The 144,179-nt window shown below is 40.3% G+C and overlaps 3 protein-coding genes across 3 annotated transcripts; 2 read left to right on the top strand and 1 right to left on the bottom strand.

Moving 5' to 3' along the window:
- Nucleotides 1–28,763: 28,763 nt before the first annotated feature.
- Nucleotides 28,764–33,257, bottom strand: LOC140538564 (Ig lambda-1 chain C region). Its single transcript, XM_072661176.1, has 3 exons — nucleotides 33,217–33,257; nucleotides 29,291–29,358; nucleotides 28,764–29,199 (listed from the first exon to the last, which is right to left on the bottom strand). The coding sequence occupies exons 1-3, from the start codon at nucleotides 33,255–33,257 to the stop codon at nucleotides 28,847–28,849; spliced, it is 462 nt and encodes a 153-aa protein (XP_072517277.1). The 3' UTR covers nucleotides 28,764–28,846.
- Nucleotides 33,258–43,460: 10,203 nt separating this feature from the next.
- Nucleotides 43,461–54,539, top strand: LOC140538042 (uncharacterized). The gene is made up of 5 exons (XM_072660438.1): nucleotides 43,461–44,058; nucleotides 45,805–45,901; nucleotides 48,943–49,096; nucleotides 51,627–51,757; nucleotides 51,895–54,539. Coding segments are annotated over exons 1-5 (708 nt in total). The 5' UTR covers nucleotides 43,461–43,734; the 3' UTR covers nucleotides 51,897–54,539.
- A 5,494-nt stretch (nucleotides 54,540–60,033) lies between these two features.
- On the top strand, nucleotides 60,034–136,016 carry wdr18 (WD repeat domain 18). Its single transcript, XM_072660898.1, has 10 exons — nucleotides 60,034–60,264; nucleotides 63,457–63,567; nucleotides 65,299–65,432; nucleotides 76,185–76,326; nucleotides 90,739–90,882; nucleotides 101,313–101,377; nucleotides 104,845–104,969; nucleotides 124,455–124,621; nucleotides 130,332–130,400; nucleotides 134,561–136,016. Exons 1-10 carry the CDS (start codon nucleotides 60,055–60,057, stop codon nucleotides 134,687–134,689), a joined length of 1,296 nt encoding a protein of 431 aa, XP_072516999.1. The 5' UTR covers nucleotides 60,034–60,054; the 3' UTR covers nucleotides 134,690–136,016.
- The last annotated feature ends 8,163 nt before the right edge of the window (nucleotides 136,017–144,179 follow it).

Below are 144,179 nucleotides of genomic sequence, written 5' to 3'. Positions count from 1 at the left end.
ACAGCGGTCATTCTTTCGTTAGCATAGCTAATGTTATCTACTATTAACTATCTAGCTGTGCTGCTCCACTGATGTCTTTCATGGCGACTTTCTAAACAATAAAAAAAAAAACACTCCATGAATGAATATGATATATAGTATAATATAAATACTTACTTCAATTACACATTTTCTGTATATTGCTACCCAATGTGGTTTATAGATTAGACAAAATTACAACATAAAACATTATAACATAACACAATTATGACAACAAAAGTATAATATAAGAAGAAACAATGAGTAAACACCTTATATATGTGCATATGTGTGTGTGTCTTTGTGTGCTTTAGAATATGCTGTAAAATTTCAGGCCTAATTCTTAATGACCTCTCCCAAGTCTACAGATTTAGAAAGAAGGCCCAGCCAACTCTTGCTGACCCCCGTCACCCCTTGTTTAGTAAGTTTAAGTCGCATCCATCTGGTCACAGATTTATTCTGCTGAGATGCAGGACAGGCTAAAAGATTTAAAAACCCATTTGTCACTGTTGCTGTTGGGTTTTTGGATAATATTCATTTTAATCATATGTATTTTTTTGTGGACTGGGGGAGTGTTGATGGATGTTGATAATTGCTGTACTGCTGACTGTGGGATAATTGCTGTACTGCCCCTTTGGGAATAATAAATGTTCATCTTAAGACTTTACGCCCATAACATTATTAATGCCATATTGCCATATCTGATTAACAATACACTGTAAAAAACTACGCACTGCACTGTATGTGTTCATCATTTCCATGTTAAAATACCAATTATTAGCAGGGTTGCCAGAATCAACATCAGCTCGGCTGCGGCCCTTCTGCGAAAGGGGTAAGTCTCAGGAGGCAGCACTCAGCACTTGGGGGTGTGGTGCTGTCCTTTTGCTGCTCCTCGGCACTCAGGGTGTGCCACTGGCCTTTCGCTGGCGCCTGGCACTGGAAAGAATGGCACCAGCTTTCTGCCTTGGCTTGCCAGTACCTCATCCCTGCTTGCTGGTCTCATGGCCCCCTTTCACTCTTTGGAGCGTGACACCAGCCCTTAGCTGCTCCTCAGCCTTTACATCAAAAAAAATATTTTATTTATGTGGAATTCACATACATTCTGTGCATTACTTGTATGAGTGTACTGTAAAAGGAGCATAAAGGTGATTAAATGTAGCGTAGGCCTGGCCAGGCACGCACACTTTGCTACACCATTCATTTACACATGTGACATAATTGAAGTATAAGTCAAACCTGTCAGCCAAATGCCATAAATGTGAGTATTCTGGATAGTGCCAACAAGGTTTCAAGGTTGTTTTAAAGAATCATATAGAACATTTTCTCTTTTATAGAAGAATAATCATTTAACCAGGTAACGAACCATTTAAAGCAGCACTATGCAATAATTGCTATTTCTTGCTCCTGGGCTCCCCCTACAGCCAGGAAGTGTAATTCTTGGATTCTTGCATTTCTGGACAAGCTAAGAGACACAGAACTGTCACTGAAGGTGAAATAATCATGCGGACTGAGATGGTAGAGTAATATTACAGAATTGTACACAGCGTTACATAGTTTTCGCGCAGGTGTCCTGCCCGTGTCACCAAAGTTACACAGTGCAGTTGGAGTAGCAACAACAGAGACACTTTTCTCCTTATTACAAGCCAGTGGAGCATCATAATCATTCTGAAGATGCTATTTTAAGGTAGCAATGCTACATTATGTAGCTTTAACTGGGGGTGCCCAATCACTATTTTCACCTGGTCAACTGAGAGCAACTGATTAATCTAGTGGAATCAGGTTTGTTCCATCTCCCTGTATTAGACATTCAAACCTCCTGATTTATGTACAGAGTCATTGCCTTTCTAATGGGCCCTTGAAGAACCCCTTTTTTAAGGATATGGCCTGATTTGAAAGGCACATCATATAAAGTCAGGACAGGTTTTTCCATTCATTCTGGCTGAACTGTACTAAACTCCAGGTCTCTGGATTTTACATAAGAACTCACCTTTTGTGATAACTGTGATGTAAACTGAGTAACTATTAAGTTACCTAAGTTATGCTGTCCTACTCGCCTTGACATTGTAAAACAGCACAGATGGTGATACTGTATATATGAATTAATTCAGAAAAGCCACATAATTAAGAAAAGTCCAAACAGCAGTTTAACAGCAGTATGTACTTACTCTGGCTTATTTTCAGCAGAACAAGAAGACCTGGATCAAAACTGACGTTCACATTCTGAATCTGACGTTTACTGTGGCCAAGTAAAAACAAACAAGGCATCAGCTAACAAATGGTACGATTTAATGCACCATTTTGTACATTGTCCAAATATTCTCAGCTAAAAGCACTGATCACTGCACTTTGTCAATCGGAAATCTGGAAAAACAAAAATCCTGATATTATATGTCAATATAATAACCTGAAATTCATCTTTTTTACCTTATGTTTGTCTTATTATTATGTATTATTTATTTTATTTTATGGTCTTAATAAGCACCATCATGTTATATCAAATAAAATAAGAAAATACTGTGTTCCTGTCATCCATCATTAAACTGTAGTGAAAAAGTTTTGTTTGATTACGTACTTAATCTGACCTAACACATCACATTGACCACCAACATCATGTGGCAGTTACTGTAGATGCAAAACTGCAAAATTAAAATATGCAAGGTTCCAATATAAAAGAAATGCAATGTCTTTTTAATCCTGGATGGCCAAAGAAGTTCTTGTGATTGAGCTCAATGCTAACATACTCTTAGAAAGCTAGCAAAAATTAACATTATCAAAAAGGCGTTTCCTCCATGGGTTGATACATATACGTCCAAATGTTTGCAGATGTCCCTCCAAATGAAAGCATTTATTTACTTTAGGTTGCACCCATTGCTGACATAGATGTGTAAATGTACACACACAGCTTGTCCAGTCTCTGTAGGAAGCTCTAGAGCAGATAAACATTAGGGGGTATGAAGCCTGCCCCAGCATTAAGCATAGGAACTGTCTTCTCTGGAATGATAGTGCTCCATTCAATACATTTATGATGAGCTGGGGACTTGGGGATGAGGTGGGATTGATTCTAGTAGTGATCCCTATTACTACAGTTACTACAAAAAAAGCAGGATAAACTCTTTTTAAATACCCTTGATCTCAGGAGAAACCTGCAGGTGTCCAAATACTTTTGTCCATTTTGTGTATTTATGCACCAAACTGAAGGCCTAGTTTAAATATGAACAGATTGCCACTGTATATGCAGTATGTACTTACTGTTCAAATCAGTAAACCCCTATGCAGCCTTTTAGCTTTGTCAGTAGCTAGCTAGCATCACATGTCTCCACAGTATTCATGGGTCAGAGTTGCATTTTAACAGTGCAAATATGGTTGCTTATGAAGCATCAGATAAGCATATCTCCGTTTATAGCTTTGGGGAGTCAACCTTTAATAATGGCAGAGACTAAGGAGGAAGGGAGTATGTAGCATAAAACAGCAATCAAAATGAATCATAGGACATGTTATCTGGGGAATCACAGGACTGGTATCTAGAAAAGATGCAAACATAGATTATGTTAATACTTTTGAAAGAGCCCCCAAAAAAAGCAAAAGGCCCAGAAAAAAAGTGAGTAGTAGGGGCACTTTTGCGTTTTTTTTTTTTTTTTTTACACTGCCTTTACTGGCATTCTGTTCAAATCTACATACAACAAGCTACTTCGAAACTCAGTGACCTTTGAACGAGAAAACACAACCTCGCAACAGCTTGTAATTTCAGGGGGATATTATCAAACCGGCAGTGCTCGTTTTAATCAGCGACAAGCCATGGTGTCCTACGCTGGAAGGCAGAGGGAACAATAAGGAACCGCAGCAGAAAGCTTATCAGACTGCTTATCTCAGATGTTGAGATCTGATAAACTGGTCTGGTTGTTGAGAGAATGAAGCCAGGTAGAGCAAGGTCACTGCCTAGAACAGTACAGCTGAAGAATGTAGCACCAAAAAGCCAGGAAGCCAAGAATCCTATGGACACAAAGGCCTGATTGTGCCATTTCGTGCAAAACATCAGCGGCACAAGAAGAGCTGGCGGTCAAATCTCCCAGACAGAAGAATAGAATACTCACCAGTGGATTAGTCAGAGTAAAGCAAGCTAACTAACAGGGCTATCTATTGTTAATTTCTATAATTATATAATTGTTATATAATTATATGTTATATATATATATATATATATATATATATATATATATATATATATATATATATATTTGGCATTTCAGGCAAACATTAGCTAATATTACATTAGCAATGAAATATAAAGTAAGGTATATATATATATATATATATATATATATATATATATATATATATATATATATACACACACACACACACACATATATATATATATATAATAGAATGGCCAAAAAAAAAAATCCAGTGCATTGTTGTGAGCTTAGCGCTAACATGCTTCTGAAAACTAAGGAACTAGCAGATATTAACATTACTGTAAAGATGGATTTTCCTCCATTATTTACATGAGTTGTTAAATTTATGGCCCAAACTGAAGGCCTACATCTAACGGTCAAGGTTTTCCACTGACTATTAGGCTGTTTCTACGCAAGGCATTTCAATGTGTTAAGCTGTATCGCTAATTAGCAAGCTTAGCTTCATTAGCTATAAAGATAAGGTTTCTTTTAAAGATAAGGGGCAGTGGTGGCTCAGCGGTTAGAGCGCCGGGCTATCGATAACAAGATTGTGGGTTCGATTCCTGGGCTTGGCAAACTGTGTCAAGTGAGGCCCTGAAGGCCTTGTGTTGCCTTCAAGTAATGTCGGAAATATCAGATTTATGAGATGAGTGCACATGAACGCCACCACAATCTTGTATTTACAAGTGAGAAACTTTTCGATGAGCCCCAATTTTCTGACTTCTGAGAAAAAAAGTGACCAAAACAAGTATTTTATCCAGGATGTTTAAGTTGTTTCCGACCATTTTTATCATCACTGAGTATTTGGAGATGCTAAAGAGCCAAGCCGATGTTTGTTTACGTGCGCTGGTGTCACATTGGAGACATGCTGCTGTTTGTTTATGTGCACTGGTGAGCATTGACTTAACTTGTGTCTCTTTAGGACCATCTGTGGCTACCAGGGTCAGCTTGCAGTGACCCAGTGTGTTCAAACTAGCTGACAAAGACTTGACTTCTGGCTTTGGGTCGGTCCTGAGCTCAAAACAAGAGTGGGGGTGCTGGGAGGCAGAAGGATTGAGGGCAGGGGGGGACTTCAGTTTCAGGCTTTGCACAAAGCAGCGTGCAGCTGGGCTCGTGCACAAAAGTACGCCATGTGACTTCAGACATCCGGACAAACGCTGCGGTTTTGCCGGAAACTAAAACCTCCAGTAGAGCGCAACCTGTGGACCCCGCCCACCGCCTCTTCTCATTGGCCCGCCTGTCTCCAGGCGTGTGTCGGAGGAGAACAAAACAGCTGCCAGCCAATCAGGTGGCAGCGTGGATTTCCCCTGCTCTTCGCACATTGTTCTTTCGGGTCTGAAAGTAAACACTGGTGACATCATAGGGCTTTAAACTGACAACCACAAGCGTTTAAAGGTGCGCGGTTGGCAGCCTGTCAGCTGACTGGCTTGTTGTTGGGCTTTAAAGCTGATCATTGCTGAAGCTTGTTGCAGAACCTGCTTGGCTTGTGATCATTTTTGAGTTTAGGCTAAACACTTACACCTAAAATGCCTACATGCATTCTCTACAATGACACCACTGAAGCTTTACCTAAAGAACCCCTCTTTTCTGTAAAGAGGAATTCCACAGATTCCTCTAAATTTCTGCATAATCCGATTATACAAAATCATTCAGAGTCAGAGAAGTTTAGCATGAAATGCTCTGAGAAAATACTGAATGCTCTGGGAAAATACAGAATACAAATAGTTTATAATGGTGGTGATAGGAAACAGATGTATACAGTAAGCCTTTACAAAGCTATATTGCAGCAAGTTCTTTTTCAGATTTACCACGGTTTTACCATACTTAAAAAAAACACAGAAAGCTCAGAAAACAAATAGAGGTTCACTAGATTGTGATTTTTGATAGTACATACAATTTAGTTAAGTTATATTCGCATTGAAAATCAGAATCCCTGGTGCCCATCACCACCACCGCTAACAGTGGTGTACAGTGCACCACTGTACACCATACAACTTTGATTAAGTTGGTTTTCATCTCAGCCAATCACATTATGCAGAAATATTTGGGGGAAAAAAGACATAATGAACCCCCACACAGTGTAAAGGCTCCAATCTCCAACCTCTAACTGCACATTAGGACTGTACGTCCAGGGCAAGAACTATTTCTGATTTCTTTCTTATTGAAGTATTTCATAGAACTGATCTTTTAATGTGTTTCTAAATTCCACACCAATAAACTGGGAAAAGAACAAGCCTAATTACTCAGAGCAGATGCTCAAAGCCTACTGAGAAACTGTGGCTGCTCAGATATCTCCAGTTTTGATCAGATGTGGTTTGCTCTGCCCCCCCTTTTTTTCGTGTCTTTGCCAGGAACAAAATGTACATACACAAGCAATGCTTAGATTCAGTTCATGCACTTCCACATTGCATGAGGAACGGGCCAATAGAAATGCTCCAGATTACTTGGAACAATCTTTTGTGACATGAATGCACTGCATATTAAAGTTACCATCTCAGAGAAACACAGCTAGTGAGAGCATATGTCTGTTTTGAGTGAGACACTTTACGCTAGAGTGAAGTATATGATGCTAAATTAGGACCAACAAAATCATAGGCAAGACAGACATCAGCACAACTAAGCTCAGTTGTTTTAGTGCAGTGGTACAGGGTACAGGCTGTGGAGAGATTGGATGTCGTTCTGTGACGCTGCTTTGTTTCATTAGGCCACAGCATAAGTACAAAAAGTCCTAGTGCATGCAGCATGTGGCGGAAGTGCTTAGTGTCAATCACCTCTCGCTCTGAAGGCAATTGGTCAGCCCCCACCCCCACTAAAGCTGTTACTATGGCAGAACATTCGCTCAACTCTTGTGCTGAATCGTTCTCTACAGCTGGAGAAAAACAACCCAATTGTCAAAAAACTTGCCTGCACTGAACTTAATATAGCTTTCAGGAAGTAGACAACAAAGAGTGAGACCTTATAGGCATGAGAGAGAGAGCCAGGCAAAGTGGTGCTGTTGGTGGCACGAACTATTTTCCGCAGTAGAGCTTTCAGATTGTTTCCTCTCCACCTACGTAGCATGACAGGTTTCAGGCCTTTCATAACCTTCTAGTTGTAAAGCCACTCTGAAAGAAATGATTTTATACCCCTTACCCCCAACTAAAAGACACATTTGGTGTCCAAAGCTTGCCTCAAGAGTTTTGTACTGAGGCTACAAGGCTTAGCTAACAAGCAATGGAAGTTCATGTATGCAAATTAGCATAGTGCACACTGCATGCATTAAATTATCTCGCACCTGCCTGCCACCACATTGAGTTGTTCAGTAACCTCAAAAAGAGTTGCTTACAGTGACACTGTACTGTTAGCTATATACCATTTACAAAAATGCAGGAGAAATGAAGGCTTCAAGATGACTGATAGTACTGTTTTTGCTAAGTGCTGTACATCTGTCCATTTATATAGATGGCATTCATTGTCCAGAGCCACAGAAGCTGTTCTTTTTGATACTGGGTAATGGCTGTACAAGGTTTAAAGTAATGCGTGTGCGGATTTACCCTGTGTTGACAATAGACAGGAGACAGCCATATGTAGTAAGCGATTTGCAGCTGGAATCAAATGACTACCAACAAGCAAGGCTGCAATGGGATAGAGCATTAACACCGCAAACCTAGGCTTATTTTGAGCTTTACTTGTAGGACATGTTATTTAGTAACTGCTATAAATGATTCAGTAACTGCTAAAAAGATCTACAGTATTTTCTATTATAAATGATTCTGTATCTAATGTTAATGATTCAGTATATCATATAAATGATTCTATATGTACTATAAATGATTCAGAAACTGCTATAAATGATCCAGTAACTGCTTTAAAATATTTATTTCCTATTATAAATGATTCTGTATCTAATGTTAATGATCCAGTATATCATATAAATTGTCCTGTATGTACTATAAATTATTCAGTAACTGCTATATATGATTTATTTCCTATTCTAATGATTCTGTATCTAATGGTAATGATTCAGTATGTAGTACTATAAATCATTAAGTGTCTACTATTAATGATTCAAAATCTATTATAAATGATTCTGCATCTACTATAAATGACATCAGTAATATCATTCTAGTGTATCTTATATTAATGAATTAGTGCATATTATAAATTATTCTGCATCTGTTAATGATTCAGTATATAGTTTAAATTATTTTGTATCTACTATCAACAATGCCGTACCTGCTATAAATGATTGTGTGTATTACAAACAGGTCTGTATCTACTACAAGTGCTTCAGTATATATTATAAATTATTCTGTATATAATATAAATTGTTCAGTTACTGTTGTACATGATTCAGCATCTACTATAAATGATTCAATAACTACTGTAAATTATTTAGTGTCTGCTACAAATGATTTAGCAACTGATATGCTAACCAATGCTAACTTGTTTGAGGGCAAATTGAAGTATGGGCTTACATACAGACCTTTAGAGTTTAATGGGTTAAGGAAAATTATGCACGCAAGGAAAATAAGGTTATAAATAATATAAATATGGTATTTATTACAGCATGATTTCTATGGATTTCCTAAAACAGAACATAAATAAACTATAACATAATATCTAAACAAACCATAACATCTCAAATGTTCTGCAACCTGTGTATGTGCCCCATTTTGTGCTTGTTTTTCTATATGTTAAGTGCAATTGTACAGTGGTCTGTTTAGAGCATGTTTACCTATTTTCACTTAGCAAATAAACACACAAGGTGTTCACAGAGGGTGTCCAAACTTGTGTTCACTGTTCACAGAGGGTGTCCAAACTTGCATATGACTGGATACACATCTATTACTTGCTAGCTGAATTAGCCGCATAGCCCCAGTGCAAGAGTAAAGAAGCAAACTTCAGACACCAAACACTTTAACTCCACTGGTCTTTGTGTCAGTGTCAGGCAGAGTCAGGCACTCCAGCACAAAGTCTCGCTTGTCTGCTGTCATGCTCCAGTGAAATCAGCTCAGAGACAGCAAACAATACTGACTGGTGTTGGGTTTGATTTTAGATGTAAGTCTCACTCAGCCCACACTAGCTGTTTTACAGTATGATTTTATTTAAGTTGTGTAATGGTTGATAGAGAGAGGGTGTGGGTGGGGGCATGTTAACATCAATAATTCCAGTACCTTCAAGAATCTCACCCAGGTGTACTGTTTTGGCACGGTGTGTAACTGACCAGTTCAATGTCCCAGTGGAGTCAGAAAGATAAACGATAATCAGAGGCCAATGGGTTTACATGTCACAGACAGAGACTATTTTAAGCACCATTAGCATAGCTTGATCTGTCTGTGGAACATGAAGGGTGGCGCTGGTGGGGTGGGGGTTCGTGTCATTTACCAAAAATAGCACCTCTGAAAGCATGTTTATACCATCCTTGCTCTTGCATTTTAGTAAACAAGGTGACTTCGTTCCAGGGTTCAGAATGCCTGGAAGCAGATGTGTGACAGTCCTCTAAAGCTAAATCCGAAGCTGAATGGCCGAATATATTTGTAGCACTGCTGCCACTGCACTGACAGCTGGAGTTGCTTTTGAGAAAGGCGTGCACGACTTGAGCCATATATGTATTTAAGTACATACCGAGCGGTTGTTTTTGTCTTTGGCCCTTTCCGTGAAGTGTTGCTCTACTACTTTTCTCAGAAACAATGTGGGAGTTGCTTTCCAATCACTTCAGCAGAGGAACTGATTGGAAGCATGTGTGGCAGTCAGTACCATTCAGCACAGCTGAGCCCGTCTTTAACGGCCCGGATGTAGAGACATGGCCGAGGCGATGATGAGAAAAACAGCATGGATTGAAACCAAATGGTTGCTATCAGCTTGCTTTTGTTTTGGCTGAACGTGCTCTGGAAGAAGCACAACTACAAGCCTGCAGGCCCTGCATGAAAGTGCTGTTTTGTAGAGATGTTAAAATTGGTAAAGAACCTCAAAATACATCTTTCCACTCACACATCTTATTACAATATTACTCATTACACATTACAAACATGGTTCTTTATGGTCATTTGAGGAACCAAAAGTGGTTCTTCTATGACAGTACTTACAGAACCCTTTGAAGCACCTTTATTTTTAAGTTATGAAGGAAAAGGGACCAAAGAAAGTGTTTCTTAAGACAATAGTAGGATAAGCCAAATTACTGCATATGAGCCCCCTGTTCTCAAGTTCACACTGGTGTTGTTTTTTTGGTGGTTATTTGTGTGTCCTTGTGCTTTCCGGTAAGTATTCCAGAGTGTCCCAGTTCGCAAAGACATGAAAACACCCCATAGAAGCACTACTAGCCTAAGTATACTGTATTTATCCCACATTCTGCTGCACTGGTGATGTTCTAAAGGACCGTCCCAAAAGGTGCCATAAGCCCTGCAGCCTTCCTCCAAATCAGCTCTCAGCAATCAGTGCTAGATCTAAAGGTGTATGTTTGGGACAGACTAATGCTACGTGCCTAGTCTGCATGCACTGTACCACTGTTATCAACATGGATCATGTTAGCAGTCATACGTAGCTAATGCCCTTATCTACAGTGGCTCAAAGTACAGTATATGACAACCATAATACAGCTCAGTGCCAAGTTAATAACCATATACTACATGTCAACTTCACCCCCATGTTCGTAAGGTCAACAAACCCATCCACTCTCACTGGTCCACACCTGTATCACAAGGAATTTTACAGTCTTTGCATATATATCCTAGTTTAGAAAAACTGGGATAGAGCACAGGGTCAGCCATGCTACGATGCCTCACCTGGAGCAGAGAGGGTCAAGGGCACAACAGTGGCAGCTTAGCGGCTGACCCGGACCCGGCTATCAAACCTACAACCCTGTAGTCTATAACCCTGTGCTCACAAAGTCCATATCAATATGCCCCTTACTAAAGGCCACACTAAGGGTGCATACAGGGCCATTGTGAGGACCCTTTAATCACCAGAGTGAGAAATTGGACACCCTACGGCCTTACAAGCATGTGTATACGAGTGTGCCAAATGGGACAGGGTTTAAGTCGATGTGAAATGCAAATCAGAACACATTTTCTTCGTTAACGTGATATATTTCTGAGGAAAATAAGACATGCAGGTGGGAAATGAAAGAAGTTAACATTTCAAAACAAACATGGAGTCACAGCAATCTGAGAAGGCAGAGAGTTTGGACCAAGACCCCTTAGGAACCATTTAAGACATCTGCTGGTTCCTGATAGTTACGAAACTATGTCTAAAGATCACTTATGTTGTTTTGTGTTTTCCTTATGGAGGGGTGGGACTCCAAGGGCAGGAATCCGACATGGTTTGCTGATTTGTCCGGCAGTTGACAGGTGAGTTGAATTAGGTGTGATTTAACAGGAAAGGCACAAAACTGAGTATGAATCTGGCCCTTCTGGACTGGAGTTCACCACCCTTGCATTATTGTGAGCTTTTAAAGCCTTTGATTCCACCTTTGATTTGGCTTTTGATGGGACCTAAATTTGTCCTACAGATCTCGAATAGCAATAATATCAGTTCCCATTAGGAGGCATAGACATCTGGGTTTTTTTTTCCAGAGTGAATGGGAGTTTGCTTTTGGTTTACCAAATCAGTTCTTTTGAACCATCTGGGTCAATACATTGAGCAGCTAATGCAATTCTACACACTACTCCATTTACTAAGCCTATGAAAAGAGTACTGTTAGCATTTATTATACATCTCTAGTCTGGTGCATGGGCGTAAACAGTTAGCATAGATGCTAAAATAAATGATTCAGTCTGACATTGCATGGAGAGAATGATTCCTTTATGAGTTCATTGCACTGACAGAGTGAGAGAGAGAGAGAGAAAGGGAGAGAGTGAGAATGAGAGCAAGGGGGTGAAAGTAAGATGGGTTGCATGAGTGAGAGAGAAAGAGAGGAAGTGGAAGAGCGTGTGGGTGAGTGTGTCAGGGTCTCGGGGGTGGGACTGGCTCGCTCTGGTTTGCGCTGCTTTTCTGCTGGCCTGGAGCCAAGGGTGGGCTGAGGGGTCACAGTAGGGATTTGCAGGCTGGACTTGATTCAGCACGTCTCTGCTCTATGAGCGGAACACGCATGTTTGGGAGGGGGGCAAAACAGCCCATGCTTCTCTACCTGTCAGATCCTGGAAGACAAACCAAATGAGGCCCTTCTGAAGAAGAGACAGCCCTGCCTTTGAGGCATTCCCACTAATGTTTGTGCGTGATTTCAGTTCTGTTGCTGTAACCTTGCCATCTAACTCCTCCGCCGGAGCCCACGCTGAGTTCCTGAGCTTTGCGAAACGTTCAAGACGACTTACAGACAGAAACACAGGGCATGATGTTACGTATATCCGACAGCGCAAACAAACCGAGACAAACTGCTGAGACAGTTCATGGTATGAAGCGCTTGGCCTGTGTTTAGTTATTTGGTACCACTGAGCCCAGCCAAAAGCATGTGACCATAGCACCAAATGGAACACATAAAGATATAAGGGCTAGTAAACAGCTTCACTTACAGTACTCGTGTGTACTTTATGTAAGCTGTTTTTGTGGTCTTAAAGGGGACCCTGACTGTTAAGACATGTAAGCCTCAATATGATGTGTGTGTCCAGTGCTATTACAATATGTTGGATAAACCAAACAAAACTCTCTATTTATTTGTGACCAGAGAAAATAGAGAAAAGATCCCCTTTTTGATGTGGCAACAGACAGAAGAACAGACTACCATATCAAAATAAGCGATTCAATCCAACTATTGCAAATAAACAGGGAAGAACAAATACACGATATCTCTAAATGTTTGGACACCCATTCTAATGAATGCATTCAGCTAGTTTATGTTGTACCCTTTGCTGGACCTATTGATACCATGGGGTAAGAAGGGTAAGAACTGACTGAGAAGTGTCTCTATTGACACATGCACAACCAGACACTGCTGATGTAACGTTACCAGGCAACCAACATGTTCGAAGGATACCCAGCATCTGATGCATCGACTAACATCGACATGCATCGACTTCTGTTACGGCCAGCATCAGAGAGAGTACCACCCTGAGGCCAATTGTGCTCTCTCAGGCTCAGGCTGCCGATGACTGGCAGCGTGACTCAGGATTCTTGGGTCATAGCGGCAGCGCCTTAGTCCTCTAAGGCGTCCTTGTGCATTTTAATTTATTGTTTTTATTAAAACGTCCCTACAATTTATATTCGTGTAAAATAACACTGCCCACAACTATGCTAATGTGTCTTAGTGCGAAGGCTAGTGCCGCTGCTTTGTCACCATCTCACACAACACCACATCACACACCACCCAAACAAAGAAAGCATTGAATTTATTTGTTAATCCACCACATTACTTTTTAATGAGTAGCATTTGGACACACTTCCCACACTTTCATTGCTTCTGTACTTTTCTCGCTTTTGGAAGTAAACACACAGTTAAGTACACATTACTGAACACTGAATACAGAGCAAGTCCGGGAAAAAAAAAAAGAAAACAAAAAAACACTCAGCAAGGACACCAGACCTGTCACCAGGCATCAGACAGCAGTGTCCTGCTGCTGGGGGCCACAAGGACAATGCTGAAAACCTCTGGCCTTCTTTGTCCCTCCTGGCCGATGCTTGTCGCATTTTGCAGTGGTTTCCAGCGTTCACACATCATATGCACTGTGTGAATAGGGGGCTTGTGAAAGAGGGCCCTGGCAGGAAGCCCTGCACAGCTGTTCTGCAGAAACACTGCCAAGAAAAATATTGATGGTCGGTTTGGGGGACTCCCGGGGGCAGAGGTGTTCAACTGTGCTGGACAAAAGGAGAAGAACATGGGGAACGTGAGGAACTTTTGTTTTGGTTTTGAAAGCAGGTAGAATGAACTGCATGTTACGTTGTGTAAAGGCTTGAGTGGAAAATGATCCTGGTGTGATCCTGAGCCCGTCTCCTGAATTCGGCCTCACTGAGGCTTTAACAAAACTCCAGCCCTCTGATGTAAACATTCTGACGAAAAGTATTTTTCGTGCCCTGAGTGTTAGGGGAAAAAAAATCTCAAGCTTGCACAAACATGCCAGAATGAATTCTAGCTTGTTAAGTTCTAGGAATATTTAATTGCAGCTAGAAGAATCATGCAATGGAAAAACAAAAGAGCCAGGGCCAAAACGTGCCCTGCAGAAAGAGCTGCTCTCTCTCTCTGGAGGAGTAAATACTTTATTCGCCTTGGACCTGTGGATCTCTCTAGCACTTTCTACACTTGGCTGTAGTAGTGGCCTGGCCTTGGTCAGGAGTTGCGAAACATCTAATGCAGACTGCTCAGGCATCCGAACTTGAACTGCTTGCTCACTGAATGACATCTCAAAGCATAGAGGGGTGATGGATGAACCTTGCACCTGGAAGTGCTTTAGCCAGTCGTGGGGAGAGGTCAACAGTCATGGCCTCTGGCCCTATAGCTGCAGCTCAGGTTCTTAGGGAGCAGCAGTGGAGTTTATGCCCCAGCGAAAAGCCATTTAAACCTAAAAGTTCATGTCAGCTTTATTTCTATTCAGTACTTTGTTCAATCCACATCGGTACAGAAATTCCAACCTACGCCCCTTGATAAGCAAACTGAGGTTGACTCCATGAAAAGGAGCAAAAGAAGAACCCATCTTTTATGCTGAACCCGGTAGACATGGTGGCACACTGAAAGGGTATTGCTTTAGATTGACTCATAATGTTTGGTGTTCATAGAGTGATGCCATAAAAGAACCACTTTTGGTTCCAAAAAGAACCATTTTTCTAAAAGTGATGTGAGCGTGAAGAACCTTTAGATCTTTAAACTGGTAAAGACCTTTTACACAGATTTCCTTAAGCCAACCTTTAAAAGGTTCTACACACACATTACTTTTACTTTTATTTTTTGGAATCAACAATGGCTCTTCTAGAAACCTTAGTAGCTCCTTTATTTTACTGAGTGTGTATGGAGAGTTGATATCTTGGGTGAATTCTTGTGTTGAGATCTTCTGTTTTAAGACAGCTAATGAAGCCCTCTAAACGCCACATACCTTTTTAAAGCAGAAGGTTGTTTTTGAACCTAATGAACACCAACAAACTTCCAATTCCATGATCGACTTGAGAAGCTAAGCTTTCTGGCAACATGCCCTATGTAGTATTGTGTGTTTTCCCAGGCCTGACATCTGCAGTCGTCTGTAAATCCCACCCATTAGATCACAGAGTGTACAGATCAATGTTCAGTGGCCATTTTTTATGTTTTGTGTTGTCGCTAGCCAATCGTAAGATACAGAGCCAGAGGATTGTGCTTTCTCAGCAGATCCAGTCAGAGCAGGGCTTAGCTTTGGAGACCATTTGGACTGGTCTAATTTTAAAAATGTGACTGCAGACTGCAGGTGCTAGCAGGTTAAAATGCTTTTTCAGAGTTTCAGAGTTTCACCCCTGTATCTGAGTTTGAGTTTGTTTGTTATGGTAAAAAATGTGATGATATACCGGCCCAGGCCCCTTTAGGCTGAATAGGCTCTTCTTATAAAGAGCATTTATAGTAAACAGTAGGGCCGTAGCAAAAAGCTGAAATCTGAAAATCAGCCCTCTAAAGCAGTGTTGGTTAAATTTGATTGTGATTGTGCATGTGATTCATTCCTACATGATGGGCAAGGTGCATCAGTATGTTTGCCCCAAACTGTGTGATAAGTTTCACCTTTTTCACACCAATTTTAATATCTGAAACTGAAGGACACTGTGCTCTTTTCTTAAACAGAGCCTTTAGACTTTCTGCATTGCATTGATGTGTTTATAACCAGACTGACCAATCCAAGCTCTGTTTTCATATTTTGGGTCATTGGGTCAAACATTTAAGAGCTTGTGTATGGTGGCGCAGCAGGTAGTGTGTGTATCACACAGCTTTTGGGGCCTGAGGGGTTCAATCCTCGCTCTGTTTGGCCAGTTCTCCCCATGTCCTTATAGGTTTGTTCTGGGTACACCTGTTTTCTCCCACCTCCCAAAAGCACATGGTAGATGACCATGTTAAATTGCCCCTAGCTGCGAGTGTATCGGTGTGTGTGTGGTACCCTGTGGTGGACTGGTGCCCTGTTAATTTCCTGCCTTGTAGCCAACAATTCTGGGTAGGCTTCAAGCCCACCAAATAACTGGATGGATGGATGGATGATGAGGGCCAATCGCTTAACTAGGTTAAATCATGGACTTCTCCAATGTTTTTTTATTGTTTATTAATAACTGTAATATTCAGTAATATAATGTCTCCAGGGGTCAGGGGTTGTGGGTTCAAACTTTGCCTCACTCACTGTAGGTGAAGAGTGTGCTGTGTTCTCCCTGTGTCCTTACGTGGGTTTTGTGAGTTCTGCACTTCTCTCCCACCTCCCAAAACACATGACAGGTGAAATGGCCATGCTAAATGGTCCCTAAGGGATGAGTGTGTAAGTGCGGTACCCTGCAGTGGACTGGTACCCTGTCCAGTTGATATTCCTGCCTTTGCACTCACCACAACTTTGACAAGGAACAAGCAATATAAGAAGGTCAATGTATGAATAGTCACAATAAAAGTAAATTGTGGAAATCCAGAACAAAGAGGGTAATCCTGTGCCATTACACCAAAGAAGAGGTTCTTTGTCCAGTTCTTTGTCCTTCTTTCTTGTAATGGCACACATTGAAATGATAGCCACAACGGGAAAACAGGGGCATCTGTGACTGTGCAGCTATGCGGGTACAATAGACAACAGGCAAGGGCGGACTAGAGAACATACTGATAGATCATTTTCCATTCCCAGAGGCAACAGGTTTACAGGGTCAACCGCCTTGAACATCCCACCCTTCAGTTATTTGTGCTTCTCTTACAAGCTCCTCCTGACTCGGCATACTGACACACACATCCCGTCAGCATTTCTCTGCTGGGCTGAAATAGATTGTGGCGAATCATCCTGGAGAACTACTGACTGGGAAAAGGGATTCAAATACAAACCAGCATGCCTTTCCCAGGACCTTGGATCTATTGCATTATGTTACCCTTTCCTCGTGATTTTCCCCAAGTCATACCTGTAATTAGCTGTGTAAGGGCTCACACTTCTGGTACACATTCACAATTAGATAACCTACATTTATTAGTTTCATACACTGCAGAAAAATATTGATTGAATTCATTTCTAGACTTGTGTTATTAATTTTATCTTATTTAATTTTATTAAGTGTTCCCAATTGCCTAAATTTGCTTCATTCAAGAAATGCTGCTTAAAAGAGGTATGATCTGCCAGTAGAAAAATATGCGTTTAGTAGACAAAATATCTAAAATATATATATAAATTTTTGTCATCTGAAAATGAAACATATTAGTAATATTATTATTATTATTATTATTATTATTATTAGAGACTACATTTAAGAAGATTTCACTTTCCATTTTTTGGGGTGCAGTACTTACTGAGTTGTTTATATTAAATACTGCAGAACAATAAAATTAAAGTAACACTATGTAGCTTTTTTTTTTATCTTGAAATTATTGTGATGCTCCACTGACTTTAATAGGGTTGGTTCCCCATGCTACTACTCTGGGCTGCACTATGTAACTTTAAAGAAGTGGGCAGAATATTGCTCCCAGGAACTGCATAACACTGCGTAATCCGACTAATATTTGTGTAAAATTCGGTAGTGTAACCATACCACGTCAGTCCTGATGCTTCTTTCACTTTCATTGATGGTTCTGCTGGTTCTGATGGTTCAATAATGCACATCTTTTAGTGGTGTCTTAAAGCACGTATTGTACTTCCCGACCATAGTGGGAGCCCAGAGCAAGAAATGGCAATTTTCCATATTGCTGCTTTAACCTACTTAGCCTGCAGAACCAAGTCATGTAATAAGTTCCTTTGCATAAATTTAAAGAATCTAAACAAAATAAAGGCCACTTTTTCAAGCCAAGAGCGATTAAGGAGCCCTTAATTGCAAAAGTTTAACATTAAAGGTTAAGTAGATTAGGTTATCCAAACATGTTTTCCACAGAAATCATATCCCTGGGCGTGGGTCTGTTTATGAAAAGTGCAACCCTACTAGATGATGAGACTGATACTTATCTCATTGTAGCTAAAAATACTCATAGGCCATGACTAGACGTCTGCATCCGAACATGGATGTCTCCGTAACAGTGAAACATCTGAGAAGCCTCTTGGAGCCCCACCTTCGCTACACTTGGCACGAAAGAGCAGGATACGAATTTCCACAAGACGTGTACGTTCGCTAGTAGTACACAAGCCAATTGATATCTCTGCCAATCCTCATGATAGCCTGTGATTTCTTATGCAACTTGTAAGGGCACCTGTGACTCCCTGTTGTGAAGCCCCTGGGATGCTAGTGTGGGATCAGGCAGGGTGTCCTCTTTCACTTCCCCAGAACGCGTACCCAGAGACCCTTCCAGGAGACAGAATGTGTCAAGGTTCTTGAGGAAAGTTCATGTAGCCCCCAGGTCTGAGTCAGGGTACAGGGAAAGAGAGAGAGAGATAGGGAGCATAAGGGGGTTTGAGAGAGAGAGAGAGAATGTGTGTGTGTGTCTGGAATAGCCCTGCGAGTCGGTATGCGCTGGTTCAGACCGGTTTCTCTTCCCCCTAGTGCAGACATGTAAATAGCGGTCTGGAACCTCGCCAGCATTAGTCACCATTCTGTCTTCAGGGAGAGAGAGCGAGAGAGAGAGGTTGGAAGTGCTAGAGTGAAAGAGAGAGAGAGAGAACGAGAGGGAGGGAGAGGCAGCCAAAGCTTTGCTCACACAGATAAACAGCTTCTCAGAGTCTCTCACATCATTAGTCTCGCTCTCTCCCGAGCGGGAAAGAACAGAACAGTGAAGGCATGCTGTTTAGCGAGGGCTGCCATGTTTGTTGAGTGTGATGAGTACAGATAGTTTCTGTTTGCAGTGGCACGCTAATATCACGTAGTTGGAGGGGTTGATAACCACGCCGCTGTCGTAACAACAACTTGTGAACTGGTAACATGTTCTTTGGTTTTACGCTGTTTTGATGTGACTGACATATGCTTGGAGTTGCAAAGTGAAATGATGGCTCAGATGGAAACAGTAGATTCAGAGTGGTTTGATGTGAAGTGTTCGGTTCCAGAGGATCTTCAATAGAACTGTTAACAGTGGTGGTAGGATAGGCACCAGACATCCTAGTTAATCCAATCAACACTGACTAAAGCAACTAATCTAATCTAAACAACGTCATCTAGGCTTCTAGGGCCTGTTTCCGGATGGTATCTGGATCATTCTTTGACCAGATTCTGTTTACACTTGTCATTAAAATGCGTCCCCAATATGACCAGATCAGATCTGATTCTGCTTTCACTGACCTACATTGGACAAGGGAAATCCTGAATCAGATTCCCACGTAAAAATCACACCAACGCGTACAGCATTTATGTTTAACTTCCTGTAAACAGCAGGTTCTCATCATTGTCCTGCTCGGGGAGGCCATGAACAATTTAGAGCAAAGGTGCGGATTCGTATTAACGTTTTTTTTTTTTTTAACTGACGGCTTGCCTGACAGAATCCCATCACAGAAAATATATTCCGTGTACATGTGGTTTGAGTAATCCAATTGTAATCCAATCACAATGCGTCTTTATTACACCTGGCTTTTCACTTCAGACAAGTGAAATCCAAGCGTGGTCTGATCATCAAAAATGGATGTTAATGCCAGGTGTAAACAGGCCACTAAATTTCAGCCACAGTTGAACTAATAATAAAATGTTATTTGAGGACGCAGAAAAGATGGAAGAAAAAGAGATGTTTAATTAAATATAAAGCCATAAATGTATAATGTTAATCTACTTTACCCAATTAAATACATATTTCATATATCATGATATAATATAATATATATTATATATAATAGATTATAAAATATAGCAAATTACACTGCTGCTGTTCCAGCTCTGGCAAGTGTGTCCCTAAGAGGTTAAAAATTCAGTTCTGCTGTGTCTGTAACTCCAGGACACCAGCATATAGAGGCTGGATATACTCTTTAATTGGTATCCATATTTTGGTCAGACATGTAAAAAAAGCCTACATAACAGTGCCATTGTTGTGGGGCAGTGAAAATCAGACACAGACTGGCCCAACACTGGGCATCCATGGACGCCTCTAAAATACTCTGCTAGATGCCTCAGACATTGGTTTGAGATGAGACTGAGATACGATTTTGGCCTAAAATGCTAAAATGTGTGTTTTTTTATATTTATTTGTGGCAGAGGGGTACATGCAGGGTGTTATAAAGGAAAAAACAGAATCCAAAGAAAACCCCATTTTTAATATTTAATATTATTATTCCATATTATATCAGACATTTATTATACCATACCATACCATAAAAGGCATGTAAAGGTATGGTTGGATAGCAGATAAAATGATTAGATTCTCATTGTGACCTCTAGTTCATATCACCACCAGTGTAAAGAAATTAAATAATCCATTAACTTCTTTGAAACAGGCAGATTCTAATTGTAAATAAACTAAAAAATGCCTGAACAAGAATAGCTACCATTAGAATATCTACTCTTAGTTTAAACACCTTTGCTCCAGATATGGTTTGCACTTCATTTCTCAGCTCTGCAGGGAAAGCCCTCCCCCCTCTTTTAAATTCAGTGGATCTTAATATAACCCATACGGCACAGTGAGATGTAAACATCGACCTAATTAGGTGGCTTCCAAATGAAGTTGCACGCGTTTTATAGTCTGATCTCTTGGCACTGGTTTCACATGTGCCCCTCCATCAGAGGTTGGCTGACATTTTGATGATGTTGAATCGGTGCCTGGAATCAGATTCCTGATAGCTATTTTCCACCATATTTTCCACTATCAAATAAACACATTGCCCTACTTTCCTGTGGGTTACATGCACATAATGTGGGGTTAGGGGCCTTTTTTGGTTCTCAGGTTGGGACCATGAAGCATAATGGGTTTCAGAAGATCCCATCCCATGAGACCAGGTCAAAATCCACAAAGGCAGTGTCATATGGGAACCCCCTAGATCCTTAGCTGCCCTGATATGGGAACCCCCTTGTGCATGAATTAGGAAAGATTTCTCTGTGATGACGAGCATTATTAGAATCCGACTGCCTTCAAAACAAGTCGAATGTCTTCCAAAACAAGCCTATTCCTTTTTCACTGCAGGGCATGTCAAGGCTTGTCACTTTAGCACAAAAGGGCAACAAGGCCGAGGTGCCCAAGCCAGTTCTGCTAGCGTGCTGTCACTTCATGGTAAGTTGTTTCGCGTCAGACACCTCAGAGCCCTTCATCCTCTCCCAGTCCACTTATGCTTTGGAGCAATTAGCAGGCTGGCTGATAGTGTCATGAACCTGGCACTGTTTATTTTTCGCTGTAAACAAGAAGGAGAAGCTGTTACGCCTTGTCCTGTACAATGCATTAACCCATGTCCCAGTTTGTTCAGGAACACGGTCATAAATGCTCTTAGTGTGTTTACTTTTTGAAGTGATAGCTTGTTGGAAAATCAAATGTACACCATTTTCATTTCAACTCAAATGTAGTTGATCGGCCAAGACATGTTTAGTGTCCGAAGTCCTCTGTGATTCACTTATTGCACTGTTAATACAGCCAGAATTTTTTACACCATCATTTTTGATCACTTAGAATTAAGGCTTGTGCTTGTCTCTGATACACCAATCAGCCAAAACATTAAACCAACCTGTCTAATATTTGTTAAGGTCTGTCTAGTACCACCAAAAAACCCTAATCCATTAAGGCATGGACTTCATCATATCTTTTAAGGTGTCCTGTGGCATCTGGCACCAAGACTTTAGCAGGAGATCCTTTAGGTAGGAGTCCTGTAGGTTTTGAGGTGGGACCTTCATAAATCACGTCAGTGAGCTTTGGGCATCCATGACCCTGTCGCCGGTTCACCGGTTGTCATTTCATGGATCACTTTTCATAGGTACTAACCACTGCATACTGGAAACACCCCACAAGATCTGCCTGCTGTTTTGGAGATGTTCTGACCCAGTCATTCCTTTGACTCTTCCTTTGAGCCTTACACCATTCCATCACATGAACTTCAAGAACTAACTGCTCACTTGCTGCCTAACATGTATATCCCACCCTTTGACTGGTGCCATTTTCACCAGATCAATGTTGATCACTTTACCGGACACTGGTTTTAATGTTGGGGCTGATCAGACTGTGTAAGCGACTTCTGTTCTGATAGGCTATTTTTCAGTATTGGGCTAAAACACTCATTCAGAGAGACTGGGCAGGGCTACATTGTTTAAGGAGATAAATATAGTAAATATCCTGGTTTTCGTGACATCACAAAAACAATGAATTGGACTGTATGGAAGGTGAGTATGTGAACTTGTATGGAAAATGTTTGCCAACTATATCAAACTGTTATTTAGTGTTTTATCATGTTATGGACCCATTAAAGCATGAGTTTTGATCATACAGTCCACTGTTTTAGTCATTATGTGGCTAAGGGGTTCACTAATTTAAGACAGGTTATGTCATCACTGCGATTTCAAAACAGACCCTGGCCCAGTTTCGCTCTTGTTTGTTCTGCCCCTGCTGCGGGAAATGCACAGATATCACTGGTATCTGTTTACTGCATTAAGTACATTGTGCTCTGCGCAGCTGCATACTTAGGCCAGGCTCAGTTGTCTGAGCAGGCTGTTTGCTGTCTACGCTGATAAAAATATATCCAAAGTAACAGGGATGGGCCAAATGCATGGAATTTCTGTTTTCCTAGTTCCAAAGGGAACAGTGCTGTTCAAACTACATTCAAAAAGTTTTGTGACATGCAATCTTAAGCAGTGTTTTGATCCACAAAGTGAATATGATCTTTTTTTCTTCGGCCTGCATAAAGAAAGCATGTTACATTAATTATGTTTTTGTCTTTCATTTTAATGATCAACATATTTCACATCTGACTTCAGTGCACTTACGTTTGTCTGTGTGCTCCGTGTCAGTAAACACACTGTGTAAAGAGACATGGTAGCCAATGTGAAAACTATAACCATCACTACATCTTTTGTAAACATGATTACTTGCATGATACAGTGGTTCTGCAGTAGTATCTAGAACCAGGTCTTCTGGTTTAAAGACTTTAAAAGCAAACATCTGATGATGTTTTTTCAAGATAGGAGGAACATCTGAAAAATGGCAACTTCTTAGGGGTTGATTTTTGAGGGTGGACTGTTTATTTCATTTTTAGCTGTCACAATGAAAAAGAAACTAGCTTAAGGAAAACCAGCTATAGGGAAACGAGCTCAGTTGGGCGTCTCTTTTCTGGTTGAAAGGGTTAAAAAAAAGTTGTATTTGGCTTCTATTTCGTGCTGAATAAAGACAGAATAATTTCTTTACAGTTTGATACAACGATAAAGTTCAAATTTTACGTTAATGCTAGCTTGGTTGTACTTACTAGCCCATATATGAGTGGCTAGGCTAGCAGTCAGGATTGTATGATGCCACAGGTGTTTACCAATACTTGTGTGCTGTACTTGTGCAAGCTTTCTGGATGATGTAGGGAAAGAATATGAAAATGATATAAACCTGCAACCATGTGACTAACATATTAAGCTCTAGTTTTAGGTCACAATGCCTGGCATTTAGCTGAATATGTAAAAATATGTAGCTAAACAAATGCTGTGTAAGCATTTTATCATCTCCACCTGCTGAATTTGCCAGTGCATCAGCATTTTACACTGATGCTGGCACAGGCTTGCCCAAAGTGTTATTATACTCTGACAGTTCTCTGACCTATGTGTGTGTGCCTGTATGTGTGCATGTGTTTGTGTAAGTGTCCCAGCAGTGCAGGCAGTGCCCGTCCTCCTTCATTCTGCTTTGCGTGTGCAGAATGAAAGGGAGAGAGCCTAAGTAGGCTAAGTGAATGCCCTTCTTAGAAAAAGTTTGAAAAACACAGCAGACTGTTTTGTATTGACTGCTTTCCTTTTTTTCCATGACTGTTTTTGTCGATCACGCCATGTGGAAAGATGCAGTTGAACTGGTTTCATTCATTTCATTCACATCAACTCACTTATTTATTTCGAATGAAACACAGCAAGTTTAGATGCATTAAAGCAATGCTTTTTTTTTATCAGGCCAGGTCTGGCAAACACTTCAAATCAACCTCTAGTCTTTGATCTGATTAAGATGCAACATGTCTTCATTTTAATGAGACATTTGTGGCTGAATTACTGATTGAATAAACATGTAAATGATCATGTCTGTGATTGGTACACCACCTGCAACGAGGCTGCTAAGTGTTCTTGTGACGTGAAATCAAATGGTGCACATTTTTCAGCAAGATGTAAACAGGCTTTGTGTTTTTGGTCTGGATCACATCTGACCTCCGCATGAACTTAAGTCCCAACTTTAGGTACTGCTTTATAGCTGCATTGTGCCCCCATGTGGCCATGAAATGAAAATGTGTTCTACCATAATCTACCATTAGCTGATAGGTTGCACAAAACACAAAACCATGGCATCAGTTATGCAGTATTTAGGTAGGCCCACAGAAAATGCACATTGAAGAGCTGATCTGGAGCAGTGACCAGTGTCTAGAGTGATTCAGTTAGTGAATGTGAGTATATTCGGTCTTGATTTGGGCCAGCCAAAATTTCTTTAATTTCTTAAATTAATTTAAAGTGAACTTGCCAGTATTGCTCAGTTTGGCCGATCATAACTTAGTGAAGACAGGATTCTGAAGATCTCGGAAAGAAGCCGTTTATAAGGCTCAAGAGCTGTTGGGTTATGCAACAAGACAATGAGCCTAAGTACACAAGCAAGTCTAAACCTACCTGGTTAAAATTTTAAGCAGTTTATGCTTGACCTATTAATATCATTGAGCTGAAGAAGCTAATTACTTTATAAAGCATTCAGTTGCAGATATAGCCAGCTATTGTGTCATGATAGTGGAGCTTGGAGGCAGATGTACTCACAGGAGTTTTATTATAAGAAAAACAAAACAAAGCTAAACAGACTACAAAATGAACACAGGCTGGGAAAATAATGAAATATTAAAACTAACAAACTAAACAAACAGAACAAACAGTCCATATGAACACACAGAGTACTAAAACTAACAAAGAAAACAAACACTGAAACTGAGACACAACCAAACAGACCGAGCTAACATACCATAAACTGGCATGACCAAGTAAACACATGAACATGCATAAGGCCAGACAAGGGAAGGTTGAAACAAAGGGGTACTTATACACAGGGACACATGTGGAACTTGGGACTAACAAGGGGGCGTGGCTAGTGAGGAGGCACAGGTCGGAACACTGACGAACAGTTGGGACTAGAACTGACAAACAAACAGAGTCATGTGCTTGAGAGCACATGGCGAAATGAAACAAAAGGGCAGGTGTGACATATTGAAATAGAGGAAAATGAAATGTATTTATATATAAACTGTCTGTCTCATTGTTGTGTTATTTATTACCTCTCTTTTTCAAGTATGATTGGTTGAACACAATGACACATTTGCATCAGTTCAAACACCCCCTTCCTCCCTGTCACCCTTCCAGTTCTGTGCCAGGACCGAAAGCCAAAACTCTGACACAGAATCCAACGGTGATGTAACGGCACACCAGTAAAGACAACCTAAACTGTGGCCCAGAATGCAGCACACATTGTAAATATACACCAAAAATAAAGGGTAGCATATTTCTAATTTCATAACATCTCATTTGGCACATGAGTTCAGCAGAGACGATTAGTGGCTTATAGGCACGGCAGCTTGTTTACAGTATTATTATTAGCAATTTTTCAGATCATAAACAACAACAACAACTTCAACAAACTGTATATGTTTGTATATTTGATATATTTATACTGTTAAATATTACATTATACATTTAAATATTATAACATAGTTGAATATATGTTATTAAATGCATGAATGAACTACATATACTAATAGTTATTATAGTTACAGTTATACTAATAGTTTAGGTGAGCTGCTGGTGGAACTGAATGAATCTATACAGTGACTGGAGTTCACAAAGAAGTCAGCAACTTCCAACTGTGTTCTTCTAGCCAACATATCAATAGCCTTACATTGTAACTAGTGAGTACTGAATTTCTGGTCAATCTTACATAATGATTTAGTATCCAGATGTTACAGAGGCAGGGGTGGCAGAGACAAATGATAGATGATGGCAGTGATGCAGGCAGAGGCACGGCTAGGACATAGTGATCTGGTAATCCTCAGCTGGGTCGCCTGGGTGAGGGTGTCTGACGATGAAAGACTCGAAACACCCGAGGATCCCAGGTTACACCATTGATGAGGTGCCTTAGATCAGCATCAGAAGATGTTTGCATACTGGTTCAAAGTCTAACCACCATGTCTGAAAGGTTGGGAACTTGTTTGGTGTCTGAAGAAAATGTGCATTTTGTTGGGAATTTAGTACGTTTAGTACGACCTGTGGTGCTAATTGGGGTTGGGAACTTATTCAAATTTCTCCGTTCCACCTTAAATGCCAAAATGCGTCTAAATGCAACTCATGTACCACTTAAGGTGGAATTGAAGAATTCAAAAAGCCAACAAGCCAACTTAAGATTTGTGAGAGCTATAGTGAGCTATAAGTGGTCTTAAAGAGCATGAATAGTTCTAACAGAAGTTATATGCACCCAGTATAATGATATATGGATGGATGGATGGATGGATGGATAGAAGGATGAATGGGTGGGTGGATCTGTCAATGACTTTATTAATCTTAGAGGCAAAGGTACATAATAAAGCAGCACCAAAGTAAGATATAAGATAAAGCAGATAAAAATAAAAAATGAAAATTATAATACAAATATGTAAATAAAATTTTGCAGTGCATGCAAAAGTGCAGTACATGCAGTGATTAGTTATATCTTAGACCACCACAAGCATCTTAGGTTTTACTAGGGCTATCAGGACAGTCATATTGTGGATATCATAACCATTTGAAAAAGACTGACAACCACATAGATAGATTTAGTCTGGTGTAGTGTGTTAAACATACTAGTTGTGGTTCATATTTGCCTGCAGTTTCTTTCAGTTTCACAATATTACAACTTTGGGACAATGGATTGTGACAGTATTACTTTGGGAATAAAGCAAACCTCCCCTTCATCTCATTCCTCATTGTGACGTCAGCACTCAAACTTGCCACGTGTTAAAATCACCTTTAAATCATGGAAAAAGAAAATCCAGTACGTGGAACCTTAATTTGTGATTTTGTTCTAAATACCTTAATGTTGGTCCTGTTGGTGGAAAATATATTCACTAAGGTTTTATGTATGTCCTTAGTGTTTCCCCAGTTATTACTCCAACAGGATTTCCCTGAATTTCCCTGAATTTCTCTTTTGATGCATATATGAAAGAAAAGTGGTCAGATCGCCCCCTGCTGTTTTGGCTTAAAATGTAAACTAACAATGAATGGTTGGGGATGCTCATGAGCAATGTCACCTCAAAATAGAGTTATATTAATATTTAAGATTCTGACAATCATCAATTTGTGCTCTCATTTGGGAAGGTGTCCAATTTATGAGGACACCTTCATCATTCTGAGGGGTTCTTGGAAGGACTTCTCTTCAAAGGAGACTCGTAACCACTGTCTTTCAGATGCAGTGGAGAGAGAGTCTGCAGATTCTCGGTGCCCCTCTGCTCTTTCTCCCTAGACAAAGAAAAGCCTTATGTTTTAAACCCAGCACAAGGTAGATTTGTTATTGACGCTGGTGGAGACATGTCACCTGTTGTAACAGTTCCCATATGTGGGACATTGATCACCTGGCCCAGGTGTCATTAATAAGGGGTGAAAATCAGCCCCCGCCTTTGCTTAAACATACATGGTACACATGAAGACACATCTGGATAAACTCAACATCTCTGTAAGGTATATTGGAACGTATGGGAAGCATGACCAGTCTCCTAGAGTTTCATGGGCAAAGCATGTTGGATACACAATCTTACAGAGATAGACCTGGTAATGGAACATGGCAAAGTCCATGGGACCCCCACCATACTATACCCCAATTTCAGGTCTATGAACAGCATATGTGATGAAGTTACCTCAGTTCTAACAGCAGAGCTGTGAACCAGGTTTAAAATACATCCGGAATCTGTGGTTGACCTCTTGTTAGGATGTTTCTCAAGAACACTTTTCATAAGACATTTAATAAAAGTCTTAAGAAAAGATGATACTGGTCAATAAGGCCCAATGTCTTTAGTGTGCAAAACATATGATAAGCAAAAGGCATTTTGGAAGGAAGTGCTTACAATCACAAGGTATGTGATTCAACATATGTTCAAATGTTTTTGGACACCCTTTCTTGCTTGTCTAGTCCCTGTAGAGAAGACATATTGCCAAAAGGAGTAGCTGAAGTAGCTTTTGGTGCTTCACATCAGTCAGACTTTAAGTTCTTGTAGCTTTCAAACATTGATATGTTTACTATGTATATTACTGTGGTCCCTGGGACTACTTTGGTAAGGTCATTATTTGGGTTTTTGAGTGTTGTGGGAAATGAACAAAATTAATGTTAACAGAAAAAATAAGATGAATAAAACTAACAATCACTTAACATCAGAAAGGTGTCTAAGACATTTGATCAAGGCCTATACAGTAAATATAAACATACGGTGGACATAAACAGTTGACATGAACATTTTAACAATGGAAATTTACAATTCTAATACTTAGGCCAAAGTTCAGCCTTAATCGCATAAGAATCACAAACTGAAAAACTGGCCGCAGAGAGAGTGCCAGACTTCTTTGAAGTAAGTGAACCCTCCTTGCTTCACCTCACACCTGTACACATCATCCCTCTTCCAGTCCTGCAGGGGAGCCGAGTAGAATCCTAAAGCAGTGAACGTGCCGTCAGGCTGTTTAAACACATCGCTGCTGGTGTGCTTCTGCGCCACAGCGGTGTCATTAATCTTCCAAGTGATGCTCATCAGATTGGTGTGTAGTCCTCTGATGATACAGGTAAGCACAGCTGTGTTGGAAGTTTCCATCTGTGGTCCAGTAGGAACCAAAATCTGCACTTCAGGAGCCTGCACTTCAGGAGTCCTGATTTTAATGGCTGTGGGGCACAAATCACTGATTATATGGATAGTTATTCTTCAACTGGTGTCACTTTAGAGTAAAGTGAAGAGAAAGGGCACTTTGCTTACCTTTAACTACCAGATTAACACCTCGACTAAAGGAAATCATCTTCTGCTCCAGCTCTGCGTGGCTTAAGCTGTTAAAACACAGACCTTTATGCTTAACCTTTATAACATGTTAAAATAATAGGGTTGTGGGATGTTCTAAGCATAGCTATACACTTGTATAACAATGCATGTTTACCCATGTTTATTAGACATTATTCATTGTAAACATATGCATTATTAAGTGTTCGTAACACATTTGTAACATCATTTTGCCAGGATCAAAGAAACTTAGTCTGGGCTATAAGTTGACCTATCTAGTGCAATAATGATATATTGTCATTTTAATGTTGCCTTTTATAACTTATATCTTTGCAAGCAGTTACCAAGATGTTTGTCATTGTCATTACCGGTATTATTATTATTATTATGATTATTATTATTATTTAGTCATTCTCATTCTAAGACCTTAGACGTATTTGTAGCTACGAGGTGTTTGTAGCTGTAAGACAATTGTTTATGACTTAATAAAAATGTGTATATCTTTATGTACATAAATGTTAAATATAAAATAGAAGTTATTAAGTGCTCTATTGCTTTAATACAACAGCTCAAGAAATAACTAAAGTGCGAAATAAGTAAACTGAGCTGTGAACGTAGAAATCCTGAAGTTTTCATGTTAGTTTTTTTTTTTTTCAACTGATATTAGAACGCATTTCAACCAATCAGCGCGCGAGGCCGGTGTTACACCAAAATCTGTGAGCGCCGAATTCTGAGACCGTAGAGGGCGCTGTTCCGCGATATCCGTCCACCTGCACGAGCGCGTTACGCAGAGTGCGTAAGCGACGACAAACGTGTACACATTATGGAGTCTTTAAGAGTTTATGAAAGCTTCAGGAAACCACAGAAATAACACAGACAGACAAACAATGTGTACACTAATACTGCGAATTAAACGCTCGTCTGTAAAGTGGTGGAATTAATTTCGGTGTAACGCGCATGAACGAACTGTTTTGTGTGTGTGTGTGTGTGTGTGTATATATATATATATATATATATATATATATATGTGTGTGTGTGTGTGTGTGTGTGTGTGTGTGTGTGTGTGTTAGTTCCGTATATATACAGTATATAACAGTTAGTTCCGGCCTATTAGTTAAGAAGCGTTTTTTTCACAAACACTGTATCACTCCGCTGTATAACTCCGTCCAATAAGTAAGATAAATCAAAAAAGCAAGACTGACCTAAAACGATGTTTAATTAAAAGGATTAAACAAGAAAACACAATAACAACAAACAAACGAGTGGGAAACAGAGTTTAATATCTTGGCCTGTGTGAGGAGCTGGCGAAGGAGCCGCAGGCTGAGCAGTGAGGGAAGTTCGGTGCTGTGAAGAAGCTGATGTTAAGGAACTGTAACTTGGCGGAAGGAAATGCTAACATTACAACATATTAAATTCAATATTAAATGCTAAGTTCACGGCTCATTTTTTACTTTGACTATTTATTACTTTATTTATTTTCCAAACTTAAATATAAAACAACAGCAATAAAACATTTAAGGTCCTACTTTTTCACAGCCGCGCTGTTATTTTTACGTTAACACTATCTGTCGTGTTCTTTTGCTTTAATTTGTTTGTGTGTGTTTATAGTGCCTTATGAATGCTGTAGAACAATTTCTTACTGTTATAGACATTTATTTATAGTATAAAATGTGAAAGTGTGGTTATATATTGCATCAACGCTCTCTTACTTTCATTGCGCTTACGTAATATATTCCATTCATATGAAAATGATGGACAGTCAATGTATTTTTCAGAGACGCTCCAGGTGTTCTTTAAAGTGTGCAGAACAAGCACAGAAAAACTATTTAGAGCTGGAGTGAATGAATGAGTTTTGAGTTGTTTTGGCAGCAGATGGTGGTTGACGAGTCTGAGCGAGAAACAAATTCCAAACCTCTGAAGCAGAAAAACAGAAACTTTTCCTTATATTATACTGTAGCTGGCATTTGAAGCCCTATAGATACACCACCTTTAGACAGATATCAGACAGACCTTTACGTAGGCCGAAACAAAGAGCTACAGAGTCAGAAACAGAACAATGAACACCTGGCAACAGTGACAAGAGGGGCGGGGCTAGATACTGATAACACCTGGGAAACAGGGAAAAGGCAGAAAGTGGGGAGAGAGCACAGAACATGTGAACGAGCACATTGAGAGTTATCAGAGAGATGAAAACTGCAGTCAGGAGGACAGACATGAGGGTAAGGCTGAGCCAATACTGACACCCTTCCCTGTCTCCTGCTGACACAAGGCCCACACTGCCATTAGAACTGGTTGAACTCTGGTTGGATCATGTGGGCGATATTCATAGAGTTTTCCAGGAGGTGGATATTCTTTTTAATCACAATATTTATTTAAACCCAGTAGGCCCAGGAGGTCAGTTGAAAACATTTTGAAAAGTCTTACCAACAAATGCATGTGTACATCTCTCAATGAGGGGAAGCCCAAAGCCCAATTTTTTTAAGTTAGGACAGTGGTGTGAAAGTGGCTTACACTTTGCAACTGTAGAGGAAGTCCAGGAAGTTAGAAACAGTTCCAAAAAAAAACATCAACCCTCAGAAACCCCCAAACCCACATGTTTAAAGCACTGCAGCTATGTCTGTTTCTGGCTGGATGTCATTGACATGGTAAAAAATATATATTCTTAATAATAATAATAAATTCTAACTTCAAAGTTAAATAAAACATGTCTCCTACTGTCATCCTTACTCCTTACATTCAATTTTCAATGTGTGCTCCAATGACTGATTTCCATATTCAGTCATAAAAACAAAGCAAACAAACAAAAACAGAAAGGACGAGTCTTGTATTATTTGTAGTCATCATCCAACACCTTGTTGGACTGATAAATACTTCTTTAACCCATTAATGCAGAGAGGCATTTCACCCAGTAACTACAGGGACTTCTGTATAAACTGGTGGGGCTATTTTTTGGTAACAGAAGCTTGTAATAACACTTTTGTAAACACTTATATAGGCTTTTTCGGGGGTAACTCAGGTGAGCTGTTGATGGAATTGGACAAATCCATGCACTGACTGAGAGCCAACAGGAGAAACTCTGGACCCAAACTTTCCTTCCTAAAACGTTCTTCAAACTAGCTCACAAACTACCCACCACTTTCTTCAAACTGAGAAATTCTTGCTACTTTTGACTGTATTTATGTTTACTAGCCCAGTGTTGTATATACGTGCAATGCCTTATATTTATGTCTACTTGGCTACTGGCTGTGTCCCAAAGGGTATCTAAAGGACTTCAAATGCTGGACTTTTTCTCCAGTAAAACATAAGGAAGGAAAGTGGAGCAGCTTTCTGTTTTTCTGCTTCAGAGATTCAGAATGCTTTTCTTCCACAGACCCGTCAGCCGCCTTCTGCTGACAAAACAACTCCAGACTAATTCATTCACTCCAGCGCTCTGCACACTTTAAAGAACACCTTGAGCTTCTTTTCTCCACTGGAAAAGTGAGGCGTTGAGTGTCCTTGATTCAAGCATGTCCATCATTTTCATAAGAATGAAACATATTCCTAAAAAAGGTAAGTAAACGTAAAGACTGAGCTCTGATGGTGGAATTTTATTCATGTGTATAGAAACAGTTACTGTTATGAACTTTTGAACCAAGTGAATTCAACAAATCATTTCACATTATTTCACTTTCCAGTTCAAATACAGTAGAAAAACTTTACACTCAGTGTCTGACCTCTTAAACAGCCTAAAGTGTTTTTACAAAGTGTTATTATCAAAGAATAGCTCAACCGGTTTATACAGACATTACTGAATCATTACACATTGGCCTTTCTGCATTAGGGATTAAATAAAGAGAGAAGGCTACTAGTGCAGTAAAGCTGTGGCACATTACGATGTCCAGTTTTATTAGCAGTAAGTTGTTACTTACCTCAGTAACAGTAAAGCTGTGATCAGTGTCTGCGCTTTCATTCTCACTCATGCACGAACTGAAAAAGATGTGTGTGAGGGCCGTTAGGTCGCGTGATCCCAAGTGTTTTTGGGTGATCTAGTGCTACACAACCCCCCCTCCACAGGTCCACACCTCCACCCCCAACTTCAGCCATGTGGAGTAATGTGTCTAAACAATGTAAATCTGCTATTATAGAGAGTTATTGTATTGGATATTACAAATGTCACATGAACTTTTTTTCTGCATGCTTGATATTTTATATAAATGCTTGCCTAAAATATGGATATTTTCCTCTTTATGTCAGGAAGAGGTTTTTAAGAGGGGTTCATTGTAAACTCTGAGGTCTGTGTTTTCCAAAGTTGTATTACTGCCACACAGTTGCATATTAAAAACAAGACTTTCTGACAGTTGTTCAGTTGGAAGCTGTAAAAAAAAACAGGAAAGAGCCGTTGGCATTGAATGCGAGCCAGATGCACCCATGGCTCTGGTACACTACAGCTACTTCTGCAAAGAACCTACTGCAAAGTCTGTGAGCAACACCGCAACACATCTGTTGATTTGTCTGGAAAGGATTCTTTAAAAAAATAAATATTCGATATATAATATGATTTAACGAGGAGAATGGAAACAGAGTGGGTCTAGGCACTAGGCAAGGTCCTAAATATAAAATGAAAGGTCATTATAAGCTCTGTGATACCAAATGGATATTTGTTAAGGTTTTTAGTCCTGGGTTTGTGTTTCCACTAAATACTGCTATGGCCACACTTAGTATGTATACACTGTATTGTCCAAATGTATCCAGACATCATCAATGTATTCACCATCAGTGAATTCAGCTACCTTCAGCTAAGGTGTGACTGTTGAATCAGGTGTTCAGTCTTGTAGAGAAAAGCACTGCTAACAGAATGAGATGCTGTGGTGCAGCCAATGAGGCCATCTAAAGGCCTTGGTATAGCTTCAGCAAAACGAAGCTCGCAAGCTTACCGACTTTGTGCGTTTCCGTTTTTGCCTGTGTCCACACACCACATTCACACATTCCAGTACTGCAGGTGGCGCTATGGCATTTTATGGTACTATTGAAAGAGGATAGCAACCAGATAAATGCTTCGCTTTTTTTTCCACAATTCCGTCATTTGGTTTGTTGATGCCAGGCAAATGAACTATACCGAGGCCTTAAAGTCACCAGCTCAATGTCAAGGGTCAGCTACAGGGGTATAAAGGATTATTATTAATTAGAAACAGTGGAATAAGGTGCCCATTAACTGGAATCATTCAGCATCAGTACCTGTGCTAACTGATGCTCTCAAGACTGAATGTTACAATAGCATAAGCCTTCCAAGAAGACTTACTGCAGCTATAATGGAGACAGACTTTTGTAGGACAATGTCAACCAGATGACCAGATGTTCCATGCCTTAACTCCTCTTTCTCAGCTTTATATGTACCTTCCTCTCTCACTTTACCTTTGTGTTGAACCACATCACACCCACCACCAATCCGTGTCCTCCTTTCTTCTTCTTCTTTGCTCACCTCAGTAATGGGCTACATGCATTCATTACCAATCCACCACAGCCCAAAGTCTCCAGAGTTTACCCCCCTCCCTTTCCAGCTCCGGGCATGGTCCATACTTGCAAAATCTACATTTTTCATCCCATAATTCTGGAATTTATTTTGTCTCAAAAAGTTATGCAAACACACACACATACACACACACACACACACTTACACAGCTAATAACAACTGCCAGCCACATGTTGGTTTGTCTGTTATTTTTGGCAGCCCAGTGAAAAAACCTTGAAATTGAGACCTTTAAATATATAAATAAATCAGCACCAGTTCTTGATAACCGTGTTTATTCAGTTCTGGTTGGGTTTGGGGAGAAGGCCATGAGATGTACACACACTTTAATGCACATAGACTTCTAAAAACAGAGGTGCCATAGAAGAACCACTCTTGGTTTCATGAAGAGCCTTGTTCGTAATAAAGCTGTATGAGTGTGAAGAATCTTTTATAGGTCTAAAGAACCATCACTTGATGTTAGGTTCTTTACCAGTATAGAGTTTCATCACACCCCTGCAGCTCTGTTAAGAACCTGGTGCTTTATGCAACCAAAAGTGGTTCCTTTTTTGAATTTCTCAAAGACCCAATTATAGCACTTTTTTCCCAAGAGTGTTTACATCTTATCAGCTTCTTCAGTCCCTGCTACGCCAACGGCATCTTTTGTCCATCATTCATCTTTTCTGAATAGCTGCAGTAATACGTTGCTGTGTCCTTTTCCTCAGTGGTGATGATGTGCAGGCGGTGATGTGCTCTGGACAAGTGTCTGACTAACACCACATACCGGTGTGGGTTAAGGCCTTCAGCATAGCGCACGGTCCAGGGCATGGTGACGTTGTAGCTCAGCAGCATGTTGGGTCCTTCTCCTGGATTCTGCTTGTACCAGCTCACCATGCCTATACTGAGGCTGGTCTTCAGAGGGCAGGTCAGAGTGACGTTTTTGCCCTGTTTGACTGAGACACTTGTGGATGTTTGCCATAGAAAGCCTGGAAGAACATGTGCAGTAGTTTGGAGATAATGACTTAGCATTCCAAAATAACGAGACAGTATCTCAAAAAAAAAAACTGAACTGGAGAGTATCTTAGAATAATGACTTAGTATCTTGAAATAATGACAGTATCTCAGATTAAGGGCTTAACATCTCAGAATAATGATAGTATTTCAAAATAATGATTTAGCATGTCAAAATAATGACTTAATATCTCAAAATAATAACTTTATATCTCAAAATAATGACTTATTATCTAGGATCAGATGAAGGGCTTAGTATTTCAAAATAATAATTTTATATATATATAAAAGAGATCTTAGAATAATAAGATAATCCTTTCTTAGTACCACAGTGGGGAAATTCACAATGACTTTAAGTATCTCAGATATCTCAGAATAATGATAGTATAGATCTCAGAATAATGATAGTATAGATCTCAGAATAATGAAAGTATCTCAAAAAATGACACTAAATGATACAGCCACACTTATAGCTGGAAGTTTGTTGTTTGGGGATCTATTCTTAACACAGTAATGACGCATGTGTACACCGTCAATGTTGGGCTTTTGATGGTCCCTTCTTATTGATGCATGGGGTGTAGGAGGTCAATTAGTGTACATACAGTAATATTGTACTGAGAGCATGTTCTAAAGTAAACAAAATGAAATTATCAAGAAAGTCTCAAAATAATGAGAAACATCACAATAATGAGATAATTATTATAATTGAGAAATTATCTCAAAAAAGTAATAAATTCAAAATACTGGGAAAGCATGTTAATGGCTTAATGCTAATGACTTATCTCCTAATAATGAGATTGTATCTCAAAGCATGGTCTTTGTTGGAATTGTCCCACACCATGTAATATCTGGTCAGTGGTGGGTGAAAGCATAATACTGTTAAAGTAAACACAATGGACATTTTTTTTCTTAAAAGTGGATTAATAATGTTTTCATGCCCAACATAGATCATTACAAAGTTGGTCAGTTGCTGACCGTGGGACCACAGTGTTCTCAGCACAGCAGTCTCACTGCCATGGTATTGATGTTGCTGTTAATTTTTTTTATGGCTAGGCTGAGAAACTGACCACTGCTGAAGTGCAAAAGTATATTTAACGCAAATTGTGCATCAAGAGGTCATATACTGACGGTGAAACTACCAGGGCGGGGAGTACAGATACACAGCAATGATAATTAATATGAATGGTATACCAATGAAAGAATAAAATGTTAAAAACAGATACTCACAGTGGAGTGTGAGACCCAGGAAGAAAAGCAGTGCAGTTCTGGGACTCATTTTGGCAGTGCAGAATTCAGTTCTGTGAGTTTAAAGCAGCGGCCGCAGTGTGTGTGAGGTCACTGATGGTCTCTCAGATTACTGAGGCAGTTTTAGCAGTGCATGAGGAAAACACTGTGGGATGAACCCAGAGGAAGTGAAACTAGCACAGTGAGGCCTACTTTATCAGCTCTGGGCTGGAGATAAAATGCGATTGCTTTAATGTGTGGAAGATCAGGCTCAGCTATCAGTTTATTAATGCTATAGATGTAAGTGTTTTGGAGTGTAGAAATGCAATGCTACTATACTTCTGTATACTGTTACCACTGTTGTTATTATTACTACTAATAATATTTCTATTTCTACTAGTATTACAAGTACTATTGGTTCCATCCACTAAGATTGCTAATACCACTACTACTATTACTATGACCACCATTACTACTACTACATTTCATTTAATTTCATTTATGGCATTTAGCTGACGCTCTTATCCAGAGCGACTTACAACGTTACTCATATTACAGAGGTGGGCCAACGTAGTGTTAGGAGTCTTGTCCAAGGACTCTTATTGATGTAGCACAGCACCCACAGTCACCTAGACCAGGAATCGAACCCCAGTCTCCCACGTGGTGTGGTAGCTCACTGGCAGGTAGTGGTGTTATCTGTTGTGCCACACCAACCACTACTACTACTACTACTACTACCACTACTACTATTACTATTACCACCATTATTACTACTACTACTACTACTATTGCTGTTACCACCACTAACACTACTACTATTACTATTACCACCACTATTACAACTACTGCCACTACTACTATTACTATTACCACCACTACCACTACTACTGTTGCTATTACCACCACTATTACTACTACTACTATTGCTGTTACCACCACTACCACTACTATTACTATTACCACCACTATTACTACTACTACCACCACTACTATTACTATTACCACCACTACCACTACTACTGTTGCTATTACCAACACTATTACTACTACTACTACTATTGCTGTTACCACCACTACCACTACTACTGTTGCTATTACCACCACTATTACTACTGCTACTATTGCTGTTACCACCACTACCACTACTACTATTACTATTACCAACACTATTACTACTACTACTACTACAACTACTATTAGTAGTCAAGGGCACTGCCAGGGACTTTAGGCCTATTTAAGATGGGTATACTAATATTGGTACTATTACTAATGGTAGTAATAGTAAAACTACTAGTAGTAGTAGTAGTAATTGTGGTGGTAATAGTAAAAGTAGTAGTAGTAGTAGTAGTAGTAGTACTAGTAGTAGTACTAGTAGTAGTACTATTACCACCACTATTACTACTACAACCACTACTACTGTTGCTATTACCACCACTATTACTACTACTACTACTATTGCTGTTACCACCACAACCACTACTACTATTACTATTACCACCACTATTACTACTACTACTACTAGTTTTACTATTACTACCATTAGTAATAGTACCAATATTAGTATACCCATCTTAAATAGGCCTAAAGTCCCTGGCAGTGCCCTTGACTACTAATAGTATTAGTAAAGCTACCAATATCACATATTATTATCACTATTATTATTACCATTATTACTACTGTTACTGCTTATAATAATACGTAGATGTAGGTGTAACTTCTACTGCTACTACTACTGATGGTATTACTACCAGTTACAGTACTCCTACTACTTTATCTACTACTACTACCACCAGCACCACTATTGCTCTTATTACAACTACTATTATATACTAAATTACAATTACTACCACTGCTACTACTACTACTGTCATTATATTTAATAAAGTGGTTCACAGCTGATTGTGAAAACTATAAAACATGAGAGGTATTCACAGCTCAACAAAATAAGATCCCTCCCTGTTTTCTAAAGCTTCTTACAGGCAGAGTTTTGAAAGAAGAGTTTTATTGGGCTTCTGAGACACATTAAGAGTGATGATGCGCTTCACAGATTCTGCAACCCGGCAGTTTGTGTGTGAGTTGACTGTGTATTAGGCTGTAAGTGTATTCTAGCTAGTATTTTTTTTATATCAGAATGTAGAGGGATTCACGTTTCTAATATCTCTATAAATGAGTAAGATACTTTGTGAGAGTGAGAAAGGTAATGTAACCTGAGGTTTAGGTGCTGTAGATGTTGTATGTGTTAAATCCTAAGACTTTGTCAACTACATTACAGTGTCTGTCTGTACTGCATTTGTGTTTAATACAACCTCTAAACCTCAAACATGCACATCTTTTACAGGCTTTGAGCCTCATTGCTTTTTTCTTTTTTCGCTGTTAATAAATAATTGAATAGTTTCACCATATTTATATTTTTCTTAATGGCTTGAATCTTGTGAAATATGCACAGGCCAGTACAAACAAATCTACTGAAGGGCATTTGTATGGAGATTGCCCCCCTTTGTTGCAGTAACATGTTCTACTTCTTTTCTAGGAAGGCTTTACACTAGATGTTGGAACATTGCTGTGCAATTTGATTGTATTCAACCTTGAGAGTGCTGTCTAGTTTTGAATCACAAAAAACACTCCAGCTCATCCCAAAAGTATTGACTGGAGCTCCATCACTTTCCACAGCCCTAGCTCATGCTTATAATTGGATTCTGCAACTAAAGAACTGTGTTAATTACAGACAAGCCAAACTATTCATTTAAAGGGAAATTCCAGTGATTAGAAAGATAATTCTGCAAAATGATCTGATTACTTGATATTGCTTAATAATACACTGCCTGGACATTTTACAATAGTTTTACAAGAAGATTTTGGCCTAATGTTTTTTTTATTTTTTTATTTTTATGCAGGGCTTCCAAAGCATTATCAGTGGTATATTTAACATTTTATCACTGTTCATTTTGGATAGTGAATAAAAATGCCTATACATTGCAATTCTTGGTTCCCATCACTACACAAGTTTCTCTTGAATGTACTATTTAACACCAAAACACTCTGACAGATTCACTCCAAGTGATTGAAATATAAAACTGGTGAAATTCCCCTTAAGTACCCCCTTTGATGCATGTTCCACTTTCCTTTTGACCCTGTATGTGAGGCCAATGCGGTTGGTGTGGTGCAACAGATCAACTGTCTGGGTGATTATGCTGCACTACACCAATGAGAGTCCCTGGGCAGGACTCTTAACACTACATTGGCCCACCTCTGTAATATGACTAGCTTGGATAAGAGCATGAGCTCGTCTTTTCACTTTCATAACTACATTACCATCACACTTTCATAGGTCCTAAAATAGATCCCAGTTGGACTCCATAAGATGCTAAACTAAATGGTTACCATATCATTTGCAATGTTTTCTGCAACATAATTCATATCTGAATACTAAACTAGGTTTTATAGAGAAGAAAATATGTTGATGCATTGCTACATAATCAATTCCACATGCCTCATATTATTCGGAAATTCCTAACTTTGGCCAAAATCTCTCAAGTGTGTTGCAAGATATAGTCATGCTTCCACAATCTTAAACTTTAGACCTGGTTTACTCTGTTTATGGCTGTGGGAATCCAAATTCATTGCAAGGGCCTTATTCATCATCCTTATGCAATCAAGCATCAGTGACTCATATAGTCCAGAGGCTGTGGCATTCCAACACTTTCAGCAAAGGAATATGTCTCTAATCAACCAAAAGAGGGCGCTCTATTTCCAGTCTCTTAACCATTTTAACCAAGAAGAACCAGTCTTCTGGGCTTTTGCATTCAAGCCTGAGCACTGTTTCTCTAATGGTCGTCTATAGTTGTAGATACTCTTAGTTGAACTTGTATTTTGTTTGTACTGAAGATTACAATAACTTCCCTCTTCGCCAGGTCAAAAAGGTGCTGAATCCGCATACAGGAACAGGGCGAGTCAAACAGAGGAAGAGATAAGGAAAATAATATACAGTGACTTCCACTGTAAAAAAAATAATAACTTAAGGTAAAGATAGGGTGAGTTAGCACAGTGAAGTGTAGTCAAATGTTCTCCTAACTCACATCTTTAATTCTGTATCTCAATTGGGTCAAGAACACATGTTACTCTGAGCCAACTCAAAATCATTAGTAAATGGCGGTGGAGTATAAGATGGTGAAAGTCGGCACATACACTCCTCTAATTCATGTGAATGCAGCAGCTGAGCCTACAAATGAGCCTAAGGTCATCTTATCTAACTGCTGCTAACACAACATAATCTGACAGCTCAATACACTTGCAGGAGATGGATAGTTATCAACCCACCTAGAGAGAGTGGCCAAATCTCCTGTGCTATTGCCAGTGCTATTTCTAAACATCTGCACGTCCCAAGATCATCAATTGAGCAAATTATTGGGAGGTGTAGCCACTTTGCAAAGGCTTGCCATGAACTGGAAGCTGCTGGAACACCAGTGCCACTGTCGGCAGTCAAGCGAGTTTTAAATAGAGAGAGGCCGCTATCTAAGCAATAACTGGCAAGCAGAACTGGTACACAGCACAAAGTGAATAGAATAAGAAAGACGACTGCCTCAGAATTCTTCAGCCTGACCTCAAAACCTCAGCTGCATGGTTATAACTTACAATCCTACAAGCCAGTGATACCAAACACATATTAAGAGTGGTTGTGGAACACATAAAGCAGGCCAATATGCAGCTTTTGGAATGGCCTTCCCAAAGTCTTGACCTCAACCTAAATGAGAATGTGTGGATTGTGCCTAGTCCATATGAGGACACAGGAACTTTACCAAATGTGCCAGGAATAGTGGTGAAATATCCAGCCAGAACTCTAAAAGAGGTTTGTTGATGGCTACCAAATGTGTGTGGTCAGGGTGGTGTGGTCAACTAATTTTATGTGTGCTGTATGTATATGTTGGACAGTTCTGCCAAAAGACTCTTTTTCAAAAGACTCCCTCTCAGTCGCAGGCACCCCTGATTTTTGATCCTGTGTTGATTTCTAAAACCCTCTAAAACCTTATACCCCAAATGTGCACCAAATCTTGTTTTCTACCACTTTAAACAGCCGCAGGCCGAAACAGCAGGCAGGCCAAAAGTGTTAGCCCCAAAGAATAGCCCCACCAGGGCCATTGGTTTGTACAGAAAACTTTGTAGTTACTGAATAATATGACTTAGTGTGTAATAAGCCTTTCTGCTTAAAGGGGTTCAGTGAATGTTCAGTGTTGTCACTCATTCTGCCCCAGACAAAGAACAGTCCAAAAAGATACCTAAAATTGCCACTGCATTCACGTCTATGAAGTGTATGTAAATTTCTAAACACAGCTGTGTATTTCATGGTACTGTATGTCTCCAAAATGGAAATTTTACAGAAGAAGAAAAAACATACAACTTTTAATGTACGTTAATGTAAAGGTTTTTTCGAAGTGATTTCAGGACAGTTTTTGTTGGTCCATTCGCCATAAAAATTTCATCCAACGTAAGTGCAATTTGGGTTTTGAAGTTATTACAAAGAAAAGAAAAACACATATACATGAGCACACAAGCTTTTGTTCTGACAGTGATGACGTTATGCATTTGTGTTGTTTGTAATAATGGTGATTTGAATAGTCTTGCAGTAAGTACTGTTGGAAAGCATTAGCTATAGGATAGTAAGATGCTTTATCAATAATAAATGTTGCATTCCTATTTACACGTATGTATATACAAAGCACGTGTACTGTTATTTAACCCCTAAAAAAGCCTATGTTACTGAGTAATACACCTTAGTGTGTAATAACCTGTGGGGTGTTAAGGGGTTAACAAACATTTATGTTTAAAAAATAATGGATTTGTGGATAATAGTGGATGACTTTTTTAAATGGAATATGGATCTAGACCTGCTGATTTATCTTTGTTCTTCTAGAGTTTAAGGAGTTAAACAATTTTGTTCACATAGGAAAACCTTTTTTGGCTTTTCACTCTTTTCAGAGTCTGAGGGGCTGCAGTGGGGGAATACAGGCCACCCCCTTACAGCATGGCAAAGCAAGGAGAGGCAGGGCTGAACTGGGTGTGGAATCTATGTGTGTGTGTGTCCTCTCAAGACCTGGCAAGTGGTCAGGAAACACTGAGTCGCTCCTGCGCGAGGGCTGCTTGTGAAAGTGCTCTAAACAAGACATAGTTGAAGAAGCAAACAGGGAGCTGCTCTCCCCTCTCCCTCGCTCTCTCTCTCTCAGCAGTTTTTAAGGCCTCTCGTCCTCCACAGCAGAGCTGGGAGGCCTGCCAGGGCTCTCTCTGAGATTTGGAAATGGAAACTGATACACACAAAATACACACACACACACACACACAGGCGCATACTTTCTTTCTGAGAAAGAGCGCTTTTAACTTTCACTTTCCTGTGAAACGTGAAAAGAGGACTGTCTTCTCTCCACTGCTGCTGCTGCTGCTGCTGCTCCTTACTAAGTTTTCCGATTTGGCCTTCAGGAATGAACAGGTTTCCCCGGGGCACGTCCCATCCCTGACAGCGGCCACACCCCTTTGTTTGAGGGGTTTGAGGGGAAGTCCAGCCTTTAAAAGCCGCCTTCTACTTTCTGGGAGCAGTCTGCCACCGCCCTCACAACCACACGCACTGATATACACACACTCACACCGGGACACCTTCAACCTTAACGGCACAGTAGTGGTGACAGGACCTATTTTGTTGTTGTTGTTTTTTTTGAGGATGGCCAGCTCCAAGTCTTCTAAGACAACGCACAACATTGTCATCGCCTGCCTGGCCCTGTGGTCGGTCATCTCGCTCATCATCATCGTGGTGTGGGCCACCTCGCCGGACTTGAAGGGAGCCAGCCAGTGCAGAGCTGAACTGCAGGTCCTGCAGAACAAGTTCGATATGGAAAAGTCAGTGTGGACCAAAGACCGGGAGGCACTGGAGGGCTTGGTGTGGCAGGGCCGTCACAACCAGAGCCTGCTGCTGACCCATGTTGACCAGCTGAGGGACCAGCTGAAACAACTCAACCTGTCGCTGGACTCGTGCTTGCAGGAAACCGTGAGTGCTTTGGGGTCTATTGTTAAAAGTAATACCTTGATTGACAGCATGAATACAGTCTGTTAGAGCAGCATATTTATTGCTGCATATTATTTATGAAATGGAACATGCTGGTGTGTTGATCTCTTCTTTATGTGGAACTTTAAGGTTCTTGCAGTTCTTGCAGTTAATGTTGGTTGTTTCTGCTTACTTTCTTGTTCCTATTGGGAATTCCACCTCTTTTTCAAACCTTGTGTAGAATTCAGTCATTTTCGCGTAAATAAGGAAAATTAAATAGAATTCTATACGGTTTGATGTGAAGTGGTTCCTTTTAGAACTTACCACTGACTCTGATTTCCTTACAGTAGTGCTGATAGTAGCCAGGGGTTGTGATGTCGCCAATGCAAATTGTATTTACTATGGAAGATGAACAGTAACCCTACAAATTATCATTTTAAATGTAATATTTAACATGGTAAAATAATGATAAACCCCACCCTGCATGCACCTCTCCACCCTAAATAGTGGAGAAAAATATGTTTTTACATCAAACCCTTCTTAAATGTCATGAAACAATGCCTCAGCAAGTGTATTCAGAACCAAGTGTAGTAACTTTTGCTGATGTAGCTTCTAGAGGCATCAGACTCTCTCAGGCGTCCGGTTCCTGTCACCTCCACTGTGAACAATTCTGATTTGGCAAGTTTTTCTACAAATAAGCCTTAAACTATTCTGAATGACTTTGTTACAACTTAGCCCACTCTTCACTCTTATAACTGCATTACTACATCATAAATAACATCACTTCCATAGGCCCTAAAATAGAACCCTGTGGGACTCAAGATATGCTAAACCAAACAGTTACCAAATCATTCACAATAGTTTCTGCATTAGGATTAAAATTATGTGCATAATAAACCTGATATTCAAGGGATTCCTTTGGAATTTTGAAAATTCAGTGGAATTCCCCTTTACCAGTTGATCTGCTGTAGCCATAGAAACTGCAAACAGAAAACAAATAGGCTGCATTCAATTACAGTGTTGTGGCATGTGGTGCATGCATGAATTTGGTTGACTTGTGGTGTTTTAAAACAAGTTTGAACCTAAAATTGACTTGACTTCTTTCCCTTATAACTGATCATCCTGACCTTAGGTTGTCCTGTGCTTTTTGCTTTTTTGCTGACGGTGCCGTCGAAGGATTCTGTACTGGGTCCCCTAATGAGCAGGGTTGGATAAACAGTAATTAATCATATTTAGACATAATAACAGATTGACTTTTGGTGCATTTACATAACAAACCAGTGTGGTGAACAGTGAACAGGTAGGCGAAAGAGACACTATGCAAATGTCTATTGATTGAAACGTTCCCAACATTTAAAGCAGCTCACTTCAGAAGAGTGGGCGGTAGGCCAAAGTGTCCTCTTCCTGGAAAAAGTGGCGCCGATAATGCCTAACCTAGCCTTGAGAAACACTTATCCCTGTGCACTTTGAATAATGCTGTGACAAATGTGTCATATCTACTTGGTAGACCATGATATTGCTTTCCAAATTCTTAAAGGACCCTGCTGGTATCTCTCGGGTCACTTAGGTCACTAATATCCCAGAGGCCCAGAGGGGCTGGGGCTCACAGCCTCTTGCAAAGTGGGACACTCCTTGGCACAATGTTGCCAAAACCAGTCAGACGCCAAATCTTAGCTAACCTGTGAAGATTAGTCAATTAATTATCTTGTGTGTGTGTGTGTGTGTGTATGTGTATGTGTGGGTTCTCAGGCTATGCTGAACGCAAACATCACTTCTCTGGAGAACCAGATTGAAGTACACAAGACCATCGAGGCAAACCTAACTGAAGAAATCTCCCAGCAAAATGGTAGGAAAATTGAAGTCAGAGTTTTCCCTCCCCTTTCCAGGCTTCCATGAAAGGAACACTCTCTCAGTGACGATATTCTTAGAGGATTTTTCCCATGTAGCCATAGAAACCGAGAAAAGAAAACAAACAGGCCTCATTTGTTGGTTATGCTGTTTCACCTAAAATGCTGTGATTATAGTGTTATAACATGTGGTGTGTTCGAGGCCTTGGCTTCTAAAGGAAGCCTCATTTTTCAAGGATCCTGTCAAATCATTCATACTATGCCCAGATAAGGTCAGTGCTCTGCACTCTGGATGCAGAATCACTTCATATTTGGATTGAAGTGACTTGAATATAGCGACCATGCTAATGAAACTGTACTGTTGGATGTCCTTTTAATTCCCTGGAGCAAAGAGTCTGCTGTCAGTCAATCTCTGATTATTAAAGGACTTATATCCTTAAAATGGTTTGCATTTCATGTTGCTTCCCAATATCCACTTATCACATTACGTTTGGAGTCCCACAGTGGGGAAATTCACAAATATTCACAAATTTAAATACCTTTCTTCTGATTGGCTGCCCTGTATTGTGCCTCATTCCGAAAGCAGTCCTTATAAATTGAATGAAAATGGGCGGAGCTGAACTGCTGTAAGTGGAATAGGTGGATATATGTGGTTTTAATGACAAAATCACAAAAACAACCCATTCAAAAGGGGCTGTTTTGCGGATTAGTTTCCATAAAAGTTGCCTTTTTAAAGACCAGTTTACATAAAATCTATCCTATTTCATAATATGTAGTTTTCCATGATACAGGTCCTTTAAAAACCTTTCACCATGTACTATTACAAAAGGGAATTACAGTTTTTGTTGAAACCGAAAACCAAATTCCACCCTGCACCTTCACGATAAAAAAAAAAAAAAAAAAACAGATCTGTTTTTTTCATGCTAACGGATTTCCTGACCAGCTAAACAACCACAGGAAATCATTTGCTTCTGAATGCGAGAGATATAGCAAATACCAAGCAAATGAGAGCGCTGCAGGTGCCGACTGACATCAGCCCTCGCAGTGCTACTGTGTAAAAGGTGGAAAAAGTTAGCTGGCTTGGAAAATCTGATCCCGAACAGGATAGGTCTAATTTCTTGCAGTTCTAGGGCCTTACAGCAGTGCCAAGCATGAAACAATGCTGAAGAGAACAGGACCTCTGCTGCTGCTCTGTGTTGCCCAAAATATCAGAGTGACATCATGGAGGGCCTTGCACGAAACCCTCCGATAAGTTATTCCCTGGCAAAACATTGCCTTATAAGCCTGAGGAATTATGTGTAATATTTTTTTTTAAAAAGAAGGTTTTAGCTTTGCTTCCAATGGATATTGAATGTTTGACAGCTAGCATTTAGGGGTGCTTACAGTGTTGGTGCACCGAAGGCCTCTCACTATAAATTATATCAGTAATTGAGTAATATATTTTGTCATAATAGTATTATGATAATATATTTCATACTTCATTATTAACATTAAAACAGTAAAAATGTGTGCAAAAGGTTGTTGCAAATGACATGTTTTGTTGATTTCCGAAGAGAAAATAAGTTCACAGTTCTGCTATAGAGAGCACGTCGACACATTTACATGGACAATTACTATTTGCATAATTAAATATATTGGGGGAAAAATAAAACATATATAGAGAATTTCATATAGAATTAAGTATAGAATTAATATAGAATTAATATATGTTTTAGTATAGAAATTTAATTGCACATTAAATACATTATGTTTTCCCCCAAATATGTTAAATTGAACAAAAAAGAAAACAAAAAGACCTTTAAATGATTTTACTGTAAAACAAAACATCCAGAAAGTCTTTAAAAGCCTTTAACATGAGTTCATTAAAACCATATATTAATAGCAAATAATGTCTGCCCATTAGCTCCCAATATGGTTCTCACATTTAGCTGTAGTGCCCTGGCTTTGCCTCAATCCAATGTGGAAATACTAAGGACTATACCAAGATGATATAGATGTAATAATACATCATATAATATTGAATGGTATTGTGTTAAATCTTACTATATCATATCATAGTGCTACCTAGCATGGTAGCTTGTGGCTAGTGTGTTAGCTAGTGTGAGATCTGGATGCTCTAAAGCACAGCTTCTGTTCAAATATTGTACTTTTATAAATTGAAAATTGGAATTGGCAACTTTAACAAGAGGCACATTTTCAAGACAACACTGTATTGAGTGGAAATGTGAGTTCTGGGAGTTGCTACAATAGGGCCCATGCACCTAATTTCACAGTCATGTACAAAATACACTCCTGCACGTACATTGATCTCGCAAAAAAATGAAAACTCATCTGTAAAACAACAGGACAGAATACTGCTGCTTTCTGTGATTTTACTGTATTGCTTATGCACAGTAGCACCCACCCACCCACACAAGTAACAGACTCAACCCTAAGGGGTTATTTTAGGGTTAGTGGCCCCTGTTTATACAGGAGCCCTCCAGGTAATTTATCATGCTTGTAATTATTTGTGCTAATGTCATGTAATAGCAATTACAGTCAATCTGTGGTTTTATAGAGAGTTCATTTTAACCCTTTGTTGTCTGAAGGGTCAAGATGACCTGCCACTATATTTAACAGCAGAGAAATCCTAGCTTGAAATTGAATTACTTTCTTAGAGTGACCCCATACATAGATTATCTTCAGGTCATTTGTGACCCTTAGGACAAGGGGAGTAGACAGAATGTAAGGACTACACAAGGGTTAATGAACAGTTATTGAAATCAAGTTAACTGGAGTCATGGTGACAGCCCTAGTAGGGTTCTGTGAGCGAGTACATTGAGGAATCATTCTTGGTTCCATAAAGACTTGTTTTTGTAAAAGAGATGTGAATGTGAAGAACCTTTTAAAAACCTGTAGAAGTGGGTGTAAAGGTTCTTTACCAGTTCCACTCACATCGCTTTGATCACTTGGATAGCTCCTTTATTTGAAAGAGTGTGGAAATAACATATTGCAAGAACATAAAATGCTTCATCTGATTCATCTGTGGCTCTTGTTGCAGATGTAATTGAAAACCTGCAGCTCAACCTGACCCTCACAGTCAGTGAGCTGCAGTCCTGTACTGAACTGCACAAAGCTGCTGTGCTCCTTCAGATGGCAGCGGAGAAACAAAAGGAGGCCTGCCAGACCAGAAGGCAGCACTTAGAGAAACAACTGTGAGTCATATTCCATGTATTATGTATTATTGTATTCTATCATAATTCAGTTTTTACTACTGGAACAGGAAGGAACTGCCATTATATGAAGCCATTGTATTCAAACAGGGCTGGCAAACTCATCTGAGGTAACAGGCCACATTAAACTCAGTAAGGTTAAAGGGGCTGGGCTGCTTTTTTGAAGGAAACCCAACACTGTGTGAACTTCTTTAGAAAAGAAGCATGAGATCCTTTGTTTGCTAATGAAGGATTACACATCATTAGCACATGACCACTGACTGACTGACACTGACTCTTAGCCCTGCATACAGCCTCTGTCTGAGCTGCAATATAATAACATGTCCTAGTCATGAACAGGGTCAGTGTGTGTGTTCTGATGCTATAGGTTTGCACAAAGCTCTAACTGTGCTAGCTAACATTTCTGGAGAATATCGGGCCCTATCTTAGTGAGGTAGCAGTAAAAAAACGAAACAAAAAAAAACGGTGAACATGTGTATTAATATTAGTCCCGCCCCTCCCTGAAATTAAGGTAAGGTTCTGCCTCTGAATTGGACTCTCGGTTGTCCCACCCCCAGCTATAATAGAGATTTTGATTGTGGTTCTGCTGTTGAGTTTGACCGTCTCCCTGTTTATGCCTTTTTACCTTATTTTCCATGATGACGGATGGATTTTGTGCTAGAACTTTCAATGCAACAGCAGACCCGTTAACATAGACAACAGTCGCAACGATAATGAACATACAATTATTGGAAGAAGAGGACAATTTTACTTGAATTAGATGTTGTAAGGCATCATATAACTTATAACCACCACATTTCAAAGAACAAGACCAGCATATGTGGTTAATGGCTCTAAATGTATAACATCCACCCAAAAACGCCCATATATCTGTTCTTACCATTTTGTGGAAGGTAAACCAACACCAGAACACCCTTACCCAGAGAACTGGCTCTGATGAAGCAGACACATTGGGTGCAAGTGAGGCTTTTAGGTTAGCTCTTAGGCCAGAAAGCTCAAATGCCAACGCTCTGCAAATGCACAGTCCTGCTGTACAAAGTCAATGTGCGTTCTTACGTTACTGTGGCGGTTAAAACACTCAGCCCCCTATCTTACACCCTGCGCAAGGCACGTCACGATGCACATTGCTATCTTACACCCCGCCAACAGTCTATTTTCACGCCTTACGTCTGCGTTGTTTGAATAGCAACAGTGCTTGTGAATATATCTACAGGAATGGGCGTGGTGTCTCGAAATGAGGTGTGTTCAGGTAGATTTGTGGTGCATTGCTATCTTGGTAACGGAAAACGCAGGTGCACCACTGACTTAAAATGACCTAGGCAGACGTCAACAGTCAGACGTTCATTGCTGTCTTGGCAGTGAATTGTCAACACAGGTCCAACACGTGTACACCCCCGCTTGTTACACACACATGGACACGCAGCAGTGCACAAACCCATATTGTGTGCCAGTTGCCAGCTATACAAACTTTTACATCAACAATAAACAGAATACAAAATAAAATAACATTATTCTAGAGGCGAGGTGCTACACCACAGGTGTGCCACTGAAATAGCAATCCACACTAAGAGACACGCTAAAAGGTTTATTGCACCTCATGTCTCAAATCACACCCATGAATAACTAAGAGACTTAAGACATGACTTTTGTACATTTTGAGCCACGTGAGGCGTACCTTTCTTATCACTGTAATAGCAAAGACACACTGCCACGCCCTAAATCAAGCTGCATGGTGCACGGTTGACAGCTTGCCTGAATATAGCTAAAATAGGGCCCTCAGTACTCGAGGGGACAATGATAGAGGACAAACCAAAATCAATACTGGTCTGCCATGACAGTTGACAGGATAAAAAGCACGCCGGTGGTACAAGACAACTTGGCCGTTCTTGTAGCATCCCTTGCGGGGCTCAAAATGCAGTTCACACTTGTGTTGCATTATGAAATAGGAGTGAAACCAAGTCTGCGTAGCTCAAAGCATCTGCATTTGCATCCTTGCTTGAAGTATGTTTCGGGCCTTAGGCTAGTTTCTTACCTGACGGCCTCACAAGCACCCAATGCATCCGCTGCACCAGAGCTTCAGAACTGAGTTTCATCTCCACAAAGACGTACAGACGTTTGGGTGGATGTTTTAAATTTAGCGCCTTTAACCACAGATGCAGGTCCTCTTTGGAAGGCAGTGGGTATAAGTTACATGGTGCCTCACAACACTCAGATCTTTGTGTAGTGTTGAAAGCTAGTTAGCTATGCTCTAAATTGCTGTAAATAACTATTGGAATGTTGGGTTAGCATAGCTAGCTACTTTTCTGATCAGTAGCCTACTTCAGACTGAATAGGTCAGTGTCAGTACATTTTTTTTTCATAAGTAGCTAAACTTAAGTTGTCATTGAGAACATTGCTTCTAAATTAATTTTCAAGGCCAGAGTAGAACCTATATTGGGCCGTTATGTTTGACACCCCTGCATTAGAATGCCTCGTCATAAACAAACTCTAAACGTACTGTGTTGGATTATAGGACGAAGTGCCAAACCCAGGTCCAGGCTACCCATTATCATGGCACTGAATCCAGTAATGATGGACCTCCTGGACCTCAAAGTGGTATCGCCATGGTCATGATCATTTACATCAGTCTGCTCTTGGTACCTTGTAAGTATCACTTAGCAGCTGCTTCTCTTAATCATCCAGCTCATTTTGCCACAATAGACAGTTAACAGTTAGCATGATGATGTTATGGCTAACGATGGCGCTCCCTTTTGATAATGTGATTGTGTTTTCGGTTTCAGAGCGGAGTTGCAGAGATAACAAGGAGACTGGGTACATATTTCAGTACAACACTGTTTCAAGACACCAGCATTAGGTGCACGTATAACCTGGACTTGAAGCACACTTTTACTTTTGTAAGGAAAAGCACTGCTGTAAAATAAATGGGAATGTTCTGCTCTGAAATAAGGAACCCTGTTCATGGTTTATTTGCTGAAAAAACATTGAAATATAACGAGACTGTTTCTTGTGTACCATTTGTCTGATTCAAACCCAGTATGTTCTTTGTTTAGGTGAAACCAATGAAGCCATTCGACAGTCACTGTTTGTGTTTGAGCTGAGAAATTACTATGGTCTGCCTGTTGGCCTAAAGCTAAAGTTTGGGCTATTTATTTATGATGGAAATACTATAAAGGTGACTTTAACTAGGAGACAACAGTTGAGAATTAGGACCACGCTGATCTTCAGTGTCCACGTACGTACCTGCCAACATCTGTTTGTGAAAACACACGGCATTCCCTCCAAAGAAGTAGGCCTAGCCTCAGTTGCAGATCTCTAATGTATGCTTTAACTTGTGTGAGCTTTTATTTGAACTGACATGTCAGGGTTTGTCAGTTCGGGCGTGGTAAATGTTTCTCATTGATCATGAGATTAGGCTTAAATGTAAGGGTTTTTCGTTGTCTTGGAAGAAAGCACTGCAGTGAATTAGTCATAGATTGTACCCAGAGTTTATCAGTCTGCTAATGTGATCTTGAACTGATAAAACCAGAGCTGCATTTCTCAAATGAATCTTAGAACTAGGAGGATTCTTACATGGAAGAGCGAGCATCACACTGAATGCTGTCTCTGTTAGTTAGGATGATTTAAACACTGGGATGCTATAGGGAAACTGGGCTCATATCAGTGGCTCCTCTGGCAGCCCCTGAAGACTGAACATATGACCTGCTCTTCTGTTGACAAAAAACAAGTGCAATTTATTAATGGAAGAGTCACTCCAGTGCGTATTGGTGTTTCTGCATCTGACTGGAAAGTGTTTAGCTCGTATGTTATGCTAAAGAGGCCCTTTTCATTATTTCCTTATGCTGATCTCAGTTAGTAAGAAGAGTTAGAACGAGGTCAACTCAGAAACATTCATCATTCATACATTCATACATTATACTACCTGCTAAACATCAGATAAAGAACCAGAAAAGTCTCAAATGAATCTATAAGCTACAGAATTTGAAGGTTGTATATGTGGCCTGGCAACACTGTCAAAAGCAGTATGCAGTTGGTGTTTGATTAAGTAGTGCTGCATTTAATAGTGTTGTAGTACAGAAGTCAAGGCTTTGTCTTGAGACCAGTCGTCTGAAGGCCACAAATAAACATTTTTTAGTTTGAGCTTGTAAATCTGTAAACAGCAATAAATGTTTATACACACACAGCTAGGGGCTTATGTTAAAGATTAGCCATTGCAACAACCCTTATACCATATAACATCTACATGTCAAACATGTAATTAAAATAAATATTCTAATCTACACAAAAAAAAACAAGATTAGCAAATGGGAGAACAAATGGTGACACGTGTTCAATGGTTCCCCAATCAGCATTCAAGCAATTAACAAGTGAATTTTATACAGCCTAACATAGTGGAAAAGAAGGGTCCTTCATAATGGAAAAAATTACAAAATTGGGTTGCCGGTATTTGATTTTCATTATTATAACTGTCTCAGAAGATATCACAGGATTATAGTATCACAGTATACAGAGTTTCACAATTGACTGTAAATGGAATGAAATGGTGATATTTAATGGATTCATCTGCTAATTACTGCTATTATTCTCTCCATGATTCCAGCTGATGGATTGCTTAGTTTTTACGTTTTTAAACTCTGAAAGTAGTAACAGTTGCTAGGATTCTCTAATTCATGCATTTTCTTTCCAGTAATAGTATTAAGCAAATGTACACAACATGATAAGCATCCATTTTCATAGTGTGGTATGCCTTACAACAGTATACCACTGCAACCTCACCTCACTCTTGGTCCTGACTCATTGTGTCCTGGTCTCTGTGTTGATGTCTTGGTGCTATGTATCTAAACTACAACACCAGTATAGTTTAGGCTAGTGTTCTTTGTCACAAATGTGAGCCTCATATAACATTGCAAATTTTTACTGCTTCATTTTTAGCAAAAAGGCTTTTATATAGTATGAAAATATAACAACTTTGGAATCATTTTTGGTGCTGGAGCTATTTTAAAGAAAGTTCTCCATCATAGAGAAGATCCATTAAAACATTCCTATAATTCTTGGAGGTGTCATGGTTGTTCCATAACCGTTATTAAAGAATATTTCAATAACCCTTTTTAATGGTGTACAGGCCTCTTCAGCCCTGCAAATGACAATTATGCTGATAATCAACAGATCATTTGAAACATTTCCTGAAACCTAATATAACATAATCAGAATCTGGTATTTCCTGAAACAGCTGAGAATAAGAACTGGGTCACATCATGCCTAATTCACTGCACTGCATTTTGGGAAAGGAACAGGATATGAGGGGGGTAAATGGGTTAAAATAGCAGACTAATCTTGGAAACAGGGTGTGTTGGCAGGTATGTGTTTATTTGAAATGTTTTTTTTACATGTTGAAAGAAACCTTTGAAATAAAACTGCCATTGTTTTAGCTTTATGGGTTTTTCCTTGCGTCTGAATCTGACACACAGCTTGAATAAGGCAATGAAAGCCATCGGTTTGACATGAGAATCAGCAATTTTATGATTTATGCATTTATGTATATGTATGTACTGTACAATGCAGAACTTAAAGAACACATAGTTTTTTTAATTCCAGTCAAAACAGCCATTAAGTGCATTTTATTAATTTTTTAGCTGTTTCTGAGGAGATTAGATATAAGATGGGACTCCTAACAACCATGCAACCAGCTGGTTGACCTGCCCAGGAAGGGTAATTCTTGGCATGAACTATTATAGGCATTATGGAAGAATTATTATAACACAATAGAACTACAATATAATCAAGTTTATTGTGCACTCAAATACAGCCTCATATACATGTTAAGAGTAAAATGGAAGGTTGAAAGCTACCTACCTATTTACATAACTGCAGTTAAAGTTATTCAATGCACAGCGTTTATTAATGCGTCTCAGCTATGATTGATACGACAGAAATAATGAGTACTACCAGCTCATATAGCTCATATCTTGGTAAAAAGAGTAAATAGCTTTCAAAATGTGCTTGTCTAAAGGTTAGACACATACAATTCAGTTTAGCAAGGAAATTGGTGACATGATCTTGGGCAGTGTTTATGCCGAGCCACTATTCATATGCAATTCTGTTTACCGGGCAACTCAACTGAGCGGTCACACATTTTTTGGGAGTTACATAGAATCGAAATACATTTTATTAACAAGTTTCTGCCATTCAACAAAAATCTTGTCATGGGATGTAGAGCATTAAACTTGATCTGTGGAGCTTGAAGAGCCGCATCACCTCACCTTTCAGAGCTTTCAGACAATGATATCCTTTATGACACTGCCACCCAGGGGATATAATCACCATTTAACACTCTATTCAACGAGGGGATCGAGGTCAAACTTTTGAAGATGGGTTTTGCAGAGATTTTATAACCATAATATGGTTGCAAAAATTTTTTTATGGACTGTGTTTCTTACAGTGGCTGTTAAATGGTTAATAACAATGCATAAATCCGAATACACTCACATGCCAACCAATTTGCCGTTTGTCAGGTTGAACCCATCTCACAGAAGATACACCTTCCATACAGTGTCCAACACTGTCCATGATTGCTATGGTAACATTTTTTTCTCAGGCACAACATGGTCCAACACGATGCAGCTCCTCTTCCTGCCTTCAGCTACATGTACAGTTTTCTTGAGGCCTTCCTCACATTTCACCCTCTGTATGGTATGCCACGCCTGGTTGGGTATTTCTTCACACTACTGTGACAAGTCAGACCTTTCACATTTTCTCAGGAGTCAAACTCATGACTTGTTCAACATCACTGGGACAAACATGTCGCAATTAGAGTTGCGTAGGACAAGTGGTTTCAGTTCCTGCCACTCGTGCAATTTGGCGCTGGATGAAGGGATGCACATGATCAGCGACAATATTCAAATAGTCTGTGGCACTCAAGCAATGACTGATTGATTGCTAATAAAGGGGCAAGAAAAAACGTCCCCCACAGCATTACATCACCCAGAGAAGTGAGTTGAGTTTTGGAATTGCCTCGTCACATTGCCAGCCTGAACTCTGTTAAAAGGCTGGGGCAGGACCGGAAACGCACAGCTCGAAGGCCTACAAATGTCACTGAGCTGGAGCAGTTTGGCAAGGACAGGACAGGAATTGTGAGACATGTATTAACAACTACAGAAAGTGTTTGGTTGCAGTTATTGCTGCTGAGGGGAGTGTTACCAGCTCCTAAAAGAAAGGAGGCAGCCACTTTTACACACAGAGGGAATGGGTGCTGAACTACTAAAGAGTAAAGCAGAGTTTAAATGCTGTAAAATCCTGCCTGTTGGCCCAGTCCAGCACTTTTAAAGATTTAAAGATAAAGACTTTTAAAGATAAAGAGTTTTAGGGTGGAACGTAAACTCTGTTAACAGTGTTTTTATGGGCTTATTGGAGGGCTTATTCTCTACTTGAAAACCTTTTTCTTTTTTCTTAACATATTTAAACATATGGACATTTGAACAATATGGAGAGTTGAAGGTAATATAAATGAAAAGAAGAACTGAAGAAATGTAGAAAAATGAAGAAAAATAATTCATTAATAGATTTGCCATTATCTTGTAAGGAAAGTTTGGACACCCCCACACTTATTACTACTTCAAATGCCTTAAATTAGTATCAGTTGCAGAGAGGATTCTGAAGGATCCTGTCTTATTTAAATCTTTTTTTAAACAAGTGATCTCAAAAGAAAGATCTCAAAACTGCCCATCCTGGCAGATTCAGCCCAGATAACACCACTACCTGCCAGTGAGCTACCACACCATGTGGGAGACTGGGGTTCAATTCCCTATCTGGGTGATTATCCTGTGATACACCAATAAGAGTCCTTGGGCAAGACTACTAACACTACATTGGCCCACCTCTGTAATACAAGTTACCTTGTAAGTCGTTCTGGATAAGAGCATCAGCTAAATGCCGTAAATGTAATGTAAATGTAAATGTAACAGCAGAATGCAAGATGTGTCAGGAAGTGTTCAACAATCCTAAAATGTCATCACGGGACTTAGAGGTAGCTCCTGCCACAGTACATGCAACTACCAGCATGAGAATCCTGTCTTATTTAAACCTCAGACATTTAGTCTGGTTTGCTCTTGATTGTTGAAGTGAGTGGAATCCCTGTGGTGAGATCCAAAGAACTCACTAAGGGCCTTCAGCAGGAAAGTTGTAGATGCTAATGAGTCTGGGAAGGAGTTTAAAAAGATCTCAAAACAATTAGAAATTTGCCATTTCACCATCTGAAAACATCAGAAACACACCATTCTAGCAAGTTCAGCCCAACAGCAGAACACAAGATGTGTCAAGAAGTCTCCAACAATCTTAAAATGTCAACACAGGACCTACAGGTAGCTCCTGCCACAGTACATGCAACTACCAGCACAAAGAGACTGCACAGTGACAGTGATCCAAAACATCTAAGTAAATCCACCAAGAAATGGCTAAAAAGAAGAAAACTGGACTGGCCAAGTCATCTTGAGATTCGGTGCGGTCTGGCCATGAAGAAATCCCTTCACAACATCACAAAACTGAAAGAATTCTGCATGGAGGAGTGAAAGAATTCTGCATTCCCTCAGCTAATGTCAGAGACTAGTAGACAGCTAAAGAAAACATCTAATTGACATTTTATCAGACAAACAGAAAAGGGTGTACATATCTAATGGGGTGTCCTCTTTTTTTGTTTTACATGACTGCATGATGTCTTTTTGCTGTTCATTTGATTTACTATGCCTTGCTGGGCCTGTTCTGTTCCTGTGTCTTGAGGTGCATTGTGGGACATGGGTAAGAATGTTCCAGTTCACTACATCACTGGGTCACTGTACCCCAGTAACTTTCCTAAATTTGGAACAAGAGATTAACTGGACACAAACCAGAGGTCGCTGTCTTATTTCGTGTTACGTAAAGCATTCAAAAAAGGAACTTGCAGGCACTCATCGGCTAATCTGTTGGGTGAGGGCCAAAAAAGAATCAGGGAATGTGTAGAATGGTTGAAATAAGAGAAGGAAAAGCAACAACTTGTATGCCTGCCTATACGACCGTGGCCTAGAGATTCTCTGGAGAAAGTGAAAGTTAAAAAAAAAAAGCCTTCTCTGCCTACGATGCTTTTCATGTGGTGGACAGAAGTCATCTTGACCTCAAGGCGGGGATGATTTAGAAGAGGAAGCTCTTCCTGGACCTGCTGTGGAGGGCGCAGGCGACTCCTTTACAAGATACTCTCCCATTCATGTGCATGAACACACACACACACATGGTTCTACAGATGTACATGGTACATTTTTATAATGTTTTGCAAAGCAAATGTAAAAACATTTCTTATACATCTTGTCTACCAAGGTGACATGGTGGTGTTTTTTTTTGTAAGTTGTTAATATGTAGATGCCACAAACTAATTTACTGAGGTCAGGAATTAAGGTTCTAGTGGCTTCAAATTAATATACAGTCATGTGAAGACCTAGGACACCCCTTAAAAACTAAACACATTCAACTGAAGAAATGTCTTGTGAGTAAAAACTCAAGACACCCTACATTTGCAATTGAAATGAGCTGCAAATGAGCTTTATTAGCAACATTTACAAATGTTCAGTTGTTTACAATAAACGAAGAACCATTTAAATTGCTCAATATAACTAATAGAACAAGTGCTTTCTCCAGATTCAACACAAAATGCCCCTTTTTATGACCACTGCAGCCTCAGAATTATTCAACCCCTTCATGACAAGTGTCTTTAGTACTCAATAGAGCACCTTTTGCTGTTATGACCAGCTGCCAAATGTGCTGCATAGCCAGGCCCCAGCTTTTGGCAGCGTACCTTAAGATTCTTAGAATTGTTCCAGACATCCTGGTCATTGTCTAAGTGTCCTCTGGCAAACTTTTTTTTGAGAACGAGGGTCTCCTCCTTGCACACCTCCCATGAAAAACAAATGTGTGGGGTCTCTTCCAATGGTGGATGTTGTACTTTGACATCAACTGTGGCAAGAGCGACCTGTAGGTCCCCTGGTGATATTTTAGGATTGTTTGAGGTGGCCTGCTCTTGAGCTGTACTAGGACGAGCTGACCTGGCCATGTTGGCGGATGATTCACTTCTAAATTTTATAGCGGATAGCCGATTTCTATTTGTTCCTTCATAGATACTGAAGGCCTCAGAGAGTTCTGCACTTCAACAATCAACAACAAACCAAACTGTCTGAGGTTTAAATAAGACAGGCTTCCCCAAAATCCTCTCTACTGATTTTCTTATCATCTGCAGCTGATGTGCTGCACCTGATTCTAACTTTAGCTCATGGTTTGTCCTTGAAGTTTTCCACATGACTGTATTGAGGACTATTTTGAGAAGATAATATGTTAATATATTAAAATGGACTATATAGCAATGTACGTATTTGTGCTGTAAATGAGGTACACATACATTTCAAAGTGTAGACCTTACAGAATCCACCAATTAATCAATATGAGGGTTTTTATATGTAATTCTTTGCAACACTGTTGGTTTTTGCATGTAATATTATTTAATATACAGTTAAGCCTCAGACTACAGCTAAACACAGTAGGCTAACGTTAGCTAAGTGAGGCTACAACACACTGATGGTGAATTCAGATTATTTAATGTAGCTAAAAAAAAAAATTAAAAATAATAATAATAATAATATTAATAAAACAACACGTCCTAACTTTGAATTTGATCTGTTTAATCGTGTTCTTTGTTTAAATGTAGAAAAAATCCACTTTTAATTGAGCAGAATTTTACCCATTACCCATATAGCTACATTAGTTACCATGTAGTTTTTGTCCGCCAAATATTTCTCTATAGGCGATGCGCGTGAGGCGTCGATTCAGGCTCATAACAACTACATTACCCACAATCCAGCACAACTCGGAAATGACGACTTCACGGACGGCCCTCTTCTTCCAAAATAATCGCGCTTTGTGCGGCCAACATGTCGGCGCCCATGGAAGTGGTGTTGTCGGCCGATTCGGCTGGTCAGCTGTGGAACTGCGCGGTCTTCGACCCTCACACTTCAACAAACCTCTTATCGTACCGTGGGGGGAACACCTCTGCGCGCTCCTTAACGATCCTCAACGGAGAGTACATCCTGGGAGCGCAGCTGGGGAAGAACTTCATCAACGTGTGGGAGATACAAAGAAAGGTAGGAGAGGCTGAGAAACAGCTGTGAGCAGCACGGCATCGTTCCCAGAGCTGCACACAACGAAAATAGTGAGGACAAAAGGATGGATAGTAACTCATACTTGGAAAGTTAGACCAAACTGTCCATTCATTAATACCACATGTTCCTGGCTACTACACTGGCTACTGAACTGTCCACTCAGGGGACAGACGCTGTCACTGGAGTGGTACCCCTAAGGGTAGCCACTTCTTTAGTGACTTCACTCACTGGACATAAGTAATATTATAATAACATCACAAGTTGTATTGGGGCCTGTCTTTGTTTCACTTGTTTACAGTGAAAAGTTGGAAAAGGTGGACCTTCAGGACTGTTAAGGGGACATTCACACTGCCTGATATAAAGCTGATATAAATTACATACTGTAATAATGTTACCCCTCAGTATCGAAACGTCTGATCTCAACCGAAAATGTAATGCAATCAGATTTGGGGCTGTAGAGTGTTTGAGTACTTTGAGCTGTGTTCACACCTGTAGGTTTGGGGTCATTACTTAATCATTCCGTCAACCGAGGCAGTGAAATAGCCCAGAGGCATGTTGCTGCTACCACCACCATGCTTAACTGGTGGTACAGTGTTCATTACTAACCCGCCGTTAGTCCTCCAAACATACTTCATGGTCTTAATATTTGTTTCCCCGGAGGGCTTTTTCTTTGTCCATGTGGTCCTCTGCAGACTTTGGTTGAGCTTGAAGGTCTGACTCTCAGTGAATGGCGATTTAAAAACTTGACTGTTGACTGAGATGCTGGTCTTCTAGCAGATGGCCTGTACCTCAGGGGTTCTTGGGTAGTTCCTGAACATCCGATCCAGGGACAGCTGAAGGTGGCAGTTTGAGTCTGCTTCCAGGCCTTGGCAAAAGTGGCATGTCATTTGTCATTTCTTCTCTGCAGACCTGCTTTGAGGCATGAGAAAGGTGGGTTTTGGAGGCTGTTTTCACACATGGACATGTGGCTCATGTCTTTGTGATCCTCTGTGGATCAGGCTTTTGTTGGAGGCCTGTAGCCTGTGGTGGTGGTGTGTTTTTTTTTTTTTTTTTTTTTTTTTTTTTTTTTTGTAAAAAAAGTGGCAGTATGACCAGGTTTATTGCTGCTGTGGCAAATTACATTACAGTAAGCTTTTCTGATATAATGGACATCACTTCTAGCACATTCATTAACTTGGAAGCATATAATATTGATGCAGTATTGCCCATCCCTACTAAATTGGAGCTGTGGGTTGGGACTGAAGCTGCATGTCCACAGAACTGCTTAAAAAGTCATGGGGTTAAAAAGAGGCTGCATGGCAGTGAGATTCTACATACCAGTGCAAATATACTTTGACAGTAAGCTGTAAAAATATTTGGAGTTATGTGGAAATATTGAACGTTTCAAAACTTTCTGTCCACTCTCCAGTCTACCGAGCCAAGTTTTCTTATATGGAAATGATGGAAAGCTGCTAAAATATTTTGATATCAGTTCATGAGAATTTTACATATCTTTTATTACATTTACATATCTCCGCCTCTTCAGCCAACCACAGTTTAGCCCTGCCCATTCATACTGTAGTTCTCTGAGTGCTTTTCAAATTAGGCACAAAACAGATCAGCCAGTCAGATTTAAAACAAATTGACACTTTTTGGAACATAAAGCTACACACATTTTGTAATTGGACCTCAAAGTAAAATGTAAGATCTGGGCCCTTTAACCTCTTGAAGTCTAGGTGTATTATACAGTTACAAATTATATTATTTATTAACAGTATGACTCATGTAAAGCCATATGTGAGCAAGAGGCTTCACACACACTATGTGGACAAAATTATTGGGACACACCACTTAATCATTGAATTCCAGTGTTTTATTGTTTTAAAGAGCTCTGTAAAGCTTGGCTCTGCGTTATGTTTATTTGCTCTGTTTTGCGGAAATCCTGTATAGCTTATGCATACTACAGAGCTAAGTGTATACGGGGATGTATTTGTGGGTTTACAGTGGTGCTTACTCTGCACTTTACTTTTTCTCGCCTTATCACAAGAAAAACAAATGCAGGAAGGAGATGAAAAGACTGTGACTCACACATAATATTCACAGTATCCGTGGTATTGGTAGTAGGTGCCAGTACCTATTACTTGTACCTAAATTCTATGATTCATGCAGTTAGCTGCACACACATTGTGCTAATATCACTGGTTATTAGCCATCGCCTAAATTTGCCTTTCTGATCACAATTCACAAACAATAAGGGCAACATTTCAGGTTACAAGTTTTTTGGCAACACTCGCTCACCTTCGAATTCTGCGTACAGATCTGGATGTCTGTGTTTCAGGTGCTTAGACAAGTTCTAGGGGTTCGTTCTAAAAGCTCTGTGACATTGTTTGCATATTATTCCCTGATCATCCGACTCAACTCCTCAAACAATTCCATGTGTTGTTGTTATGGTTACCTTCCTTCTCCCCCCCGCAATTATGCGTATCTATGGTTATGTTCAGACTACCAGTCCAGATCTGATTTCTGGCATATGTAGATTGTGTCCAGGTTGATTTTTGAGAGTCTGGACAGCCAAAACCCACATGAAATCTGATCTGATGAATCTTTTTCTGCAAATGTGATGCATGCCACATTCAGACGTGGTTACAAGTTTCTTTCGCGTTACTCACAACGCGACCACGCTAAATCCAGAACTCTTGCAAATAACAGTGGGGGCAGTAGTCTCACCAGATCTGATTTGGGGAACAAATTCAGTTTGCCTGCAGTCTGAACAAAGCCTGTGACGGCTGTGGTAGTTTCGGTTCCTTTCAGTACCATATAAAACTAGTTCCATCACATTTCTTGATATTTTGGCATGGACTTGGACTTTGGTACGGGTGCTGAAGTATCTATTCTAGTGTCCTTCTTAGACCCATATCACTGCGGCCTAACTGAGGAGTAGTAAACACAATTATAGTAGCTAATCAAACAAGCACTCCTCAATACACAGGTATTCCCCAGTGTGCATACCTATTATCACTGAAATACAGAGCCTCTAAACTCCTGAAAGAAAGTGTAACTTTAGATCTTTAGGTGTATATTCCAGGAGTCTGTATATGTAGATGAATGTGCGATAAACCTCATAAACCTTCAGTGTCCCTCATCCTGTTTTCTCTTTTCTTTGTTGTTCTTTTTCTCACCTCATCTGGCTCTCAGGATCAGCTGCAGCAGAAGATTGTGTGTCCTGGGATTGTCACCTGCCTAACAGCATCTCCCAATGGCCTCTATGTGCTGGCAGGCATTGCTGAAGCTATATACTTGTGGGAGGTGAGCAACCAGCCAAGATACAATTCAAAACTTTGTCACTGTGTCACAAGATTTGGAGACCCATTAGTGGTCCAGCAGTTAAAAAGCTAGAAAGTCTGTTGCATCCATGCAAATTCCCGGGATTAGCAGAGATGATCTGAATTCATGTAATTCAGCCCATGTGAATTGGTAGTCTCTTGTTTCTAAGCATTGGATGCTGCGTTAACAGGCTCTTGCAGCTCTGGCGAAACATCAGCAGCTCTGTATTAAACACAAAGACTCCTAATGTTAATCACTCAGCAGAAGCAGTAACTGCAGGTGAAGGTGTAGTCTGGTCTGTTTATGGCCCCCTGCATTTTTCAAAGCTTTACTTTTTTGTCTTCCAATAAGAAACTTCTGCCTCGTGCAAACACTTCATGTGACCGGTGAATACTGACACAGGCTGATGATATTGCGTCTGTATTAGTGTCCTGTCTGTATCTGTTCCTATAGTGTACTACTGTGTTATGCTGCTGGAGGCTAAATTTCCTTCGGCATCAATAAAGTATTTATCTGTTTATATATATATATATATTATATAAAATCTCAAATTGTATATAATTGTCTGAAGATCTGTTCTTTTCCAATTAATTCCACCAGTTAAGTTAAACCACATACGAAATACTGTAAACTGCACTGTAAAAACTAGAGCATCATAGAACTGTTTCCCTTTAACAACTGTAATCCAGATGTCACAGTATTGCCTGGTAATGTATCAGCTTCTGTTAATGACTGAGCCTCCCACACTCATTTTCACTCCATTGTCTTCACACTTGGCCCCTTCCTGTTTAATTGCCATTCAACATCTGGCTAAAAGTCAAGTCAAGTCAAGTCAAGTCAAGTCAAGTCAAGTCAAGTCAAGTCGGTTTATTGTCATTTCAACTACATACAGAGTACACAGTGAAACGAAACAACGTTCCTCCAGGACCATGGTGCAACATAGACAGTGCATACAAGACACAAGTGCAACACAAACAAACAAGTGCGGACAGACAACACAGTACAGACAGAGGATAATAAATAATGACTGTAGTGTGCAAGTTGTGCAATGTGCGATAAATAGAGTCCAGTGAGGTAGTAAAGTTATTAATGCAAATGCTTGTGCAAAAAAAATGCTTCCCATGTTATCTGGGGTAAATGGTTGGAAAGAGAGAGAGAGGGAGAGTGTACATGTACCAGAAAGATATCAGTTCAGAAGTTGAGTTGTGTTGAGGAGTCTGATGGCTTGGGGGAAGAAGCTATTGCAGAGTCTGGTCGTGTTGGACCGGATGCTGCGGTACCTTCTTCCTGATGGCAGGAGGGAGAACAGTCTGTGTGAAGGGTGGGTGGAGTCATCCACAATGCTGGTTGCTTTGCGGATGCAGCGGGCAGTGTAAATGTCCATGACGGAGGGGAGAGAGACTCCGATGATCTTCTCAGCTGTCCTCACAATGCGTTGGAGGGACTTGCGGTCAGAGGCTGTGCAGGTCCCAAACCAGGCAGTGATGCAGCTGCTTAGGATGCTCTCTATGGTTCCCCTATAGAAGAGGGTGAGGATGGGTGGAGGGAGACGGGCCTTTCTCAGCCTTAAGCCAACTGTTTACGTCACATTTGTTTTCATTTAGAGTCTGGATAATAGTGTGGCACTGGCTATTTGCAGCTGCTGTGACACTTTCAGCCCTTATTTGGTGTCTTTTTTATTGTTAGAGCTTCTCTGTATTATCTTTGCTATAGGTCTCAACAGGAAACCTGCTGGTTATTTTGAACCGTCACTATCAGGACCTGAGCTGCTTGCGTTTCACGGATGACAGCAGCCATTTCGTGTCGGGAGGAAAGGACAATCTGGCACTCGTCTGGAATCTTGCCAGGTATGTTGGATAATTTGCTCCTTCTCTTTTTATTATTTTCAGTGTCAATAGAAATTTGAATGCTTGCTAATGGTGTCATATTGGCAGTAAGAGCCAATTTTCATGCTTTTGCCATCCACTCATCCAGCTGGAGCTATTGATATAAGCACCTCAGTCCCCATTTATCACAAAAATTGCAATAGCCATCATTGCTTCGCAGAAATGAGCCCACCGATATTACGGTGCATGATTGAATGTGTTAGGCCTTTTGATTTTCATTATGTTTATTGAATCTTCATTTTGTATTTTCCTATTAGGCCTTTTTTATTTGCGAGTTGTGATTAGTTGAGCTCTACCATTAGAAAAGACCAGTGCCATGTTTTGGGGTACACAGATCCAAACCTGCCCCTTCACATCAAAGGCAGGATGAGTGGAAAAGGCAGTGTTTTTGAGATCAGCGGTTAATCAAAAGTAGTGGGTGTGTGAAAGTGACATTTTTTTGTATTAATATTTTGAAATTTAGCATTATTATAGGAACTTTATCATTATTTTCCTTTTCAAACTGACCTGTCCATGATCTGCCCAAACCTTCTGAGTAACTGTTGCGCAGTTAGATTAGCGTTCATGTGCTTTGGTTCGAGTCAGTTAACGAGTTTGTGAACTTGAGAGCATTTTCACTGTGGGGTTTTTTTTTTTTTTTTTTTTTTTTTTTATAATTAGATTTTTTTTTTTACACAGAAAAATAAATAATACATAAATAATAATACAAAATTATATATATATATATCATTTATCTCAAGCAATTATCTCAAGAAAGGAAAAAAATCAAGCACGCCACAACAAACCACATAAGAACGTTCTCTCTGCTTATTGGTCAGACCAGTCTGGGCTGGGAGCAAGAACGTAAATGCGGGAAGAAGGTCCTGCGTTACGAACTAGTGCATGTTGGTGTGCAGTTTAACACGGAGCATCGGCAGAGAGGGCATTAGTTCATAGCTGTAGTCCGGGCAGTATACCATGCTCATGGGAGCAGTTTTGCTCAAACATGCAAAATACAGCTGATATTTGGTTCGAATCAAGGTCAGATCACGTTCTCACCACAAACAAACCGCTCCAGAGTTGGTTGGGGCCCAGGCCGAGACCACCTCTTTGAAAAGTCTCTGTGGTTGCTTTGGTCTTAATCAAAGTGCGCTTACTATATTCACGCATATTTGCTATTAGAAGACATGGTGTGTTTTAAGTAGGTAGAATATTTTTAGATCATAATTTGACAGTCAGAAAATGCTCAGTATTAAGATGAAGGATCGAACAGAAAAGTTCCACATTTTTTATTGCATTACGTTTTACATTAACTTAAAGTCAAGTGCTTTGCTTCTACTGTTGAGTTGCTAATGTTATAGATACACTGTTTTCTTTTGACAGCAATACCATAACTTTGGCCATAAATTTTTTTTATTAATTTAATTATTTATTATTTTTTTATTTATATATATATTATTATATTATATTTTATTATATTTATTATTATATGTATATAAATAGGGCACCCTGGTGCAGTTGCATGTACTTCTTGCTTTTCTAAGTTCAAGTAAATTTGCATCCTTTTTACAGAACAAGCTTCTGCCAACTTAAATACACAGTCACTGATCATTTGCTGAATTTAGCAGATATAAGAAAATAAAAATGATGTAAATGTGGTGTGCACCAAATGTGGATCTTTTCTGTTTGACCCTTCATCTTTATCAACACAGTTTAAAATATATACATTTCTTGAATTTTATAAATTTAAAAAAAGTGTTACAATTTGTTGTGCAAAATGTTGAATAGGTGCTGTGTAAAACCCATGCCCAGCCTTGCAATAGTTGCTATGCATTTGTAGTCCTGGCTAGATCAGTTGTGAGCAGAAAGTCAATATGCAATTGAGTATGTTGGTCATGAGCTAATCTGTGTCCACGATTTTAACCAATGCTTTGATTTCATTGAGTTTATTGTTTAGCTATTTCGCCAATTCCTCTCATCCTCTAGAGAGCCGAGTAACAGCTTGTTCCACTCTAATACCGATCAGCAGCTTGAAGTTATGATGACTTGGCGTTTTTCAGTGTAATTAGGCTGAATATCCCAAAAGATGGAGAGCTGAGGAGTAAATCTACTTTGCCATTAAGGGTGCTCTAATGATCATAGTAGTTATTTTTTTATCCCCCCCCCCCACCGTGCACGCTGAATACAGATCAGCGCTGGACGTTGTTTGGGATTGAGTTTTCCAGAATGTCCTTCATCTTGAGGGTGTTTGCTGGATTGGCTCCCAGATTATGCCCAGTAGATGGCAGTGTATGTCTTTCCACCATGTGAAACCATTGAAAGACATGGCAAACGGATTGCGTGTTTTCATCTGTGTCCTTAACTGCGTAATAATCGGTGAAAGGGATGTAAATGGAGTCGGATTTTCATTCCCAAAGTAGTACTAGCATGTGTGGCGATCTTATTGCTGGAAGAAGCTGTTGGAATATATGAATATAAGGTAGCTTTTTAGGTTGGGGTCCCCTCCGACTGGTAGTTGAAGGGCTGAAGGACCTGGCGATACAATATGTATCGTGATGGAGGGGTTATGATTCGATTTATTGCAATACTGTATGCAAATGATTTATTTATTAATTTTCATTCAAATATAGGAAAACTGTAATAGTATAAAAAAAATCATATGCATCATATATAAATAAATAAAGTTGACTGCAAGAGCCTGAACAGTGGGATCTGAAGACAGAGTACAACACAGATATCTAGCTGTTATCTAGAGTTTTAGGTTCAACACTGAACCACTGTCTGCCATGAATCTTAGGATGTAAACTATTATTAAAATCCTTTGTGTGTTTTTGGGAATTGATACAGTACTCCAAACATTTTCCTACACCCCTTGTATGTATGAAGTGTAAGAATGCCCGCAGGCTGCTTGACAGTTGGCCACTCAGCCAGGTCCTCCACTGGTAGCGACGGTGTCTTGTCTGCCAGCTTGTTCACTAATAATCGCAGGTCATTACACAGTGGAGCGCCAAAATGAGGCCCTCTTAGAGACTGTTGGATTGGAGTGTTTTGCTGGACAGAACCGATCCACTGTTAATTTGATGAATGCCAGAAGTTCAAGGGATTACCCTCACTGAAAAACACAAAGTGCTTAGCTCTAATAGAAACTTGGACCAAGCCTGATCGGTTTCAGAGAGGGAGTTTCCATGAACCGAAGGTTAAAGGAGGTTGCCTTTTTCTCCCCCTTCTTCCTAAGGTGTGAACTTCCCTTGAATGCTGAATGAAAGCATATGTCATGTTTGTTTGATAGCGCAGCATAATATGCTTTACCACTCTAAGGAGACGGACCTTGGGCAGTAATATATGGAGGAAGATAGAAGGTGCACCAGTCCTGCCATGAGAGAAATAAATAATTCACAATCACTCATTCAGTGGCATTTTTGAAGGGAGATGACGCGCATCTTTTATTCTGTCTCCATAACCGGCCGCAGAACAGGCTCTCCGCCAGGCTGGACCCCGGAATCAAAATTCCTGGACCATCTCAAAGAGCCACAAGGTCTTGGCTTAAAATTCAAACAGTGGTGGGTGAACTCTGCTTTGCATTTGCAGCTCAGAAGCACCTCAAATCTCGCCGTTTTCCTCCGTTCACTCGCACTGTACATTATTATTATTTTTTTTTTATTTTAGAAGAACGATTTGTTAGGCGGGCTACAGGGCAAAGGTGTACTGTCACAGTAAGGGGTGTAACGATTCCCAGAATCCCATACTGTGATGCCTCGGTTCAATACATTTAGCAATGCCTAAAAATAAGGAGTGATAAAATATCATCTGTTCATAGTAATGTTTCCATTTTCAGTTTATTAGAGACAGTTCAGTATTTTATAAAAACACAGTAGCCAAAAATGGATAAATAAGAAGGATCCAAATTGACTTACTCGAATTATTACTATTTTTTATATTGACCTGTATTGGAAGTATGGACGCTTTGTCCTTCTCCTGGAAAGGTGTCATTTTTTTAAAAAGATTTTAATTTTCAGACAGTGAAGATATGCCTATGGGAATGTGCTCTTGCTCCCTTTGTTCTTATTTTGTGTTGGAGAGAAAGCGATTGACAATAATTGAATAAAATATAAATTAAATATAAACATGTTTTTTTAAATCTATTTATATATCTTTTTTATTTGTTTAATTATTCATAATTAATTTGTATTCTTATTAACATTAGCTTTTCATTTCTAGTATTAATCTTGCATAATTTTAATTTAATTTGAACTAGTTTCACTGTGCTCTGTATGTACAAGCCTACAGTGAAAACGAGGGCCACCTTTACTGCGCATCTGAGTGAAATTAAAGGTTGATTAGTTTACATGAGAAAAGAGGGATTTACTTATTTAATTCCTTAGAATAAACAAACTGAACATTAGGTTTAAGTTATTAGTAATGTAGAAACAGTTGTGATTTATTTTGTGGAGTCCCACATGGTTCTGTTTTAGGGTTAGGTGGGTTTTTAGGTATTGTGTGGCATATATATTTTTTTGTTGTAAATTTTGCACATGTGTATACATGTATGTGTGTTGCTGTTCTCTTAAAGGTGAGTTGGACATAAATAGGTTTGTACTTGCTGTACATTCAGACACTGGCTGTACATTTTTTAATTTCATAATTCATGAAATTCATGTCATGACATTAATCCACATTGCTTTTTATTTCAGTATCATGCAGATCTAATCCTGCTGTGTTTTCAGTAAGGCTTATCGTAATGGTATTTATAGTGAAACAGTATCATGTATCTACTGTTTTCCATCACGCAAGTCTAAACCATCCAACCAGTATCAGAATACTGTAGTTTCAGATGCCCGATTTATTTGCATTTGTCGTTAAAAGTCTCCATCCATAGTGCTGTGATTGTGAGGAAGCTTTTTATTCTCCTGCACGATGTGCTGCGCTTTCTGGGCGAAGTTTGAAGTAAATGCGTCCTCTTAGCTCTCTTGCTTACCGTGACCTTGCCGCTTAAGTGACAATGTTGAGCTCAATGTAGCATGAAGAATTAAGCGATGAGGAGTATGAGGGGAATTTAAAGCACAGAGAGTGCCAGCAGTGGATAATGGGCCTCTCACCTGCGAAAGCTTCACGATGTAAAAGGAAAGAAAATGGATTGCAGTGGCCACCTCCCTCCGGGGACAGGGGTGGGGGTTGGCGGGTAAAGGCTGGCCAGCATTGTGGCAAAATATGTGGGAATTTCTCAATGGATTCAGCTTTGTTGACCACGTTAGTGAGCTGAAGCGAACTTCCATGTACTCAATATTGATATGGGCGTTCATTAGTCAGGCATGAGAGGAGCGTAGATTACAGATGAGCGTGAAATGGGCTGTGCGTAACCTCGCGGTCACATGTTCCGAGTCAAGGCTGCTGGAGTAGTTACTAGTGGATAATGAGGGGCCGGAGAACTCTGAGTCATGCTGATTTGAGCATGCTGAAGTGAGAAGCTTATTCTCTTTGACTTGTTACCCTTCTAAACTTTGTTTTAGCAGCAAATGTAGCCTACATAACAGGGATGTTCACTTGCAGGGGTTTAAGCAAACACTGACTTGGGATAGATGCTCTATGTCGTGGTGGCTTTTTCAGCAGCCAGGTCACACCTGTCCTATCTATCAGTAGTCCTGGGCTGCACCTTACTAAAGGCAGAGTTTATAAGACTGCATGGAACCTACATTAGCCTTTAGCTCGATACACATGAGCCTGCTGGTTAATGCTGCCCCCTTCAACCCAAACCTAAGTGTTATACATAAGTTATCCGCTTTGTCTGGAGTGAAATACCCTCAAAATCAACAAAAGCAGCCCTTTAGACAGTTAACGCCTTCCAGGTGTTTGTGTCAGTTGTCATAAAGCCTTACGGATGAGGCCTACAGTAAAGTGCTACCAAATACTGTTACGACTCTGGTAGAAGTAAAACTACCTTTCTGGAAACAACTTAAAGAAATTCAAGGTCACAAAGCCACTCTGTCCTCTAGTATTATAGAACCACAGTAGAGCTTCTATCAAAATACAGCATCTTAATCAGTAGTGCAGTGATGACTGCTAGAACATTTTCCTCACTTTTGTGCTGCTCTCCTGGTCTAAAATACTTGGATAAACCCTAAAAGTCAGAGGTGTGACCAAACACAAAGCAGACCAAAATGCAAAGCATGTTCCAGATGTGCTTCCCTCCAGCATCACAAGGCTCAACATCACCGTATTTTCCTAAAGTGGCCGTCATATGTTAGCATGTCGCAGCTTTAGGAATTGAAAGGCTATAGTGTAGATGTAGTCCTCAACGTATCAGGATGAAGATCATAATTAATGTTAATGACAAAGGTGCAACATAATTCAAAACTTCTATTTTCCATTAATATACCTGAGTAGATCATTTGAAAATACTCAGGAAAATGCAAATACATCAACATTCACCTGAGTACAGGTAACCAGCGACTACTCGCCTCTGCTAGTGATCAGGGTAATGTTTGATTCAGTTATAGTTCTTTAGGAAATGATGCCATAGGGTGGGAAATCACTGCTGCCTATATACTGTATACAATGCTCATAATTTTTTTTATTTATTATTTATTCATTTTTTTGGTGATCTCAGACTGTGACTTGGCTCATGCACATTAATAGTAAACCCCCCAACGTCCCAGAACACACACAGACCACAGTGTGAAGCCATTATTTACACGTGCCAACACAGTATACAGCTCACTGGCTTAAAGGGTCACTGAAGTCCTAGCGCAGTCTCTGTTCACTCACTCACACACACAACTTTCCTGTCTGCCTCCATTCTCTCCCACTGTGTGCGAGCTGGAGCTTTTTAAAGTGGCTGGGAGCTCCTCCCTAATCCACTGCACCTGATTGTGATCAGGTGAGAGCCCTGTATGTCCCAGCATGAGGAGACTGGGAAATCTGGCGGCTCCGCCCTGCTCCCTCCACAATATGGTGTGTGCTGAGTTTGAGCTCTTCTTCATCAGACACGGATTGATCTGTATAGCAAGTCATGTTCCCATAACTAGAGTCTGCAGATTGCTGGGAGATAGGACCTCGATTAAATGGACATTTTACCTCGACTACAATTAATGACCGATTGTATATGCTGCTTGAGGTGCTCAGTTGGCCCAGTGTTTGAGGTCTCCATGTTGCTTCCATATCACCACAGACTTGGGTGGAGCAGAGTCAGGTTAATACACATGCGGTAGAATGTTTTTGAAGGGACAGTGCATGAATAAACATAGTGGGGGAAGTATTACCAGAATGAAACATTGAAATAATTGATATGGGCAAGATTCCGTAGATTAGAGGTTGTGAATGTCTGTTTGTCTGGAGGTAATGTGCTGCTCTCCAGCGTCACATGGTTTAACATTACGATATTTTCCTAAAGTGACAGTCCTATTACTAGGGATGCTCCAATACCGATACCAAGTACCCATACCGATATGAACTCTGACTTAAATACTCGATAGATGGCTATAAATCCTGATACTCCTTAAAAAGAACAGCATGTAGTGGTTGAATAACTGCACATTTGAAAAGCTTCAGATCTATGAAACAATGAAAATCGCCACAAGTAGGGAAGCATAATCTTGCTGAGTTTTTTATTTGATGTTTAAATTCACACTTCCTTACAAGTGCACGTCTCTATGTAAAAATATGCCAAACTTCAGTGTGTGGCCTTAAAACAAGCTGCCTAAACTCAACTTTTGGTTTTAGAACCAAAAACACCACAAAATATGCTATGGTAATAACTATTTAAGACTGGCTGTTTACTGGTTGTTTAGACGTTTGGTTTCATAAAGTACGGTGTCAGTAAGCTTCATGGTATTTGTGCTCTGTATTGCCGATACCGATACTGTGTGTATGTGCCAATATTGGCCGATACAGTATTACTATGTCTCAGCTTTAGGAGCCGAAAGGCTTTTGATAGGGGGTGGGGGCATGTAAAGTTTAGGGGCGTACATGTAAATATTCTAGACTATTACTAGAAATGCAACAATCTGATATTAAGATCGGATATCGGTCCCTATATTAACAAAATTAGCTGGATCGGGTTTCGGATAATTGGACCGATCCATGGAACTGATCCTTTCACTTTAACTTGCTGGTGTGAGACTGCACTAAATGTTTACATGTTTGCAGTTTTTGATTGCTGCTTGTATGTTTGACCAAGTTACTTATTTATTATCCGGTTCAGCTGCTAGATTTCATTTTGAATTACTGTTTATGCTAATTATCTAAATAATTTGTGTGTTTGACAAAGTGAAGCTACTTATTTTCAGTTTTGGCTTATTTAGCATTTACAGCACAATTGTTTTAGTGACATAAATAGCAATTTAGTACATTTGTCTGTGTTAGTTTGTTATAGATTGTTTTACAAAGTTAGTAAAGTAATGTTTGTCAATCCTGATGCCTTAATTGTCTCCCACATGGGGAGGTATATAGTTTATTAATTCAACAATAGTATCGGATCGGTATCTGGTATCGACCGATATGCAAAGTTTATGTATCTGTATCGGCTTTGGAACCTAAAAAGCCGAATCGGTGCATCCCTAACTATTACCAAGGAATTGCCCCACCAGTTTGTACAGAAGTCCCTGTAGTTGCACTTCATTACTTACTGTTCATCACTTTCATCGGCCCTAGAATAGAACCCTGTGGCACTCCACAGAATATCTTAAGCTTAGAGATGAGCTTTATTGAATTGTTCATCTGTGGTTTAAGGGGTTAATGTTTCCATGTTCAGTATTAGAACATTTTATGGTTCCAGCTGTAAAAATAGTGTCTGGATATTAGTGATGAAATGTGATACACTGTCCTCTTGCTTCCCTATTACACAACATGCATTCATTCTGTAATCTTTAAAAATTCCGAAAGCGATACAGTTGAATCCCCACCTTCAGATGCGCTCATCACATCGTGATGTGTTAAGCCGTATCTCAGCGTCTGCATATCGCTTGTTATACGTGTTACGCAACATCTTGGTGGACGTGAGTAAATGTAAAGCTGCATCGTGCCCCGAAACCGCAGGTGTGAAAGTGCCAGTGCAGATGTGCTGCTGGCTCTGTGTGCCTGCAAACAGATGTGTTTTGACTGATGTGATGGGGCCGGGTGTGGAGGTGGCTCGCTGTGGCCCGGGTGACGCTCGTCACAGATGTTGCAGCAGACAGGTCGGCTCTGCCAGGGGTAGCGCCTCGCGCTGCGGGTTTGACAGAATGGGGCTCGGCTCTTTCTCATCTCTGCTTATCTCTCTGTCTGTTACTCTGCCTTTCACCACCTTTGCTCGCCAGCTTCTGAAATGAGAAGTCTTTTTGCCTTTTTGTTTGTCTTACGTGTTTTTATGTGTTTTTTTTTTTTTTTTTTTTTTTTTTTGCTTCCTTCTCTCTGTCCGTTATCTCTGTCTGTTGTCTCTGGGTTTTGTGCTCGGACTAAGAGAGATCTCCAAAAAGATTAAAGCTTCAGGTTGTATCTGATGTGTTTGTGTGTGTTACGTGAGCCCTGAATCCTCAGCTAACTGACACACACACCTCATACTCTCACAAACCCATACCTGAGCTCTCTTGCAGTGTCTGTAGGGAGATGAAACTGGGCATTTGATGTCTTGGCTGTTTTTAAAGCAAAACAGTGAGGTAATGTGATGAAAATAGGCATCATGCGTACAATACACAGAATAAAAGGATATAGGAGACCCATTTTTGCTTCCATAAAGAACCGCATTTGTAAAAGAGCTGTAACGATTTAGGTGAAGATCCTTTCCGTTGCTAAGGCACGTTTGCACCAAATTCTTTAAACCTTTAAAAGGTTCTTCATATCCAGATCCTTAGCACAAAAAAATTCTTTATGGAACCACATTTAAAATGGTTTCTCTGTGGCATCACTTAAGAGCACCTTTATTTTGAAATGTAGGCATGAGACCATGAGTCTTTATTTTCAATATGGTAAGTGGGTTGGGCTGAACAGGGCTGATGCCAAGGTGTTAACAAAAAATCCAGACACTACAGCAAGTAGCGTGTTTGTGTGTCTCAGGTTTGCATACATTGTTAATATAATATCCTTATGTGTCATGATTTGATGTTAAAGCAGCATTGTAAGACTTCCCAGCTCCTTGGGCTCCCCCTACAGTTCAAAAGTATAACTGTGCTTTGAGCCTCCACTAAAGGATACACTTTACACATGCATTTCTGGACCAGCTGAGAGATACAAAATCACAGAATTACTGAAGACGAAAGAAGCATGTGGTCTGAGATGGTCGAGTAATGTTACAGGAATTTATACAAATATGACGCGGTTCCCACATTCTCAGTGCTCTCCTGCCCGTTCACAAGTTACATAGTGCAGTTAGCAGTGCACCTAGCCTGTCATGGCAATGATCTAGTCGATGACTTGGAATCTTGTTACAGGTTGGATCATCAACGTGATTTTAAAGGGAACATGCTACATATCATTGCTTATATAATAAACTCTTTCCCTGATTATGATTATAGATTATGGATCTGGATTATGGACTGCAGCCTAATTCAGGCAGCAGTAGATCTGCTGCGCACACCAAACAGTCATGGTGGACATAAAAACGTAGCACGGAATCAAACTTCACACCTCCCGGAACCTTTAAGTTGTAAGCAATAAGCAAGTAAAGTTTGGATCTGCAAGGTATCATGGGAATTATAGGGGATTTAGAAGTATCAATGTTAGACTCCTAGGTGTAAATAACTTCCTGTTGTCTTGATGTTGCAGTGTTGTGCAGCTGGATTCCTCTCATGATCCTGAGCCTCGGCACGTTTTCTCACGTCACTCTCTCCCCATCACGGACATCCACTGTGGTCTGATGGGACCTCAGGCCAGAGTAGCCACTGCGTCCTTGGACCAGACTGTAAAGGTACAGTTATTACATCCTGTGTACTTACTGTGTACTTACTGACTTTTCCATCTGTCCATTCAGTAATATCATGTTACAAAAAAAGGTAAGTAAAGATAAGTAATCTTCATTATTGATGGACAAGGACAAAAAACAAAACTGGTCTTGGTCTCTGTTTTCTGGCAAACTTTAGTCTTGCCCTGAAGTGTTTATATATATATATATATATATATATATATATATATATATATATATATATATATAAAAGCATATTATTTTGCAGACAGTGGAACAGTTGATTCTAACTTTAAAAATATACTTAAAAATGGGCATGACGTCTCTTCTAGAGGAACAGTATCTAGGAGCACAGTACATAGAAGAACAGGAAATCTTGATTCTGCACTTACTCTGAGGTTGGGTTTCTCATGTTGAAGTAGAAATCTTCTAAGACAGAGATCAGGAAGAGGGTGCAGTACACACATGCAGTCTGCTGTGTATACTGTAGTGGAGGCATACAGCCACCCATTTAAATACCAGCTCTTATAAAGTATAAATAACTTTCTTTTCAGGGTTAAAATTCTGCAGACGGCTGATAAAGTCTGCTTAAAGGGCTCATTACGTAAGCACAGTTTAATAAAGCTTCCTCTGTTCTACAATGGTGGTCTTTAAGCTAAATCAGTGTCCGACTCATGAGGTTCCTGTAAGATTGGCGCAGTGATGTGCTGAACAGTGACTAGCTTTCGTTAAACATGGAATGGCATTTTCAGTAACTGTTCGAGATGCTTTGCTGTAAAATCTTTGGGGATGTGCACACCCACCAGGACTTTATCTACAATCTTCTTCATAGCTCATTTAACTTGCAAAGTAGTCATAAAGTCTTACAAGACACGGAGGTGCATAAAAGCCATTACCGTGCTGAGAATGGGGTATTAAAAGCTTCTGTTGTTGTTTTTGGGTAGTGGGTAATAAAATCTTGAATTGTCATCCTTTGCAATTTTATTTAGCTTGGACCCGTTCGCTGTGGACTTTAACAAGAGCTTGCGAGGCATTTACAAGCCTTTCTGCTGTTTAAACAGTTCAGTAGGCTAATTTCATTTTAAACAAGTGTGTAAGCATCCTCTTCATGCAGTTCGAAAAGCTTGGTGAAACGATCCTCGGTATTGAATCTAAAGCTGGATAACCAATAAACGCTTCTTTTTCCAGTAAAGTAGTCCCTTAGTAGCATAATAGTGGTACAGGTTTAGCTGATTTGGCTCTTATTGAAAGGAAATGGCTATGGCTAGTTTAAATTCGAGGATACGTAAATAAACATAAACCTATTGGTGCCATGCCTAATGCCAGGTGTGGGCTAGACCCCAGTTTTGAGCTGTGGAGCAGTGGAATCTTCCAACATCACTAACGCTCTTGTTGCTGAATGCGATCAGATCCTCACAGCAATGTTCCAGAATCTAGTAGAAAGCTCTCTTTGGACAGTATACTTTTTTTTATTTTTATTTTATTAAATAAATACCCTTGATTTCAGAAGAAACAATAAATAAGCAGGTGTCCCAATACTTTTGTCCATATTGTGTATGTACATTAAAAAAAAAACCTTGAATATCGGCTTAAACTAGAAATACTAGAAATGTCTATGTATCCCTGCCAAGAACTGCAGATTCTGGAGGATTGCAGAATTCTTGGAATCCTTAATCTTACAGAGAAGAAAACATCAGCATGACCTCTGAGGGTTTACTACAAGATGTAAACCACCGTCAAGCCTCAAGAACATGTTCTGGTTTGCTAAAACTTACAAAAGGGCCTGTAGAGGTCTGGAACAAAGTCTAACTAGAGCATTGGAAAAAGGAACACTGGGAGAGGCAAAGAGAAGCTGCCCAGGGTCTAAAGCATTGGACCATATGTGTGAAACACGGTGGTGTGAGCATGTATGCCTGCCAGTGGAAAGTGTGATAGTAGATAGTAGCAGGATTCTGAAGTTTACAGAAGCATCCTGGCTGCTAAAATAGGTTTTATTCATCTAAGGCTGATCCGGTTTGGTTCATTTTTTATATTTTATAAAAGTTTATGTATTTGCCCCCAACACTGGCAGACACTGAGATCTGCATCGACCCAAACCTCTCATATCCCTCCCTTTTTATTTCCCCATATTTTCACACTGCTGCTATTGAAACAGACAGTCCAAGAGTGTCGGAAATGCAGGCTCAGAGCCGTCGATGCGGTGCAAATCAAATGTAAATGTAATTAATTGGGTAACCCCCTCTATAAATTACATTTCAGTACTAAACCACTTGTAAATGTGATCGTTTCATTCCAATCCACAGTCAGAACAACAAATATGAGGTCACTGTCCAATTACTTGTAGCCGGTTCTCCTGGGTAATGTGGGGTTTTTGTTGGCCACTTAAGGTAAGATCAATACTAGATAGATTGAATGCCTGAGTGGGAGATCCGGAGGCCGCTGTGATTGACTGTGCATATTAGTATGCACTTACTATTGCGCTAAAGGCCTTGCTAAGCTCTTTTATCTGAAAGTAACTAGCGGACACCTGGGGGAGGAGCTGTAGGAGAAGACCGCGTGCAGTATCTCCCTGTCAGTACCTCTCTCTCGCTTTCTCTCTCTTTCCTCAGGTTTGACTTTTCCTATTTAAAGGAATAATGTGGTGTCTCGCCCTGTCAGCTCGGAGGCTAAAGCTGTGTGTAGATGACAGGCTGAAACGCTCCGATTGGTGCTCCTTGTATACCTGATTTGTTTGTATCATTTCCTGGAAAAGATCACATACATCTGATACCTGTAGGTGTCTTGTGCAGCAGTGTGTTAAAAATATTTGGTGTGATCCAGCTCTGACTAGGAAGTTCTGCTCAGTGTGTGTAATATATGTCTATTGTTCTTGCCAGACTAATTTTGTGGTTAATTACATAGACATGTAATGAACGAATTACTGTTCAATTTCTCTTCCACTGCTTGAATAAGGTGTTATAAGGTGTATATGACATGGGGGGGCCTAGGGAGGTTTGACCTTTGAGCTGGTTGACTCTTAGCTTGGTATGGTAGGGTTTAAAATGGGACTGTTTTAGTTGTTTGAGCAGAAAAGAAGAAACAAAAAAGGGAGACTGAAAAACTTTGCCCTTTGCCATGCCTGTAAAACTGTATTCTGCTGTATTTTGCGATTAAAGCAACAATATGTAGCATTTTTACCTTAAAATAACAGCTTCAATATCATTGATTCTCTACTGACCGGTAATAGGGAGAATAACTTCTCTGTTGTTGTCACTGTGGGCTTGAACTATGTTTATTTACATTTATGGCATTTAGCTGACGCTCTTATCCAGAGCGAATTACAGGGTTACTTGTATTACAGAGGTGGGCCAATGTAATGTTAGGAGACTTATTGGTGTAGCGCAGCATAGTCACCCAGACCCGGAATCAAACCCCAGTCTCCCATGTGGTGTGGTAGTTCATTGGTGGTGTTATCTGTTGCGCCACATCAACCACCAGCTACAGCATGTAACCCTTGAGAAGCAGGCAGGACTGCGTAACGCTGCTTAACCCAAGTCATATTCGCATAACCACATGTTTCATGTGCCAGTTCTGTATCTAAGCTTGTCTGGATACGTGTGTGAACAGCGTGTTCGTTAGTGGTGGTTCAAAGCACAGATTCCACTTCCTGACTGTAGGGGGAACCAGGTGCCGGAAATGCCAATTTTGTCATAATACTGCTTAAATCTGTGGTTCACATGCATGCTAAACTGTGGGGGCTGAGTTGATTGATAACGGATGTGTGTGTGTGTGTGTATATGTATGTATGTACGTACGTATGTATGTGTGTGTGTGTGTGTGTGTGTATGTATATATGTATGTGTATGTATGTATGTATATATATATATATATATATATATATATATATATATATATATATATATATATATAAAAATAAATATATAAATATATATATATATATATATATATATATATATATATATATATGTGTGTGTGTGTGTGTGTGTATATGTATGTACGTACGTATGTATGTGTGTGTGTGTGTGTGTGTATGTATATATGTATGTGTATGTATGTATGTATATATATATATATATATATATATATATATATATATATATATATAAATAAATATATATATATATATATATATATATATATATATATATATATATATATATAAATATATATATATATGTGTGTGTGTGTGTGTGTGTATATGTATGTATGTATGTGTGTGTGTGTGTGTGTGTGTGTGTGTGTGTGTGTGTGTATATAATTTAATCTTTTTTATTTCTTTTTTTGTTGAATAATTTAGTCTCAGGATGATGGGTAATCTTTGTGAATTTGTTGACATGATCCCTTCCATGGAAAATGCAGTCTTTCCACTCTCAGAATGCATCCATTAACCACCGCAAAACCATAAGCCACTGCGCTTGTCCGGGCCTTTTGACCGCACAGTCCGGTCACATGTCACATTATCGCATCACACGAGATGTTTGGACTTTACGGCCATTGTCATTGACATTGCTGTGACAGGATTAGGTGAAGTAATCAAGCCTGTTAACCAAACACTGAGCATGACAGATCTGAGGGCTAGCAGCTAGCGCGGCGTGGTCAGAGGGGCCGTCATGAATGACTAGCTGCTTGCTGGCTGTTGAAGCTAGAAGTGTTCTAGCCGGGGCACGGCGACATGCGAGCCGCTCAATGTCACACCGATTGCACTCTGTCATTACTCCGAATCCCCCGGGGTTTCCCCTGGGCTCGGCGCCGGTCACAGCAGAACCCACAGGAGCAGAAATGATTGGAAGGGAATGGTCGGGATGATGGGAACTGGGGTTTTATGGGTCGCAGTTATTTCAAAGAGAGTGGGAAGTTGACCACGGGGTAAGTCACCCCGGCTTTCTGAAAATCCTGCCCTCTGGACATGTAAATGAGGAGCCTTCTGCGTGCAAAGCGTCACTCCACTGTGCAATCAGATCAAGGCCTTCAAAACGCTCCAGGTTTGCTTCAGTGAAGAATGGGATGATTCGCCAGTGTTTCCAGTGGATTTAATAGCATCAGTCCTAACCACACTGGAGAGGGGCTTCTCCCTTCATGCAGTAATATAATGAAAGGTCATGTGGACATATGCTGAGAGAGCAGGTTGAGCTGTTAGTATGGTAATGAAACTAGGGGTCACATTTACTTACAGCAGCTGTAAGTACTGACTAGGTGTCCTATTTGGCAATATCTTTGGGCAAGCCATCAACCATGCTCCGCGCAGCTTGATTTTGGGCGTGTCAGTGTGTCTTTGCTATTGTAACAGCGGGAAAAGTGCATCTTGTGCGACTCGATATGCACAGAAGCCATGTACTAACTCTTAACTAATCATGGCAGTGTTTTGGGCGTAACGTGCTATAAACCACTTGGCGTGTCACTTGCTGTTCTCTTTAAGAGCCAAGCGCGGTCTGATGGAGCATCGCACACTGTCTGAGAAGGCTTGCTGAAGCGGTGGAGCACCTTGCCTATAAAATAATGCTTTTTAATGCTGATGTAAAATTTTGCATAGCTTACACAGGGTGTAAGATGGGCCTTAGGGCTGCACAGTTTTGACACTTCAGTATTTTCCTACAATATTAATAAAATATTCAGTGATCCAGCATGTTATGATGTTAATAATGTACTTTGTTTATTAAAGATTTTAGAGTTAAAATGAATGACATTTGACGAATATCATCTGCTTCTGATGGTCCTTGCATGTCATACTTGGGGATGTGAGAAAATATTGTATCAAAGTATTGAGTATGTTTTGGAATTCTGTATCAATTCTCAAACATAGCATTGGTTTAATAACTAGTACTTTACATGTAAAGTGGCAGACAGTGGTTTGTTTAGTGTTGTTTAAACCCTGACCACTAGAGAGCAGTGCTGTACTCTGTCTTCAGATCTCACTGTTGTGATTGGAGAAAGTCAACTTTTTTCTTTTACTCAGATTTAATATGATATGACGGAGTTTTTATACTATGACAGTTTTTCAAATTAGTATATTGAATCGTAAACCCTGTGTTGCATTGTATTACCAGGGTCTTGCCTATACACAGCCCTAATCTGACTTGATGTAAGGATTTTTCACACTTGCAAAACTCTTACAAACAAGGTTCTTCTATGGCATCCCTCATTTAAAGCACCTTTAGTTTTAAGAGTGTATGTGGAAAGTCAAGATGTTGGTGGTCATTACGAATGCCTTAAGGTTTTTGATAATTCAGTGGTGCTGCATGGCTTCTAAACACACAGCTGCCCTGCCTGGTGTTAACCTTCAAGGTTTCTGGTGCAGTATGTTGGGGGGAAATGATGGGAATTGGGAATTGGAGACTGCTAACTGTGAGAGAAAAATAAGTCTCATGGGAAATAATTGAATAACATCAGCAATAAGACGTAAATTATTACTCTGCTTATTCCAATAATCTTTAAATGGGAAATGATTCTCAATGAAATAATCGCAAATTATTTAAAACCTAACGTTTTTAGTTTATACAAGTAGTGTGGGGGGGATTTCATACATATTTACTAGGTGCTTTATGCAATTTGACCAGCTTGAAAAAAGGAAAGGAGATTATTCCTGAAACCCATGTTTGGTGTGCTTGAATTTGAAAAATATGTGTAGGTGTTCTTCTGTCATCTCGGAAAAAGCTTTTTGGCAATAGCTAGCAGAGATTTGAATAATCAGTGGAAAGCAAAAGTAGGAACAGCTTCTGGTGTAGGCTGTCCTTCCAGCTATTGACTGTGGTAATTTTATTTAAGACCTTCTGTGCTTAATAAAATAGATTATTAATAAAAAATATCCTTGACCAAATGGTTTGAAGTTGGCAGAATTTTAATGTAAAATAACAATGATATTGGGTTAAATCGTATTGGAAATGGAGAGTCAGCGCAGTCGGTGTAGGTGCGTTATTGGGAATTCATAAGCAAAAACCTAGATATGTACATATCCATACATATTTATGGGCAGGAGATATTGGCAAGAAGAAAGGCAATCATTCTCTTTGCAATCGTTTTATAAAAAGCCACCACACAATTGTTTTTTTTTTTATTAAAGTCACCATATATCTATTTTAAATACATCAAACAATAACCTTGGATTTTATTTATTTATTTATTTTTGTCACGTTAAACGAGTAGACAAAAAACCTTGAATTTCTGTGGAAGTCAGAGAGGAAAAAGTCAGTTTGGAGCTTTTCTATTGGTCTGTTCATCATGAAATGTTGATTCAGCTTATAAAGTCATACAGAGATGCAGAGGTTTTGGCATGACCCTGACTATATTAATAAAACAGATGCTGATTTGAACAAAAAAAAATCATAGTCTTTAGGCCTAATTTGGCCTCTACAATTTCACTAAATGGTGGTGAATAGTTCATTGCAGCGCTCACTGTCTCAAACTTTCACTTTCTGGACAGTGTTTCTCACAAGTGCTTTGACAGTAGTTGGTTGAATCTAAAGCATATGCCTGGATGTCCTCTTTTACAACATTTAAAATATTTAGAATTAAACTGCATGCAGATTAACGTCTCTGTATACAAATGCCACCCATCACGACTGTGATCATTGACATTGCAATGATGGTATCGTCAGGTTGCTCAAGCCTGCAGCTTAGCATGCTGCCATTAGACTATATTGAGTCAACGGAAGCCAGAAAATTCCTGGTCAACAAATTGTGGAGAATCCAGGGTGAGCATGGGGGTAAAAAGTCTTCACAGATGAAGATTCTCCTTTTGGCTTTAGCTCTCTTTTCTGTTGCGTTTTTGACACAACCAGCAGAGCTTCAGGCAACCCCAGGCAAGCACATTTCTGGAATTCTGAGTGCTCATATGTTGTCAAAGCTGCTTTGTCTTCACCCTGAGATCTGCGATTGCTCAGGATTGGCGAGCATCTCCAGACACCTGCCCCTTGCTTGCTATTCCTTTTGAACCTAGTCCCTGGTTATAAATTTTACACTGATTTATCATCGTAGTTGAAGGGACTGTTTTACTCCTTTTTAAGTCGCGATGAGCTCTACTGTAAATGCAGTCTCTTTGCATTATACTTCTGGATAATGTGCTGTCATAATACCCACATATCTGTTGCAGTAGGCTTTTAAGGTTCCATATCAAGGACATTTAAGCTTAATGCTGAAAGTTATGTGCTAAAGTTTGGGCAACCCTGGCCATGTACCCTGATGATAAAGTAAACATAACTGCTGCTGTTAAGAATTTTGTGATTAACATCATTTTTTTTTCAGTAGTTAAACCACAGAACATAACTACTTTAATGAAACTCCTTAATTTAGGCAGATTAAGTCTTTACAGTCAGTCTTTAGGAATTGTCAGCTGATGAGAAACCTTGTTGTAGGACTCAACAATTAGGGCTCCTCTAAGCAGCTGGCTGAGGATCTGACAATGAAGCTAAGTGATGAATACAAAGCAGGAGAAGCTATAAAAAAAAAATTAAATAAAATACAATGCCGGAAAAAATGATCAGGCAGTGTGTTTAGGGAAATTAACATTTGCATTTCATAAACCATTTCCCCTAAATTCCAAATACAAATACTGCTATTTAGAGCATTTAATTGCAGAAATGACAACTGCTCAAATAATGCAGAGAAATTATTATTATAATTATTTAAGATTAATAAAGATTATTATAAGATATATAAGATTATAATAAAGATTATTCAAGTTTAAACAACACAGTACTAATATTTGAATTTTGAGAGCATTCAAAAATCACTACGGTAAAATAACCTTGACTGCCAATCACAGCTTTCATGCCCTGGCAGGCTCTCCACTAGTCTTTCACATTGCTGTTGGGTGACTTTATGCCATTCATAGTCTGCAAATTCAGGTAACTGTGCTTTGTTTGATGAAATGCCTGAAATTAAATGGTGATTCTGGAGAACGACTGTTGCTATTTGAGCTCAACAGCAAAACAAACACACCCCTACCTTCAGTGCTCCTTAAGAAGCTCCGTCCCCCAAATTAATGCAGTTCATTATGGGGGAGCAAGCTGTAGCTACAATTGCTGCTAGTAAGCAAACCAGTTGTGATTTATGTGATTTAACTTTCGCAAGCAAGTGTACTAAGCTATTTCTGTGGCACTGTGAGCAAAAATAAGCCAGTGTTACCCACCTATCTAGCAGGAATATAGCTATATCCTCATCACTTTCTATGTTTTTTGACATTCAAAGGTCTCTCTACCGTCCAAATGCTTGACCTGTGTGCACACTTGTCTGCAGCCCCTTTCCCCTTCCTGTCCATAGGCATGAACGCCCCCTGTTGTTACTGTTTGGCTGTAATGATGTTGTGTGGCTCGGTTTGCCAGTCACAGAGCCAGGGCTGAGTGCAAACACTACTTGTTGGCCGGCACAGATGTGTGTTAGCTGCCGTGGTGGAGCTGGAAACCTGGCTCTTTCCTCAGAGCGCTTCGGCTGCCTGGTTATACCGCATTGGCTGCAGGTCGAAAAGAGGAGATGGCTGGCTTCACATGTAACGGAAGAGATGTGTTAAGTCCTTGTTCTTGTAGTGTCTGAAGCGTAGCTAGTGCTAGGGGGAGTTATGAACTATGAAAAAGAGAAATATTTGGGGTGGGTGGGGAAGGTGTATTAGATTGGAATTGTATTTAGCGCCTTTAAGGGGAACTGTGGAAGTCAAGACAGCACCAAGACCAAGCAAACTTGATAAAGCTGCTCATGTGCTGGCCGGAAATGCAATGCAAACCCGTGTGAAAATGTGGACTTAGTAACGAAAAAAAAGCAAGTCTTTGGTAACGATTATTGAGCATTGTCTCAAATCTGCGTGTAGACATTAAACGTGCTGTGTAGTTAAGACGACCCAGGATTATCGCAGCTTTCAAATACAAGCAATTCTGCAAGAAGGGGTGAGTGAAAATTCCTAAAGTAAGAATGGGAAGACTCTAAGCTGAGCTGGGTACTAAAAAAACAGCCCTGATCAGCTGTGATTTGTGCCAGAAGTGGAGTTAGTGTCCAGACGTTCACACAAAGCCCAATTAGATTAGCTGACATTTTAAAGTAATTACTGAATGTTTCCTTTAGTTCTGATCTGTCTTGATGTATCTTGCACTTTTGATTTATGGACACTATGTCCAACTGCAATGTCTGTCATATTGTCACTGTCAGAGCTCCCTTTCTTTGTGCCATATTAAAAAGGCCAGATGCCTTTAGCATTGTATAAACATTTTGCTTTGATGGATTACCTAATAAAATGAAATATAAATGGGCTAATGCACATGAACGTAAACTGTCCTCCTCCTGGAAAGTAAGCACTTGCAACAGCACTGACAGTATACACCATATTTGTTTGTCACCGTCCCCAAAGCAGTCCCACTCTGTTAGTCTGCAGCACCACCCAGGGTGATATTGCCAGGAATCCTCATCAATCAGCTCAATCATTTTTGGGTGTAATTCGTCCCTTCTGCCTTACATTTGTCATCAGCCTGATGCCTGGTGCTCGGTGTCATCAGCCGGATTGCTGTCCATCTGTCACTTTAGATTAACGGGTTTTGCCTGCTTCAGGTTGGGAGGAATACTGCTGGTTAAATCAGGAGCAGAGGTCGTACAGGTCAAACTGCTGCAGGGCTTTATGGACAGGATGTAATCACCTGCATTAGCCTTAACGGCACCCCAGAGACTGACTGGAGGCAGTATCAGCCAAAGCTCTTGTCAAAAGCCATGCGTTGAGCTGCCTTTTTTATTATTATATACATTATAAAGTAGTCCGTGAGTGTAAGTACAGGGTAGGTGTACCTGTTATGCAGCCAACTCTGTGTGATTTGTCCTGTTCGTTTCTACTGCCTCCCATTCAGGAGAACTGCTTTTGGTAAATATTCCTCATAAAAGAAATCATATGTCTTTGTTTGTGTGTGTGTGCATCTCAGTACGCTTGGAAATTAATGTAAATTTAGACAAATGATTATTGTTTGCCAGATTACAGTTGTCCAGAGTCCTTTACAAAGTACAGCATGAGCCCTATGGAGCACTACCCCTTAGCTTGCATTTTTCCCTGAGAATAATGTAATTCCCTGAGGTTCCCCAGACAATGATTAAATACAGGCGAAGCATAAAAAATAAAATTAATTAATGGTGAAATTGTTGACCGGAATTTGCCAGCAAAACATCTTCTCAAAATAGCAGTATATAACCCATAATGTGGCAAAAAAAATTACTCTTTTTTTTTTTTTTTTTAATAAATGTAAATACACTTTACTTAAATAGTCTGATAACACACATGCTGTGTCCACAGTACCGGCCATGAGCTGAAAGTGGCTCATTATTTGTCCCTTCTTATTTTTGCCCCCCTTATTTATTTATTTTTTAAGCTTCATGTTTTTTTAGTATAACCTTTAAACTTTTAGCCTGTAGAAGACCTTTATCCCTGAGTGTCCTGAACACAAGTGCATGTGAATGTTTCTCAGTAGGTTCAGGTTTTGTTGTAGATGACTGGAGAAGCCTGGAGATATTGTGATGCTCAATAATATCAATTATTGTGTGTGTGTGTGCGTGTGTACACACCTTTCGAAAGGGTGAGTTGTTTATTTTCTTCTCGACTTCAGCACTTTTGTTTTATGACTGGGTCGTCACACTGATCTTGTCCAATTATTGGTCCAATCCCGACTTTATTTTACGGTCAGTTTGTCTCCTTTATGATGGCACATCCATCACTGAATTGTGGAAGGAAAGGCAGGAGGAGAAAGAGTGCTATGACACTGTTCATTGTAAGCATGTTTTTTCTGTGATTGTTTGTTTTTTTGCTAATTAATGTTCTTTGCTCAGGAGTAAAATCTTTGGACATGCCTATAGTTGTAATACTTGCTTAAATGTCTGGTAAAATGATTTAAAACACATTGAAATCCATCCAGGTCTGTGCTGTTTATGCCAAACAAGCTTTTCAAGCTATAACCAAGGAAATATGTGCATCTAAATAAATGTGATTAGTGAAAAGAGGCTGTGGCACATTAACATTTAACCATGAATCAGAATCGCACATATAAGCGTAAATAGCTTTGATTCTGATTTGATTATTTCTGTGACTTGAAAAATAGAAGGTAAATCTGCATAAATCTGTTCACATATGTGTAGAATGTGCAGATGATGACCCAAATCTGGTTGGTTAACATTTGCTGGTTAACACCTGGTAAACAGCTAGGATTTGTGTATTTGTGTGTGACATCAGTGCCAGCTCCAACGTCCTACTTCCAAGGGGTGCATGGAAATGCAATGACTGAGGCAGTTCTACCTATTACAAGTCAGTGTACCGTCAACATGATTTGGAAGCTGTAATTTTAAGAGAGTTGCCATATAATGTTCCCTTAAATTCAGCTTACTTTCCTACCGACCGGGGGCAGCCATTAGACCACTGGCCATTTGGATATATTAGAAATAGAATTTCTGGTACTGTACCTTTAAGACTAGGTCCTGTGGACCTCAGGGAAACTAGGAAAAACAAGTGCAAGTATTTGTTGTGTGAAATGTGTCCTCCGCATTTATGCCGTCCGTGGTAGTGAACACACACACACACACACACACTAGTGTACTAGGAGCAGTGAGCACCCACACACCCAACCAATGCCAAGGCCAACTGGGGAGCAGTTGGGGGTTCAGCCTTGCATTGACGGAGGAGACAGCCTTCAAACCCCCCCCCACTATTCTTACCTGTCCTTCCGGTCTCAAGCCCACTTCTCTAACCTTTCTCTGACTTTCCATGAGGTTTAGGTTTTCTCATGCAACTTTTACAACAAACTATTGCCAAGGTGGGGTTATTTTATTTAACTAGTTTAAGATTGGTCCTGACGATGTTGAATATGAAGCGTATTATATAACAACACTGTGCCTGTATGTCATTTCTTTTGAATAACAGTAATGAGGTTCCTGTAAGCTTTCTGTTGGCTATGGAAGGGCTGTCTGTAATTTGGATCGAAGCAGGATGAATAGCCTCACCTGGCTCACTGTTAGATGAACCCCATTCCTTCTCTGAGCTTTTAAAACCTTCCTCTCAGCAGTTTCCTCTAAGGCTATATTACGTTGGCTCAGGGCACAATAAGTGACCATCAAAGTTTTTGGCAAAAGTATCATCGCTCCTAAATAACTTGATCTGTCAAGTCATTAATTTGGAGGATGGAACAAAAATGTGCAAAGCTGTGCAGAGTGATTTTTATTGTCCTCAGCATCAGATGGTCCAGTGCTTTTAGAATGGTAAGGTCAGACAAATGTGGTGTTCCTACGCACCACTTCTTAAGTGTGAAAGTTTGAGGATCGGGCTGTCTTTGTCTTCGTTAGGTACTGACATCTGAACTGCGGGCTGATGGCTGATATTTTTTTTTAATTATGCTGATTTCTGCTAGCCCTACTGTGGGATTCTAGCAGAATGATGGCATTAAGCTAATAGATTTTTTTTTTTTTTGGCAATTTAAGAATCAACACTAACATTCAAAGCTTGATTTGAGTCCTGGCACAGATCTATTTCTACCAACTGACTGAAACCTGGTTAGAGCAGCACCTGCATTGCCCATAACATATGTAGGACCTAGAGGAATAGTTTTCAGGCAAAACTGTGGGGGGTGAAACTGTGTTTCACAAATATAACTCTTGTTTCCGACCAAAACTTGATAATGAAATTAGAATAGCACTAGAATACTTGAAGGGATTACAACCAGCATGATTACCTAGTGAAAAGTTAACCTTTGATCCTTTTAACTAATCTAAACATGCATCTGATTTGTTATCTATGAGCTCTTTATTTCATCAAAAGGGGGCTCAAGGAAAACATGAGGCCATCTATTCAAAAACTATAGCTGAAGTGGAGATGGAGTATGCAACGTTACAATGACTTAAAATGTTCCAATACATCCACCAAGGGACAGCGGCAAAATGGAGAATTCAGGAATGGCCAAGTCATGTTGAGCATGCAAGAAAGCTCTTGAGCAATTCTGCAAAAAACATTCAAAAGAGAAAAACAAAAGAGAACAGTGCCAGCAATTAGGGCATAGGATGTTCTTTTTTTTTTCCTTAGAAACTTTTCTCATTTTTGTTCATGTCTAATTTCCATGGTCTGAATTTCATTTTTACAAAGGTGATGCAATTACATCATTTAGATTTGTAGGTATAAATGTTGTTTGAAAGAAGATCAAATATTAATATGTCCATGTTTCTTAATATAAAAAAAATCCTGAATATTTAATGGGGTTTTAATTTTTTTCGCATGACTATACTTTTTAATTTATATAAAGGCTATATTTGCGCTGTAAAGAAAGTCTGTCATTTTCTGTACAATGAACCACTTCACACCAACACACTCTGAATGACATTGCTGAAGTCTCAGTCTCTTTTTTTTCCTCTTCCCCATTGAGGCAGAAATTCTGCTGTTGTACGTCCTTTAATGCATGAACCTATATTTTTCCTCTTTTACAGCTATGGGAAATTTCCTCTGGTGAGATGCTTCTGTCTGTTCTTTTCGATGTCAGCATCATGTCTGTGACCCTTGACCCCTGTGAGTACTTTGCATACTGCGGAGGAAGCAACGGAAGTATCTTTCAGGTGTCCCTCTGCAGCACGGTAAGTACAGCTGCCTTAAGCTCCTTTTAACTCTGAGTGCTCTGTAATCCAGAGTTATACAGTGCCACTAGAAAGTCACAGTAGAAAGTTTATTTTGTATTTCTGCCCAGGCTTGACCTGGAATGTGTTCAGATCTTCATAGAATTCTTAAAACTAGATAAAGAGTACCCAAAACAACACAAATTATGCAAAAAAAACATTAGATTTTAGCATTTTGTCAAGCAAAACCATTCAACATTAAATATCTTTGCCAGAGTTCATTTAAGGGGTACTCCCACTCCCACAGTTCAAGAACATAACCTTGGGTCCTCACTATTAAGGCCTGGTCTTCATGACACAGGTTTCCTTGAACAAAGAATATAATAAAATGGAATATTTTTGAGAATCTTCCTGAGAGTCTTTATCGCTTTTCCAGGTTCTCATACAAAACCAGTTTACTGAAGAGATTAGTCTCTACCAATCTACTGTGAGATGGATTATATACAAAGGGAGGAAATTCAGCTCTACTGGGACTCTTCCAAAGATTGTCCAGCAAAAATTCCTCCAAGGGCACATCATTATAAAATTGCAAAAAATGTCGCATGGGATTCCAGGGTAACATCTGATGTAGTTTCAATGTTCATGAACCCACAATCAAGCAGGCGCTGAACCAGAAGGTTGTGCTTGGGCTGGCTAGCAAGGACGAAACCTCTACTGCCCAAAAAGGACACTTCTTCCTGTCCGAAGTTTGCTCAAGTTGATAAGACAGAAACTTTTTAGAAGCCTGTTCTGTAGACATATGAGCTTTCTGAGAGCTTTTCAGAAACGGAACACTATATAATATACACTGTATACACACACTGAATACTAATACATTCTATAGTAGAGTATCAGGGTATCTGTTCGTGAACTAAAGCTTAGCGTAAGAGGGCCATGAAGCAAGACAGCGACTCTGAAATAGAGAAATCTTTGTACTGGCTAAGCCAAAACATCACAGAGTTGAAGCTGTTACATGAAGAGGAGTGGGCCAACATTAATCCAACGTTTGGCTAAAATTTAAGCAAAGCAAATACTCTCAACAATACTTAATTAATTTTTTTGCTTAAGAAATAAATGTAAAAGCTTTAACATTTTGAACTAAGATTTATTCTTCTGATATTTTCTTACTGTTTTGTGGTGTCCCACAGGGTACTGTGTTAGGGTTTGTGACACAGCTCCTGATTGTGTTAATAGTGTAGTTATGAGATTGAAAAACATAAGGGTAGGCCTATGCAAATTGTTTAAGGGGATAATGCTTTCTGTAATAATATTTTATTAATATAATAAGTAATAATAATAAGAAGAAAATGTTACATTGGGTTCATCTATTTTTAGGACTTGTTGAAGATCTGATCCACTGTGTCCACAAACTTTCTAGCAGTGCTGTGTATGGTCCATATGTGGACACTTATATAATTGAACAAGTATCTGTCAGTGAAATCCATTAAATATAGAACTGACTTCAGACCCTCCGTTGCTCTTCTGGTGGAAAGCTGCATCCCAGAACGATGAGGAATCTTGCACTTTAAACATTATGGACTTTCCATCGTTGGTTTTACGTTTTCAGGATGCAGCTCTCCTCATTATTTTCTCAGCAACACCTCCACTCTTTGGCATCGATGTATAGATCCTATGTCAAGTCAGGTCTTTTGCAAATCCAGGTTTTTTTCCCCTCCCAACTTTATGGTATACCTCCCAGTACTGTAAACTTTAGTTGCTGTTTGCTTTGAGGTTTGAGGGAGGAATCTTTATTTTGTAGGAGAATGGCTGTGATCAGCTGACAGCTCCTTTACGTCTTCCCTCTGCGGCGCTTTATTCACTGTGGCGGAGGCTGGTTGATGCAGTGCTTTGAAAGAGGAACTGAGCTGGGATTCTTTTTTTCTTTCTTTCCCCCCCTCCCTTTCTGGATCCCAGTCAGGTGCATTGTGTGAAGTTCAGGTCAGGTAAGGGCAAGAGCGTCTCATACAGCTCATACAGTGATTGAGCTGAAAGATGTCAGAAGCAGCCTTGTCCTGGTGGCTCTTTACATGCCGTCACCCGATTGCACCTTCGCACAGGAAGATCACATCAAAGGGAATTTTCCATAAAATACATCAGTGGGTCCATGGCAATTGTTGCCGACGTTACGAATCTTTCGCGGATGCCTTCCTTGTGATTTAAAATGAATGAGGTCCAGCCCAGACTGGAGGGGGGCTGTACTGTAAATCAGGACTGCACTCTGTTGGTAATTACAAGCTTGTTTTTTGGGACAGGAACATTCGTTTTAGTCCAGATGGGCATGCAGGGCAGAGCTGCCTACTGTATCTCATTTTTGTACACAAGCCAAAGCATGCAGTTGAACCCAGTTAATTACATCAATGCTGCAAGGTCATTACGACAAGAGGGTCCTTAAAGTGGAGAACAAGGATGACTCTAACCCTGCTGGTGCAGAACCTGCTATTAAGGGTTAACGTTAGGAGGGTGTTGGATGATGATCAACCTGCAACATCCTTTTGGAGTGTAGAGGTTTATGGATGTGTACTTTTTTGGATTCTGTGCAGTCTTTCCAATTGCATTTAATGAGTTTCTGTAAATTGTACTATTGAATGCACTTTATATTATTGAATAAATAATAAATATGTGACTTTAGTTGGGGAGAAATCTGCCCAGTTTTACATTTGCGTGTACATTTATGACCTTTAGCAGATGTTCTTTTAAAAGCAGTTTAACACACAGATCCAAAGCTAGTGTCGATGGACCCTGAATTTAAGATCCTTTTGAGCACCCAGTAACCTTATTGCAACAATGTGTGTGTGGGCTCTTGGTATGAACCCGGTTTTGACCATTGCCATCAGGTGTAGAAGCTGGACCAATCTTGGCTTTGTAGGCTAGCTTCAGGGCTTTATATGTAATAGGAGCCTATTTACAACCCTGTTATTTTGCCCTAGAATGAGCGATACTGTTGTTTTTGTTTTTGTTTTTTTCCTTTTATGAAGGGATTGTGAAAAAATGATGCACTTAGGTTTCAATGGCTGGTTTATGGCACGGTGATGGCGTCCAAGAGCTGCATAGCATATCATAGACTAGCATAGCATAGTAAACATTGAACATTAAACAACCACATTGACCATTTGTGACGGACACAGATGAGATTTGGCTTCCGCTTTTGGAAGGGTGGGCAGCCATTGCTGCGACACCCATGGAGCAGAGAGGGTAAAGGGCCTTGCTTAAGGGCCCGACAGTGGCAGCTTGCCAAGGAGCTCTAATAGCCCAGAGCTCTAACCGCTGAGCAACCACTACCCCACACATCAACACAAAGGGCTCTTGGTACGGATCGGGTTTTGACCATTGGCGTCAGGTAGGAGAAGCTGGACCATTCTTGGCTTTGTAGGCTGGCGTCAGGGTTTTATATGTGATATGAGCCTATTTACAACCCTGTTATTGTGCCTTAGAATGAACCCTAGTGGTTTTTGGTGGGCTCTTGCAAAAATTATGATCTTTGCTGTCAGTGGCTGGTTTATGGCACTGCATAGTATAACATTGACTAGCCTAGCATAGCATAGCTTTGTTTTAGCATTGAAATACAAACATTGTAATTGTTTTACTTACCAGATATTGCTGTCTGCGGTGAGAGGGCAGCATGAAGAGATAGTAAAACCATTTGTGCGCCCCCAAGTGGTTGAAAATCATGACTCCGCCTCAATTAATGATGAAATATAGAAATATGTGTCCAGTTATTACGTAGTGGTGGGCAGCAATTTTTTGAATGCTAGAGCTTCCACTGGTCACCTCGTCGACATATGCAGTAGAAAAGCCACATTTTTGCCCTGCCCACTCTTGTGTGATTTTGAGGGTGAGAGTCCTGCTGATACTGAGGGTGGCTGTACTCTTTAAGGAGTTTTAACCTAACTTTAATAGTTCAGACCTGACTTCAATCCAGCAGATTAAAGCGCTGATGTAGTCAAAGCTGTGGTGTGGGGTGGTGTCCTAGTGCACACAGATTTCAGGACACCGCACATGAATAACATGTTTTATGGCCTGTCAAAAGTCTATTTCATTAATAAAAAAAGGAAAGCCAGCTTGATATTTAATGGCTCAATACTTGATGCTTGCGGTGCTAGACTTTTAATTAATCTGAAATCGAAATGGCCCGCTTGTCTAAAGCTGTAAAAAAGACAGAACCAGCAGAAAATGTTATGTAAAATTTAAATTGGGCTTGAATTATGTGTGTTTTCATGCCCTTCGTGCTCCAGATACATTTATCATTATGGAGGAGCGTTAATCAGAGTAATAACAGGTTGGGAAACGGTGTGGCGGGGATTTTCTGCCTCCCGTGTAACAGAACCTAGTTTCTCATTCCGCGGCGCTGCCGCGTCTGGAATCGCAGCCAAGCTTATTAGTCTGCGGGATTTACTGACTTATTTATTTTTTCACGTCTCTTAAGCTTGCCTTTAAAGGTTTTCAAAGCCTGCTCTTCAATTGATTCAAATCCCTTTGACTTCTTGGACCAGTCTTTAGACATTTAATTATTTAGGTACACCATCGTAAAAAGATAGCTTTGATGATTAGCGTAATTGTTGCTAGTGGTTCCTTTGGCTAGTGCAGTAGTGTTTTTGCCCTGATCTTGCAAATTGTACCTTTCTAAAAGAGAAATAAACTGCATATAAGATGCTTTGGAAGTGTAATGTAATTTCACCTCAGCAAAGTTTAATATTCGGTGTGAGCCCACCTGTAGTTTTAAAGGTGCCTTCACACCTACCTCTTATGGTGCAGTACACAGGTGCACACAAACAGCTGAAGCATGGTCTTCCCTCAAAATTGTGACTCTCAGAGCCCTGTCTTAGACCCTGCGCAAGGCATGCAGTGATGCTCATTGCTATCTTACACCCCGCCAACAGTCTATTTTTTTAGCACCTTTTGCCTGGGTAGTTTAAATAGCAGCAGTGCTTGTGAATATATCTACGGGGATGAGCGTGGTGGTCTCGTAATGAGGTGAGTTCAGGTAGATTTCTGGCGTATTGCTATCTTGGCAATGGAAAACACAAGAGCTCCACTGACTGGAAACAACTTGGGTAGATGTCAACAGTCAGACGTTTATTGCCATCTTGTCAGCGAATTGTGAACACAGGCGTGTGCAGCCCAACTCTGCGTACACCGCCATTGAAACCTGCCTCTTAAAGAGAATGACAAGTGACCCGCTGATTAGTTTATTGCACATTACGCCCCAAACCACACCCATGATTCATTAAGAGGTACATGCTACAATAGCTAAGACATGCCTTAAACCAAGCTGTGTGATGTGAGGCTCACCTAAAGATGGCTAAAATAGGGCCCTCAGTCCAACTGAAATGTTCTATTTGTAGCAGTTATTTATACACATTTAAACATCCCTTTTTACAGTTTAGCAACACTGTTAAGTCGTGAAAGTTGTAGCGTACATTACAGACACACTTCCTGTTACAGTTTCAGTGTCCAGTTTTCTGGGTTGACTGCTCTGTGTTGGTTTGAGATCATCTTAAAAAAGTATTGTGGGAGAATCAACAGCTGCTCATGGAGCATGAGCACCTCCTAGGCCAGCTCTGGCCTCTCATGTCTTTTGCTGAAGAGTCAGAGGGAGCCCTTTGGGCCTGAAAAACTCCTCTGGTCAAATGAATTAGCAACTCAAGGCTGCTTTATTGACGTGACATGAAATATTAACACTTGATTTGCCAATGCTGTGGTAGATAAATTACATTTTGTTGATTTGTAAGTGTAAATACAGTCAATTAAGAAAGCCTAATGAATGAATATGGCATTTTCCAGCAAATTGTGGAGGTCAAGTTTAGCTTATTAGCCCGTTTTAACATACTGGGAGGAGGCAGGGGTCATAAAATATGCCAGAAGGTTTGTAGCTATTCATTTGTTAGAGTCAGATTAAGCAAATGTGCAGAAGCATGTAATTTGACTGGCCTAAACGCTTTCATAGTTAGTAATGAAAGTCATATGGTCTGCATATTGTACTCTTCTGTGTTGTAACATTATTTCTTTCTTCTTTGGCTCTTTGATTCTTTGTAAATATTTTTACATGGGCTTCCACTGAAAGTCAACCCATCGGTGTGTCGCAGACCCTTTAAAAGATATAGAAAGTTGCTTACGGCACTTTGTCCTTCACTTTAACTCATGAAGTCCCTCATGAAATGTACTGAACGTCCTGGATGCATCACAGGACAGTGTGTGTGTGCGTGCGTGCTGGAGACAAAATCGGCTCATTTTAAAAGTGTGATTTTTGCTTTTTAAGGTTTGTTCCAGCCAAGCTCTGATGCTGTTAACTGGGCCTATTTCTAAAACAAATAATGAACAAGTTATGAAACTGTAATTGTTACATATCTGGTCAAATTTTACACTATTTACAAAAGTTGTCATGCAACCTTTATCGCAATAGGAAAATATGGTAATGAGCTGCTCAATTAATTTAACTAATTCAGTTCTTTTGAACAATATTCAGAATTTGATCTGTGCTTTTATTTAGTTTATTCCTCTTGCCCTGTAAAGCTGCTATTTGGAGATACAATATATTTTTTGAGATTTGTGGGATAAATATATCATATACTGATAATATACTGATAAATATATACATCAATTGGCCAAAACATTAATATTATAACATTACCACATGTCTAATGTGCTGTTTGTCCACCATGTACCACCACAACCGCGCCGACCCTTCCTGTAAGTCCTGTAAGTTATGAGTTGCCAGTGCTCCATGGATTGAACCTGTTGTTCCAGAACATCTCACAGATTCTTGATCTGCACACATTGAGGCCAAGCCAAATCTGAACAGCCTTGTTTTCTGACTTGGGCAACTCAAACACTGACTAAGATTTTATAGTTTGTTGGTTGGAATGCATTCCAGATAAAAGTGTGCAGTTTTACATAGCATGTCCCTTTTTAAATGTTTTTTTTAGTTTATTTATTATTTTTTAATATTTTTATATTTATATTTTTCTCTCTGTTTGGTACTGCCAGTTAACATTAGCTGTGCTCCACCACCTCGATTTGAACTTGCGACCCCTAGGGCCATAGTGGCAGCATGTTGGACCGCGGAGTCACCCGGAACCTAATAGTGTGCTTCCTTTAACATGTAGTTGATGAATATTTTTGTGTGAATGGGTGAAAAACACACATTTCAGCAGTGATTTATGTCCAGTATTACAAGTGCTGGAAATCCCCTGTGGTTTAGTTGGTTAGTTAATACTGCATGTAGTCTGAACAGCCATGCCCTACCAAAGACTGTAGATTTGAAATGCTTGTGCTGCTACTGCTTTGAGCTTCCTCTGCTTTATTTTTAATGCAGGTTTTGCCTTCACCTCTCCAACTCTTCAGCTCAGAATTCTGAATTCAGAGCATCTGTCTCTCATCTCTTCACAGTAGCTTTCTTTTTCATTCATTGCCGTGTTCTTTTAAGAATGTGCTCGCTAACGAGCGCATGATTAAGAGCTCCTCGCAGCCCAGTGGAGGTGCAGGCTGCGGAGCCGAGCGCTCCAGTGAGCACGGCGTTGGCGCCTGCAGCAGGTTGAAGCAGTTTGCTGCACACTGTTGGCTCGAATTGTTTTGCAGCATGATAAACAGGAGTGGAATTTGTCAAAGTTGAGCACATAAAGAGGCTCCGACAGATTGAAGGTGAGAGTTTCGTGCCTGCAGGGGCCAAGGGAGCAGTGGGAAGCAGCTGCCGATCCTGTTGCTGATGCTTTGTGGAATTTAATCCCGCTAAAGACCTCCTGCAATAGGTAGACATTCTGTTTTTGGCCCTAATGGCTTGGACAGGCTTATTGTCTTTAAGCACCGGAGTTGCGAAGTTTAACAGCCTTTTAGACCTTTTCTGTTCTTCTGGGACGGGATTAATTGAAGGGTTTAGTAAAACGCATTAAAAGCCATTTTGAAGAATTTCTGTTTCGTCAAGTGCTGGATGTGATCAAGGTGCTGGGAGTGGACTTTGGAACTCAAGATTTCTGTGTCGTTGATTAGTTGAAAGATCAATGTGTTTATTACAATTTAAGAGTGTAATAAATTCATTATGGATCGAAATGTTTTCAAAATCATGCATTTTGATTTGGAGAGTGACCTGAATGCTTGTGCCAGACAGGCTGGTTTGGGTATTTCTATAACTACTGCTCTCCTGGGACTTTCAGCGCAATCGTCTCTGGAGTTTATTCAGAATTGTGCAATAGAGAAAAGCTCAGGCAGTTTTGCAGATTGGTCCAAGCTGACAGAAAGGCTACAGTGACGCAGATGAAAACTCTGTACAATTGTGGTAAGGGGCTACATCAGCAGAAGACCAGGTAACACTTAAATGGATGGTCCATTGTAGATGCCTACACCTAACCTTACCCTTACACCTTTAAGGTTAGGTTTTTACAGTTGATTTAAGGTTAGGATTAGGTTTATAATTGGATTTAAGGTTTAGTTTAAGGTTTGGTTTTAAGGTTAGATGCAGGGTTACATTTAATAGACTATCATTTACATGAATGTAGAGTTCAGTTGCATTTTTTATATATATATATATATATATATATATATATATATATATATATATATATATATATATATATATATATATATAATACATTATTTATAGTATTTATTTATACTGTATACTAGTATATAGTATTTAATTTGTTTTTAATACATATTCAGTTGAATGTTAGTTGAAGGTCAGGTGAGCATCTGCAAGGCATCTGTAATGGACTATCCAAGTAAAGTGTTACCGAAAACTAAGTTCCACTTCGTTCAGCCAAGAACAGAAGGCTGAGGCAGCAGTGAGCGCAGGCTCACCAAACTGTCATCCAGTCTGATTGACCCTGATTTCTTCTTAGGTACACATATGGTAGTGTCCGAATTTGGCGCAAACTGTTTAAATCCATGGACATAAGGAGTCATTTTCTTTTGTGTTTTTGAAGCTGTCTACTAAATATAGTCATGCTGTTAGTATGGAAAAACTAAATTATTTATCTATATAGTTTTGTCCTGAATTATTGAATTTTCAAAATATGACTTTTACCAGCCTATTCTATGCAAAGTATGCTCTAGGATTCAACTGATATAATTTGAAAAATAATTGCTGTTTTTGTGGTAATTACTACTTAATTCTCTAAGGTGTCCTTAGACAGAAAAAATGGTTATTTTTATGCATGTATTTTCCATTTTTAAAATATTTGAACTGTGACTGTGTTCAATTCAGCCTATTATGTCTGTATTGGAAATGATCAAATGGTGATTGCTACTTAAAAGTGTCTGTCTGTCTGGCCAGGAACCATTAGATTCTCAGAAATGAGTGTCTTTCTTTGCTACATTATAAGGCAAGTCACTAATCAGTGCTTTATTAGCAGGAATTTCCTCAATGTAGATCAATTTATGGCCCCTCAATATCAGCCAATATCATTGGCCGGTTGATATATAGGTCTTTTCCTGCTGTGCACTTTATCTTAATTTGGACTTGAAATACGATCTTGCTCCATTTCTCTTCTCTAAATATCCATTTTCTTTTTTTCCTGGCCAGTCCAGACTCTGCATACTGAAAAGCATATTAGCGTGCATATATGAATATGAAATGGATGCATCTTTGGCTCTGTACGGCTAGTAATCCACCCTTTCTTTAAACTCCACTTGTCATGTTTAATTGAGACTCTTCATGCAGGCCATTAAAAAAAAAAGAAAGTGATGTAATGGTTGGAGTCAGCAGCGAGCCAGTTTAAAAAATGGGCGAATATGGCCCAACCATGTGCCTGATGTGACTTATTCCTTAACTGATGAAATTGAGACGATCGATCAAAGCATTTAGGAGATGGTGAAGGCCAAAAGTGGGCTTCACTACCCTCTAATGGGTACTTGAGAGAGGATAGATATGTTGGTGTGTGTACCAGATTTAGGGCTGTGTTGTTAATCATGAATCGCAGTATTAGCTTTTGGAAAGGCTGCAATATGTAAGTAAACCATTTAGTACATTGCTAACATTTTAATAGTGCCTAGCGTACGTTCTGAATGCTGTGAGTGCTTCCCTCTACACACCACACAAAAACAGAATTTGCAAAGGAAGTCAAATGGCCTTTTCCTGTGAGGGTGGCCAGTTCTTGACCACATTAGTCTCTCTGCAAGACTGGTAAAGTGGCAGCTAGCATCACCAACCAACTACATTTTGTTGGCTGGAGTTTTGGGTGCAAAAATCGCTGTGCTTATCTCATTAGCAGTGTTAAGTAGCACTGGTGTTATTGAAATATATTGTAAGGCATATTGCATTTTCCCAAGTGTTATCCCATATCATACAGCCTTAACCCGAGTGTTGTGCCAATTTCATGGAACCAGGTTTCATAGCCTGTAACATTTGCCCCTGCTTTGTAATAAATGTTTAATTTTCCCTCTTTCTCTCTTCTTTTTTTCCTTCTTCCTTTTATTGGCAGGCTTTAAGCCGGGATAAGACCTTCCAGTCAGACAGCGAAGGCAATCAGGTGTTCAAAGGCCACAGGTAAGGTGAAGTCAGCTTTGGTCTGCTCAGTGTCTGTCCAGGATCAGAAAACTGAGGGAAGCCCCTCCAGTGTCTGAAAGCAAGGGCAAGCTTAAAGTTCAGGTTAGAGCCTGAAGGTGAAACTATTTTAAACACTGCTGGATTAGCCTCTCTGCTGCTTTGGTTTGGAGTCTATACTGTACCCTCTGTATGCTTATGGCACGCCCCCACAGCCCCCCCACACCCCCTTTTTTTTTCTTTTTGCCAAAACACTTCTCAGGAGAAGTGAGGAATTCTAATCGCACCCACCGCATGGTATGAGAAGCTGCCAGTATGTGCGTCCGTGCCATGAATTTTTGGGCAGCGGACAATGGGTGCTCTGAAAGCATTTGTAAACAGTGGTAGCATCCAGCCACAGTGTACTGCAAGACTAATTCTTTCAGTTAGAAATGTTTGTTTGTAAAGTATTGCACAGTCAAGGCACACATATGGTGATTATTTGGTCTGCCATATGCGAGCAGAGCCAGTTAAACAGTGTCGAAGTTTGCCAAGTGGAGATAATCCACAAAATGTAAGCTCAAGCATATGTAGTGTGCAGTTTGCAGTGTTAGCATAGATAATAATGAAGGTGGAGATGATCCAGTGGGAATTGCTCGACTTGCACATGCTAAGTATTTACACAGTCAGTGTTATACATTTTTTATATATGGCAAGCGATTCAAAACTACATAATTGTTAATATAAACCTACAGTGTCAAATATATATTATTATATATATTTATTATATATATTTCTATCTTTTCTATGTCAAATATAGACCTGTCAGAATATCATGACCACACTCTGGTTTGGAATAGACCTGGCCCACTATATCAGCTTCACTCACCCTATAGGAGCCTACTTTGTTAGTCTCCTTTCACCCTGTTTTTCAATTATCAAGACCCCACAGGACCACCACAGTGTCAACAGTGTCAACAGTGTCCTGCAGTGTGACCGCAGATTAAGGACTAGCGGATTACCAACACAAATTATACAGCAACAGATGAGCTTCTATCTCTAACTGTCCAGAGTAGACAGTGAGTGTTTTAACACTCTATATAGGCACACAGACAAAAATAGATTACAAAAACTAATAAATGTAGAATTTGAACTAAAATTAGACCTAGAAGTAGATCATTTGAAATCAATTAAGATCAATCTCTGCAACTAAAGAAAACCATATTAAACAAATATTACAAAGCATTATAGATTATGTATTTTTTTTTTTTATTTGGCACAATTATCAAACCTTAAACATTATACTTCCACCAATCCACTGTTAAGCAGATGCTCTACACATGGAGCAAATGCAGCACTGCTGATATTCTCCTAAGAAGCGGTCCCTCCAAGGATATGGCAAATATTATAGGTAGTCAAACAGATTTCCAGGCTCTTGCATTAGGTAATGCCAGTGTTTGAGCCCACCATCAGGCAAGCACTGGATAAGAACAATGTGCATTGCCAGTTCTCTGCAAAAGGAACACACCTGCCCATCTAAAGTTTGCTCAAGACTACATGGATTGCCACAGGGCTATTGGAAGAATGTCCTGTGGACATATAAATCTAAATAGAGCTTAATTTAAATAAAATGCTTTGATACGTAGGTGGCAACTAAACACTACATTCAACATAAGGATCTTATGGCAGCTGTTAAGCATGGGGGTGGCAGTATCATTGGTTTGCTGCTGCCTTGAATCTATGCATTCTTTGAGTTGAAGCAATTCCGCATGTTACTGAAAATGTTAGAACATTTTGCTTGATAAATAAATGGTCAAGCTACAATGACCTCCTGTCATTTGTTTATTCAGTTTTCTTTATTTAGTTCCATTTTGGACTAGATGAAGAAATACAGACAATTGTAATGGGTCTAGCCAGCACATTCTACTGTGTATATTCCATATGTGGACACTTAAAAGTATCTGTCAGTGAAATCCATTAAATATAGAACTGACTTCAGACCCTCCGTTGCTCTGCTGGTGGAAAGCTGCATCCCAGAACGATGAGGAATCTTGCACTTTAAACATTATGGACTTTCCATCGTTGATTTTACGTTTTCAGGATGCAGCTCTCCTCATTATTTTCTCAGCAACACCTCCACTCTTTGGCATCGATGTATAGATCCTATGTCAAGTCAGGTCTTTTGCAAATCCAGGCTTTTTTCCCCTCACAACTTTCTGGTGAACTTCCCAGTATTGTAAGAAAACTTTAGTTGCTGTTTGCTTTGAGGAGTGTGGCTGTGATGGACTTATGTTAAAGCAAAAGGAATTCAACCTTTTGGAACGACCAGGTCAAAGTCCAGCCTATTATGGAAGAACCTAAAAATATCAGTTCATGCTAAAGGAAGCTCACCAGTATTACAGTGTCAAAGCAGTTTTTGGGCCAAAATTCCACCAACCAACTGTGAAGGGTTGATCACCAGTTACTGAGAGCATTGGTTTGGGGGATTGCTGTCCAGTGGTGTCATACAGGTTAATGTAAGCACTGAACCACATTCTTTTTCCAAAGAATATAGTACTTTCGCCATCATTTGTTTAAGTGGGTTCTCTCTTTGTAGTTTTAGGACTTATATAAAATATATAAAATATATAAAAAGGTTATTTAACCTCTTGAACTCTAGATTTATGACTGAATTAATCATAATTCAGTATTTTGTGGAGTCCCACAGGGTTCTGTTTCAGGGTTAATGAAACTGATGTTAATAATGAGAGTACTGCAGTTATGAGGCTGAAGAACTGAAGTGTGGGACTGTGTACAGTTACAGATGCCATACGCAATGCCATAGACAAATGGCTCTGGAAGGTTTCCAGCAGCACTGTATATAGTCTAATAAAAGTGTTAGTATATAAAAGTACTGTGTATTTGGTTCCTTTAAAAGCACTTCATGATTTTGCCAATTTTTTTGTGACTGTATGCATTACTGCTTCACACTTTTCTCATGATACACTGAGGATGGTCATTCTGTTCAAAGCATTTAAAGCTTTTCACAGGCTAACTGTTAAATATTTTTTGAGATGTGTGTGTGTGTGTGTGTGTTTCTGTAATTGTCAGTTTAGCTAAACTCTTTGGAGAAGAGCAGGGTTCAAGCCTGGCTCAGGGACATCCAAGGCTTCTAATTCTAATGCCTTTCTGACAGTGTAATTACTTCACTCTGTTGCGGCATGTAGAATATAGTTTGATCCCTTCTTTCATTGCAGCCCTTAAGACTTAAGAGTTCATCATGGAAGCGCACATTACCATAATGACAAAAATATGATTAACAGTGCAACCCTGTTACGCACCAAGCTGTATTTTTAGAAGTTTTGCTCAACCTGTCGAGTATGTTAGAAATCTAATTATAGTCAAGTTGTCAAGTTATCTGCCTCAACAGTGATTTCCAAACTTTTTAAAAGATGTATCCTGCATATCTGCGGTGTACCAGGTTCTAATTCCTCGCTGTGTGTTGCTTGCAGGAACCTGGTGACATGTCTGTCCGTGTCCATGGATGGCACGCTGCTGCTGTCAGGTTCCCACGACGAGACGGTGAGGATGTGGGACGTTCAGAGCAAGCAGTGTATCCGCTGCATCAACCACAAAGGTGAGTGCCGCTCCAGATCTCTGACAGCAGTGCGCTTTCTGGCCTACTCTCTTTCTCTATCGCCCCAGTCTCTGCCTTCACGCTCTGAACCTCCCCCACAAACATCCATCAGTGCTCGCCCATGCTTGTAGCCTCCTCTCCTCCCTGCCAGACGACCTGTCTACGCGCTGGTGCTCTGTGGGCTGACGCGTAGGTTGGAACCTCCGAGCGGCTTCTTCGCGGCCGCTTTCCGTCTGATCTTTCTCGCGCCGCGGCTCTGACTGACTGCCGTTGTCGGGATGACTGATGAGGCGGTGTAGTGCAAGTGGCACAAATAGATGGCGGAGCTGTGCTACTGCCCTAAAAGGGACAAGTGTCTCTGCGGGGTTGTGTTCTGCTGTGACCGAGATCAACTATTCATGGGCCACAGCACAGCTTCATTGCTTTGTCTGTCTTTAGACGTGGTCTAAAACTCAAAGTACAACAAGAACCTCAACCGTCACTGGTGCAGAGGCATACAACTATGGGTCTAAACCGTATGGAAATTTTATCTCTGATTTTCATTTGATTTCCATTCTGTTGGAATTTGCACTTTTCTACACCAAAAGAGACAAAATATTAAAACCATAAAAATATGGTCGGCTGCATTCCGACAAAACAGCTCTTTCTACCTATGAAGGTTCCCTGTGGTATCTGGCAACAAGACATTAACGTTATATCTTTTAACTTAACAAATGTTATGGATACCTATAAAAATTTGAATAACAAAGCTCATCATCTGGGAAACAAGTATTTAATTTGCTCAGCAAAAAATAATATTAAAATAAATACAAACATTAATACAGAAAGTAGTGGTTTTACATCACTGTGTTAATTAAAACAAGCTCTCCTCATAGACGTCTAGTTATTATTTATGGTAGTAATCCAACTTCTGGTTTGGTAAATCAGTGCTTAATGAGATATCTAGTAAGCTATGGGTGGAATTGAGCACTACTTTCTTCAAATTGAGTAAATTCTTGTTACACTTTACTGTTTTTATGTGTATTAGCATCTGTTCTAATGTGATCTGTAGTTTTTACAAGCACAAACTCTTAAAAGCTTAAAAAGTCTGCACAGTACTGTATGCCAGTTGCAAGGTGGATTCATGTGACCGGTCTGGGCTGTCATGTGACTGGGCTCCTCAGACCAAGTGATCCAATGCTCCAAAGGCACTTTTGAAGGTGGACAGGTGTTAACATGGACACTGACTGGTCCACAGCTACAGCCAAGTTGTGATTCAATGCGTGTTGTGAGGTATTCCTCCCGCAATCATGAGGAAATATTTCAGAGGCTTGTTCCACAGTGGCCCTTCTCTCAGCTCTGCCCAGATGGCATGGCCTTCTTTGTCCAAATGGGCCTTTAGCCTCCAGCACCCATATCCAGCACCTTGTCAAAGATGCTCAGATCGACACACCTGACCATTTTCCCTGCATCCAACATGTCCACTAGGAGACGCAAATGTCTGTTTACTGTCGGACATGTCATCCCAGACCTTCTTCACTTTCCACAGAATTTCGAATGAAGAGTGGAAATGTATCAGTTATTAGGGCAGGCCTGAACGTTCACTTACAGGCCTTGAATATGCATTGTTATATCCAAATGAATATTTAAATACAACCCCTTAAAAACAGCCATATTTACATTTTGTCTAGTCCCTGTAGAGAAGTGCTCTCGGTAGAATAGAATGGACTCTCAATCAGATAAACATGAACCTGTTGGCATCATGCCTAATGCCAGGCGTGGGTTAGAGAGATATAAATAAGTGGAAAGAGTTGGGGATGAGGTGAGGTGGTGATCGTCCAACATCCTGACTTAACTAGCAATGCTCCTAAATCTAGTAGAAAGCCTTCCTTGGACAGTAGAGACAGTTACTCCAACCAAAGCAGGATAAACTTACCCTTATTTTCGGACGAATTCGGGTGAATGAGCAAGTGTCCCTATACATTTGTCCATGTAGTGTACATTCTATATGGAGTAAAGCTCTATAGTACTGACTGTGCAATTTAACTGAAATAAGCCATGAATCACCATCATAAGCATATTAAAGTTTTGACTCTAATAGACCTAGCAAATTATATAAGGCATTTATGCTACCAAGTAGTACTCAGATAGCACACTGTGCTCACATATTTGAGATGAATTTCATCAAACCTGTCATGTCTCCATTATTCCACCTTGCTATCACACATTTGTCACCAAAGAAGCTCCAGGTTTCACAGAATTACTTGATAAGCTTATTACATTTACAGACATTGCATGGGTGGACTGGATTAAAATCACAAATCCCACCAGTAGTCACTCAAATTACAGTACTCCCACCCTCCAAGGTAAAATTAATCCAGCTCAAATGTGATTTAAGATTCCTTTAGACTCTAATAGCCTAGTTAAACATTGTCAGTTGAGACCAGAAGATTCTTAGTTCTTAATTGTATTGTTTGTTTGTTTTTTAACTTAAATAAACAACAGAAACTCTCACAAATGTTTCTTCCGAGTGCATCATGAATGAATGAAATCAGGAATGGGTGTAAAAAACAGTGACCGTTGAAACCATCAATGACAAAAACCTACAATGACAAACAATTTGTTAAGGTACTCATTGTTGGTGGAATTTCCACTGATACTGATGATCTGTGGAATTTTATTCATCGTTTATTTTTGTATTATTGATTTTATTTATTCATTTTTTGATCACAACCTTGATGTCAGTCCGTTTTATTGGCAGCATCAAGAACGTCAGTCTTTGAATGATTAAGCTTCGAGACCTTGACCGTCGTGGCTGGATGGACGGGATCTTTTTCTTCTGTTAGGTGTTTGGTTCCCTAATGACCCACCCTCACAGCTCCAACATACTAATGAGGTCAAAGTGGCATACAGCCAAGATGTTGAAAGCTTTTTAACATTTATTTTAGCTTGGCCCAGTCCAGTGGAAAAGGTCTGTACATGAGTGTCGTGCAACCCATGCAGCGCTCGCTTTCAGTTAATGTAATCCTTCAGGAGAAAATGTGCAAATGGAAGCGCTCACGCAGTTTATCAAATGGAGAAGCAGCAGGCCACCCTGACATTACACTGATAAATTGTTTTTTGTGTCTTCCATTTGTTTTACTGCCGGTCAATGACGCCCTCTTTGAAGAATGTCATTTAGACACTGGCGTTTTCCGAATCTTTAGAAGCCTGAAAAATCTAAGGCCTTTATCTTCAATCTGATCTTGAGGAGCATCATCACTGACTTCATTATCTGCCCTGTAGATTTGGAGCGATTTATAAAGGTATGATTAATTGAGGAGAGGAGATGTATGATAAGATAGAGGCTTTGTTGTTTTCCAGATGCTCTTGGATCGGCATGGCCTAAAGAGCTGACTTGAAAATGAGGGGCTTTGATAAGATACCTGCTCTTGTTAAATGAGCTTCAAGAGCTTTATGGGCTTTAGTTAATAACCTGTGGCTTATTTAGCATTCCCTTTAAATCCTACAGCCTGCTGCTGTCCACAGCTTGCCTACATTCACTGTTCAAGCACAGCACAACACTGGCACCTTCCAGGATGACCACTGTAGGGTGTGTGGGACTGGACATGGACTGGACCCAACATAACAAGCACTGGGACACTGGTACCAGCAGAAACTCTAAATCTCCATTGCAATTCTCAAACTAAAACAGCAGAGGAACTGAAATATCGGAAATGTGCACCCAGGTTGTGAAACGGTGGGCTAACATGGCCAGGAATCATCTCCACAAATCCTCACCTGACAGGATTGAAGGATTGACACGGTCAGTATGTGTGACCAAATGTTAGAACAAATTACACAGGATAAGAAGACCAATCATCCCCCCCCAATCATTGGGGTTACACATCGGACCCAGTCCATTCCCTTCACCCATATTCCAACATCCCTGGTAACCTGCTACATCTCAAGCTTTTCACATGGGTCATCAGATCAGGCACATGATCAACACTTGGTCAATTAAATCCACGATGCCTCTGAAAGACTCAACAGTGAGGTCTGACATCTGAGACCCACCCTCAATTATTTAACCAGCCTTACAACTATAGACCTTCATCAACCTTCTTGGTGACTTAGGTCCTGATGATGCCACCAGTTCCATGTGGACACTCCACACTACATGAAAAAAATAAATATTTCATAATGTGTGCATATCTAGCTACATATGTAAAATGTGCCTGCACTAGAAGTGTATTCGCACCCAACCGCCATGGTATAGATGTCATTTTTTGCTGTACACAGTTATACAGAATATAGGGTATGCAGAAAGCTCTGGACGAAGCGTTTCACAAGCACGAGTTCCACCTGGAAACCTTAAGGTGATTAGGCTATTAGCATATAGTTTGGATTTGCATGGTATTGTGGAAATTGTAGTGGATTTAGACGTACTGCTATGAAAACCTTTTGTTCTGAATGCCTTGAGTCATCAAAATACCCACATAACACCTGTGATTGGTCAGGATGCTCACAGGATGTTTAGAGGCTCAGTTGCATATGGCCACTGTTGGGCAAAATAGGGGACCAATAGTTGGGACCAATAGAAATGCTTCAAAATAACTTTGAATAAAATCAGTACTGCAAAGGCCAGTATCTGGATAACGATCCACTGGGTCCCAACCAATATATCAGTTTGCCACTAACATTGATCTGTGTTAATGACCCTTGATATCATCAATATTGGGGAAACATCACTGGTAACCCACTGATAATTAGCTTATTTTTGACATCACTGGCATTCAAACTCTCAGTCTTTCTAAGAAAATGCAAAACCTTAGGAAAACCCAGTATCAGCCCCTTCTACGTTACTGTATGACAGCAGCATAGACTAAACTGGTGAATTTGAACACACAAACAAAAGCATATACACTTTAGTTCTGAAAATATCTTACTCACTACCTTCATGGCAGACAGGGGTGGATTTCCTGACCAGGCAAGTGTGCCAGACGACACCAATAAGAGTACTTGGGCAAGACTTCTTATACTACATTCATCTGCCCGTGTAACATGACTGAAATGTGGGTCACTCCAGATATGAATAAGAATGTCAGCCAAATTCCACAAATGGAAATGTAAAAACAATATATGCGTTCTGCCAATGTTTACCTGAACTTTTAGCATTTTAAAACTGGTATTGGTTTCATACATTTATTATATAACGTAGAATAAATTATACAATATCCTGCCATAGTCCGTAGCAGTGTATGAAAATATTGATATACCCAATATATTTGCTATACTGTACCAATTTTCAAAAACACTATAGATTCCTAATTAATAGTTTACATGTAAAGATTGGTGGCAGACAGCTCAGAGTTCTTGTTTTACTCATATTTTATGCATATGCTTTTATGCTATTATTATGGTTTATGGTTTTTATTCTATTATTTTTCCTAAAATTAGATTTTTTAAAAATCCTATACCATGTATAAAAACATCCCACAAATGATGCTAGGAGTAAATTGTCCAGTTTTCATTACTCGTTGTTTCTCAATCCATATTACCTCCTTTAACACCGGAATCTTTGAACTGCTTGCGGGAGAAGCTTTCCATTTGGACAAAAAGTATCTTTTCCATTCGTGTGTCTCTTGGGCTCTTTCATCTAAGGCTCTGATTTAACCTGTCAGAATCCAGCCCCTCCCGGCACTGTCTGCAGTACATTCCCCTGATCTGCCCTCAGCTGATCAGGACATGCTAAGCCGAGAGTAATTAAACAGAAAAAGGAGTACAGAAGGTATCCAAACCCTGCCGTGTTTTTGCCCTCTGTGGACAGAGTAGGGTTACTGGCGGTCTCTGTGTGGCACTTGATCATGAAGGCAATTAAGTCCGGTTTCACGCCTCCTCCCCAGACGATGCTGATCTCCCCCCAGCCCCCCACTCCCTTTTATCTGTCTTCATTAAGGCCTGCAGCTGGGCTCACATGTAGCAGAGCAGCAAGCACGACCCAAACAACCAAATTAATAAACTGGTGGCTGTGTTTTAAAAAAAAAAGTCCTGATTCTAGTAAATAAAGTAATAGAGAGCTGGAATTCTTTAGTCAGTTTAGCCTCAGATTAAAAGCTGCCTGCTATTGAGTTAAGTCTGTTTGAGTGGTGTTGAATGATTATGCCCAAGGGGGCTCATAACCTGCACCTTTCTTGTCTTTTATATTTTTCCCCTTATGTCCTCTTAACGCCAATATGGGTTTATGTGCAAAAAAACAGGCTAGTTTGTTTTACATGACCTTTTTTAACCCCTCTTTGTGCCTTAGAATTAAACAGGCTGCACCTTTTACCCGTTACAGCCTGAATCATCAAATAATTGCCAAAAAAAACAATTTTTGTTTGACCTTCTTACCAATTGTTTAAAAAATAAATTAGATGACACTTTGCATATATGACTTTTAATATGTTACACTTGAATCATTTGGAATTTATTTTATTATTATTTTTCTCAGTCCAAAACATATAAAAAACTAAATTGTTTACTCTGCATTGACTTTGCATTGAAAGTTTTCTTACTTATGTAACTTTGTATTTAAATTATTCTATTTGGTTATTTATTCATCTGTTTATTATTTATCTGTTAAGATTGTTTTAGTATCTCATGGATGTTCCAGAGTTCTCAACACACAAATCAAATCTGATACACCTGGCTTTAAAGGGTAAAGACATATGTAAATACCTTAGACATGTGTAAATAACCTTCCTTCTGATTGACATTTTTCTCTGAAAGTAGCTTTTGTTTATATTTAGCCCTACTAGGATTAGCCTGGTGAACACTAGCCTGGTATATGATTTGCCTGTTAGCACTGCACTAATCTAGTGCAAAACACAAGGCAAGTAAGCAGCTAATAATAAATATACTAGTCCAACAGAAAAAGGCTAGCTCTGCATCTGTCCTGCGTCCTATCATTTCTTTAAAAAGCCAGTCCTAGATTGGCTTCTTTTTCTCTTCCTTCTACCTTTTCACATCATCTTCAGTCTCTTCGCAGCTTCATTCGAGATCCCCATGCTGGAATTACCCAGCTAGTTTGTTTACTTGGCCTCCTTGAAAACATTTCCATAATCAGTCTTGTGAAAGACCCTCGAATACTTAGAAGTACATTTTAGAACGGTCTAAGGCTGTCCACGCCTTCTCCGTTTCTAATTTGCAAACTGTCCTTTCGATATTGTCCCCCTTAGTGCCAGTGATGAAGGCATAATCGTTCCACAGTTAAGGATACAGGCGCCGATTCCATGGGGTGGCAAACATAGCGTCTCAGCGAGGAGACGGCATTCATTATCTGCAGTGTTCACGCTCAGACAATCAGGAAGCTGTGGTCTGATGTCAGAAGAGTCTGCCCATGTTGTTGACCCCTGTGTTAATTACACAGCCGATTGCTGTCTCAATTAGGCAGACCCCGTCTAATCCCCTCACCCGGACTGACTTAAGGCAGCGACGGTGCCGGAACTGGGAATGTGGAGAAGACTCAGAGATAGCCAGAGACTTAATGGAGATGTCAGACCAGTTCCTCTCTCATCTCCTCTTACTTTCTCCTCCTCAGATTGGAGTCACAGTATCTGATGCCAAGTTCTTTCAAGTCTTTGGTACAGAGACCTTAAAAGAAGTGGGTGTATGTCTCTGGATTCTGCAGTATGGTCATATCCGATGTGTGTGTGTGTGTTAGGAAAAGTGGTATAGTACCTTTTAAGCCTCTGCTGCTTTTACCAGTAGAATGTTCAGCTTTGCTTCGTTCACACATGCAGTTCTTAAGGAGAATTTTGCCAGCCCTTCCTGGTGCACTGCTATTCTGTCATTCATACCATTAAAATAAGTCACGGAAAATCATCAGTGTGGCCTATACTACAGCTTGGATGCCTTAGAGTCAGGACTTTGTAACATTCTCAGCATTCACAGCATGTTAGCAGTCTTTTAGCTAAAGCTAAACTCTCCAGTTGGAAAATTTCCCACTCTTCTTAGTAGAACTCCAGTTCTGAGATTTTCTTGGGTCATCTTGCTGTTTCTTCTTTAATATCTATTCACAGATATCTTATGACATTTAGATCAGGGGACTGTGAGGGCCATCCTGTAAGCTAGCCCATGGTGGATTTTGAGGCATGTTTTGCATGATTATCCTGTTAGAGAAGCCAGCCTCTCTATAGCTTCAGCCTTTACACAGTGTGTTTGATATTTGCATCCAGGATTTGCTGCTGTTTTGTGAAATCCATTCTTTCCTACATCTGGGCAGTACTGCCAATGTCACTGGCAGCAACACAACCCCAAAACGTAATAGATCCACCCTCATGCTTCACAGTTGCCAAGGTGTTCTTTTCATAAAATGCAGTTCCTTTTTTCCTCTAAATGTACCGGTGATGTTTGTGGCCAAAGAGTTCTGTTTTGACTTTATCATTCCACAGCACTTGTTTTCCAAATAAGACCGGCTTGTCTAGATGTTCTGAGTTTTGTGACATCTCCAAAAAAAAAAAAAATTTCATTAGCATTTGCGGAAAATGTCTTATATAGCTACAGAGGCCGTGTTGACTACTTATATAATTATATACAGTATAAAACGTATTTCTACTTACAAAAGCTGTAAAATAGAAAATGCTGATATTCTACCACAGTACTAAGCGACCTAAACATTGCAATAGCGGAGTTCCGAGTAGTACAGCAGTGACCAGATACAATGACCTGGGGATCGCTGGTTTGAGTCCCAGGTCATGCTGCTTGCTGTCAGCAACCAGAGCCACAGAGAGCCTTGCTCTCGCCGGGTGGATAGATGTCTCTCTCTCTCCCTCTCTCTCTCTCCCCACGTCACTTCAGCATAATGCTGGCTGGCCCTGGTCTGTTAGCCAATGCATCAGAGCTGGGTACCGGGCGGTTTGGTGCGTTGTGCGTAGTGCGTTGGTTTGGATTTTGGAGACATTGCAGTGGTGGCTGTGGTTGTTTGTGTCTGAGGAGGCATGTGTCAGAACTTACCCTCCCAGTGTCTGGAGCATTACATGTGATATATGTATTGACGAGTAGGTTGGGTAATTGGGGGGGGTGGGATTGGGTTAAAAAAAAACATGCTAACAGATCTGCCGATACCAATATGATGCCTAAGAGCTGTAGAATCTCACAAGAAAGGTTGTGTATTTCAAATCTGACCCAGTCCCTCTGTGTTCTAGCAAAAACACAGAGCTCTAGAGACGTGATAGAGCTGGATTTACTGAGTTTTTCCTCAAACCTTTCAACCTAAGCTCTCCTCAGTTCCACAAGGAGGTTGTACTAGATCCAGAGGTCATCATGGGACTCGTTATGGCCAAGACGAGTTTGAGGGTTTTGTACCCCTGGACATGTCGTAATAAGTGCAAGATCTCTTCAAAATGAAGGCTGCATTGATGTGAAATGTAGACTAACAGCGCTGCATAATAAGAACTGAAATCCGTTTTGAAAGATGCCACGCTAATCAGTTCGGCCGGATTAAGGCACCGCTGTGTTTGGATATCTCGGTTTGCCGTGTGAGATCGCAGGGGTTTCTCATTGTATTCTTGACAGAGTTCACTAACGTAGCTTTTATATTCAACACCCAGCCCCCCCCCACCTCCATCCTCTTCCTCCTCCAGGAGTAAGCTGTGCCAAGAGGCTGCATCTGCATTGTGTTGGCAGAGCCAGCAACTGGCCCACCTCGTTCCACGACGACTCTCGCTGTCATTCCGTTCCGGTGCGTTCCCGTGACCCTGCCTGGCAACGTTTGTGCGATTTATGAGTGTATGTTAGGCTTGGAGTGGCCCGGGCCATTAGTGTAATTCCAGTGGTAGGAGCCAGCTTGCGGGGGGTGGAATCGATAGCTGTAATTGAGTAAGAGATAATTAGCCAGCACTGATCGCCCGCAACAAGGAATAAATACACTCGGGCTACTCGCAGCCACAGCAAATCGCAAACTACGATTCAAGTGGTTGAAACGTTTGCGCATTTGTTTGCTTAACTGAGGTGGGCGCTGGTTTTCGTTCTTGTTCTCCACCGCAGCGCAGCTTGGAATGAAAGCGAAGCGTAATAAATCACATTGCGGCTGTATTGAAAATCCTTAGCTCGTAATTGAAGCAATTTCCAGCAGTTATTGCTCCAGAGCGTAGGTTGAAAGACGAGAGGGCTGTTCCAGGCCGTGGCGAAGGCTGAAGACTAAGGATGCGGCCCAGAATTGGTTTTCTGTTTACTTCCCGCTTGATTGGTGTTAAGTTTCTCAGCCTGGGCTGGCCTAGTCTTCATCTTGCTGTGTTCAGCTTTATTATTTATGACATCCCCAAATGTTAAGCTAGAGGTGATGTTCATTTACCGGAAAGGTGAAACGGCAACCTGTTGGCTTGACTTGCCTCATTGTAAATCTCATAGAAAAGAACTTCCTCTATCAGTTTCTTTCTCTCTCACACACACACACTTAGACACACAGTCAGAACTTGTTCTACTTAGGATTCCCCGTGATGCAGATGCATTATTCAATTCCCTTGTCAACCGGAAGACAAACAGAAATTGGGACACAACCGGATTCTTCAAATATGGGGTCTTTATTCACAGTTTGTGGGAACAAGATGCAGACAGTTGAGGGGATGCACACTTGACATATTGATGGGCTTGGCGGGGTTAGAAACTGTTCCTTCTTATTAAACATTTTTACTGCATTTCCATTTACTTTTTTTCCCCTCCTTTTCTTAACATTCTGAAAATAACGATCCAGCGAAATCCAAACTGCTGAACGCCAGAAATGCTCTGGCATACAAATGCATGCCAAGGGGATTCTTCCAGTCCCCAGTTACCTCCAGCGCATGGCTGTGGCTGATGCTCTTTTATTTTTCTGGTTGTTTTCATGAATAGGCATTTTGCAGTTTGAATTAGATATATAAAGCCTGTAGCTAAACCAACTCAACAGAATTTCAAATATTAATAAGGTCGCCTCATTGCTTAATAAATTGCTTTAATGTTGGCTGCTGTGTGCCCACCGAGGAGTGAGTAATGCACATGAACATTTGTGTAATTATTATCCATTTTAAGCATTATGTTACAGTCTGTCTCCCTGAGGTGGGTCAGGGGGCGAGGGGGACAAAACTCCTTGGTTGAAACAAAACTTGTGGACAGACGTTTGTTCAGTGTTGCTTCAGTCTGTTATCCTCTTCAAGTTCCTTCCCAACATCTGCTTCTTACCTCCACCACTGTAAAGAAGTTCCTCTACAGTGAACCATTTCACACCAGTCATAGGTCATTTTACATGGCCGGTTATCCCTAGAGATAGGGATATCATACACGGATCAGCCAAAACATTAACACCACCTCCCTGTTTCTGTACTCATCGTGCATTATCAGCTCCTCATACCATACTGGAGCACTTTGTAGTTCTGTAATTGCAGTTTCTCTGTATACTTTGTTAGCCTCCTTTCACCCTTCACCTCTCTTCAACGGTCAGGACCAACACAGAGCAGGTATTATTTGGGTAGTGGGTCTAAATAATAGGACATCCTTAGTTACTAATGATAAAATCTGAAACGTCTAGAAACTGTTTAGAATTGGACTTCATGCATGATCTCGTTAACCTTAACCTTCAGTACACCTCTTTGTAGTAGGACCACTTCAGTGGGACCACTTTGTGCACTGGTCTTGAAGTTACTGGCCAGACAATTACAGGCAACTGAGTTTATGTCCAGCCCACAGACCTGTTGATGCAAGCAGCTCTTGATAGTTTATGCAACCATGAACTATTTTGAGTGTATCCCTACCGTACTGTGCTCTGCTCTGCCCTGCCCTGCCTTACGCTGCCCTGATCTGCAGTGTCTTGTGTTCCACGTTCGGCTGACCCCATGATATGACCCATGAAATGGAATTCAAGCTCAGGCGTTTTACAGCACGGAGCAAGTTCTCAGACTGGCTGGCAGCTGAGCCGAACAGACGTGCTCCCTGTCCACAGTTTTGGGTGTCTGCTGCCCAACTAATAGATCAGCATGAGTGAGTACCACATGCTCCCCAAGCAAACTATACTCATTGCTCAGAGAGTGTTTTTTATTTATTTATTTTTATTATTTATTTATTTTTCCCCTCACCCTATCATACCAAGAGGTTTTACGGTTAGAGGTTATCATCTGCAGGTTCTCTTGCGTTAAATCAACACCCACATGCTCTTTTTCTTTAATTTGAACCTTCCGTCAGCGTGAAATGGTTCTGGCATGCGGCTCAGATAGCTGATGAGGAATTAGGGCTCCTCGCCCAGCCCACCAGCCCTACCGATTGAGAAGCCTGATGAAGAAATATCTGGAGCCTTTTGCGGACCGCAGTCTCAATTAACATATGAAGGAAATTTTGCCTCTTCGCTTGATGCCTGTTATGTATTCCCTGTTTCTCTTAAAGGAGCACATTAAGGAGAAATCTCTCAACAAATGTATATAAACCTGTTTGAGCCATGCCCTGTCGCTTTTCTCGGAGTGAGTCAGGGTTCGGATTGCCAACGTTACGGTACATTTTCCATTTCTAGCACAATCTGCACTTAATCTTGATCCAAGACGTTGACATTTAAGCTAATGCTTTTACGCTGTGGCTCTGGGAAAGCTGCTATGCAGAGCTCGGTTTGGATATATATCCTCCTGTTTCAGCCTTCCCTATCATGTGCTCAGCAGCGGCTGTTTCGGTAGCACTGCCACAAACCAGGCCTTGCAACCTTAATTGAATTTAAGCCCCCCTGATGTATATTGCGAGAGGCTGCCCCATCCCAATTTTCTTGCTGTCTTCTAAACCAATCCATTAGTGTCCCATAGCTCGCGTCATACGTCTCTTCCACTCACTACCGAGTCCTTCCACCTGCAGCTTTACGGCTCGAGAACCTCAGTGATCGGGATGTTCTTGCCTCCGAGTGCAGCCGAGATTTAATTTCACCGATTCGCCAAAGGCTGCGAGCGAGCTCCTCACTGTGCTATTTAGCTGAACTGGAAACCCACTGGAAGGCACACGGAGAGGCGGACCCGGCATTAATAAATCATGGAGTGTCCTCCAAAAACTTGAAGGGAATCAGTCGTCCATGACACTTTGTACGGTTTTTGAAAGGCAGAACCTCAGATGGCCAGTGAAAGGGACCTCAGCACCAGCCAGACTTCGTTTTTACCACACAATGTTCCATAGAGGTGCACTCGGGCCTTCTAGTACTGAGGTCAAAACTGTTGAGCAGTTTGGTATAAATTATTTCTTACTCATAACTCATGAAGACAAAAAGAGGCAAAAACTATTCTTCCACTGTTAGGCTTCTTAAGGGGTTAAAGCTGAACGACAAAACCATATGTCTGCCGGCGGGCCGAAAGTGTTATTACAAACAAAACTTCTATTATCAGGAAATAGTCCCACCAGTTTGTGTCCCTGTGTGTAATAAGCCTTCCTGCAAGGGGTTAAAGCATGTCAGAAGTGTTGATTGCAAATAAGTTCCATCTACCTGTAATGGTCTGCTCAGAGTCTCTAAGGTGGAATTAAAAATATCTGCATTTTTGGGATGCGCTGTATGTTGTGGGAAGACTAATTAGTAGACAGGTTTGATGAATCAGTAGAATTAAGTCTGATTGCTACAAAACTTTCAAAGCTGAATGTCACCTGGAGTCTTTTTATGCAATACCCTGCACAATAAATGCATGGTTGTACCAGGTGACATCTGAGGAAATTCTTTATTTGTAAAATTCTTTATGTCTTTAAAATAAACCCCAAATCATGGCAAACACGTTTTATTTAGAACTTCAGTTAAATTGTGTTTTTTTGGTTGTTGTTTTTTTTTTTTGTATTTTTTTGTATTTTTTATAAACTTATATACGGCTGGCCGGTCACACCACCTGAGCTTTTTAGACTTTGCTAGGCGTAAGTGCTCAACATACATTTTTTATTTTAATGCACTGAAAAAAGTGTTCATTTAAAGGAGGCACTGTGGAATAATGTTCTATATTTAAGGTAAATTTTAAATTATTCATAGAAAAATACGGAACAAAAAAATGTGATGCAGTTACGTAATGTGCTTGTTTTGAGGTGTCTGTGTCCAAGTATTCCAGTCAATATAATTATTATATTCCGAAGTTTATGCTCCACATTTTGTGTATCTTCATTTTTCTGACCAGATTTCATCATAAATGGACCAATCAGTTTACATTGACTTCTATTAAAAGATCAGATGGTCTTTTCTTTGTCCTGTAAAGTTGGGACCATATGTGTGTAATGCTACTAGTGATGTGATTAGGTGATTTGTTCTAAAACATTCTATCCATGATTTGAGGTGTGTTTGAACCTGCAGGTTTAAGGGGGAAATCATTTGTCTAACCCTTACCAAAGGATTACATCATCTGGAGTTGCTCTGCATGTCTGACATCGGCTGCACTGATGTAAATGATGGTGCAATCCTCCTTTTTTCTGATGTCATGTTGCTCAGCTTTGCATGCCTGTGCTTTTGTAATGCCTGACTCGTTCGCCTCAGGCATGAAGGTGTGTGTTTCAGTGTATTTTCTGTGGAGGTGCGAAAGATCAGACGGTACGAATGCACTGCAGGTTTTGGAGATTTTATTCTACTGGTTTGCTGGGTGGGCTTAGTTATTTGACCTATGTGAGTTTGTGAGAGGTTCTTAAGATTATTTCTACATTGGCAACCAGAAGGAATAGCTCACGGGCAGGTGTGTCATACACAGATGTACACAGACCATCCGTAGCAGTTCTCTACTCGTTTCTCAACACAAGCTCTGAATGGGTTTCTGTCTCCTGCCGGAGTTCAGCTCAGTGTAGTTTAGGTCAGCTGTTCAGTTGTTGAAGGGATTGACCTCCTTTAGGTGAACAGACGGAATAAACACATCAAAAGCAGCTACACTCTTAACAATAAAGCTGCTTCAAAGGGTTCTTCAAACAGTGATGCCATAGAAGAACCACTTTTGATTCTATAAAGAACCATGTTTATAACAGAGATGTGAAGAACCTTCTTTTTATGTAAAAGTGAAGGTTCTTTAAACCTTCAGACCCCTTTAGTCGCCAATTGAACCATATTTTGTCTATTATCTGACCGCTATGGCAGTCTTACATTTATGGCATTTAGCTGACGCTCTTATCCAGAGCGACTTCCAGGGTTACTTATATTACAGAGGTGGGGCAAAGTAGTGTTAGGAGTCAGTCCCAAGGCCTCTCATTGGTGTAGTGCAACATAGTTACCCATACCGGGAATCAAACCCCAGTCTCCCACATGGTGTGGTAGCTTACTGGCAGGTAGGTATGGTAATAATAATATCATAATGGTCCTTGAGGACATTTATAGAATACATTTTCAGCATTAATTTCAGTCTATGATGTATAAATAGTATAAATAGAAAATGCTCAAATGTGGTTTTACAAGCCTATTTACCACCCTGTTATTTTGCCTTATAATGAAACCCTGTTTTTCCTCTTCTGGTAGGCTTATGAAAAAGTGATGAGCTCTGATCTGATTAGTTAGTTTATGTCAACACGATGTCTCACTTGAGCCATGTAGCTTAGCACACTAAAGCATTGGGATTTTTTTGTTTGTTTGTTTTTTTTAGCCCTAACAATGTTTTTTCTATGTTTTTAATCCTGATTTTTTTTATTCCAGGATTGTGTTGCTGTCCTTTCAATGTCCAGTTGGCACAATGAACAGTTAATGAGCCGATCAGAAGGGTTAGCTGTTAGCTGTGTAGTGCTGTTCTCCCCAGGCCTCCCTGTGCAATGCTTTCTGGGCCTCCCTTTGGCTCTTCTTTTTAGCTTTTAGTCTTTGAACTCTCTCCATATTCTCCCAAAGTAGCCATATTTGCTTTTAGCCTCAAATGGTTTTCGCTGTTGGGTGTATGTAGTTAGAGGTTAGTAGTACTGAACTCTAATTATTCAACTATGCCAACATTCTCTATTCCAGAGCCCTCATTCAATAAACTCTCATTTTAAACAATAAAACGCATGAAGAAAAATAAGTCACCGATCACGTGCGTTTTATTGTTTCTCTGATCATTTCTCCCTCACACATGCTCGGGGGAGGAAAACATAGTGCAATTAACATAATTTTACATCACCAGTAAAAGCACGGAAACATACAGACAACACAGATTCTCTATTCTTGGAGATTTGTTTTTCTATGCACAGTGTGAACATATGCACACATTTTATTTTTTTGTATTATTATAAGCTATTACTATTAAGAAATAGACTATTTAATGTTTCACATGTCACACTCTTGTTCCAGCCAGCAATAATTAATTAATTATACTTTGCTTGACTGACTATGAAAACCAATAGTGTTGTAATCTGTAGCAACTGGACAGGAGATTGTTGTAAGAAAGTATGATTGGAAAATGAGCGTGAGCATCTGACAAACAGTAGATCTGTAGAACAGCATGATGTTTTAGATGGACCGTTTTCTCTCCAAAACTGTGCAACAGAGATTATTTAAGGGCTGCCCTCTGTATCTCCTCCAGTGCATTGTTGTCTACCTATTTATCTTCATTGGCTTGAAAGCACTCAAACTGGAATAGATCCATACAGAAGCACACCAAGTAATACAGTGTATTTTTATCAAAAGGTATTCAGGATTTGTATTGGAGATTAATCCTTTCTTGTTAGAACCCATCAGAACCGATGCTCTCTCTTTTTGCAGAATGTGTCTTGTTGTACTTTCTGGCCTAAATCCTAAATAAAGAAATATCAGAAGAAGGACCGAACAGAACAGTGCAAGACATAGTTGTATCTAGAGGCATATGAAGAGGTTCTGTTTTTTCTTGTATTTTATTTATTTAATTTCAGATAAATCCGGCTTCAAAAGATTAGATTTGAGAGTGGCTGCCTCGACTAGATCTCCATATTTGACGTTGCTTTGAGCTCTGCTGTTTGTGCTTTTTTTCTAATTAGACCGCTTGGGCACTGACACAGGCAGCTTTATGGGTTGTGGTTTGTTGTTTTGTTTTTTTGCGTGTTGTCCCTCGTCCATTTGCAAAAAGACATGGACGCATGTCTGGAGCATTAACTACTGTAGATGCTTCCCCTGTGGTCCATTTTAAGCTTTTTGATGTCAGCCTCAAGAGAACTCGTTTCTCGGTGTGATGGACCCCCCCCCCCCCCACACACACACACACACGCACACAAACACCAAACCCTCCAACTTCAGAACAAACCACAAATTAATTTAGAGTTGATGTCTTTAGGGTGCGTTTTCCCCTTCACTGTGTAAACTTATTTGTTGATGAATATTTCTGCTGGAATTTCATGTCAGTGATGACATGATTGCAGTATTAAAAATGTTCTGTATTTGTCCGGTTAAAGTCCGGGTGAACTGTTGCACCAGAGTATTGATTTATGACGTTACAGTGGCTTTACTTAAGCAGTAGAGGAGAGTGAAAGTGTGTATCATTCCATCCAATACAAATGTATTTGTGTAGAGTTTTGAGAGGAACAGAAGAACCAAGACTCAAAAGGGGAACTAATCCTCCTCTGGTCGACACCAGATTGCACAACAGATAAGAAGAAAGCTTTAGAATAAATAGTCAGATAAAGAGAGATAATGGAGAACTATGACTAATGGTAAAGCAAGCCATCACAAGTTATGAGTTATCATGGCCATTTATTGGCCGCAAGCAAGAACTGAATGCACTAATGCAGTTTTATTACTCTCATGTGACAGTTTTACAGTTTTAGAAACCGAATGGAAAAATGTAAAGAAACTCCAAGTAGGGCTGGGTAATTTTATCAAAAATTCATTGAAAAGGACATTCCGCACCTCTAATCGAGGTAATCTTGATTTCACACACGTAAACCTAAAACAAGTGATTTTTACCACAGAAACTATGATTTTGCTCTACCAAACTTGACGTGCACACCCAAAAGGCTAAAAGTTCACTCAAAATTCTTAAAGTCTGTACTCTTTGCGGCCATCTTTGCTACATGGCCGGGCAAAATACTGGAAACTGAAGGTCAGATTACCATTTTAAAAACGTATTTTAAATCGCTGATAAAATCAGAATCAAAAACTTTCAGTCATAAACCTCGTGAATAGTTTATATTGTTTGACTTAAAAATGCAAAAATCCTCAGCACAAGCTGGCTCATTTTGATTACATTATTTGTAAAACAGGCACCATATTGAGCATTACGAGAACTCCCATTATTTTTCAACCAGTGGCCGGTCTTCTCATTTATAACGTTAACACTCCCAGTGGTCATTTTGGCAACATCTGAATCAGAAAAGCATCTCATTGGCTGCTTTTTACCCTGCTTGCTCCTCACTGAACTGATCTTGAGAGTGAGGTTTATTCACAATAAGCACAAACTCCAAGGATGTTTAAAATAAATAGAAAAGGTCCAAAAGTCTGAGACCACTACTGTACATACTTTATTTTCTCTATTTTGCTTTTTCCAAATGTGAATTTCTAATGATGAATTTTTATATCAGCACAACACCGCATACATTTCTGATGCATCTGTGGCTAAAAACATCACACACCTACTACACTGGAAACTGCTACACACCTACCCTGTTTGACCAGCTTAGAGAGAGACACAGTACACAGTAGATTTTAGGCCTTACTGATTTCAGGCATCAGGGTTCACACGAGGATCTCTCTTTCATTGCTGCAGCCTGGTGCAGTGATAATTACCAGAGTTTAACTGTACAGAACTTGTTAAAGGTGCGGTGTTTGAGTGTTTGGCAGGTCATGGTTGCTGTTTTATTAGATCTGCTTTGAGGCGTGCAGAGAATCGCTCTTGATGCCGACTTTGAAATAAGACGACTTCCCCATGGGATCCTTTAAAGGATCCGTCTGTGCCAGAATCTCAATGGAATTTGGATTTCGTTCATTAATCTCTCCAGAACGCTTGATGCTGAGGGAGCAGGATACATTGTGCTGGCTTTCTGAAGGAGACAAAGAGCCTTTTCCAACAGCCCATATCAGAGAAAGATGTTTTGTGTGTTTTTTATCTAGCTGGACAGCTGGGTAGTTTAGATGATATGTGGCTTATATGTGTAAGACTGGCAGTAATGGACAAATAAAAAAGAAGCCTGACTTTGAGTTCAGTAGTTGAAAAGCATTCGTAACTGTTTCAGTCGTAAAAATTTGAAGGGCACCGTTTTGCGGTAATGTTCTCCCCTGATTTATTCTTCTTACATCCTCCTTAGTGAGATGTCAGGTTGTGCACCTGAACATGAATACAATCGATGAACATGAACACAGTCTTGAACTTTCTCCAAGTCCAAGAAAGAGGCAGTGCTTTTCTGTTTAAACCCCTCTTTGACAGCATGATTTCTGATTCACCACAAAAAAAAAAGAAAAGTGTAGCCCAGTCTGAGTCTAGTTCCAAGCTGCATCAGTGACTCCAGTCACAGCCTCTTGTAAAGCCAGCACCCGTAACATATCCATCATCCTGAGCCAGCATTTATAGTCAGGAGAAAGCATGATACATGCGAATCCAGCTTGGCACTTAAATTAATTGAGAGTCTGCCGTAGTCCATCTAATATGAAGATATGTTACGTTCTGTTACCCACAGGTCAGGTCACCAACGCTGCAATCATTCCAGCCCCTGCCAATATGTTCCTGCCGGACAGCCGGCCCGCTGTGCCGCTGCCGCGCTTCAGCCGCCACCTCAACCCCTCCGAGCAGGGTGAGGGAGCCGGAACCGGAGGAGTATGTCTGAGACTGGGGACCAGCTGCCAGGTAACAGAATTGGTTCTGCTATAGCTATTACTGCTACTGCTGCCACTAGTACTACTTGTGATTTAATGCATTGACCATGTTAAGGAGTTGGTAGAGACAACGCAAAGCATGGTAAAATCATTAAGACACAGCATCAAATGGCTAATTGCCTGTATAAAGGGCTACAGAATACATAGATCTTCAATAAATGGTATTAAAGGGATGTTAGTTTAATTAAAATCATTGATTTGATTAAAATCAATAAAAAATTCTGATGAATCAGCTTTTCAGTTTCACTGATAATCAGGGTGTCAGCAGGTCATTATAAAGCCATGTTCAGCAGTCTGAACATTCGTCACTAGGGATGCTATTAAAGCAATAGATCACCACAGTGAAGATGGCACACATAACCTTGTGTGTTCTTTTGCTTTTACAAAACAGTACAGAAAATAATTGAAGCAAGCAAGAAAGAAAGTCATGTCTTAGTGTTGTCATAGGACAAAAACAGCGCTTATTGAACAGCTAGCGGCTCACAGGTTATTCAGTAGTAAAAAGCTTATTCAGGGGCTGTGACGGGTTTGCAGTTCAGTTCAGTGTGGACCCTCCACCACACTCCTCTTTGGACTAAGTATAATAATTCATTAGTGAGTAACAGAGTTTTTACACGTACTATTACTCTCTGTTCCTTATTTGCATGCTGGAACTAATTGTTGTGTGCCTCTCACATTTTGCCATCATTTGTAATAGCATGAAAATGAATTTGCTGATATCTGACAGACACCAACTTCTATGTGTCTGTGTAGGAAGTCAGTAGCTTCTTTTTTATCTGCAATGTTTAAAGCATTCTGAGTAGTAGGGCTGTCACAATGCCATACATTTGGTAGTCTGATATTTCATCTGAGGACCCCTAGGCTATTTTGCAGGTTGTTTTGATAGTTGAACATACCTTTTATTCACCTAAAAATGATTTTAGAGATATTTATAATATTTATAGGAGACCGTCACACATGCCAGATGTTTTTTTCAGGAGATCCCAGACTACTCAAATATGTCTGAGATTTAAATATTTGCATGCCTGCATTTTTATTTTTTATTTTTTATTTTTCTTGGCTTGTGAAGACTACCAAAACAGTTCACATCTCATGAAGCTTGCATAGAAATGTATAATCTAGAGTGTTTCTGAGCTGCAAATGCTTGCATTTGAGGAGTTGTCTGCTCAGATTGATTAGATTAGCTCTTGTCTCTCCATTGCTTAAACAATGCAGAAACAGCAAAGCAGGAGATATAGATCAGGAATATTCTGATATTTAGTGAGTAAACTTGTCCTCTGTTGCTTTCAGACACTATTGGGACTCAAAAACGTCAGTTCACTGTTCGGCCGTGTCCGTCTGTAGGTGTGTGGGATCCCCGCTGCACCCCTCCTTCTTGAGTTTCTCTGTGCAGACAAGTTTGGGTAGCTTCAGTAGCATGTAAAACAAGTACGGTGATTGGCCTTATCAGAATTTTGGTATCGACTTGGTGCCGAAGTATCGGTTCTTGTGACATCCCTACTGCGTAGTTATTCTTTAGCCAATCCCATTTTTGTCTTGATTGGCCTTGTTAAAATACTGTAGTGACCCATTAACCATTCATTCTGACAAGTATTCTAATTAACAGTAGGCTGTTTGCCAACATGACAGTTAAGAATTTATATATATATATAGTAGAATTGAGTTGATGCATGAGTTTCTACAGTGGCTTTAAACACTGCAGATCATATTTAAGAACTACAACCTAGAACTTCTCCTTGGTCATTAATAAAGTCAAGCATGTTAGGTATGTTCAAATACAAACAATGACAGAAATAAAGTCAAAATTCACTGAAATAAAGAGACAATGAAATGTATCAATAAGGTTTGCATTAAAAACATTCCCCTACAATGAACATAAAGTGGAAAAATTGATTATAGATAGAAAACCTCACACAGGCAGTTCCAGAGCTTGCAATCAAACTGTAACTGGGTGAAATCTGATTTGCTTGTCTGCTTCAATATAGCAGCCTGTTAAGAGGATGAGGGGATCTCTTGACCGCTTAGGCCAGAAGCTTAGAGATCATGCATAGCCTACAAGCCGAAGTCATGTGTGGGACAATTTTAAATATTTGGCTTCATATTTCTGATTTAAGAGTGTAATCATTATGAGCATAGGTTGTCTTTGGCAGTCATATAGTGTGTGTGGGAGTGTGTGTAGGAGTCTTACAGGAATGTATATTGCACATATGGGCATTTTCACCTCCAGTAGGACACAGAGTATGATGAATGTTACAATACTATAAAAGACCAGCTGTTTATGGCCAATTGGTAATCCCTTCTATGTCAAAATCAATTAGAACCCCATAAATAATGTGGTTATTCGAGGTGTATCAATTGCCCACCACCTGCTGTGTTTACATCCTTTTACTTCCCCTGTAACTCTCCCAGCCATTGCACACTCTTCACTGTTTACACTGCCTTCAATTTCTGTCCCTCCTCTCTCTCTCTCTCTCTCTCTCTCTCTCTCTCTCTCTCTCTCTCTCTCTCTCTCTCTCTCTCTCTTTCTCGCTCTCGCTCTCTCTCTCTCTCTCTCGCTCTCTCTCTTTTTCTCACTGGCTCTCTCTCTCTCTCTCTCTCTCATATGTACTTTAAGGCTAATCTCTCAGTCCCTGGGAATTTGCACTCATCTCTCCCAAAAAATGAGCTTTTTCACCTTTGCTTGCTGAGAGAGAGCCTAAAACAAATGATTAGATAAGTGAATTAATACTAATGCCGGTGCTGAAAAAACAATATTCCCACCACGACCCTGGGGCTGTGCCAAACATCACACGGCACACGCTCGCTCATCCGGGGGCCCCACGCAGCGTGCAAATGCAAGTCACTCTGAAAATCCAAATTAATTTCTCCTCCAGAATTGTTTCCATTATTTGGTTCGACTGAGCCGCCGTGTGCTCCGCTGGCGGTGCAGCCAGCTGCTGCTGCACCTCCACTCCCAGCCTCAGATGAACCATCATCACTATTGGGGGAGAAAACTCCATTACCAGCCTGGCTGAGTCTGTCCAAGTAGGGGTCAGGGGGAATATGGGGCAGAGGTCCTGACCATGCCAGCTCGAGGCATGGTGGCATGTTCTAGGTCTCCGTGCTAAATGAGCAAGTCCTCTGGGGTCAGAGAAAGTTGGGACCAATTAAAGGCCCAGGTAGATAACGCCGCACAAAGATAGTCATTAATTTTGTGGCATTGGGGGATTAAATTGATGGTTAGGAGGAGAATGAACTTGTTTAACTGCAAGTGTGCTGTTCAGCGGGTTCCACCGTATCCTGCAGTTGTTTATTTGCATGCTGGCTTCTCTTCCCTAGACTGTCCAGATAAACATCCCATCATGAGGGTGGCTAATGAAAGAGGACAATTTTTTTAATGAGTGAAACAAGCTGCTAATGAGCCGGTAGTGGATGCTGCAGAGTGATCTTGCTTAGCTGTAACTAGTGGTGTATTATGGGTAGTAGTAGACCTACCTGATCGTGGTTAGCCAGACTAAAACATCAGCTATATCTAGCTAGCTAGGGAAATACCGGTAAGCTACCAGCTGTTAGTAGGTTAGTTAGGCTTATAGTTTGAAATGTAACAGTTTGCAAAATTCATAATTTAATTTTGTGCAATATGATCTGGGAATGAGTGCCTGATGATGTGACTAATGTTAGACTCTAAATGATTCTAAATCTAAAAAGTGCAATATATTAAAACCCTTTTGCTAGCCATGAGCTGATACACATTTACATCCATTTTTTTTTTTTGTTTATATATAATGGTTTTTTTTTTTGTTTTTTGTTTTTTTTTGTGCAGACATCCACAGGAAGCCAGAAAAGGGTATACATACGAATGTATGAAGGCATTACATGAAATGAATAGTTTGTTATTGCAAAACTTTTTTTTACAGACTAATATGCTTTATTAACTTAGGCTGTGATTGCCAAGCAACACAATTCTTAAAGATTAAAGTACGTTGCTTTCCAATAACTTTCCACAATAATGCAATGTAATATATAGTGTGTGTGTGTGCGCCCGCGTGTGTGTGCAGACCAGGAGTCAAACCCAAGTCTCCCACATGGTGTGGCAGCTCACTGGCAGGCAGGGGTGTTCTCCATTGCGCCACACCAACACAATAAAGTGATGTCATTCATTAACATTAGGGTGTGGTTGCTAAGCAACTTACTGATTAGCGATTATTCTATCAACAGTAATGTGATTTTTATTTCTATTCCCCCAGAATTCAGTTGGTGTGCGTATACATGTGTATCTGTGTTACTGCTTTGAATGCGGCTCAGCCAATCGAGATTTTAGTACCAGAACCAGATACCACAAAGAAAAAAAGACTAATATATAAAAATACTATTAGTAACAATTTGGTTAACATAACATTGATCTAGCATGAGCACAAACATAAATAACATTTTAAATAAAATAAAAAGATTTTGTATTTTGCATGTAAAGAAGAGGCTGAAACAATTGGTTTACAGGCACAGACACAGCATTTAATCATAATTCAAACTTCAAAACTTTGTAAAACTATGTATGTTTTTTTCAAGGTGGCACAATACCACGTTTTCATGTGCAATACTGATACTGCAGCTATAAATATATGCTGATACTGATACGCAATCCGATACCATCTCTTCCCTCTTTTAACTCTTAGTCCCCTATGACAATTTTTGTCATTTTATTTAATAGTTTGACATAATCTTTGAAGGAAAGAGACCAGCACACATGCCATGTTATTTTAGGAGATTCTAGGCTTCTTAAATATGTCTGAATTTGAGATGCAAATATTAACACAATTTAGAAATTTGACCATGTTTTGATCAGAAATTTACTTCACGCCTGCAGTTGAAGGTATTTATACATGGTTAGATAAGGTAAGTATTGCTGCTTGCTATAATATGTGTATCTTCCTGTAAGTTACAAGTAATGAACCCTAGAATACTGGCCTGTAGGCTTGATCCATGCATTTATGTGAAAATTTAGGTGATGAATTATAAAAAAAAATTTATATCTTTTTCTTCTGATATTTGATCCAGTATCGGATCAGCACTCACCTGGTTTTGTTTTAGTCAACTTGAGAGAGTGAGTGAGTGTTTTTGTGGGTGTTTAGAATTGGGTTTCCGTGTTATTCGCTACTTTATTTTTCCGTAATGCTTATAATGGACAAATGCCTACATTCCTCATCACACATTGCAGTGCTTTCCTAGTAGATGTATAGCTTAAACCTGAGTATCACACAGACTACACCCCAGCATTGAGCCATAGCGCTTGCTTTATCGACCATGCTGTTGAACAAGCAGTGTCTCCCGCACAGTCATGAAGGGATGAAGCTGTAAATACCCCTTGAATCTGGGGTGACACCTTGCGAATCAGACTCGGGTGATTGCATTCTCTCGACAGGTCTATTAAAAAGACCTTGTTGGTAATGGCATTGTCAGTCTTTAGAATCACTGTCAACCTTTATAGCAGCTGTAATCCATTCACTTGTATGCCGTCAGTGGCAGTCAGGTTGGAGGCACTCGTTCATGATGGAACCCTGTTCTGTAATTGACCCGCACGCTACAGGCTTTGCTCCTGCAGGACATGTCTGCTCTCATCCACATTCTTCACATGAGTTATACTGCTTTAACATTGAAGTGTTTTGACCCTTTTGTCATGTTGTGTTTGCTTGGCGTGCATTCAGGACCCAGAGGAGACCTATCTGGAGAAGGCAGAGCGTCTTCATTCTCTCATGTGCGCCGTCACAGACAAGGTGAGTGAGAGGGTGGAAGCTGTAACTATGCCAGCTCTCGTTTCTAAACCGTTTGGCACGACTGAGGGCTTTCACACTGCTGTTGTCACTCTGTTTTCCTGCAAATGAAGTGATGGTCGTTGCCCAGTGAAGCAAGGGAGGGTTAAGCTTTTCCGACGTGGCTGACACTTGCTGCCGTGGTCTAATCAGGATTCCAGCACACGTGTTCATTGTGTACCCTTTCATTTGTAACTGACTGCACCGCTAAAATTATATTGGTACATTTTTGAAGGAAACATTATTTTTAACTTAAGGTGTGCAGCAAAGATGTGGGGCTATTTCTATTGGTATGCTAATGTGGAATGCTCACACAGTGGAAAAGGGCATCTGGGGTTGGACAAAAAAGGAGTTACAAGCTTTTGACATGACTGCGGGCAGGGATTTTGCAGTATTTTCACACTGAGTATTTTTGCATTCCAATCCTAGTACTTCAGTAAGGCACGATACCAATCCATTTTATTGTGTTTATTATTGATAATACAGCCAAGCAATTTCGGCAAGATGCGCTAGTCTTCCTGCTAAAACTACTACAGTAAGTGAGAGTGTAAAAGGTGTAACATTGATGTATGTAGTTTAGACTTACATTTTAAAATGAAGAAATCACAGAAGGGTTTTGTTGGGTTTGGTGTTACTAGTGTGTTTGTAGGGACGCACCGATCCGGCTTTTTCAGTTCCGATACCGATACATAAACTTTGCCAATCGGTCGATGACCAGTACCAGTCCGATACCATTGCTGAATTAATAAACTGTATACCTCACCATGTGACTTCAATATTACTTTATATAATATAAAAATTAACACAGATATAAATGTACTAAATTGCCATTTGTCATTTATTTATTTGCACATTTAGTGCAGTCTCACACCACCAAATTAAAGTGAAAGGTTTGGTTCCATGGATCTGCCTAATTATCAGATACCCGATCCAGCTAATTTTGTTAATATCGGGACCGATACCTGATCCTAATATCGGACCAGTGCATCCCTAGTTTGTACCATTGACATAAGGAGGTTTCGCAAACCTTTGCACTCCATTCTGTCCTAAAGAAAAATGTTTAGTAAGACATCTTTTGCTACACGAAAACTGTCCATCTAATCAAAAAGCTGTGTGCAAAATTAGGACGAACAATTTGGGTTTGGATTGGTGTTAATGTCTCAAGTCAGCTGGCAGCAGTACGCTAGCAACCACCTGGAACACCATAGCTGCTACCTGGGAGAACATATCAGCCACCTAGCAAGTGCCTAGCAATCACATAGCAACCACCTGGGATAGCACAGCGACTGCCTTCTAACAACCTAGTAGCATCCTAGCAAAAGCCTGGCAACACTTTATTACCCACCCAGCAACCATTTAGCAACATCATAGCAACCACCTAGCAACTACATAGCAGCCCTATGGCGACCACCTTTTAATAAGTGTCCCCCTAGTCAACACATTGCAACTGCTTGGGTCTGGATACCAGTTAAGCAGCGCAACCATTCAGAGTTTCCCACTGCAGTTGTTCAGGGAGTGCACTTTTCCAGTTTAGTTTGGGGTTCTAAACATTCATGCTGTTGTGAATATGCCAGGAGTTCACATTCCTTCCACATTCCAGTTCTTTTCTCACTGTTCTGAATGTGGCGTAAAACATCTGTATTAACCCAGAAGGCTAATTGCGTTTTTTTTTTTTTTTTTTTTTTTTTTTTTTTTTTTTTTACAAATCTCTTTCGAGTAAAACACACTGCTGCCCTTATTCCTACACATCATTGCTGCCCTTATTTCTACACATCTTTGCTGCCTTACTACTCTGGTTAAACAGCTGAGCTTCAGCATAATCGCCACACACATCACATTTTCTGCGCCCATGTTTGCACAGTAGATGGCTAGCTCAAACACAGCCACAATGACGAGAATGCTGATATTTCAAGTTTTCTGGGATCAGTACACTGGGCTGCTCTTAAGCTCCAACAGCTTTAACACCCTTAATGCACATTTTCCAACACTTTGGTACCTCACTGCTGCAGTTTGAGATCCAAGGTGTCTGTTCACAATACCATATATAGAAAACCAGAGACAGCATCAGGCGATTAAGTCCAATGCTTTTACTGTACCTTTCAAAGCACGTTTTCAAAATTTCATAAGACCATAGACATCCAGTGTTGGGTTTGCCTTTTCAAATCCAACCTGCTTACTATATAAGGATTATAGGATCCTATAATGGAGCCTCTGAGGCTGAAAATCCAGCTGCATTAAACAATCTGTTATTATGAAATCTGAAACCCACTAAATATTCTGTTTGAACTCCCAGAGAGGCCGTTGCTTAAAAAAAATATATATATATAATAAATCCAAGTGGCACTATGTCACATGGCATGCTGGGGTCACCACAGGCCCTCAGCACCCCAGCCCCGCCTCCCTCCCCTTCCTCCCCCTGTGCTTAGAAAAGCTCTGATGCCTCAACCGCTCCATCCAAAACTTGGAAGTGCCGTTAAGTGGATTAGTTGCACTCAGTCAAAAGGGGAGCTGAATCCTGCAGGCGAGCCCAAAGCCCACTGTGTTTATTTGGAGGAAATGTGTAAATAAATAAATTAATGGAGAGCACAAGAGTTTATAGCGCCTCCCCACCTCCCCCTTCCCCCCCACACACACTCTTTCTTAATCTGTGGGAAATGTGCATCGCTGTCATCCACCGTTTGCCTGCACTGCGAAATTCTCCACAATAGCACCGTCAATATCTGCTAAGCTAGATTAGGGATGTTTTAAAAATGGGATTTGATGACCTCATCAGGAAGCCATAGTGCTTCTTTTATTTGCACCTAGTTCTAGAAGTTCAACACACCAACCAGTCTCTCGTTTGCACTGAATTAGTCTTTGGGTCCCTCAAAATCTATCCACTAAGATGTTTGAGATAAATGTTAGGTCACAGACATTTCCCCCTAAGCTACAGCTGACCTTTTTTTAAGGGGGGTGGGGGGGGGGGGGTGGTTAAGTCTACGAGGAGCTCAAATCCAGGGTAAAGTGCAATAAATCTTTGCTTCTGTTCACTCGGCAGATCTGTGCTGTAGGGTAAACCGAACTTTTTGTTTCTGAAGGGAATTGTGCTAATGGACTTGTCATGCAGGGTGTTGAGATGTAAACAGTGTCATTCAGAGAGGTTTGGTGTGAAATGCTGCCTTCTGGAGAGAATTAGTCAGAATTGTTTACAGTGGTGATGGGAACCACACGTCTGAAGAGTTTAATGGCTCTAAAAGCTGCCTCTCATAGTTCTTTGAAATGGTTTCACATACAGTGCCTGATGCCTGAGATCCTGATTTACAATAGATTTGAGATTTTTTTATTTTATATTTTTCCCCTCCAATAAAAGTCTCTGTAAAATGATTTTATTCTCAGTCATATTGGAGCTTTTATACTATCCGTCCATCATGACATTTTTTTTACACAATTTAAAGAACAACTACCAGATTTACATTAGGCCAAAATGGAGATCCAAGGTTTTCTAGGTCCTCACAGAAGGAAAAAATTTCTTGACCGTCATTTTGGAGTATTTCTATTGGTCCTTTCGTTATGGAAATTTGACACGCTGTACAGGACATCCGTCAGATTCAAATTAGGTCAGCCGTTTTTGTATTAAGAAAAAACAAGCAAAGTAGAATCCTGCAAACATTTGGGTACACCTTAATTGGCTTGTTTGGCCTTTGACTTGTTCACAGTCATTGTTAGGAACGATCAGGTGCTATAAATTTGAAAGCGTTATAAGCCTTAGACAGCTTTATATAACTTCTATAACTTCTCAACCCTTGTCCCAACAAATAGCATCAACAATCGGGCTCCTCCAAGCAGCTGCCTAGTCTTCAGAACATTAAACAGTTAACAAATGATGCCTACAAACAGTAATGAGAAGAGAGCAGAGCATTTTCACATAACCCTTCGTTCATAATGGAAGTATGGAAGTAGCAGTTAACAGGAACACTGGAGGTCAAGTTGAGGTCTGAAACATTTTGAAACAGATTGAATTTTGCTGACATTCTGAAGAGGGGGGTACCTCTTATACAGTAGACATAATTTGAAGGGAAATGAGGAAAGACCTGTGTAAATTTGTATTTATCTCTCTCTCTTTTTCTTTCTTTCTTCTCATACAGAGCGTATTCGGCGATGGAGAGAACACAAAGGTCCGGGTGTCTGAGTTGGAGGAAGAGGTGAGGACCCTGAAGAAAATCAACAAAGACCTGTATGAGTTCTCCACACAGCTCCTCACCAAGCCTAATTAGGACCTTCGTGAGACGGCTTCATTTCAGCTGAGGCGAGCTGTTCCCTGTTTGAAAGTGGACCTCCGTGAATAACGATGGGGTTTCAATTAAATTGGCATTTACACTCGCTAAGGAATCACAAGTTCACAGTGTTTGGTGGTTGTTTTTTTTTTTTTTTTTTTTGGTCCAGTTTTTGAAATGCTCTGAATGCTCACTTACTGTGGGTTTGATAGGGATTTTGAGTAATGATGAATTGGGTTGCATTGGTCGTACTATACTGTTACGGTATTTCCAGAGAATAGACAGAATTTTTTTTTTAATAAAAGCTTTGACTCCTGTCATCTCCAGAAGTTGACAATTTCACATGTTTGCATCATTTTTTTAATCCATTTCTTGGTCTGAGCCCTTCCCTCTCGTCCAGTGTGCTTTTGCTGTCGGTGTTCTCCTTTGAGAATATAGGCTGTGTAGTGAAGTTAAAGGAATGGGGGAGGGGGCTGGTTGGGTGCTCCTCTAATTTTTTGATGTAGGCCTTCACCCAGACGAGCGAATGGGTTTCCTCTCTTTGATCTGAACCTCCTCTGCCTCCTAGTTTACTTCGGCTATGTGCTGGCCCTAACGCTCCGTAAACACAACAAACTGCATCGTGACTTATTTGCACCGAGAGCGGCTCTTCCTTGCCTTGGCGAGAGTTGTTAAATCATGCTTCCCCTTTAGCTTGCTGTTAATCCGCCCTCTCCATGACCTGTGCAAACATCCTTCTGTAGTTTGCTAGTTTCTCCTGAAGCAACATATCTCAAACAACCTCATTTGAGGAGGGGAAGGCGGGGTAACTTTTTTTTTTTTTTTTTTTTTTTGCATCCAAATGTAAAAAGGAAAAAAGGGGGGGAATCATCAGCATTCTGCAGGCACAGTGTTCCAAACGAAGGCAGCGCATGATTTTTATCTGGTTAACTCATTTAGGTTTGGTGATGGAGATCTGAAATGTCTTGAGTCTCGTCATCTTAAAGCGGAGAGGGATGAGGACTGATAACAACCGGCGCCTCCTCTCGACGCTTTCCCCTTTGAAGAATGTTCTGTTTTAGCTGCTCTTGTGCAAAAGCAGGGAATTGTTTTTACATTCACGCACGTTGCGCTCCGGATCGTTCTCCCACCTCTATAGGGTTAGGCTTTGGATATTTGCTGAGGTTTGACTATCAGTGTGTGTAAAAGGAGGAGCTGCGGGGAAAAGAGGGGCTCTCGTGTCAAATCATTGTTTGATCTGCTGGAAAGAAGAAGAAAAAAAGCGATGGAAATTTTTTCTCTTTATATTTTGCTGTTTTTCCTCAGATAATAAAAAACGTTGTTTGCATTTCCTACTTTTAAGACACTCTTTTATCTGTATCTGGTCTGACAAGGCCGGAGGCAGATTTAAAGGGGTCCATACTAAAAGTGCGCTGGTTGATCTGCAGAAATTAAAATGCCAGAATGCAAAACATGAGACCTTGATTACAGTTGGACGAGAGCCCCCAGGCTCTCGGAATCTGCTGATTGCCAGGAGCTCTCCAGCTGCAGTTCACAATCATGAAATACCTAAAGAAGCACTGCTGCCCAACATAGGAGTTCATTGAGCTGTTTCTGCATCAGGGATGTCCGAATCAGATCCAGTGTATGAGGATCAGGGCCGAGCCAGGCGTCTTGTAATGGATCAGATATTTTTTTTATCTCTGTCAACAACAACAGATATCAGTCCAGAGTGTGTAACACAAGCCCTTCGGGCTTCAGGTATTGGCTCGGCTTGACCCGCCATCCTTGAGGTTCCACGGAAGACAAGCATCCAGACTTTTTTCTGTCCTGGCACCGGTGCTCGCTCGCTGTCTTCAAACGCAGACTGAAGACCCAGCTGGGGTACTTGGGTGAAGTGTAGTGTTGAGTATTGTGGTCTTCATACTGACTTCTGTATTTAGTAGTATCTAAGCTTGGAGGTATCTTTTGGATCCCAGACAATACAAACTAGCTAAGGGTATTTTCTGAGTAAACAGTGAAGCACTTTTGTAAGTCGCTCTGGATAAGAGCGTCTGCTGAATGCCTTAAATCTAAATGTATCACCACACACACACAGGAAGTGATCTGGCTGCAGTGTTTTAAAGGAACTATCACTATAAAACAGTGATTTTAAGAAAAGTCTCAAATAAACTAAATCAGTCAGTCAGTCCAGAATGTCTCACAGAAACTGCTACTAAAAATGAAGTGATTTTACTTTACAGTATTAATCAGCAGCTCATCCTATCTAAACTGTGTGACTGTGTTAATTATACAAACACAAAGATTGGATCAGCTCAGGGGAGCAAAACAGCCCGATTGAGACATCTCTACTTTTAAAGTAACTCTTACAGCGTTTAATCCCTCTTTGCTCGTGGAGTGCTGGAGGTGTGTCGTGAGGGAATTTAGTTTATTACTGAGGGCTTGGTTAGTTTCTAAATGATTTCAAATGCAAGGTTGTGGTCTCATGGTAGGTATCTGCTAAGAGCAGTGTGAGAGGTTTGGCTAACCTAACGATATTGTGTTCTAAATTGTGCCTGGGAGCGCTTACAGTAAATCAATACACCCTTTTTTTTTTTACCCTCCATGCTTTGTGAAGTTCAAATGTAAGTATGTGATGATAAATCGTCTAAAAGAACTGAGGAGAGAATAAAATGCTGCATTACTGCCACAACACTTAATGAAGCCGAGACTGGGCTTTGCATTCGCGTGTTCACTGAAGGGATCTGCCCCTTTTATTTAACTTCATTTAATCCCCCAAGTTCTTTTCATTTGGCCGTGTCGATGGTGGGAACTCATTAGCTTTTATCGGCCGAGGGGGCGCATGCCAGATAGATCGAATTGAAAGAGTGTGGAAAAAAAAAATTGAGCACAACAAAACGAGGTTCCACCAGGACGCCCTTGACTGGAGTGGCTCTATTGTAAGGGCCACTCTCTGCTGACTCTCATCTGAATTTGAAATGGAGGAGGTGTTTCCAGCATGTGTAAATGGAAGGTGAGGCTCTCCTTCTGCCTCCAGATTAGTTGCCCTTTGTCTTAGAAGTGGATTGAAGGCTTTAACAGAATACCTGACTAGATTAGTTCAGCAGGGGCGTAGCGTGTGGATATGCACTTCAATATAGTCTCACATCCATGCTTAATCATCCAATTCCAAGCCCTGCCCCATTGCTGCTTGGCTACTGTTGCTTTCCGCCATTGCCTTAGTCAAGCTTTCACTTCACACGCTGCACACCTAGTTTTTGTTGAGCTGAAGGCATCCATTACTCCTGTTCCTAATGTTCTTTGACCAATGCCAGCGGACACAGCTGCTCAAAATTAGCTCATGAGGATCTATAGTTATGCCTGGCAGAAAGTTTTTTGTTTTCTCAGCGTCATTCTCTGTTAAAAAACCTTTATGTAAACATGTCATGGTGTTGGTCTGTGGAGAGTTTGGAAAGCAAACTTTTCCAATTTTTTTTAAGAAAGTTACATTAACAGATGTTAGGAAGGATTTTTCCTTTTCCTATTAAGTTGTCGGTTCGGAGATGCACAATTTTCTTCACACAGCGCCATTTACGATGTTCGCACAATCTTAGACAGAGCTACTGTAAAGGAATAAAGGAATACAGATGAAGTCCTTATCAAAGAAACATGAAAACATGACTGGAACTTATTTTCTGATCCTGGATTTCTGGACGCCTTGAGGGCTTGGAGAGAAAGTCTCACTCCAGCAGGAGAGAGTATCTTCATGTGGTACATCAGACCTCTGTAAGCGGCAGGGATGTTGTTCCACACAACGCAAGTCTCCGCTGTGTTCCACTTGGTTAAGCGAACCACTGAAGTGTGAATGCGTAATGAAAGGATTTCTTCTTCACCGTCTCCCACAGCCTCTCTCTGAAGAGAGTACAACACCTGTTCCTCAAAAGTTACTTGCATGTTTACATTTTTATTACTCATTATATATTAAACTGTATCATGGCAGATTTGGGCGCTGCACCGAGTCCTAACACGGTTTGGTACGCTAATCTAATTTTCAGTTTGCATTCAAGTAAACTTTCTTGGAATTCATCCTAAACATGTAACGAAGTGAAGAGCATGCTCTCAGCATCAAGGTAATATCATAAGGCCCAATGTGACTGGCCACTGTCAAGCTTATAACCGATCAAGACTTGTAGAAGTCTGAAATGTGCTCCAGGTTCTGCAAATTTCATGGCTTATGGTGGAAGATCAAGATTCTGAGGCGTCTAAAGTGTGTTCCATGTTCTACACCCTTCAAGGTTTATCATGGAAGATCAAGACTTGGATGAGTTAAAAATATAGCCCATGTTTCACACCTTTCATGGCCTATGGCAGAGAACTAAGACATGGAGAAGTCTGAAATGTGCTCTGGGTTTTACACCCTTCATGGCTTATGGCAGAGAACCAAGACTTGCATGAACCATTATATGCTCTAGGTTCTACACCCTTCATGGCGTGGAGGATCAAGAGGATCAATGATCAAGAATCTACAGCCTTCATGGCAGATCAAGACTCTGAAAAGTGCTCCATGTACTACACCCTTCATGGCTAATGGCAGATGATAAAGACTTTGCGACTTTGCGAAGAGGATCAATGATCAAGACTTTACACCCCTCATGTCAGAAGATCAAAACTGGGAGGAGTGAAATGTGCTACAGGTACTACACCGCTAATGACCAATGCAGAATATATTGGAGGAGTCTGAAATATGCTCTGGGTTCTACTCCCTTCATGGCTTATGGCAGAGAATCGAGACTTTGAGAACTCTGAATTGTGCTTCAGGTCATACACCCTTCGTGCCTTATGGTAGAGGATCAAGACATGGAGGGGTCTGAAATGTGTTCTTAATATGTTCTACCCTCTTTATAAACATGAGCAGCTAAAAGTCCTACCTGATCTGTTCATTTAGCAGCTTCCCGAATTCAGCACAGTGCAATCTCTAAATGGGTGTCCCGATCGACCCGCATGGAAAATATATGGCGGCATGCTTTCAGTCCTCACTCAGCTCCTGCAAATCAATCAGTGCAATGTCTGTGGAGCTGCTATTCTCACAATATAGACTTAGTGCATTGTTTATCAATTGGGTATGTCATTGGTAAATTCCTCAACTGGGCAATGTCTTCTAAAATCATCACCCACACAGTGGCGTCCACTGTTTGCCAGGTTCTGAGAGAGGCCGCTTCAAACGGCGTGACGAAACTGATAAGTGCATGCATGTCATCTAGGCTTGACTCTGTTAATAACCCTGATAAGTCTAATCTGAGAGAGACGACACATCAAACTGTTGTGGTCTGGAGGTAGAAGGAGAACTTCAGTGACTTCTGTTAATAACCAATAACTTTTGTCTGGAAAACTCATGACATTTGCAGACGTTTCACATTTCTTGTTAAGCAAAAGCAAAAAATAAGAAAGGTGGCTCATGTTCGTGTTCATATACCAAAAGGAATTTAAGAAAAGATGAACACCTTGCTATTTTAAAACAAGTTGTAAAAAGACATGCTTTTTGCACCCAGCTGTACCCTCAAACTACAGGAAGCTCTAAGCTTCCTCTGTGCCTTCCATTGCTCATTATTTTGAGCTTGCTTGTGGCCCTCAGCTAGGATGAGCCTCAGAGGATACACTTCTGCATTTTCTGCCATTGTCCTGGTAGATACCCCTATAATGAGGCAGAGGATGAGGAAGGAGAGCCAGAAGTCCGCATGGCTAAGCTCCTCTGGAACTAGTCCACCCCATCCAAGTGCAGAAGCCCAGTTCTGAGATTACAGGCAGAGGATGAGAAAGACGAGGTTGGGAAGGTCTGCAAACTGAAATGTCGAATGAAGAATCCTGAGCGTCCTGGTGACCCCATGCTGTGCATGTTTGTGTTTCTACCCTGCACATAAAGAGCATCTTAATAATGTCATGAGCACAGAACTGTGTAAATGTCCATATAATTTCCAAATAACAAATATTGTAAAAGGTGTGCTTATGTCCGATTTAACCAAAAAACACTTTATTTTTCAATTTATGCACAGTTAGAGGTCCCTCTGTACAATGTTTTTGTACAATGCACTTTCTTCCTGTTCCTGACCACACAGGACCACCACAGAGCACATATTATTTGGGTGGTGGATCATTCTCAGCATTGCAGTGACACTGGTATGGTGGTGGGGTGTTGGTGTGTGTTGCACTGGTATGAGTAGATCAGACACAGCAGTGCTGCTGGAGTTTTTAAACACTTCAGTGTCACTGCTGGATTGAAAATGGTCTACCAACCAACAATATCCAGCCGACAGAGTTCTGTGGGCAGCATCCTGTAACCAGTGATGAAGGAAGGAGTAGGGGATGACCAACACAAACTGTGTAGCAACAGATGAGCTTCTGTCCTGGACTTTACATCTACAAGATGGACCAACTAGGTAAGAGTCTGATAAAGTGGCTAGTGAGTGAGTGCTGTTCATCGAATAACAGGGTGAATATGTACATTTTACAGCATTAGCAGTGCACCAGCCTCGCCCACCATTGCTAACAGTGACCATGCCCGGCACAGCAAACCAGCAACGTGAATGTGATGTAAATCATAAGCCATGTTCATGAGGTCGCGAAAAAATATGTGGTTTACATCTTAAGGCTCTGAGGGTTATGCCTTACCAGGCAGGGTCACATGAAATGGTACATGAAACATAATAGAGGTCATTTTATGCCACAGCACCTGTTTCCCAATAAAGTTTAGTCCCAAACTCCCTATTATTGAAACGCTAATGGCGATTGTATGCAGTCAGTGGCAGTTCGATAGCACTAGGCATGTCTGTTTTTTCATGTTTAATTACCCTATTCACTTGTATTGTGCACCTAAATCTAATACAAATATTCTGGAGTTCAAATCCAATCTAATCCATAAGACGGTCTCTTATTGTAAGGTTCTTTCTGGCAAGGTCATCCTTACTGATGCCGTACAGTGTAGATTCTGTAGAACAGTCCAAACCTGAATAGATCTCCTTGCTGCTTTGCTTCATTTCTGTTTAGTGGGTTTCTGAGGACCTGTGAAGCCTTTGCTGATTAATAATGGTTTCAATGGAGTTTGGATGGTCTGTTGACTTTGAATACGTACCACACAGACAAAAGCACAATCCTTTTATGCACTGATGCTCTGCATTCTGAGCGAGTTCAGGATAAAGGCAGCTTGGAATTAGGCTGGAATCATGTGGCAGGATTTAACGGTCCCAGGAGCGCCTTCTTTGGCATCACAGATGAGGAACCAGTGGTTGCGATTCCCTAATATATCTGCAGTGGCATGCGAAAATGTGGTACCCCTGGACAAAGTATGCTGCTAAAGCAATAAAAAATTTTTTTTAAATTGTAATTTAATCAAGATTAGATTTAATGGGCCCAAAGCCAACGTTTGGGCACCATGCATGTTTTTTGTGTTCCGCTCAGAGGCTTCCATTTCTTGTTTGGGGAATTTTGCCCATCCAGTCTTGTGAAATAATTCAATCCAAGCTAGTAAAATGTTCCCTGTGCCACTGGCTGCAGCACAAGCCCAAGCATGACCAGTCCACCTTATTCTTAACAGTTGGTAAGGTGTTCTTTTTTTTAAGAACTTTGCACCTTTTTTTTCCCCTCCGAATGAGATGCTAAATTTCGTGGTGACAGTAGAACAGTGCACTGCCACTTAAAAAAAATGTCATGGCCTTTCTAGCAGTCTTGCATTTAAGTCTTTCAGAGTCTCTTAATTACATTAAGAACTGAGGAAACCGCAATGCTTTGCTATCTTCTTATAGCCTCCTCCTGTTTTGTGGGCATCAATTATTTTACTTGTTAAAGATGAAATTGTGATTGATTTATGATCTACTTGAATATTCACAGCCAAAGAAATATTTAAACAGGGGGCCCAAACTTTTGCATGTCTCTGTAACAGTCTCTGTAATAATGTACATCCTGCATTGGAAGAGACAGTGGAAGCTTGTCGGATGCTGAGGGCATAACAGCCTAGCTTGCGCGTCATGGAATATTCATGACTTGCTTGCCTAACTCCCAAGCCTCTTAAATACCTGAGGTGTTGCGATCATCTGACAGGCGGTTTATTTGGAATGCAAGCTGCTGACAGATGCACAGAATCATGAATGAAAGTTTTCAAACATGGGAGGAAGGGGAAAGATGAAATGGTATCCCTCTCCATCAGTTTGGAGACTGTGAGGGAATCGATTGACCTGGCCTGTCACTGCCTGGCTCTGTCCAACGGTGTGTAACATTTAAGGAGATTGTAATATATTCTCCAATTGAATATTCACGGCCATCACTGATCATATGGAAAGTTAACCTTGTAAAAAAAAAAAAAAAAAATCCAGTGTCCGTTCTCCCTAATGAATTTGTCAGGAAAATGGGTCGGGAACTTTACAATCTCTTGCTAGCACCTCCAGAATAAGCTCAGGTAATTTGGTCATGGTGGCATTTGGGTATTCCTACCTCTGCATAATCCATGGAGATTATAGATGTTCCAGGTAGTGTGAGCCACCTGGCAAGAATGTGTACAAAAGCACTTGAATGCAGCGCTCAGTCTTACATTTCACGCTCATGTGGTAGTGTGGACGGCCATGGAATTTTAAAACAGCGCTGTGACATTTAAAAGCACAAGACCGTGTTGCACTCCCACTATCTGAAAGAAAGCGCCAGGACGGGACACGGTTCTGCTGGCTTTGAAAGAGTGGGAAAGTCATCCCGCCAAAAAAAAGCAGACTTTTGAAACGTGATCGTCCACCTTTAGATCCTGTGGCTGGTCTTCTGGCAGTTCTCCCAGATGGTGTTACTATAGGGAGAGCTAAAACCCTTGTATAAATACTGACATAATTGGCTGACATCTGTTTATCTCCCTCTTATTCATAATTCATTTCATCTGTGGCAACGGTTTTCAAACAGGTCCTTCAGAACCTGCTACATGACAGTCTTCTGCAAAATGTTGGGTATGAAGTGTTGCAAAGGCTCAGTTGTATTTATTTAATATGTATTTATTTTTTTCTCTGACCTTGAGTAGAAAATCAGGCCCAAGCCATGTCGTCGATGTAATTAGGAACTGTCAAATGGATCAAATTTCCAATTTTTTACATTCTCTGGCTTTTTAGAACTTCCACAAACACCCAGTAACCATAAGCCTCTTTAAGCAGCTGTCTCAAGATCTGCATTTCTTCATCTTGTTGCTGCTAATGCCAGGTGGATACTACACAACTCTCAAAATAATTTTTTTTATAGCTCACACTACACAACATTAATGCCCACTGGCCTTTTATGTGGACATAGCAGCAAGCACAAAACCTGAGCGATCACAGACAAGGCCGGAACACCACACCGTGCCAAATTTAGTTAGCCAGAACAACAACTGCCAATTGGTAGCTAACGTGCCTTTTTCTGGGTGATGTAGCAGTTTGATAGAAACTCCAGAGAAGGGTTCAGAGGTTCAGAGCTGTCAGTCTGCACAGTCTTGCGTGCATAATCCGAAAGTGTGTGCTGTTTCATTCAGTAC

Source organism: Salminus brasiliensis, chromosome 17, assembly GCF_030463535.1.
Source record: "Salminus brasiliensis chromosome 17, fSalBra1.hap2, whole genome shotgun sequence".
Lineage (NCBI taxonomy): Eukaryota > Metazoa > Chordata > Actinopteri > Characiformes > Bryconidae > Salminus > Salminus brasiliensis.
Note: the sequence above shows the minus strand (reverse complement) of the source record. Positions and strands in the feature narration are given on the sequence as shown.

Excerpts from the sequence above, each read along its gene's own strand:
- LOC140538564 (XM_072661176.1), bottom strand. The coding sequence starts at position 33,257 with ATGAAAGCGCAGACACTGATCACAGCTTTACTGTTACTGAG. Across the intron at positions 29,359-33,216 it reads ACAGCTTTACTGTTACTGAG|CTTAAGCCACGCAGAGCTGG; the intron begins GTAAGTAACAAC and ends GTGTTTTAACAG. Across the intron at positions 29,200-29,290 it reads TGTTAATCTGGTAGTTAAAG|CCATTAAAATCAGGACTCCT; the intron begins GTAAGCAAAGTG and ends TGTGCCCCACAG.
- wdr18 (XM_072660898.1), top strand. The coding sequence starts at position 60,055 with ATGTCGGCGCCCATGGAAGTGGTGTTGTCGGCCGATTCGGCTGGTCAG. Across the intron at positions 90,883-101,312 it reads AGGTGTCCCTCTGCAGCACG|GCTTTAAGCCGGGATAAGAC; the intron begins GTAAGTACAGCT and ends TTTTATTGGCAG. Across the intron at positions 124,622-130,331 it reads GACTGGGGACCAGCTGCCAG|GACCCAGAGGAGACCTATCT; the intron begins GTAACAGAATTG and ends GCGTGCATTCAG.
- LOC140538042 (XM_072660438.1), top strand. The coding sequence starts at position 43,735 with ATGGCCAGCTCCAAGTCTTCTAAGACAACGCACAACATTGTCATCGCC. Across the intron at positions 44,059-45,804 it reads ACTCGTGCTTGCAGGAAACC|GCTATGCTGAACGCAAACAT; the intron begins GTGAGTGCTTTG and ends GTGGGTTCTCAG. Across the intron at positions 45,902-48,942 it reads AGAAATCTCCCAGCAAAATG|ATGTAATTGAAAACCTGCAG; the intron begins GTAGGAAAATTG and ends CTCTTGTTGCAG.